The 101054-nt window shown below is 47.6% G+C and overlaps 1 protein-coding gene across 3 annotated transcripts; it reads right to left on the bottom strand.

The window, feature by feature from the left end:
• Positions 1 to 11747: 11747 nt before the first annotated feature.
• Positions 11748 to 87500, bottom strand: SBK1 (SH3 domain binding kinase 1). Of its 3 annotated transcripts, none has more exons than XM_081169913.1 (4): positions 87273 to 87500; positions 16061 to 16263; positions 15108 to 15310; positions 11748 to 14717 (listed from the first exon to the last, which is right to left on the bottom strand). In XM_081169913.1, the coding sequence occupies exons 1-4, from the start codon at positions 87332 to 87334 to the stop codon at positions 13929 to 13931; spliced, it is 1257 nt and encodes a 418-aa protein (XP_081026039.1). In that variant the 5' UTR covers positions 87335 to 87500; the 3' UTR covers positions 11748 to 13928. The 3 variants fall into 3 exon arrangements, with proteins under 3 accessions (XP_081026039.1, XP_081026037.1, XP_081026038.1); XM_081169911.1 differs by lacking the exon at positions 87273 to 87500 and adding an exon at positions 53441 to 53592; XM_081169912.1 differs by lacking the exon at positions 87273 to 87500 and adding an exon at positions 52448 to 52469.
• Between the last annotated feature and the right edge of the window lie 13554 nt (positions 87501 to 101054).

The following is a 101054-nucleotide window of genomic DNA, read 5'->3' as shown; positions in this document are numbered from 1 at the left end:
CAGCTTGAGAATGGAAACTGTAACTCAATAAAGACTTTTACAAGTGACCGCTGGCTAGCGTGATCCTCTGTGAGCTAGGATCTGGAAGCAGCTCTGACAACTGTGAACCAGAAAATATTTTAAATTGTGGGGTCTGCAGAACCCTATCAAGGGAGAGAGGTCACAACCCGCAATGTGAGATACAATGCCCCAGTATCTGTTTATGATTTGTCTTACCTCCATCATCCTAAAAAAGAACTTTATATTCCCACTGGTTTGGAAAGGAGAGATTGAAACAGGCTTGGCGCTGCTTTTAAAAGCAATGGGGCAAGACTGTGGCAGGATTCTCCCCATTGTGTTCCTGGTGGAATGAAAGCAGCTCCCACAATTCTGACTGTAAGGGCTGCCGGACAGTGGAACGAATTCCCTCGGAAAGTGACAGACTCTCCTTCATTGGAGACTTTTAAAAAGATGTTGGGTGGCCATCTGCCAGAGATTCTTTAGCTGCAACTCCTGCATTATATTCCAGCGTTGGACTGTGTGACCCTTGGAGTCCCTTGCAACTCTGCAATTCTGTGATTCTAAGACACAGCAAAGGGTGTTGAGCTAGCAGGCTGGCGAGTGTTAATAATAATGCGCACCCAAGGAATAAAATGCAACAGTTGCACAACAGCGCAATCCGTTGCGCAGCAATGCTACCAGCAACCAACTTGTGTATTCTTTTGCGCAACAGCACCCCACTGTCACAAAATATTTCCTCAGCACAATAAGTAGACTGCTAAGTGACTTTAACTATCTGGGATACAACTCAAGAAGTGCAGGAAGGATGGTGAGGGAAAGGTCCTCTGGCCATGGCATTGTTTTATTGACTGACCTAAGCCGCGTCCCCAAGCCAGGTCATGGCAAAGCAAAGCAAAATCCTTGCTGTTGCTCCCTGCCACAAATTACGAGCTGCAGGTGATCTCAGCCTCCCTCCCCTTTCTGTTAGGAAAAAGGCTCTTCAGTGGTGAATCTTTCATAGCCTTAGCAAGCCCCAGCAGCTGCAGTTGCCATGGCAACTGGCAGAGGCCTGCAGGGTGCCAGCGAGCCTTGTTGCACAGAATCAGTGGCAGACAGCTTCAACTCTGGATATGGGAGGGGGGATGAGACGGGGAGGCAAGGAAGTACAGGAACTCCTCTACTACGGCAAGATAATACATCTCAGTTCTCCTCTCACCTTGCGAGGCTGAAATGTGCCAGCCTCAGAACCCTTCCTTGACTCAAATGCTCCCAAACCTTTCATGTCCCAACCACAGACTGGTTTGTAAGGGCAAATGGGGCAATACCCCACCCGTCTCAGTTTGCCCTCAGCCAGCCGACACCTGCCTGCCTTCTGGCAGTACAACCAGCCCAGGATGTAGCTATGGCTGTCATTTCCCACTGGCCACATTCACACCATAGTACAGTGGTACCTCGGGTTAAGAACTTAATTCGTTCTGGAGGCCCGTTCTTAACCTGAAACTGTTCTTAACCTGAGGTACCACTTTAGCTAATGGGTCCTCCCGCTGCCGCCACGCGATTTCTGTTCTCATCCTGAAGCAAAGTTCTTAACCTGGGGTACTATTTCTGGGTTAGCAGAGTCTGTAACCTGAAGCATTTGTAACCCGAAGCACCACTGTACCTTTCTTCCAACGGAGGCTCTGCCATAGGCGCCAACTCTCAGAGGCCCAGCTCTTTTCTCCCCCCCAGTATTTTTTTGGGGTGGGACCCCCCATGCTCAAAAGAATCAAGGGGCAGAGCACGCCAAGTGCACAGCCAAGCATGGCTTGGCTTCAGTGGCCGGCTCCTCCTCCTCCTCCTCCTGCCACGTAAGGGAAAAACGGGGAAGCAGGCCTAGCCAGTGGCAGCAGCAGAAGGAGGAGGCTGAGGAGATGGCTTAGTATCAGAAAGAAGCTGCCAACTATTGAAGGAGCTCTGTTGCCACATCTGACTCCTGATGTTCTGATGTCGCCTGCATGATATTGCCCCTCCCCAACCTCTCTCGCAGGTTGGTGCCTTTGCTTTTTGCCCATCTAAACAAGGGATGAGGAACCAGTGGCCCTCTGGACTCCAGCTTCCATCAGCCTCAGCCAACATAGCCAAAGGTCAGGGATGATGGGAGTTGTGGTCCCAGCCCTGATCTAAACCCAGACCCTCCAACATTTCTCCAGTGAAATAGGACGACCTATTCCATAGTAGTGTTGTTGTTGCTGCTGCTGCTGCCCCACCCATCTAACTGGGTTGCCCCAGCCACTTTGGGTGGCTTCCACCATGTATAAAACCATAATAAAACATTAAACATTAGGAAAAACCTTTCCTATACAGGGCTGCCTTCAGATGTCTTATCGTTTCTTATCTCCTTGACTCGGGGGGGGGGCACATACCGGTAACTCCATACCCTCCAACATTTCTCTGATGAAAATAGGGACATCCTAAGGAAAAGTGAAACATTCTGGAATCAAATCAGAAACTGGGACAGCTTCTGTTAATCAGGGACTGTTCTTGGAAAACAGGGACACAGAGGGTCTGTAAACCCAGTAATGTCTATGCTATCTGGCTGTGGCTTCCCAGGGTCTTTTATTCCGCTTGCTGCCTGATCCATTTAACTAGAGATGCCAATGGTTTGACTCCCTATAAGACAGGTCCTTATATTCTCATGTTCCTATCCCATTGGTCTACTTCCGGAAATCTACTCCCAACAGCTGTTCTCAATCTGGATAGAATCTTTCTTCTGCCTTTCTTCCTCTTGGTGCTTGAAGCAGAATATCAGAATGCTTCCTTTGCTCTCCCCACCCACCCACTGCCCCACAGCCTAATTAACTTTCTCCATCTGTCTCCAGAGGGGCTGCCTCTTTGGTCAGGCTTCTAAATAATTGACTGTTCATCGGTCAGGCAAGGACGCAGTCAAGATCAGCAGCTGGCTTCATGTCAGCTGCCTCAGCCAAAAGTCACCAAATGTCATTTTCAACATTTGTGCTCCAGACTACAGGTCAGGTGTGCGTTCATTTTCCGCTGCCATTGTATTAATGGCTGTGCATTTATTTGGGCATTGCTCCTGCTGCTGCTGCTGTGTGTGTGTGTGTGTGTGTGTGTGTGTGTGTGTGTGTGTGTTATAATATATAACTTACATATTCTGCACACAATTGTATTTTATAGCTCAGTTGGTTAGAGCATGGTGATGACAATGCCAAGGTTACAGGTTCGATCCCCTGTAAGGGACAGCTGCATATTCCTGCATTGCAGGGGTTGGACTAGATGATCCTCAGGGTCCCTTCCAACGCTATGATTGACACAGAATGGTTGGGAGTGTCCGAAAGGGCCATTTAATCTAAGCCCCTGCAATGCAGGAATCACAGCTAAAGAACCTCTGACCAAATGGCCTTTCCAGCTGTACAACTCTATGATTCTGTGATCCAGTGAAATATGTTACACATAGAATTCTTACTAACTGTACAGCTTTAAGTGAGGTTATCATAAGACCTCGAAGACAATATCTTGATATTTCTAACTAAAACAAATCTTTTTAAAAATGTTAAAAAGGTAAAGGTAAAGGTACCCCTGCCCGTACGGGCCAGTCGTGTCCGACTCTAGGGTTGTGCGCTCATCTCACTTAAGAGGCCGGGGGCCAGCGCTGTCCGGAGACACTTCCAGGTCACGTGGCCAGCGTGACGAAGCTGCTCTGGCGAGCCAGCACCAGCGCAGCACACGGAAACGCCGTTTACCTTCCCGCTAGAAAGCGGTACCTATTTCTCTACTTGCACTTTGACGTGCTTTCGAACTGCTAGGTGGGCAGGAGCTGGGACTGAAAGACGGGAGCTCACCCCGCCGCAGGGATTCGAACCTCCGACCATGCGATCGGCAAGCCCTAGGCGCTGAGGTTTTACCCACAGCGCCACCCGCGTCCCTAGAAATGTTACTACCCTCCAAAATGAAAACAACAATTTTTCTCCCAGGGAATCTGAATGAAACAACCCAAATTTGTACTTGTCTAATTTTAGTTGACATTTAGTTCCGTTGCTTTTCTTAGGTTGCTGTTCCTATGTGTTATCGAAGTGTATGTTCTAGCTTTCCTAAATACTTTTTAATTTAAAAAATCAGGTGTGTGACGGGTGGACAGCGCCAGCCTCAAATAGTAGGGGAGATAAGGATCCGTCCTGGACAGATTAGGTGCTCCCCCCGCCCCCGCTGTTGTATATAGAAATCCAAAACTGAGTTTCTGATTCCAACAAAAGTTGCCTCCCTTTGAGCCGAGCAAATCCCCGCAGTGGCTCCTGCGTGGTTTGGAGAAGCTGATGGATGTCGGAGATGATGAAATGACCAGCAGGCCGTGGCCAAAGGTTGCCTCTCTGCAGATGCGACCGTGACCGGAAGACAGAGGCCCATTGATTCTGCTGCATGAAAGCGGTGCTGTTATCGCTCCCAGCCAGAGCTGCGCAGGGCGAGAGGAAGGCAAGAGCAGCGAGATGGGATCAGAGACTCGGAGCCCCGAAATAGATGAGGTCAGAGGAATAAATGAAGAGCAGCGAGTGTGTGGCGGGCGGGCGAGAGAGAACAAAGGCCACCTGAAAGGGGCGAGAGGCAAAAGAGGCGCGTCTAAGGCTCTCATCGGAAGCCAGCCTCGCGCGTTGCCTGCTGCCTTGGCGAGGCTTCGGAAGAGATTTCCTCTACCTCTGTGGATTTTAAAGTGGAGCTCTAATTGGGCTCTGTGCACCTGCTGCCAGTCCTCCTCCCTGGGCTGAGCAGCGTCCCTCGCTCTTTCTTGCCTTCTCCTTTAGCTCCTCCAGCCTCCCAATAAGGCTTTAATGAAATCTGCCCTTAATTAAATCCTGGCTCATTTGCATAATTACTAGGAAATTGAAATTAGCCTGGCGACGTGGCTGGAATGCATTCTGTGTCCATCTCTTGACCCTGGGGTGTGTGTGTGTGTGTGTGTGTGTGTGTGAGAGAGAGAGAGAGAGAGAGAGAGAGAGAGAGAGAGAGAGAGAGAGAGAGACTGTCAGATTCAGCCATATAAAAGGATGACACTGGGAAGAGATTTTCCCACAACACACCTAGGAATTCCTGCTCTTATGAGAGAAACCTTGGAGGGGAACTAATGTGGCATAGTGACTAAAAGGCTGGATTGTGATCAAGGGATATCCTGGTAAGGGTTGGTCCCAGGGTTGGGAAATCCTTCTGCCAAGTTCTTAGTGAGCTGTCCACCTGGTGCCATCCTACTTGGATGGACATTTCCAGATGATGATGCTCTTCAGCCCCATGGCACCTTCGGTGTGGGCTCCTTGAGGGTATGATTTTATCCCCTATGCTGCTTAACATGAAAGCACTGGGTGGGGTTATGTGGAGTTTTGGAGTCCATTGTCAGCAATATACTGATGACACACAGCTCTACTTCTCCATTACAGCTGCAGGTGAGGCTGTGGAAGTGCTGGACCAGTGTCTTGCCTCGGTAACAGACTGGATGGGAGCCAGTAAACTGAAGCTCAATCAGATAAGACTGAGGCACCTTTAGTGGGTGGTTCCCTAGATCAGGTGGATGGGAGGTTGCCTGCTCTTGATGGGGTTGCCCTCCCTCTGAAGGAGCGGGTGCGCAGCTTGGGGGGACTTCGGCATCCTTTGTTGTCAATTGAGGCTCAGGTGGCCTCAGTGGCGTAGAGTGCCTTCCATCAGGTTTGGCTGGTGACCCGGCTGCACCCTATTATGACAAGGATGACTTAACGTCTGTCATCTATGCTCCGGTAACCTCTAGGTCAGATTACTGCAACGCATTATTTGTAGCGTTGAAGAGGTCCAGAAACGTCAGCTGGTGTAGAATTTGGCGGCTAGGTTGCTCACTGAGGCAAGACGATTTGAGCATATTACACTGATCCAAAGCTGCCAATCAGTTTCTGGGCCCAATTCAAAGTGCTGGTCTTGACCTGTAAGGATCCAATTTGCTCCCTAAATGCAGGGGAGCTGAGCTGCCCCTTCCAAAGCTCTTTTCCACCCCCCCCTCTCACCTCCCTCTCCATCTTCTTGATCAGAGGGCACCCAGCAGTATTACCTGCCATTCATTAAGATCCTTTTGGCCTAATCCTTGAATCAAATGGGGATCATGGAGAGCTTGCTTCTCCCTTTCCCTTTCTGCGGGGTTTGCATAACATTCAAACCAGGATAAGATCGCGTGTATGGAACGAGATTTGGAAATGTGAGAGGAGGCCAATGTTGCAAGTTTGTACTGCCCCTCCCATCATAGCTGTCAACTTTTCTCTTTTCTTGCAAAGAATCCTATTTGGAATAAGGGAATTTCCCTTTAAAAAAGGGAAACGTTGATGGCTATGCCTCCCATCATGCTTGGGCCCTGAATTCATGCAGCCTCTCCCCTTAACACTGATCCACAATTGCTCCAGTGAGCCCATATCCCGGTCTCCCGTGTTGGTTCAGGCTGGCGGTCTTGCTGTGTCTCCGCTCTATGTTTGCCTGCAGTGTCGCCTGAGGCCTCTGGCAGCTCCCGGTGCTCCCGGCAGAATTGGCTCAGCTGTCGCAGGGCCAGGCATGGATCAAGGAAAACACGGCATGCATATTCATGAGGAGCCGTGTCGGAAGCCTGGCACACACCCTCCCCTGCTGGGTCTGTGTTGCTGAGTCTCCCGGGATCCAGCCTTTACAGAGTGCACATCAAAGCCCTCTCTCTGTGCAGGCTGTGGGCAGCACTTCATGCTAGAATGCAGTCCTCCATCACCACACCCCCAGGCATGCTCAAAGCTCCTTGGAAGCCAACATCCTTTGACCTGGAAAACAGCCTTCTCCTTCCAGCTGTGTAAACGGTCAGGCTGAAAATGGTAGACAGGGAACTTGCTTCAGACCTGGGCCATATTCACACCATACATACCTGTGATACCACTTTTAACAGTCACAGTGTGCCCCCCAAAGGATTCTGGGAGCTGTAGTTTGTGAATGTTGCTGAGAGTTTATAGGTGACCCTTATTCCCCTCCCAGAATCCCGAGGGAGAGGGAGATAGTTAAACCAGAGGTGGATTTAGGGCAGCGCAACTGGTTCTGCCGCACTGGGCGCCTAGGGGAAACCGCAGGGAGTCACAACTATGACCTAGCAGAATGTGTCAAAAAGTGAAAATCCAGACACTTTTGCCCAAAGTTGTTGAGCTTTCTTTGCAAAATCTCAAAAAATAATTGCTGCCTTTGAGCTATTTTTGAGAAAATTCGGCAAAATCTAGATTTCCAATATGGCTGAATATATGGCAACCCCATTTAAAGTGCAGTCTAACCAACAATTCATGTTTTGCTAGATAGGCGCATGATAGGAGCTGAAGCTCACAGTGTTTTCCTGTAAAGTTGCTAAATATGTGAGAGATACTCCCACTGTGCCCTGACAGGAGGTGGGCATAACTATGTATTCTCCTACCTGCCTGGCCACACCCTCTTCCTCTTTCCACTCTGCCAGCAATATGAGAACATCTGGATATCCGAGCTCCAAGCTCAGACTACCTTTGAAGCTAGACCTAAGTATGTGTTTGCAATTGAATTACCGTGTTAAGCCTGCCTGAACAAAGCTGTTGCATCTGTTACTCTTCAACAGGTGCTCTGGGTGAGTAAAAAGGACATTCCCAACATAGGGAGCCAGACCATAGATCCATCTAACTCAGTATTGTCTACACTGACCGGCAGCAGCAACCCTGGGTTTCAGAGGAGGCTTTCCCCCAGCCCTACCTGGAGATGCCAGGGATTGAATTTGGGACCCTGCATGCAGGGCAGATGCCCTGTCATTGAACTACGGCAATTCACATTGGCATTAGTGCTGGGGGACAGAACAGCCCAATTCTTCTCCCCCGTGCCACCATATTTCCCCAGTCTTGCATGCACGAAGATAGACAGGTCCATGTTTTTACCCCCTTTTTATTTTATAGCAATTGTCCGCAATATAGAATTAATTAAATAACATTTAAAAACCTCCTTTTCACAAGTCAAGAGAATTCCAGAATATTTACAAACGTTTGTTCCGCGCTGTTGCGTGTGTGTGTGATGGTGAATGTTTCTTTGCTCCATTTTTAAATCTTTTCTCTTTCTCCTCCGGGAAGGAGTGGAAGAAGTTGCCTATCCGGGGTTTGTGTGTGTGAGAGAGAAAGAATATGTACGCCCCATGTTGGCACATAACCTTGATGGTGGCTTGGCAACACCCCTTCCCTCTCCTTTGCAGGAGTACACTATAAGAACGGCGCTTACACATCCGACCAGTTCACAATGCTAAGTCACAAACACAACCACGTAAGGCAGTGAAGCTTCCCCAAAGGTGTGGTTTTTCCAAACAACAGAATAGTCCTTGAAAAGGGCTCCCATCACCCCATCCCAGAGGAGGGCTGGCTGTGAGGCAAGGTGTAGGGGTGGAGTCTGGGCATGGTTAAGAGTGGCATTGTGGGAAGCAGAGGGGGCACATTAAAGAGGCTGGGCCGGCCCTACCATTGTCTCCTGCCATCTCAGCTGGACCTAAGCCATGGTTTTTGCTTAGCGTTATTTCTGAACCTTGGTCTTTGTCCAAAAAAGCCATGAACCGTAACAAAAGTTTGCTCTTGGCTTACCCCTCGTGGTCTGACTGAGCAAAACAAACCTTGATCCTCGGTTCGGATGTACAGTTAAGCCAAACCATGGCTTAGCTCTGTGTAGGGTGGCAGCAGATAGGGATGGGGAAATCAGTCAGTTGTGGTTTCTCTTTTGCTATCTCCTTTTCCCAGTCTTAAGTTCAGTTTTCCGCATCCACTTGCAATTTATTAATTTTCCAAGCCTTCGTGAAAATTCATTGGCACTTTAGTGCGGATTTCTTCTCACATACGTTTTTTTGTGTGCTATTCTGCCTAAGATATGCATTTTATTTTATTTTATTGCAAATCAATTTTGCTTACTATACAGTACAATCGCATCTTACTAGCATCTAACTCATGTGCGATTTCAACCCTATGTGGTCGATTCCTGAATTACAGAAGGTTGAACTAAATGACCCTCGGGGTCTCTTCCAACTCTTCCATAGAATTCTACAGTTCTATGAAGGCAGGCTGGTTGAAACTGCACGAGTTAAATCCAAGCAATGGGGATAACTTAAAAGCTCTTTTTGCATGGAGTCCACTTGGGGTTGCTATGCATGGGAAGAGCTTTAAAGCTCTCCTCATTGCTTGGAGGGCAGCTCAGTACATCAACTCTGGGATGCTCTCGTGAGGCCACCCCAGCTCCTGCGAGATCTCGCACAAGCACACCTGTAGTCAATGTGCTGAGCATCTCTTGCCTCTCTAACAAGACAGAGAGCTTAAAACCTTTTGGGAGGCCAGATCTGCTTGGGGTTTCTTGGCACAAAAAGAGCTTCTAGGCTGCCTCATACTTGGTTATCTCTCTCTCCCTCCAGCTATGGGTTGGTTGTACCCTTGGAACTGAACCCTGGCATAAATCGCCATCGTACAGTAATGCATTTTTGCATGTTCTTTACACTAGTACATGCATTTATATGCACACATTGGCCTGCTATGTGCATTTCCCACACACATTACTTGGCTGGAGAACAACAGTGCACAATTGGGAGAGGTGTGAATTCTGAAGAACGGCTGTGTTTCCGTTTACGTATTATTTCAGAAACCAAAGTAAGCAAGTTCACGTCTAAATGCAAACTGATCAAATTTCTTCCCTTTCCCAGCAGCAGCAAGAAGGGGCTGTACAGTCACCTTTCAACCATAGCAAAGCTTGACTATAGCTTAAAGCAATGTAGGAACCAATCCAACAGCTCTCTGGAATATGGTCCCTTTTCTTATGAAAAGCAACAACCAAATGCTAAATGCCGCTCCCCCATATGATTTTGGTATCTTCCTTTTGGGGGAAAAGCCTTTTCTCCAGAACTGAAGGAGCCTCATCAGAATCACACATTTGGGGAAGTTTCACTGCCTCAATGCTACAACAGGAAATTACCATTATCTTAAATGTGTTTTCTTCTTTTAAAAAATAAAAAACATAGTATTTTCCATAACACACCCATCTTCCACATGAGGTTTTTTTTTTTGTTTGCTTTCCCAAAAATTATTACCATTGTAATGTTTTCGTTTTTGTTTTAAATTAAAAGAAAGAAAGCTTTCCTTCTCAATTGTGACAGAAACTGAGGTAATGCATGTTTGATACGGGGAGGGGAAAACCTCTTATATGGTGAGGGGAACAAGTCCAAAAGTGGACGGGCAACAGAAGGGAAAACAAAGACCAAGAACAAGGATAATGGAAAACATGTCACACTCGCGCGCGCCCAACGGACCCCATTCCCAACATCCCCAACCTTCCCCCTCAATTCCCCCCCTCAAAACAATTCGAAAAATAAAAATAAACCAAAACAAGGTCTATATGGTGTTCTTAATCCTTATCTACATTATTGCACAAAAGATCAAGGACAATTGGAACCTAAGGCAAAAAGGAGACGTTGCAGCTAATATCTAAAAATTCTGTGCAATGCCTATTTCTAAAAAAAGTCTAGCCTCGGCTGCCACCCCACACAGAGACAAGATGGCGGCAGTGACGCCAAGGAGAAAGGGAGGGGAAACAGCTGCGCCCACTCGGGAAGTCAAGACATACGGATTAACAAGCGGGGACTACGAATTGGCGAAGAGAGGAGTGGCGAGGTGTGCCAGGTCACACCGAAGGAGGTCAGGAAACGCCTGGTGCACCCCCAACACGCAGAGCTTGCCTGAAAGGAGGCAGCGGTAAAGGCAGTTAAAGTGGTGTCTCTCACATACACGCTCTTCCACCCTCCCACAACCCTGGTCAGGGTCTGGGCTAAGAGGATGGAGCCACGGTAAGGTTGCGCTTGGTCACCTCAGGCTGCTGTGTTATCCGGAGCTTACAGACAACTGGGGTTGTGGGACGAACGGGAGTCGCCAGCCGGCACTGATGACACAGAAAGTGCACCCTTGCCTTTTTCACACACAAATGCACACGCGCGCACACACACACAATCTGGTTAAATACCAGCTGCTGGGCAGTGCCCCCTCGAGTTGGGAAGGGGTGGGGAAGTGGTGGCGGGCAGCCACTTTTGAGATTTTGTAAACTGCTTGTTGCTTCGGAAATAGCATTTTAGCCCTTTGTGTGGAAAGGATGGAACCCTGGGGAGGTTGAGACACACACAAGACACACCCGGCAGGCCCGCAGTCTGGCTCGGAGGAGAGATGAGTGTGTACGACCCCGCAGGAAGCAAAGGGCTGAGCTGAGCCGCTCTGCCCAGGGCCATTCTCACCTAGGTTGGGAAATGGGAGGCGAGGCAAGCGGATGGGGACGAAGGAAGGAGATGCAACAACAGACTTGGCTTTATCAGAGAGACACTGCAAAAGGCCTGCCTTCCTCTACAGAGTTGACCCTCCCCAAAGGAACAGCACGAAGGGGTGACTCCCGTGACTCCCGAGAGCAAGGCCTCCCCACAGCTCAAGGGGTTCAAGTCGACAGCAAAGGGAGGTCAGTGTTGGTCTAAGCCCTTGGTGAAAGGAGGGCATCTCGTCGCTAGGAGCCCCGTTGTGGAAAGGTCAAAAATCCTCGCTGTTTGCCTCCTAAGCCCTAGTTGAATTGAAAGCAGATCCATTCCCCTGTGGCTTGCCACAACACACAGGCACGGCCTTTGGTCTTCATTCTCAACTGATTCCCCCACCCAACTGCAGCCAATGGCCAGAATGGGCAATGTTGTTTTAGCACAGTCTACACTTCAGTCGTACTGCGATGACCCCCCCCCCAAAAAAAAATCGCCCTCCCTACTTTTCTTCCCCACACCCTACCCTGTCCCAAAGAATATATCTGTACCAGAATCCTGATTATAAAGTCAGCCCAGAGAGATGGGCAGTATGAACTGGCAGCCCTTGGTGTCATCTGAGGGTCTCCATTAGGCACAGGGCATTGCTCCCTCTCGGATGGGCTCTAGTCCTGGCTCCTGTAATGTTTAGATGCCCATGTTTTCCAGCATACTAGAATCCTAAGCCGTTGCTCCAACTCAGGTTTTATAGAGGATTCTTCTCTTTATATAAAAGCTAGGCCAGTTAGAAAACCATAAAAGAGTTTAGCAGGCCTCAGTTCAAGAGCTCCTTTGATGCTCAATACATTCTTATGAAGCCACCCAGTCTTACAGTTCCCTAGGGGTATACCCTACATACCCTGAAACTTTCTGCCCAATTGCTCCTTGTTGGACTGGTGTTCAACAAGACCGGGGTGGGCAAGTTGTGGCCTTGGGGCCACATGGGAATCTTGGCCTAATTTCACATGGGTGAAGGGTGGAGGTGTAAGATGATGACGGAAAGAGAGAGGAAATGAGAGAGCAAAGGGGGCAGAAGAAAGAGATGAAGAGGGTAGTAAAAATAGAGAAAAGAGGGCAGCAGAAAGAAAAGGTGGCAGAGAGAGAGAGAAAAGGGGGTGACTGAAGAAAGAAAGACAGGGAGCAACAGAAAGAGAGAGAAAAGGGGATGGTAGAAAGAGAGAAAGATGGGGTAGCCATATTCACCTTTGGACTGGCCCTGCCTGATTTCAACTCCTGTTCCATCCACTTTCAAGGTGTGTGTGTCCCCCACCTCAATAGAAGGAATGCAGTTCTTGACAAGGAAAAAGATTGCCCACCCCTGAACTAGAGAGCCCTGTCTAAGCTGTGAACTCCCAGTGCGCTGCAGGAAGAAGTTTGTGCTCCCGCACAGAGCACCCTTCCCCTCACACGCGCACCTCTTGCAGTGCGCATGCCTGGTTGCGATCACAGGTGGGTGGTGGCCTCACACAAAATGGCTTCCCCTTTGTCCTCCCCATCATTTGGCCCAAGCACCCAAGCCTTTTCCTCAGGGGCGATGGCCACGTGGCCAACAGTGAACGACTGACCCGAACATGAGGACTGTAGAGACACATTTACATACAGCCACACGCACACGTTGACACAGGAAACACTTGCTACATCAGTGGCACCAATGGCATCACTGTGATATCTCTGTGGTCCCCGGATTGCCCTGACGCTGCACTTTGCTCACACCTGGGGGGTTAGCGCCAGTCAGAAATAAAAACGACTCTCCCCGCCACTTCCTCAGGAAGTGATATATTAGCTGTGCTACGTGTTGGTTTCAGCTGGGATCCCTGTTCCCCCCTTGCTATTGGAATTGGAAGCTGGATCCAATACAAGTGCCAATTCAACAGACAGCCCTCCCCCAGCACACTGAGCTCACCAGCCTCTTTTTCTGGGAATCTGTTCTGACTTCACCCCCTGGCAACCAGGCGTAGGGGCACTGTAAGCCAGTTGATGCCCAGCAAAGAGGCTCCGGATGACTTAAATAACCAGCCCCAGCCTCTTTGCTTACCACCAACTCTATCCCAGCAGGCCCAGAAAGAAACTGCTTGCCAGATCAATGGGGCTCTTCTGTCCCCACTTCTGCCCCTCCACCCCAACCCCCAACCCAATCCATTATTATTATTATTATTTTCATCGCAAGGACCCCCGCTCGGAAACCATCTCAAAGCTACTCCTGATGGGCAAAAAGAGAAAGCCACCGGCCAACTGGGTTTCCCTCCCCTCCCTTCAGAGACAAAGTCCGGATTCCCTCAGATGTTCATCATCCTTGAGGCGCTATGGGCTCCGTCTTCTCCTGCCACCGACTCAGCAGTCCCTTAATCCAGCCCTCAGCTCCCAGTCTTCAAGTGAATGAGGAGAGAAGGCCTTTCTTCTCCTGTGGCCTCAGACAACCATGGACATCCTTAGGATTACTTAGGAAAACGGAAAGCCACATTTTCTATCCTCTTCCCCCACCACCCCAATTTTCGTTGTTGTTGTTTTGCTTCGAAAGACATGGATCCCGGTCCCCGAAATGGATTCCGTTCGCACGCAGCCTGTCCCAGAGCAGGAGAGGGCATTGCAGTGCTGACATCTTAACTGCAGGCCGTGAGGCACCGAGGGGCCTGCCATGCCCTTGTCAGACGCAGATCTCGATGGCTGTGGCCAGGACCATCTGGCCTTTGCCTTTGTCCTGCCGCCCATCAGTCCTGCTTCCCGCCCCGGGGGAAGGGAGGCCAGACTCTGAGGCAGACAGCCGGGAGACGCTGCCTTCTGTCAGGATGGTCCTCTTGAGGGGGGTCGGGGTGCAAGTGCTGGGCGTCTCGTGGCGGTGAGGGCCGGCGGAGAGCTTGTCTCCGGTGTGCTTGCGGGAGCGGTAGGAGGGCCGGCGCCGCACCTCCGACATCAGGTCGTACTTGATGAAGAAGAAGACCTCCTTCACAGGGCAGCGCTTCTCCGGGTCCAGGGCCAGCAAGCGCTGGAACATCCGCAGCGCGTTGTCCGTGAAGCGGCGCCACTGGGAGGGCAGCCCCGCCAGGCGCCCCTTTTGCCACCTCACAAACTCCTCAAAGAAGGTGTCCGAGGCTGAGGCTGCCTCCCAGGGGAAGTTTCCCGTCAGTACGCAGAAGATGAGCACCCCGAAAGCCCACACATCAATGCTGGTGTCCACGGTGAAGCCCTCGGCCCGGCCGGCCTGGCACACCTCGGGCGCCGTGTATGGGATGGTCCCGCTGATGCGCTTCACCCGGCACCCCACTTTGCGCGTCATGCCGAAGTCGGCCAGCTTGACACGCCGGCAGTCGCGGTCAAAGAGGAGGACGTTTTCCGGCTTGATGTCCCGGTGGACTAAGTTTTTGCTGTGCATGTAATCTAAGGCCAGGCCAAGCTGCTGCACACAGCGCTTCACCATGTCCTCAGGAAGCCCCACCTGCAGGTAGAGAGAGAGATACCATCAGCTAGGAAAGGGCAGCGAGAAACGCCAGGAATAAACATGGCCTCCCAAGAACACTCAACTAAAGGCTCCATTTCCTGTTGTTATCAAAGTGAGCCTTGTCAACTTGGGGAATGACCAATGATTCTCCTGAAGCTGATCTCAGTGCTCAAGTCAGGATATAAGGGTTCAGTCAGTTCCTGGGATCGAATGTTAAACCGCTCTGAGAATTGCAGCTCAACTCCTTTAACAAACTATAGCTCCCAGAATTCTTAGAGGGAAGCCATGCCTGTTTAATGAGGTATCATAGTGCTTTAGATGTATGGGCTGAATGTGGCCTGAGGGACCCAAACAGCCAAAAAGTGAGTGGAACTGAGGCCTAGTTACCTGTGGTGGAATGATGTCAAAGAGGTCTCCGCCAGGTGCATATTCCTGGGCGAACACGTAACAGTCCTCCGTCTCGAAGACCACATCAAAGACCTTGATGATAAAGGGGCTCGAGGAGAGTGTATTGGTAATACTGAACTCCCTCAGGAAGTTCTTCAGTTTTGTCTTGTTCTTGTTGACAAACTTCAGTGCCATCTTGGTGCCTGTAAATGGGGAGGAAGAAGTGGGAGGAAGGACGGAGAATGCTCAGGATGTCACTCACTTTGACTTACAGAAGCAGAACAAAATGATTTCAGAGTTTACCGCCTTGATGGAGCAATCGTGATAACTGGAAAGGAACTTTTGAAGGGGCTGAAGGTTCCCCACAGGTTGTGGGATGTGTTATGGCCAATCCCTGAGAGAGGACAGGGTGAATTGGATTGAGGGTGCATAGAGTCTAGACCAGCCTTCCTCAAACCTGGCCGTCTAGATGTTTTTGGCCTACAACTCCCATGATCCCTAGCTAGTAGGATCAGTGGACAGGGATGATGAGAATTGTAGTCTCAAAACATCTGGAGGGCCGAGTTTGAGGAAGTCTGACCTAGATAGCTGTGCAAAGGTAATGTTTAGATTCACTGCTCTGCTCACATTTGACTCTGGCCCCACCACTGGAATGTGGCCCCTGGAATATTGCCCAGAAGGGAATGTGGCCCTCAGGCTGCTTTAAATGAAACATACAGGTGGAAGAGGTAATTGCTTCAGAAGCCAGGTATCTCAGGAGTACATAAGGCAGGTATGGGGAATGTGTGGTCCTGCAGATGTTGCTACAAACCCCATCATCCCTGGTCAATGACCAACCTGATGGGAGCTGCAGATCAGCAACACCTGGAGGGACAATGGTCCCTCACACCTGACCTAAGGCATGGGTGTTCTCTTGCTTGGACTCTACCAGCAGAGGGCACTGCTGAGCTCACCTGTGCTCTTGTGGGAAACAAGGTCCACCTTGCCGTAGGTCCCCTTTCCCAGCTCGCGGATGAGGTCATAGTGTTTGTTGATGTCCGTGCCGGACAGCGTGCGGATGGCCAGTGACTGCATGTCTTCCGTGATGAGGGGGACCCCACAGCAAGCCAGCTTGCGTGTCGGTTCCTGCTCAATAGAGCCCGCACTCATGGTCACACTGGAAGACAGAAAAGGAAAGGCATTGGTCAACCATCACGCCTTCCTAATAGCCCAAGCCTTCTGGGATGCAGGAGTTGAGTCTGTTGCATCCATCCAAAACCCAGGCTGCTATTCTCTCCTCCCCCCCCCCAACTTTCACTCAGAAACCATGAACTCTGAAATATCACAATTCTGCAAATGCCAATGTTAACATGCAAGTTAATGAAATAACATTTGGGAAAGCGGAGTTCAGAACCATAGCAGTTCAGATGCTCATGTAGGTTTTGTACATGGTTCAAGCTGAAAGGTGAGTGAGGACACAGAAAACTGGTCCCAGTTGTTGTTATAGAAACTACTGAATGGGGTTTTAGATATGTATACCAAAGGCACAGCTACTTAAATATACAAGTGTGGGTGTCAGGCTAGCATTGCTGTAATTATTATGAAGTACAAATACGGAATATCCACGGCAAATACTCTTAAAATAGTATATCACCTACCCTCCCTCCTGATTTGATTTTTTTTTTTAAATCTGCTGCATGTATATCAGATGTGGGGGATTTTTGACCCTCCAGATGCTGCTGAACTCATCCAAATTGTGGCCATCGGTACATATTGCAGGAGCGAGTTTCATAGTTTTTAACTATGCACTGCATGCAGAAGTACTTTCTTTCCTCCTGAATCTTTCAACATACAGCTGCATTAGATGTCTGTGAGTTCTAGAGTTATTAGAGAAAGAGGAAAACTTTTCTCTATCATTCCACACACACCCCAATCTTGCATAATTGCATACATTTTGTGCCGGATCCATGCACAAACGCTGCTTCAGAGCAGCATAAGGGGGAGGGATATGGATAGTCTGGAAGTAGCAGGACACAATTTGCACTTTTCTGAGCGGAACTCCCCTCCCCCTCCCGAAAGGCATCATCAGCCCTTCCCCTTTCAGGGTACAGTGCAGAAGCGCCATACATCTCCCTGCTCTAGATACACCAGCCCTCATGATGTCACCCACTGCAAAGAGCACTGCCTCCTCCCCCTGCAGATTTTGCCTTGGCGGCTCCCCGCCCCCCAACCTGCAAGGCTCGCCACCTAAAAATTCAAGAGGGACTAGCCTGATATGAGCGAAGACGGGATCTGAGATTAGTCCCATTGTGCCTCCCTCTGAGTGGAAGCATAGCTGCATTAGTCAGCGCAAGCGGGAGCCCAGCAAAAAAATGTTGCAGTGTGGAGCCCACCCGGTCATAGTTCCACCAGCTCCATTCCATTCTCTACTCCCCATTTCCCCTTTTTCTTCCCTCCAACAGCTTCTCGGCATTCCGTGCCCACAGAGCGCACTCACTTCCCAATGGGCTGTTTGCAGTCCCTCCATATTGGTTCTCCTCCCCCCCTTTCACAATTTGGGTTATGTTTTCTTTTGGGGTCAGCAAATGGACACGCCGATGCTCAATCCCGGCCACATACAATTCATTGGTTCCTCCCAGTCATATGAATGGGGAGCTCTTCTGTCCCAGGGACATTTAGAAAGATGCTTGCTTCTTGGGAGAAAAGCAATGACAAACCTAGACAGCATCCTAAAAAGCAGAGACATCACCTTGCCAACAAAGGTCCGTATAGTTAAAGCTATGGTTTTCCCAGTAGTGATGTATGGAAGTGAGAGCTGGACCAAAAAGAAGGCTGATCGCCAAAGAATTGATGCTTTAGAATTATGGTGCTGGAGGAGACTCTTGAGAGTCCCATGGACTGCAAGAAGATCAAACCTATCCATTCTGAAGGAAATCAGCCTTGAGTGCTCACTGGAAGGACAGATCATGAAGCTGAGACTCCAATACTTTGGCCACCTCGTGAGAAGAGAAGACTCCCTGGAAAAGACCCTGATGTTGGGAAAGATGGAGGGCAGAAGGAGAAGGGGACGACAGAGGACGAGATGGTTGGACATTGTTCTCAAAGCTATCAGCATGAGTTTGACCAAACTGCGGGAGGCAGTGGAAGACAGGAGTGCCTGGCGTGCTCTGGTCCATGGGGTCACGAAGAGTCGGACACGACTAAACGACTAAACAACAACAACAAATGAGCAAGGAAACTCCAGACATGGAGTTGGATCTCTCTGGTCACTTTATATCTATTCCTTCCATTGCTCACCAGCCTTTTCTGCCATTGAGTTTTCACTGAGTTATTCTGGGAAGACTTGCTAATTAAGCAGATATAGATTTATATAGGCACTAGGCCTTTGTTGTACTGCTTTCAATGCCTATTTAAAAACTTGGGCAAGCCTACCCAGACACATAATTTTATCATGTACATTTATTTTAAAAATCTGGCCCTGCTTGATGAGGATCCTTATATGAGATACAGCAACCAGGCCTATACATTGCATTCCCAAGTCAGCTGCACCTAGATGTTTGGATCGGGGCACAATGACAGTTACATTCCAGCGTCCTCCCCAAACCCACTTCATCCCATACCATGAATTGGGATAAATAGGGTGGCGAGCCCAGGACTCTGTTGCATAATTCATTCCGTTGATTCATTATTATTACTTTCTTCCTCCAGCTCAGACTAAAATTGCTGTGTTTAACTGCTTCTCATTGACTAAACGATCATCCCCCCCGCCCCCCCGCTTCCTCGCTCTGTTGTCTGTGGCAGGTATTTATAGGCAGTCGCTATGTCTCCCTCTGGTAGCAGCCGCTTCTCTCCTCAAAAGACCGCACACTTCTCAAACCTCGCATCCCTCTTAGGGACGGGGCGGTGACCCAAGGCTAGAGAATGCGTGCTGTGCATGCCCAAAGTCCTGGGTTCGATCCCGGGTATTGCCACCTGAGAAAAAGGCACAGTCAGCAGATAAAGGAATGGCCAAGATCCTAGACAGCTGCCACCAGTCAGAGGAGATGATAATGGGATTGACGGACAGAGTACCAGAACACAGGGACCTGACTTTTTCTGAGCCAGACCTAATGGCCACCTACCTCAGTACAGTGGTACCTCAGGTTAAGTACTTAATTCGTTCTGGAGGTCCGTTCTTAACCTGAAACTGTTCTTAACCTGAAGCACCACTTTAGCTAATGGGGCCTCCTGCTGCTGCCGCACCGCTGGAGCACCATTTCTGTTCTCATCCTGAAGCAAAGTTCTTAACCCGAGGTAATATTTCTGGGTTAGCGGAGTCTGTAACCTGAAGCATATGTAACCCGAGGTACCACTGTACTGCCCTACACCAGAGGAGAGGGACATTTCTTTGGTTCCACAGGTAGGTTAGGTTGAGAAGAAGAAGAGTTTGGATTCGATATCCTGCTTTATCACTACCCGAAGGAATCTCAAAGCGGCTAACATTTTCCTTTCCCTTCCTCCCCCACAACAAACACTGTGAGGCGAGTGAGGCTGACAGACTTCAGAGAAGTGTGACTAGCCCAAGGTCACTCAGCAGCTGCATGTGGAGGAGTGGGGACGCGAACCCGGTTCACCAGATTACGAATCTACCGCTCTTAGCCACTACACCACACTGGCTCTCAGAGAGGCAGCGACTGGCCCAAGGTCACTCAGTGAGCTTCATGGCTGAGTGGAAATTTGAACCCGGGTCTCCTGAGTCCTGGATTCAACCTTCGAACCATGAAACCTGTCCCAATTCACCAGGGAAAGATCTGCATTTCTGGTATCCACCCCTGCTGAAACACTGTCCCCTTGAGGACATATTTAAAAGGCGGACAGAAAATCTGCACATGCTAATTTATATGTATAGATGCAAATGATGGCCAACTTCCAGAAAAGCTGCCCTGTAACTATTTTGGGTGGAATTCTGATGGAAACAGGATGGGAAATTGCCAGTGTTTGATTATTCATCCCATGTCTGGAAACAAAGTCAATCCAGCGCATCTGGTCAGTATGAGCTGCTGTTATTGCTTTCTGTCCTCAAACGATAAGTGATTGATTACAGGTCTCCCCCCCCCCCCATGGCATTATTTGCCTTGCACTGAAACTAATGGGAAGGTATTACATCACAACAATGCAATTTACATGATTTAGGTGGTTAATTATGTAAGGGATATAATTTTGCCACTGCAGACAGCAAGACAGATAACATATTTGGGGGCGGAAGATGAACTGCCGCGGAACAGAGACACTGCTGCATGTGATGAATACAGGGAAGGAGACAAAACAATGCTTTCTTACATCCCTACCTGTAAACAATGTTTAAAAAGGAGGGGTAGGAAGCTTGTGACCTGGGGCACAAGACACCCCTTAGTAATACCCGTGCTTTTAGGGGATGCCTTTAAAAAACAACTATTTGGGTGTAAGTTTCTACAATGGTTATTTTTCAGGTTTCAAAGCCACATTAGCAATGGGAAGCTCACTCTTCTTTTTCCCAGCAAACCTCTGGCGAACACCTGTCCATGTATCTTAATGTAACTAAGCCTAGGTACATGCAACTGCAGCAATCACATCTTATTCCCCTGTTTATCCCACCTCCACTTCCATCTCCTTCCTCTGCTGTCTCCTCTATGTCTATTTTTAGATTGTAAACCCCTTGGGGGAAGGGCGTGGCCTTCTCATTCTCTGCCAAGCATCATGCGCATGGACACTGCTGAACAAATTAATCAGCACTATCCTCTTGATTCTTGCATACATGAATGTCAGGTTTTGTCTGTGCATAACCTCTAATATGAATGTCCCTGCGAGTGAGGTTCATTTTGAATTCTTGAGTATGGATAGTGTCCAACTGAGTTCTACTCAGAGTAAGCCCATTAGAATCAATGGACCTCTAGGCATTTGGCGGTATTCAGATAAATACTGGTGCTCAGGCAAAGATGGATGCCAGCACCACAGGACTGCCCCCCTCTCTTCTCCCTGAAAGGGTTCCACACCACCCAGAAATCTGCTCTGGAGGATTGGGAGAACTCCAGGGGGGCAGATTCATAGAATTAGAGAATTGTAGAGTGGAAGGGAGTTGGTGCTGGAGGAGACTCTTGAGAGTCCCATGGACTGCAAGAAGATCAAACGCATCCATTCTTAAGGAAATCAGCCCTGAGTGCTCACTGGAAGGACAGATCGTGAAGCTGAGGCTCCAATACTTTGGCCACCTCATGAGAAGAGAAGGCTCCCTGGAAAAGACCCTGATGTTGGGAAAGATTGAGGGCACAAGGAGAAGGGGACGACAGAGGACTAGATGGATGGACAGTGTTCTTGAAGCTACAAACATGAATCTGAGCAAACTGCGGGAGGCAGTGGAAGACAGGAGTGCCTGGCGTGCTCTGGTCCATGGGGTCATGAAGAGTCGGACACGACTAAACAACAACAGAGTGGAAGGGACCCCAAGGGTCATTTAGACCAGCCCCCTGCAATGCAGGAATCTTTCACCTAATGTGAGGCTCAAAACCACGACCCTGAGATTAAGATTCTCATGCTCTACCGACTGAGCTATCCATTTATATTAGGAAGAACGTTCCATTGCACAAGAAGAAATTGTTGCACCAATGGAACATACCTCTTAGAGCTACGCTGAATACAACCCCCTGGGCACAATCAGGCTTTTCTTGCAATTCTTTCCCAAAATGACAAACTTGTCCTTTTGCTTTAGATCACCGCAGGATTTTTGCAAAAGAAATCAGGAACGCAACACTTCGCAGGAGGACTGGTGTTAACAGCTTGCATGTTGTTCTGTGCAGCTTTAAGGAAGAAATCAATGGTGCAGTAATCTGAATGTTACATGTGCACACGATTGTCCTTATTTCTGTCGCTGGAATATTGGACAGTATGTCACTTTTGATGGCTGCCCCATGTTTCCAATGGTGAGACATCCTGCCCTCCGGCAATGTCTACCCCAGCCAATTTTCACTTGATTGCTTTGATACAGCGATGTTCAATCTTGTTGGCAAGTCTGTGCTTCAAGGCGAGTTCAACTTATCGAGACAATGTACCACTCAGGCAAGAACTACAGGTCACAGGCAGACACATCCCACTGGGGAGTAATGCGCACAGCTCCGCAATTAAGCCCCTACGCAGCCCCTGCCATTTTTTGCATAATACGTTTTTGAGGACAGATTTGATTCCGACGGTACTACCCTACCAGTTATCTGGCTGTACATAGAGAACAGCGGCTTCTGTCAGTTATCAGAGAGCATCAAGATTCTGCCAAAAGTAACACAATCTTCACTGCAAGCTGAAGTTCATACAGCAGTAACATGGGTGGGAGGGCATAAAAACATGAGGCAAACCCTGCTGCTGGGTCAGACCAAGGGCCTATCTAGTCCACCATCCTGTTCTCACAGTGGCCAGTCAGATGCTGGTGGGAAGTCGGTAATTACAGCACTCTGCCTGCCTGTAATTCCCAGAAAGAGGTCTTCAGAGGCCTACAGCTTCCAACAGTGGAGGTGGAACACTGTCATTGTGGTTAGTAGTAGTAGTAGTAGTAGTAGTAGTAGTTGTAGTAGTAATAATAATAATAATAATAATAATAATAATAATAATAATAATAAAATTTTATTTATATCCCGCCCTCCCCAGCCAAAGCTGGGCTCAGAGTGGCTAACAACAATACAATGGTACCTCGGGTTACATATGCTTCAGGTTACATATGCTTCAGGTTACACACTCTGCTAATAAAGAAATAGTGCTTCAGGTTAAGAACTTTGCTTCAGGATAAGAACAGAAATCAGGCTCTGGCAGCGCAGCAGCAGCAGCAGGAGGCCCCATTAGCGAAAGTGGTGCTTCAGGTTAAGAACAGTTTCATGTTAAGAACGGACCTCTGGAACGAATTAAGTACTTAACCTGAGGTACCACTGTAAAAGTAACACAATTTACATAAAATCACAATCAGTTAATTGAAATACATTCTAAAATCAATTCATTCTAAAATCAATTCAAAATCAAATTAATGGCAACCATTGGGCTGGAGTGCTATGAGGATTACAGGAGGCCCTTGCAGGCCCTGCAGAAAGATGTCAAGTCCCGCAGGGCCCTAGTCTCTGGTGACAGAGCGTTCTACCAGATTGGGGCCACGGCCGAAAAAGCCCTGGCTCTGCTTGAGGCCAGCCATTGACAGCCTTATCCTCCATTAATTGACCTGATCTTCTTTCGAAGCCATCGCTGCCTACTGTGGGACTTAGTGCCACAGTTTAACTGTGCACTGTGTGAAGGAGGACTTTCTTTGCTCTGTGCCGAATCGTTCAACATTCAGCTTCATTTAACAACCATGAGTTCCAGTGTTATGGGAGACAAGAAGAGTTCGAAATTATCCAGGCGCCAGACGCATTTTGCACCTGACTATCAGCCACTAGAAAGGGACGCAGGTGGTGCTGTGGGTTAAACCACAGAGCCTAGGGCTTGCTGATCAGAAGGTCGGCAGTTCAAATCCCGGCAAAAGGGTGAGCTCCCATTGCTCAGTCCCTGCTCCTGCCAACCTAGCAGTTGAAAAGCACATCAAGTAGATAAATAGGTATCGCTCCAGCGGGAAGGTAAACGGCGTTTCTGTGTGCTGCTCTGGTTCGCCAGAAGCAGCTTAGTCATGCTGGCCACATGACCCGGAAGCTGTACGCCAGCTCCCTCGGCCAATAAAGCGAGATGAGCGCCGCAACCCCAGAGTTGGCCACGACTGGACCTAACAGTCAGGGGTACCTTTACCTTTACCTAGGCACATTTTGCACCTAGCTATCAGCCACTAGGACCAAGTGAAGATGCCTGGGCTCCAGGATAGTGCCTGACGTCTCCACCATCTGGAGGTGCATGCCTGGGGATCACTGGATCCTGACTCCTTTCACACGCTAAGACCACATCCTGTAGAATTCTATCAGCTATATTTTATTTGCACAATCAGAATGAATTTCAGGAACCAAAATGCTTTTTCTGTGCAGCTGGAACAGGAGCATTATAGTTAATGGTTGTAGCTTGTCTTCACTTACCCCACCCCACTGCCCTGTTCACAATTGTGAAGAATATTCTTACATTATGAATGGTTTGTGTCACCACTAAGAAAACAGAAGTAGGAATAGGCCAATATATAAACAGACTGCTGCAGGATCAAGTCACCTTATTTCTTTAAGTTCTCAACGTTCTTAACCCAGCTCAAGGTTGCCATCTGAACTAGCCAGATGTTTAACTGATAATCAATCTCAAGTCAGCCCATCATTTGAAAAATAAGATTTTAGATCCATCTGGTCCAAAAAGGACAAGAAGACATTATATTTGGGCAACTGTAACCTTGGTTTAAGGAGCCATTTGGCGCCTAGCTTATATACTGTACAGTGGACGTTCGAGTTGCGAACGTGATCCGTGCGGGATGCACATTTGCAACCCGCAGCATTTGCAACCTGCAGTGGTGCGTCTGTGCATGCACGGGTTGCGATTCGGTGCTTCTGTGCATGCACGACCCCCGAAACCCGGAAGTAACCTGTTCCAGTACTTCCAGGTTTCGGCGGGTCCATAACCCGAAAAAATGCAACCTAAAGCGACTGTAACCCGAGGTATGACTGTATCTGTGTTTCTAACAGTGGAGACAAGCTCTTCTCTAGCCAGTATCCCCATACCACACATTGTTTAATACGCCACTATCAACTAACAGCACCCCCCCCATCCTTCTACAGCATCCTTGGCATGATAAAATGTGTGCAGGGAGCAGCTCTTACTCTCCACGCAAGCTGTAAAACCAGATGATTTATTTCCTTAGCATGGGGATGCTGCACACTTCAGCTCTGCAGTTGCCCCAAGCCCTGGGTACATCCGCTCTGCCAATAAGTAATTGGCAGCTCATTAGCAGCTCATTGCAAATGCTGGAGGCCACATGATCAGGCTTTGTGCCCTCAGGGCAGGGAGGGCCAGAGAGTTTGCAGATCATTTGCTAAGTCCAGCCGGCCTCTTGAAAGAAACAGGGGGAAAATTACAGTGCAGGGAACAACCACCCCATTATTACGTGGCAGAACATAGAATAGAATCATAGCTGGTGTTAACACAGAAATCAATACCATTAGCCCACAAGAGGGTAGACAAGGGAAAAGGTTTGTTTATGGGAGCAGGGGCTCCAGAATTTGTTAGAAGGCACGCCTCTCTCCCCACATCAAACCTCTCAGGTGAAAATGTGCAGAAATATCACTTAGTAGGAGCCTTCTGGGTGTGCAGCGGGGTTGTGTGTTTGATAGGGGCTGCATAGGTGGCAATGGTGAAACGTGATCAATTGCCCAGTCAAATGATAGCCAAGCATTTAAGCCATTAACTGATTAGAACAGCAACAAAGAAAATGAAGCTACCGTATTTTTCGGACTATTGGACGCACCGGTCCATAGGACGCACCTAGATTTGGGGGGGGGGAAATAAAGGGGAAAAAATTTATCCCCCCCCCCCGCCAGGCGCGGGGCTGGGGCGGGGAAGCCCGAGCTTCCCCCTCCCCCAGAACGGGACTCAGAGCCATGCCGAAGCTGCGCGCAGCTTTGGCATCGCTCTGGGAGCTTGCGGGGCTGGGGGAGGAGGAAGCCTTCCGCCAGCCTCCAAACCAAGTCGGGGGACAGCGGGAATGGCGCGCTATTCCGCGACCTGATCTGGAGGCTGGGGGTGGGAGAAGCAAGCCTGCTTCTCACCCCCAGCCTCCAGATCAGGTCGTGGAATAGCGGGATGGCAGAGCGCTGCCATCCCGCGATTCCCCGACCTGATCTGGAGGCTGTGGGGATGGTGGGGGGAGAAGCAGGCTTGCTTCTCCCACCCCCAGCCTCCAGATCAGGTCGTGGAATAGCGGGATGGCAGAGCGCTGCCATCCCGCGATTCCCCGACCTGATCTGGAGGTTGTGGGGATGGTGGGGGGGAGAAGCAGGCTTGCTTCTCCCACCCCCAGCCTCCAGATCAGGTCGTGGAATAGCGGGATGGCAGAGCGCTGCCATCCCGCGATTCCCCGACCTGATCTGGAGGTTGTGGGGATGGTGGGGGGGAGAAGCAGGCTTGCTTCTCCCACCCCCAGCCTCCAGATCAGGTCGTGGAATAGCGGGATGGCAGAGCGCTGCCATCCCGCGATTCCCCGACCTGATCTGGAGGTTGTGGGGATGGTGGGGGGGAGAAGCAGGCTTGCTTCTCCCACCCCCAGCCTCCAGATCAGGTCGGGGAATAGCGGGGTGGCGGCTCTGCACCTCCCCGCTGTCCCCAGCTTTTGGGTGCAGGCTGCTGCCCGCAAGCCTTGCGAGCCCGCGGGACATCCCGCCGGGCTTGCAAGACTTGGGATAGCTTCCTGAAGCCTGGAGAGTGAGAGGGGTCGGTGCGCACGGACCCCTCTCACTCTCCAGGCTTCAGCAAAAGCCTGCATTCGCACCATAGGACGCACACACATTTCCCCTTCATTTTTGGAGGTGAAAAAGTGCGTCCTATAGTGCGAAAAATACGGTACTTTAAAAAGAGGGGGGGATACAGCTCAGTGGTAGAGATTCTGATTTGCATGCACAAAAAGACCCAGGTTCTGTCCCCAGCATCTCCAGGTAAGGGCTGGGAAACTAGTCTCTGCCCCAAAGCCTAGAGAGCCGCTGCCAGTCAGAGCAGGCAATAGAGACCTAGATGTACCAATCGTCTGATTCAGGATAAGGGAACTTCCTCCATTCCTAAAGGGAAGGACCACAGCTCGGTGGCAAAGCATCTGCTTTGCTGCAGAAGGTTCAATCCCTGGTATCTCCAGGTTTGACTGGGAATGTCCCCCACCTGAACCTTGGAGTAGCTTCCAGTTAGTGTGGACAAAATTGATTTGGATGGGCCACTGGATCAGGATAAGGCAGCTTCCTATATTACTAAAGGGAGGGGGTTGTAGCTCAGTGATAGAGCACCTGTTTTGCATTCAGAAGGTCCCAAGTCCGGTATCTTTAGGTAGAGCTAGGAGAGACCCCTGCTTGAGATCCTGGAGTGTCGCTGCCCATCAGTGTAGATGGACCTGATTTTGAATAGGCAGCTTGCATTTCCCTTCTGCCATGGAACCCAAGGCAGTGCACTTGAAGGTCTCAGGGAATCAGTCGCCCATCCAGACATGGGCAAGACCCATACCTGCATGGCTTCAGCAAAGTGGGTGGCCTTTTATGTCTTCAGACAATTCCTAAAACCAGGTAATCCCAAAGTCCAATCTCAACAAAGCACAGAGCACAGACCTCCGGGTTAGCGCCATCGGCAATGGCGGAGTTCCTCTGACTGAGAGGAACCCGCTCCGTGAAAATCGGGCCTTGCCGCCGCGGCGAAGGCGGAGACCCCTCAAAAATCCCAGGCAGAGGAAGCCTGGGAACGTGGGATTCGGCTGACACCAAGAGCGCCTCCCCTACTCGCAGGGAAACCCCTTTTCGGGGATCCGAAGCGACGTGGGGTGAGCGGCACGGTGTTTTGAATCGACCGCTACTTTTACGGAGTGAAGCTGCACAGCCGTTGCCGGAGAGCGCTGACTTTTTTCCTGTGGACAACTGGACTCTAAACAAGTACCCGTGAGTAGAACGGAAAATTGGACTACGAAACATTTTAATTTGGCACCGAAGCGAGAAGGTTCTAAACAGGAAGTCCGCCTTCCGCTTTTGTAAATAGACTGAAGCAAAACTTTGCAAGCTAAAGTCAGGAAAGTCGTATATAAAGGACTAAGTTTCCTTCAGTTATAACCATCAAAACCCCTCTTGGAAGCAGGAGAAGAGGGGGAAAATCTTAGATTGTTCAAGCCTGCAGGAGAGAGAGTAAAGAAAGATAAATTTCCACCGTCTCAAACCTGGGAACAGGGTGTCAGAGACAGAATTTTTTGGGGAAGTTCATTGACTGTGAATGGAACGTCTTTTGACAGATAGTTAAAAAAGAGAAACATATTGATTCCAATGTTGCCTTTTGCATTCAAAAGAAACAAAATATTTGAAAAATGAAAGTAACTTTCTTTTGTTGGACCTGCTTTCAAAAGATGGATACAAATAGAAATTGTCTCCTCTAGAGGGAGCTTGTTAAACTGTTGCTGGAGTCGATCTGGGGATTTCACAGCTGTGGAGATTAAGGATCGTGAGACCAGACTCTGACCTTGAATAAAAATGTGTTTAGAAGAAGTTTTGGTGCTTGCTTTTTGCAAGACAAGCGCTTTGTTGGAGCAGCTGCATGAGAAGATGGATTTGATGACTGTTGCAGTCAAAAACTTTGGACAAACAGTGAATACTCATATAGAAACCATTCAGGAACCAACCCAGGAATCTGTTTTGACAGGGCAAGTGCAAGGGCAGAAGATAATGGAGGAGGTTGCTGTTGAACCTCAAGTAACACAAATGGAGAAACCCGAGGGCCTGCAGGAGCATAAGCTGCTGTTTTTGAAGACTGAACCTGGAGAAAGTCAGATATGGAGAGAGGGAGTATCGTTTGGTTGGGAGATGGGAAGTTGGATGGATCCCCCTAGGCAGGGACGTTTCGGTTTTTGGGATTTGGTTTTGGGCCGGGGGGGGTCTGGAGTTGCGGGGGCTTTTAACTTTGGAGGGACTTTGAAACATGCTTTTAAATACGTTCTGGACTACAGTGCTGACTGTGGAGAATGGGCTGATCTGTTGAGGGGAGACGGAGATATTGTTGGGTTGGGGTCTCCCCGAGACCTACTCCTCAATGAGAAAGGAAAGAAATTAAGAAAAAGATCAACAAAAGACAAGGTAAAGTGCAGGTATAAACAAGAAGAAGATCTGCAGAAGGGACATGGAAAAGACTTAAGAGCCTCGGACATAAGATCACCAGGTTGATGGACTAGATGGAATGGATAGTAAGGACTGACTTAACCCGAGACCAGGAAGAAGAGACGTTGGATGAGGATTGGAAGAAAGTTTTTTTAAAAAATTATTTTGAGAATTAGTGTAAAATTAATGAGTATTAGGAAAAATGTTGGAATGAAACTATTTGGCTTTAGTAGAAATGATATAAGGAGTTATGTATAAATAGGTATTAAGTTTTAAGTTTTAAGGTATTTTATGGTAAGATAAGGTTAAAATAAATTAAGGTAAATTGGATGACAGAATATAGTGAAAGATGGAAAGGATTTGCTGAGTTAATTAATAGGTTAGACCGTTAAGATAAATTATTTAACAAAAAATGAGAAAGATGGAAAGAATTTGCTGAAATAATTAATTAAACTAGAATACAAAAAGGGAGGTGTGAGGAGGTCAATGAAACAAGTAAATGAAAGATAAAGATATGGAATATTGGATGTGTGTTTTAATGTTATTGTTCTTTTTTGCTGTATTATTGTATTGGTTTTTATGTTTTTTTCTTCTTTTTTATGTATTGTAATGTATGTCTTGTTAAAAATTTTTGTTGTTTTCTTTTCTTCTTTTTTCTGTAATTTTTAAACTTCTAATAAATATCATTTAAAAAAAAAAGAAAGTCCAACAGATATGGGTTCAGCCCTGACTCATTGGCACTCATCCAGGCACAGCTCCTTCCTTTTTCCTTGCCAGCGCTCCATCCCAGAATACACACAAGAAGACAGTGCCCCTTGGCATATGCAAAGTATCTTTCACCAGCAAGTGATCTCAGCCATCCCTCCCAAGTTTAGTTTGTGCAAGACACATGGCTTTCCTAGATCCCTCCTCCCTGGAAAGCACAAGCTTTCTTTGACCCACTGGGCAAAGTTCCCATAGATCCTGCAGATATTCCACTCCAGGTGCACAAGCTGCTCTCTGCTGGCTCTCAGCGCTGGGAGAATTTCGCCCAGCCAGCTCTGGGACTTAGCAGAGCACCTGCCCATTTGGAAAAGCCAACTGTCCAAGGTGCTGCTTCATTAACAGGCTTCAGGCAAGAGCATCCTACATCATTGCCTTGACTGGACTTGCTTTGGTTCAAAGGCTGGAAGGGCACCAGGGAACGTGGATGTTGCTCTCTGAAGGCACCATCAAAGCAGGTCTACTACTGTTCTGCCTGAGCTGTGAAACAGAGGGTGCTAGGTTCAGATCTGACCTCTGCTACGCTCTTAGGCAAGCATCTCTCTTAGCCAGGGATGGGGAACTAATGACCCTCCAGATGTTGTTGGCAAGGGGTGATGGGAGTTGTAGTCCAGCAATATCTGGGAGGCTGCCTTCTATGGCTTTCTTATATCCGTTGTTTGACCTGCTGTTTTATAGGTATATTTTAAATCTTTGCTTTATTTCTTTTTGGTAGTAATCTTTGTCCAGACTCTGAGGCTGAAGTGGAGGCTGGAGAGGAGGAGGCCAGCAGACAGGAATTTGGCCTACTGCCAAAGCATCCAGGGAGACTCCCCCTTCTGCTGCTACCAGCTCCCTTCCCCTCTGATCTCCCAGAATATGCAGAGAAAGGAAAAGAGCAGAGGAGAGATTGGTTGCGCACAGATGGGGGGGGAGAGACCCCTAGAGAGGAGGGAACTGTGGGAAGGCAGGGACCTTCAGTCCTCACAACTGCCTCATTCGGGCAAGACCTACTGGGGAGAGTTGCAGGGATCAATAGCCCTGCACTGTTTTGGTTTCTTTGAATAGAGTTAACTTCACAGACACCAGTGTTTTTATTGCTGATCTACACCTGACACACACACAAACAAATGCAAACAAACCCCTACAAAATATCAATCTCAATGACCACATCAAGTCCTACAAAATCAAGGCTCTGGCTTGCAGCAGCTGAAGAAACATCCCTGCTAAAACCAGGCAAGAGGAGAGGGTGATGTGGCCAATTAACTGATTAGAAATGGAGGAGGATAAAAACACATCCACTCATAATTACAGGAGCATAGCAACCCGGTCACGCTGACAGAGTACAGGCAGCCGGCTCCCACCTTGATCAACGTACAAGGCTGGCTTTGCTTGAATCCAGAGTTCCAGAATACCTCTCACCGCACTGGCCACAGGGAGGGTGTCTGCACCATGCAAAGAACTGGATCTCTAGTGCTATGCTTCTTGATCCGACTTGCACTCTGGGGTCTCAGGTAAAGGCAGTTTCCCATCACTGCTGCCTGCAGTTTATTGCCTGGAGATGATGGGGGTTGAATCAGAAGCATGGAAACCAACACTGACACACAAACAGAGCACTGTGCATTTTGGAAAGTTCTTTATCTGTTTCCCATGCATTTGGGTACCTCTTAAGAGACCATCACCAAATTTTGCACAACGGTTCTGGAGACCAAGCAGCAGGTTTTCATCTATGTTTAGCTGCAATCGGGCGCCATTTTGAATCAAGATGGCGGTCTGAACCTTTCAAAGTGGCACTTATCTGAACGGCTGCTTTCAAAAAGGCACTGGTTTTTTTGTTGTTTTTTTGTTTCTTCAACTGCCAGGGCACTTTTCTCTAGCAGAACATGGAAAAAATAGGATCCAACAGCAAATAGAATATTTTAGTCATATCCTGCTTCTACGGCGATCTCTAGAGCCGGCCCAAGACATTTCATGAGGCAAAGGCCAGGATGGCAACCCTGCCTCCTCCAATTCTATGTGCAGAAGCCGGCCAACTGGGCAGTTGAAATCTTACATCTACACTGGCAACAGGATTGCATCCTCCAAGCACCTGAGGCAAGAAAGCCTGCCCACGATCTGCGGCCTGAGGCAGCTGCCTCACTCCATCTAATGGTAGGGCCAGTCATTTGTATTCTGTAGGTCACTTTGAGCTTATCTGGTGTAAAGTGACTCAAACACAATCAATCAAGAGGAAAATCGGTGTCCCCTTTCTGGGTGATGTGTAGGCAACCACCATACTTGATACACACCCGGGGTATATTGTTTTAGATAGACAGCTACGTTCTACTCCGAGTTGACCCAATGAAATTAATGAACCTTGTCATATCCATTAATTTCAGTGGGTTTGCTTTGAGTAAGACTACAACTATGTGACCTCTTTTTCTGCACTGTGCTAGTGGCTACCCTATTCAACACACACTGAGGGAATATTGCTTCACATGTAACTGATTTTATGTTGCTTATTGCATTTTTATCTCGCCACCTCTCCGTGGAACTTCAGTGGCATGCATTCAAAGCAAAAGTGACAACTGGGAAAGGACAGGAGATAAGCCCCCTCCCTTGCAATTAATTTGAAGGGGAATGCTGTGGTTTATTACACCCGTCACATCTGGCGTGCTAACGCATTCAATTTGCACGCCGGCTATCTGTACCCAGGATACCAGGGATCTCACGGAGCGCAGCAGCCTTTGCTTATAGACGGCCAAGCATTCTGCATACCAATTTCCCAGGGTGCATTGCTGCCTCTGCTCATCCCAAACCATGGCAACCCTGCACCTCTTGCCCAGTGGTTACCAGGGTTACCAGTTATCCAGTCTCCTTTGAAGGGACTTCATTGAAAGGCATCTCCTCAAAGGCAAAGAGGACGACGTGTCTTATCGTCCCTTTCCCCTCAACCCTGCCCTCTTTCCCTGCAAATCTCTGAAAGCAAGCCCACCCTATTACACACATTCTCTGCTCCTTTCCTCTTGTCTGGGATTCCAGAATTCCCAGTGTTTGCACAGCAACTTCTTTAAAAAAACCAACACCCAATGTGCTTCTGGCTGCCTTCCAGACTTCACTTTTCTCCAGCGCTGCTTAATGATAATTTATGTTGCTTTGTTGGTAGCTCACTCACTTCATTCTTGAGCCCCTTCAGGATTCTCCCTGCCAAACACCGGCTGGCGCGGATGATTTATTACAGTTTATTTATATTAATCGCTGCACCACATTTTTTTTTATTGCTGTTCTGTTTATGTATATTCATATATGGCTCCACCCCTTCTCTGGCACAGTTCCTCTTTGGTGATCATCTACACTTTATTATTTATTTAATGATATTATTAATATTATTGCAATCATTATCATCACTGTTACCGGTATGTTGTTATATACCATCTACGTACAGCACTTCAACAGAGTCATTGCTCTCTTCTACGTGACTGTCCTCTGGGGATTTGAAGTGGGCTACCACTTCAGTCTTCTCCAGCCCAAATATTCCCACTTCTTCTGATCATTCCTCATATCCCTGACCATATGTGCGGCTCTCCTTTGAACCTGTTCCAGAGAACATCATATGCCTGCAGATCATGCCCTGGGACCTATATATCCCTTTGAAGTAAAGAAAATATACCCTAAACACAGGAAAATACAGTGGTACCTAGGGTTACATACGCTTCAGGTTACATATGCTTCAGGTTACAGACTCCGATAACCCAGAAATATTACCTCGGGTTAAGAACGTTGCTTCAGGATGAGAACAGAAATCGTGCTCCGGCAGCGCGACAGCAGCAGCAGCAGGAGGCCCCATTAGCTAAAGTGGTGCTTCAGGTTAAGAACAGTTTCAGGTTAAGAACGGACCTCCAGAACGAATTAAGTACTTAACACGGGGTACCAGTGTATAAAATATCTGGAGCAAAGACTCTCCATTATCACTGTTGGTCTACCTCAGATAGCAACCTTACTGTGCATTTTGAAAAACTGGGGCATTACCTGGGCTTAAGTCTCCCTGGATAAATCACTAAAAAATTGTCCAGTAGCACCTCAGAGACCAACTAAGTTTGTTCTGGGTATAAGCTTTCATGTGCATGCACACTTCTTCAGATACACTGAAACATAGATAAATCACTGTCCATTCTGGGAATCCTGCCAGTGAATCAGGAGACGCACAGAGGGTCACTTGCAATTAGGTAAAGGTAAAGGGGACCCCTGACCATTAGGGCCAGTCGTGACCGACTCTGGGGTTGCGGCACTCATCTCGCTTTATTGGCCGAGGGAGCCGGCGTACAGCTTCCGGGTCATATGGCCAGCATGACTAAGATGGCGTTCAAACCTCAGCTTGACCATGGCTCTGCTGTGGTGATCTCTCCAACTGCAGCTCCCTGCCTGCAAAATGGACGCCATCACCATCGTAGTTGAAAACAGACCCTCCAGGATGTACAGCTTCCGGGTCATATGGCCAGCATGACTAAGACGCTTCTGGTGAACCAGAGCAGTGCACAGAAATGCTGTTTACCTTCCCGCCGGAGCGGTACCTATTTGTCTACTTGCACTTTGATAAGCTTTCGAACTGCTAGGTTGGCAGGAGCAGGGACCGAGCAACGGGAGCTCACCCCATCGTGGGGATTCGAACCACCGACCTTCTGATCAGCAAGTCCTAGGCTCTCTGGTTTAACCCACAGTGCCACCAATCATATAATTGGAGGCGACCCAAGGGGTAATCTAGTTCAACCCCCCTGCAACTGTAGGCAGATGTGCTCTGCATGGGCAATGGTGGCTCGTCAACCAGGGCAAGTGGGGAATGGCCCCACCAAGTGCAGCCTGCTCTCAGCCAGATCCCCTCCTGCCTGCCTCCTTGAACACAACTAGTCCAGGGGGAATCAATGGCTGTCAGCTTCCTCCTCCTCCTCCATGTTGCCTTTGCAGAACTCAGCGATTTAATTCATAATTTTGCAACCTGAGGTGCAGAATCCCAATGCTGCCTTGGTCCCAAAGCTAATTAACTAACCCCCCCCCCTGCGCCAAGCAACATGGCACAGCTCCCTTCCATTCCGGCGGGGCTTGTTGCAACGCAGGAAAACTCCCCAAGGATCAGACACCTTAACCACCCTGCTGAGGCCCTACAGCCCGTTGCAGGAAGCACCCGCCTCCCTCTGCTTCGCGGATGGCTCGCCTCTGGGACTCCAGCCTCAGCTCAAGGCATGGCCAGATGGAATTACATCTCCCCTCTGCTTGCTTTTCAAGAACGCACTGATGGCCGACAGAACAGAATATCCCACCTGAAAGTAAATCCCCTCTGTTTGGCTGTATTGATGGCTTCAGCTAACCTCAGCTCTGCCACACAGTTGGGAACAATGGCCAATTAACTCTTCCGTCCCTCACAGCATCTCTTCCCTTCTGCCTTCTTGCCAGCTCTGCGGGTGGCTGATATCAGGTCCATCTAGCTCAGTGCTGTCCACACTGATCGGCAGTGGCTTTGCATGGTTTCAAATGAGGAACATTCCCAACCCAACTTGGAGATGCCAGGAAATGAGCCCAGGACTTTCCGCATGCAATGAGGATGCCCTACCACAGAGCTAAAGCCCAAAGACATAGGAACATAGGAAGCTGCCTTGCGCTGATCTAGTCCATTGAGCTCAGTACTGCCTACACGACCTGGCAGTAGCTTTCCTGGATTTCAACAGGGAGCCTTTCTCAGTCGTGCTGGAAGTTGGACCAGGGGCTTTTTGCCTGCAAAGTGGATGCTATAACACTGAGCTACCACCCTTCTTTCAAAACTTAGAATCAACATAGAAAGTTTCTGCATACTGAGTCAGGCCATTGGCTCATCTAGCTCAGTATTGCCAACACTGGCTGGCAGCAGCTCTCCAGTTTCACACAGGAGAACATTCTCAGCCTGACTTGGAGGCATCGCAGAGCAGACGCTCTATCACTGAGCTATGACTCTTCATTCCATGCTATGCCACCAACTCATCTTCCTCCTCCCACCCTTCCTTTGCTGCCACAGACTGTGTTTGCTTTCCTTCTTGACCTTTCCTTTCCCCCATCCATCACCTTCCCTACAATCAATCTAAGCAATCAATCTAGGCAAGTCAAGAGTCACATCCATTCGGAGCCTCCAATCCTTCATGGCAGAGCAACTCATCGCCATGAGCTGCCCTCCCAGGTCCCCTGGCCCTGTGCAGAGACCAGAGATATCAGAGAATTCCAGAAAAAATTGAGACAGGAGTGGAAATCGCCAATGTTCACTTATTCGTCCCACATCCAGAATGGAAATCAATCCAATGGATATGGTCAGTATTTGCTGTTGTTGCTTTCAGTTGACAAGAAATATGCCATTGAGAGTGCCCAGCCCCCTTCCATTTGTATTGTTTGCTTTGCAATGAAATGAATTGGAGGGAATAACATAATTACATGATAAATTCAATAAATTATGTACCGTATTTTTCGTCCCATAGGACGCTCCGTCCCATAGGACGCACCTAGTTTTTTGGGGGGGAAAATAAAGGAATTTCCCCCCCTTTATTTCCCCCCCAAAACCAGGTCGGGGAAACCAAACCAGGTCGAGGAACAGCGGGATGGCGGCGCTGCGCCTCCTCGCTGTCCCCTGAGGTTGTGGGGCTGGCTGATGTCTGCCCGAAGCGCGGGGTGCTCTGCACCAGCGCGCCCCGCGCTCCGTGCAGCAGGCTGCTATCCACAGCCTAGGGAGTCCTGCGGGAACTCCCGCAGGGCTCCCCAGGCTGCGGATATCTGCCCGGTGCGCGGGGTGCCCTGAAGCAGAGTGGCCTGTGCGCCGGGCGGCAGGCTGCTATCTGCAGCGTAGGGAGCCCTGCGGGAACTCCCGCGGGCTCCCCAGGCTTGCTGATAGCTTCCTGAAGCCTGGAGAGCAAGAGGGGTCAGTGCGCACCGACCCCTCTCACTCTCCAAGCTTCAGCGAAAGCCTGTATTCGTCCCATAGGATGCACACAGATTTCCCATTCATTTTTGGAGGGGGAAAAGTGCATCCTATAGGGCGAAAAATACGGTAAGTTATTTAATTTCACCATAGCAAGCAGCAAGACAAATTGTGGTTTTTTTGGCAGAAGACGAGCTGCGGTGGAATGGAAGCAGTGCTGCATGTGATGAATACAGACCGTGGCTGAAAATGATGTGTTTTTACATCCCTAAAAGAGATTAAATTCAAAAAGAACATTGGCAGCAGGTGTAGTGGAGGTGAGGGCTGGGAGCCATGTCCCCACAAAAGCCAACTTCCAAGCTTTACTCCCACCAATTTCCCCTCTCACCAGGGGTCCTGTCTGTGGAGCATTGTTCTGATCTGTTTGCAGTGAGATCAGACGAGGTGGGCTATTTAAAGTGCATTCATTCTGAGACATTTGCAGTGTCAAGGAGCTGTGGAGCGAGCCAGGTCATCCACAGGGCAGGCACACACACAGCAATTAGCTTTTTCTTAACAGAACATAGCAACACAGTAGTCCTCTGATTCGTCTTATTCCAGTCCAGACGCTGCTGAAACTGAACACTAGCCCCATCCTTCCCTCTCTAGCCTCTCTTTCTGGTTCCTTCCCAAGCAGATGGGGCTGTCCTGCTGCTGTGTAGCAGGGGCAACCTCTGGCTCCTCTGTCTGAGTCTGCACTCACACTGAGACTTTCAGCCTCTAACCTTGTCCTGGGAGGCCCTGACCCCCCCCCCCCTTGATCGCTCAAAGACCCTGCTTCTAGCACCTTCCAGTTTCTCCCTTTGGCAGACTGCTCTTCAGCGTCCCACCATCAGGTTCTGGGATCTAAGTCGCCGTCTTCTGTGCCCTTCTTGGGGGCTCTTGGGCGGGTGGCCCCCACCACTCTTCCTCATCCAGGCAGTCCCTGACATACAGGGAGGTTCAATGACCAGGGTTGGTGCTAAGGGCTCCTCTGAATCTGGCACACTGGCCCTGGGTACCAAGGTACTACACAGTGCACAAAAAAATGAGCAATTGAAATGTGCTTGAAAACAGATCAGAAACTAGGGACAAGCCACCCAAATGCCCGGGCTTTACACACAACTGGTCCAGCTCAATAATTGCCAATTTCCAGGGTTTGATGGGTTGGTGTTTTTTCTTTTTCTAGATGCTTGTCAACCCTGGCTGGAAAGAGAGCTTGACCTACAGAAATTAAAACCACTTCATTAAAATCATGGGTCATCAAGGCCCTAAATTGGAAATGCCTCCCCCCCCCCCCCGATCCCATGCTTTGTTTTGCTTCTGAAAGAGACCTTCAATTTGCGCCTCCCACCCACTTCCCCCAAGATAGTGTTGTATCTCCCCCTGGATAGATATATGTATAATTTGGATATGTTCTGCAATAGATTGCTTTAAAGTAGAATGGAACAGCTGATGGATCTTTTTCACCTGCAGTGATGTGATCCAGGGACCCAGATTCCCTAACCACTGGCACATACCTGATACCTAAGTTTCCAAGCGCCCCCCTCCCTCTGTTTCCAAACCTCGGGGCGAAGTATTGCTAAAATGACCAACTTTTTAAAAACAAAAATCGCTGGCCCACAATTCAAGCAGTGTTGCACAGCTGGGCCTAATCACTCTTAAAATTTCCCCCCACAATCCTCTAGGGCAGAGTTTCTCAGCCTTGGGTCCCCAGATATTGTTGGACTACAACTCCCATCATCCCTGAACTCTGGCCTTGCTAACTAGGGATGATGGGAGTTGTAGGCCAAAAACATCTGGGGACCCAAGGATGAGAAAGGCTGCTCTAGGGCAACATAGGAAACTAAAATGGTGGCTGGGCTCAATTGTTCAGTGTTGCCTGACTCCACTAGGTAGGCCCATGGATGAAGGAGGGAGCGGTTTTGCCAAGGGCACCCTCAAACCTGAAGCCACCTCTGCTGACTCCAATCAAGAGAATTTAACCAACAAACTCTGTCAGCTTCAGCAGTTCCCATCTCTCCTATCAAAACTGCAGGGCTGCCAGGGGGCTGGAAGTTGATCCCACCTCCGTCAAATGTAGACTTTTCCCAGTTCTCATGCACACAAACCCATTTGTACTTGCTGTTTTGCAGGTATATTGTTTAGCACTGAGAGACTGAGGGAAACCCAATTAAGTCAGTCATGAAACTGCGACAGGAAGAAAATAGGACTGGATTGCGCAGTGCTGGGGGGGGCATGTTATCCGAGCAATAAAGGTCTGGAAAGTGCATTATGTCTACAGAAGCGCAGCATTTGGGCAATTCTGAAAATGAGCATGCAAATGAGCCTTTAAACTCTGCCTCCTCAGTCTCTCAGCAGCTTCAGTCCTAAAACACACACCAGGAGTAAACTTCTTTTGATGCAGCGGGGATTATTACTCCTGAATAAAGACAGAGAAGATTAGAATGTACATGGGCCCATCTGTGCCACACATTTACTGTGTGCGTGATCCTATGCATCTCTCTGTTGTTTTTCTAGTGCAGGCTGCTAAAGACGGTCCTCTTTCAACAAGCCTAAATGGAGATCTTTATCCCAGCTGGGAACTGTATTGGATTTGAATTGATTTCCTGTATGTGCTGTTGTTGTTTCAAACTGTTTTTATATATGCAATCGTTCTGTTTTCATATAGGTTTCTATTATATTGCAAGCTGAGCTTGAACCCCGGGAAGAACAAGTCTCTGTGGGAAGATGATTCCTGTGTCCAGAGGGTAGGTCAGTTGCCTGCACTGGGTGAAACTGCAGCAGGTACACCACACTTTGAGATACTGCTGGGTCTATCTTTGGGATTAGAACTCTTAAGTCCAAACTTTTTTCAAAGAGGGCCAGATTTGATGAAGTGAAGGGCCGTGGGGGCCGACCAAAGGGCTAGCCGAAGTTGTTGACCATTTTATAGGACTGAAGTTATTGAGCTTTTTTATTATTATTTTACCCCAAAGTTGTTGAGCTTCTTTTAGGATTGAAGTTGTTAAGGTTTTTTTTAGGATTTTACCCCAGTACATAAACTGCCGCAGGGGCAGGATTAAACCGACCGGCAGGCTGGATTAGGCCCCCAAAATGGACTTTGGACATGCCTGCTCTAAGTGTTCCCAGTGGCTAGGAGGACCTTTTCCCAGCTTTGTCTAATACGCCAGCCATAGCCAAATCTGAACCGGAATCACTTGGTCACCATAAGCTGCTGGATCAGGCCATCTAGTCCAACGCCCTGTTCCCAGAGTGGCCAACCAGATGCCCATGGGAAACTGGCAAGGAGGACCAAGCTCAAGAGCATTCTCCCTTCCTGCGGCTTCCAGCAGCTGGTACCGGTAATTGGAAGCATTACTGCCTCCACTTATGGAGGCAGGAGAACATAGTCATCATGGCTAGTTACCATGGATAGCCTTATCCTCCATGAATTTGTCCATCCTCTTCTAAAGCCATCTCAAGTTGGTGGGCATCACTGCCTCCTCTGGGAGTGAGTTGCATAGCTGAAGTATGCGCTGCATCAAGAAATACTTTCTTTTATCTCTGTCCTGAATCTTCCAACATTCACGACCACTGCATGATGACAAATTCCAGCATCACGAGAGAGGGAGAAAAGCTTTTCTTCATCCACTTCCTCAATGCCACGCATAATTTTATAAACTTCTATCATGTCACCTCTTATTTAAAGTTTCTCTATGCTAAAAAAGTCCCAAACGCTGCAGCCTTTCTTCATTGGAGAGTTGCTCCATTCCCTTCGTCCTTGTGGGTGTTGGGACCTGTGCTTTTTAAGTTGTTCATAAACAATCTAGCAAGGGCTGAGCTGGCCAGTTTACTGATTATACTAAATGGTTCGTTACTAAGTTCTAATGAACATGGCCTTTAAGGGCCATTAACTTCAACGGGTTTACTTTGAGTAAAACTTAGTTGAATGCTGCTGAGTGGCATTTATCTTGGAGTAAACATGCATAAAAGGTAAAGGGACCCCTGACCATTAGGTCCAGTTGTGGCCGACTCTGGGGTTGCGGCACTCATCTCGCTTTATTGGCCAAGGGAGCCGGCGTACAGCTTCCGGGTCTTTGTGGCCAGCATGACTAAGCTGCTTCTGGTGAACCAGAGCAGTGCACGGAAACACCGTTTACCTTCCCGTCAGAGCAGTACCTATTTATCTACTTGCACTTTGATGTGCTTTCAAACTGCTAGATTGGCAGGAGCAGGGACCAAGCAATGGGAGCTCACCTCGTCATGGGGATTCGAAACACCGACCTTCCAATCGGCAAGCCCTAGGCTCTGTGGTTTAACCCACAGTGCCACCTGCGCCCCTAAACATGCATAGGGCTGGGCTATAATTCAGTGAATCTGCAAACTACCAAACTTCGATAGAGATGTCCTTGTTAAGATAAGAGAAGGAAGCTTACAAAAGGTAATAATTTAATAAGCTTCCACTCACATCACTTTGGGGGGGGGGGAGAGAAACAGCTTGGGTATTTTCTGCCTCATCCCCCTTTACAGGATAACATACCAGAGCAGAAGAGCTTCAAGTAAAAAGCTCCCCTGGGAGTTGTAGTTCAAAACATCTGGAATGTGCCAGGTTGGCAAAAGCTGATCCAAAGCTTTGGGGGACTGATTCACTAATTAATGGAATGGTTGCTTACTAACTGTAAAAAAAAGTGGGTGAAAGCAGGCAGAGATCTGCATGAAATTTAGAAAGAATGACCATAATTTAAACAGAAATGCAATTGACCTTGCTATATTAAGTCCCGTCAGGAAAAAAGGCAGGGTATAAATAAATACATGATGATGATGATTAGGAAAGTCTGCAACCCGATGATCAATGTGCCTGCGCTTTCTCCTGTCCCACTCAGATGCTGCTAACTGCCGATGGGAATCTTATTTTTTCAATTAATTCTTATTCACATTTAACAAGGATGCAAAAATACAAACAAAATGGAAAAAAACACAAAATACCAGTCTAATTAAAAATGAGTTTCTGGCAGTGCGATAAAACCAAAGATATTACTGAAGTATATGAGGTGAGGGGCATGATTCACTTCCATACATCAACACAGCCTCTCTGAATATGATTTATAACATACCTAAGAACCTAAGAGGCGACTGCTGGATCAGGCCAATGGTCTATCTAGTTTGGCATCCTCATAGAATCATAGAATCATAGAGTTGGAAGAGACCACAAGGGCCATCGAGTCCAACCCCCTGCCAAGCAGGAAACACCATCAGAGCACTCCTGACATATGGTTGTCAAGCCTCTGCTTAAAGACCTCCAAAGTAGGAGACTCCACCACACTCCTTGGCAGCAAATTCCACTGTCGAACAGCTCTTACTGTCAGGAAGTTCTTCCTAATGTTTAGGTGGAATCTTCTTTCTTGTAGTTTGGCTCCATTGCTCCGTGTCCGCTTCTCTGGAGCAGCAGAAAACAACCTTTCTCCCTCCTCTATGTGACATCCTTTTATATGTTTGAACATGGCTATCATATCACCCCTTAACCTCCTCTTCTCCAGGCTAAACATGCCCAGCTCCCTTAGCCGTTCCTCATAAGGCATCGTTTCCAGGCCTTTGACCATTTTGGTTGCCCTCCTCTGGACACGTTCCAGTTTGTCAGTGTCCTTCTTGAATTGTGGTGCCCAGAACTGGACACAGTACTCCAGGTGAGGTCTGACCAGAGCAGAATACAGTGGCACTATCACTTCCCTTGATCTAGATGCTATCCTGTTCTCACAAGGGTCACCCAGATGTCTGCAGGAAACCCTCAAGCAGGACCCAAGCACAGGAGTCCTCCAGCCTCCCTGTGGCTTCCAGCAACTGGAATCCAGAAGCATTGCTGCTTCCAGCCATGGAGGTAGAACATAGCCATTCCAGCTAGTAGCCAATCACAGTCTTATCCTCCAAGAATTTGTCCGATTCTCTTTTAAAGTTATCCAAGTTGGTGAATAACTGACCTACGTTTCGTCAGCCCAGAACATTGATAGACATCCTCAAAGCCCCTCCTGCTTTCCTTTTCTGATGGTTCTATATCTCCAAACCAAACTTGGGCTGGACCAGCCCATGTCCACCCAACTAATGCAACATTACAGACCTAATTTTTAAGTTGTTCTGTGTTGGAAGTATCAGGGTGCAACTCAGCTTGCACCATGGGCTGATGCATCTACATGAGAAAGGGGAGAGAGAGGAACCTCCGAGCTTCCTAGACCAGTGTTTCCCAACCTTTTTTGGGCAACGGCACACTTGTTTGATGAAAAAAATCTCGAGGCACACCACCATTACAGCCCCGTGACGTCAGCGCGCAGCGTCACGCCGGGAGGGACGCACGAAAATGTAAGTTTCAATTTTTCCCCCTCCCCCTTGCCGGGGAACCTCCAAGCTTTGGGGGGGGGGAGGCAGCAAAGCGAGGCAGGAAGGAGAGCACGGCTTGGCTGGGTGAGCTTTGGCAGGGGCAGGGAATGAGAGCCGCGAGGCGGGCGCTGCGGACGGAGGCGCTGCCCGCCGAGCTCGCAGGCAGCCAGGCAGGCAGACGGCGAGAGCCCCGCGCTGGGCGGCCTCTCCTCGCCGTCGCCGCCCCGCCTCTCGCCGCCCGACTCGCCCGCCTCCCTCCAGGCAACATCTCGCGGCACACCAGGCAACATCTCACGGCACACTAGTGTGCCGCGGAACAGTGGTTGGGAAACACTGTCCTAGACTGTCCTTCTCATGTTGACCTGCTGATCTTCCTTCAGTGTTAGATTGATACAGTGGTACCTCAGGTTACAGATGCTTCAGGTTACAGACTCTGCTATCCCAGAAATAGTACCTTGGGTTAAGAACTTTGCTTCAGGATGAGAACAGAAATCGCGGCGCGGCGGTGCAGTGGCAGCGGGAGGCCCCATTAGCTAAAGTGGTGCTTCAGGTTAACAACAGTTTCAGGTTAAGAACGGACCTCCAGAACGAATTAAGTTCTTAACCCGAGGTACCACTGTATTGCTAGGGTTGCTGACCTCACTTCCTATTCGCCTTCCTCCTCTTTCTCTATGCCTCCCTCACAAAATCACAGATGCTCTCGTCTCTTGAGATGCAAGAGCAAGCATGGCTTATTGCATTCCCCCCTTAGCCATATAGATTTACAGATCTTTCCTATTAAATATGTATTTCCAATAATTAATATTAGCCTTCTTATTTTCCTAAACCCAGAGCCTCAGTGTGATTGTACCCAAGGTCAAGTCTGCTCCACCAACAGGGATTCTGTATTCCGTTCAGGCTGCATTCACACAGCAGTTCATACCGCAACATTTCTCTAACTGTTGATTTCCACATTATACAGTGGTACCTCGGGTTAAGTACTTAATTCGTTCCGGAGGTCCGTTCTTAACCTGAAACTGTTCTTAACCTGAAGCACCACTTTAGCTAATGGGGCCTCCTGCTGCCACTGTGCCGCCGCTGCATGATTTCTGTTCTCATCCTAAAGCAAAGTTCTTAACCTGAAGCACTATTTCTGGGTTAGCGGAATCTGTAACCTGAAGCGTATGTAATCTGAAGCATATGTAACCTGAGGTATTCGAGATTTTACAAAACAAAAGCCACTTCTGGAAAGCTAATGGTATATAGTTCATGTTAATGCTCATTTCCATATTATTTGATTCCACAATAAATCCACTTATAGCACCCCTGACCAGGAAAATCATGGGAGCAAAGTGACAAAATTTGGGGCAATATATCAACGTACAGTTCCTTCCTGCTGTTTTCATGGGGGAGGGGATCATGGGGGAACAGAAGAAGGCATGTGCAGAAAGTGTGTGTTGGTATCAGCGCAGAAAGCATCAGTGTTGTCCAATGACATTCATTGTTGTGTCACACCATGCCCACTGGTGCGAATTAAGTTTGGCACAACATGCCACTATATCGGTCAAAAGGCTGCTGCAGTGTGAAGAAGCATTAGGAAATGGGGCAAAAGCAGAAGCATTATAACCAGCAAAACTAAGGCAATTTCTCCACATCCGAGTGCAGGCTCAGCTTCTGCAGTGAATTTCGCTCTTTCCTTCTCAAACCACCCTGAGCTCTTGGTACGGGCTAGATTCCAGATGGAAATAAATGTATATCCCCATCTTCACCATGACTCCATAGCTGAGTTCACTTTGGACAGAACTGAGCTGAAAGAAGCAATGACAGGTAATGGCAGAAATCAGAGCCCTGAAGTCCCAAGAGCTCTGGAGGGCAATTAACTTTTCTAATGGAGACTGCAAAGCCAAAGCAGAGCTGCTTCTTTTGCCCAGGAAATGATACTATTGTACCTTATAGGTGTGTGCATGATCACTCTTGCTCAGAACTCTTGCACAACAGCTGACATTGAGGGAGAGGAGACAAAGGACTCCTAGAATTTGCATCGGTTTTCCTTCGAGAAAATGCAACTTTGGGCTGTATTTGCCCGGTTCTGTGATCTGTGTTGTAACTTAGTGTGCTGATCTTTGGTGTTTCTGGATTTTATGCTGGGTTGGGTTTTGTTTTAAGATTTATCGTTTTAAGATTTTTTCGCATCCTTCTTAGAACCTGATTTTGCACAACACCTAGAGAACTTGTTTTATGACGCGTCAGACAACTAGAGAGAACAAACAGTCCTGAAAGGCTACCAGGAGCTGCCTGGACTAGAGCAAAGGGCTTCCAGCTGTGTGCAGGGCTGCCCACAAAGTGAGACACCAGGGCTCCAGGTTGGGGCATCTCCAAGGAAATGGGTTTCCAAGGCACTGAAGTGACTCTGCCTCCCCAGGCTGGCTATCTCACCGACAAGAAGGGCTATATAAAGACTTCCTGTTCAGAATGGAACCTTTTTTTATTATTCTAACTCCTTTGGTTGGCATCTGCTTGATAACCGGCTAGAGCTGAACTCCCATCATCCCTGAGGATAGGCCATGCAGGCTGGTACTCCTGCAATTTGGAGTCCCATAACATCTACAAGGTCACAGGTTCCCCAGGCTTGGCCAAGATGGATCTTTGTTCTGACCCAGAATGTAAGACCTCTTCTTACATTCAATCCACTTAGTGTGCTTTACAAACACAATTAAGGTTTTTGAAAAGCCAATACAATGTTGTAAGTCGCTTTGAGTGGCTTTGTTAATAAAGCAACTATGTTTAATAAATACTAAACTAATAATAACAATACACACTTATCGGGGGATAAATCCCCTTGAACTCAATGGCGTCTAGTAGGCGTGCATTAAATTGTGTGGCAAATTGCTTTTTGAATTCCTTGTTTCTCTACAATAGCATCATCCCAACGCAGATCGCCCATGTATTAAATTCTCCAAGTTTTCACGCTGTTCAAAAACGGTACCTTTTATTTATTTATTTTAGTGCAGAAGATGCTGTTTCTCTGGCAGAAAGCGTGGATGCTCTAATTTCCTGTGACCACAAACACCCAAAAGTGATTGGCAACAGCTAATGCCTATATTTAAGAGACCAGCTGATAACCAGAAGCCCTGCTTCCAACCAGATCTTTCAAATTAAATAGTCACATTTCTAAGGAATAGAATTTGAGTTAAAAATAGCTGCTTCCTGGTTTACAAACCACATCAACAACATTCACACATTTTGCATTGTGTGTGGTTGTGTGTGTGTGTTTAATGAAACTGGGCTAGGTACAGAAGAGTGGTCACTACTGCTGCAGACATTCATACACAATGGTGCCAGAGTGGGGGAACCTCAGGTCTGCAAGTCAAATGCGGCCCCCAGTCTCTCTATCTGGCCCTTGGGATTCTCCCCAGGCTACACCCTTCACTGGCTCTGCTTCACACCCTCCTTAGGAGTTTTTTCCTGGCTAGAGGGTGTATTAACATGCCTCTAGTTTGCTTGGAGGACAGGGGTGGGTTTAAACACCAGCCTACTGTACACAGCTAATATTCACATTCGTTGCTCCACCCACTTTTGCCTCTGGCCCTTCCCTCCCCTGGCATGTGGCCCCTGGAAGTTTGCCCAGAAGGGAATGTGGCCCTCTGGCTGATAAAGGTCCCCCACCCCTGACTGACATGGCTGGTTTAGCAAAGTGGGTGAGAGCGTTATCTAAGAACCTATAACCCGCTGGATCAAATTTCAACTCAGCTGTGAACACCCATCATCCCTTGACCATTAGCGATGCTGGCTAGGGTTGATGGGATTTTGAGTCCAGCAATATCTGGACTATCTCTGGTCTATCAGCACTAGAGGTAATAATTCTGCTGAAGTTACCCAGGTCTGAGTCCATGGGAGACCACCATTGAACCAGAACCTTGAGTTCTGCCTTGAATGAAAGGCGGACAATAAATTAACCAAATATAACGTGTCAACTGGAGATTGTGCTAGACTACGTTAAAAGAGCATTGTAAAGGTTACCAAGATACAATAAGTGAAGCCTCTTTATGGATGCTATATATCTGAAGTACCAATGGTTCCACCCATCATTAATCCTGGCAAAGCAAATTAATTTACCCAGGTGTCTTCTGGGCATGTAAAAATTAAATTGGGCCTTGTGGATTAATTATGCATGACACTTCTAGTTGGAAGACTTCTGGGCCCCAGCATGTGAAGTTGCCACTAGATATGTCTGATCCTGGCTCATCCCTCCATGGCAGATACAGCCACACACACCCCTTTGCAGGGCCGTAGCTTGGGGTTGGTGAGGTGGGCCCCTGCCAGGGGCACAGATGGGGAGGGGACACAAAATCCACTAAAAATATGTCTATAATTTAAAATACAGTGGTACCTTGGGTTACATATGCTTCAGGTTACATACGCTTCAGGTTACAGACTCCGCTAACCCAGAAATATTACCTCGGGTTAAGAACTTTGCTTCAGGATGAAAACAGAAATTGTGTAGCGGCAGCGGGAGGCCCCATTAGCTAAAGTGGTGCTTCAGGTTAAGAACAGTTTGAGGTTAGGAACAGATCTCCAGAACGAATTAAGTTCTTAACCCGAGGTACCACTGTATCGATTATTGCCTCATAAGAAAATGTTTTCAATAGAGGGTGAATTGAATGGGTGGAGGGAGAGGGGTTGGAGGAGAGGCGAAAAGAAAAGCTAATTTGTCCATGGCTAGGGGGCACAATGGGACGCGGGTAGTGCTGTGGGTTAAACCCCAAAGTTGGCCACGACTAAACCTAATGGTCAGGGGTCCCTTTACCTTTTTTTAGGGGGCACAATCTGGATGGTTCTGCCAGGGGCGCAAGATCACCTAGCTACGGCTCTGCGCCCATGCCATGAAGGAGCCGGGTCAGGCAGAGCAGCAAAGTAGACTCTGAGGCACCTAGATCTGGGCACCTGTTCAGTTAAATCTTTGGGGCCTGAGGCTTCTGTGTTGCCCTATATCCTCTTTCACTTCAGATGCGGCTGGTGCCAGCCTTTGGGGGTTCTGGTACCATGCTGAAATCACCCCCCGGGTGGGGGTAGAGATCCCCCTTGACTACAGAACTATGAAAACAATAAAACTCCAATTCAAAAGCAGCAGCACTGCTAAAAAGAATCAGGAGGGTGGGTGGGCAGTGGGGTGGCAAACGACAGGGTGACCCTAATGCCCGCCCTGGGTAACTGCTGGTGTTGGGCCTGACTTCAGAGCCATGTTGGGTATCTGGCAATTGCAATTAATACCCCAAACTCCCTTTTTAAAAAAAGCATATACACACAGCCACGCAAGCAGGTCATTGTTGTGAAATGGGTGTTCTTGGAAAGACTGCAGGACACCCCAGAGTGCGCCTTGAGTTCGAATAGTGCAGTGGCCTATAACCCTTGGCTCTTGTTGTGTTTTTTGCGGTCACCTAACCTCAGTCTACAAACGAGTGCGGCACAATGTCTCCACGACTTGCAGAGGAGCCAAAGAAAACTGGCACAAGCCAGGACTATGCCAACCTAAGGTAAAGGTAAAGGGACCCCTGACCATTAGGTCCAGTCGTGGCTGACTCTGGGGTTGTGGCACTCATCTCGCTTTATTGGCTGAGGGAGCCGGTGTACAGCTTCCAGGTCATGTGGCCAGCATGACTAAGCCGCTTCTGGTGAACCAGAGCAGCACACGGAAACGCCATTTACCTTCCCGCCGGTGCGGTACCTATTTATCTACTTGCACTTTGACGTGCTTTCGAACTGCTAGGTTGGCAGGAGCAGGGACCAAGCAACAGGAGCTCACCCCGTCACGGGGATTCGAACCGCCGACCTTCTGATCGGCAAGTCCTAGGCTCTGTGGTTTAACCCACAGCGCCACCCGCATCCCTGCCAACCTAGAGGTGTATAAAATGGGTGTGGACAGAGGGAAGGTTTCCTTCCTCTCTCATAATACTGGAACCCACCTGGGTTATCCAAAGAAGCTGAAAATTTAGCACAGACAAAAGGATAGACTTCACCATGCAATGCACCATTAAAAGCATGCCTTTGCTCCCACTAGATGCAGACTAGTGATGACTACCAACTTGAATGGCTTTAAAAGAGGATCAGATAAAATTTATTCAGGATAATGGCTAAAAGCCATGAAAACGATGTTCTCTTTCCACGATTAGAGGCAGCATCCCAGTTGCTGCACATCACAAGAGAGGAGAGTGCTGTTGCAACCAGGTTCTGCTGGCCGGCTTCCCATTGAGGCTTCTGGTTGACCACTGTTGAGAAGATGATGATGGACAAGGTGGGCCTTGGGCCAGATCCAGCAGCCAGGGTCTTCTTAGGTTCATAACTTTGCCAGCTTCAAAGTAGGAAGGGGTGAAGCAGAAGGCGCCAGGCTCAATCCCCACTATCTCCAGCTGCAAAGGTAGACAACTGGTGATGGGATAGAGCTCAGCCTGAGAATTTAGAGAGGCTGCCTGCCTGCGTAGACAACACATGGCTGGACGGACAAAGTCTAGGAAAGAGAGTTTCTTTTAGTAAACAGTGAGGCTATAAAAACCCACTTCTCTTAACCAACATCAATATAATCAATGGTGGAACTTGCAATAGGCCAAGACGTTATGCTATTTATATATTTATTTTACTGATTGCATTTGCATTCCACCAAGGAGCTCAAGGTAGTGTACATGGTTGTTTCCCCACCCTTTTCGTTTAATCCCAACAACAGTCCTGTGAGGTAAATTAAGCTGAGAGGCAGTGACAGACCCATTGTCACCCGGTGAGTTTCATGGCTGGGTGGGGATTTGAACCCGGGTCTCCCTGTTGCTAGCCCAACCCTCTAACGACAACAACAACAACAACACTGATCACAGAGGAAAAATAGATAAATGGTGCTTCTGACCATTGCTATTTTGGGGGTGAGATGCAATCACCTTCCGGGAAATGTGGAATTCAAGCCGATTTGGAGCTCTTGCACAACAAACTGCCCTTCCCCATCCCCTGTGCACGCAACTGGTCTTTTTGCAATAAGGAAAGTGGTAGGGACATACGCTGGAAATGTGGGATAACACTTGCTTGATGCAACACTGTGTAACCTCCCTGCAAACAAATCAAAATAAAGACTCCGTAAATAGCTGACATCACCCTGGAAACTTTATGCGAACCAATCAGAAGGAATCCTCAACCAAAAAGGTTGTCTGGAAGTGACCAAATGATACAACATACAGCTAATGTATACGGATCCCATCATTTCTGGGAATTCACCTCTCTCTTTGGAACCAGAAAGCAGTCGACAGCCATTTATCACACAAAGAAAACAGTGGAAGAGAAGTCAAATCCAAGATCCTGGCAGCTCCTAGAAATGGGGAGAAGAGCCTTGGAGCTTTGCTACTGTGTTAAAACAACACACAAAATCTTGCAGCACCTTGCAACCCCTGTCACATGATGGAGGCAGGAGAGCAAAGAACTCTGGGAGGTAGTCCCCTTCATTTTTTTTTTATTTTTTTTTTTTGGATTTGCCAAACATCATCAGACATTGAATGTATCTGGGAAGAAAAACTCTACACAACTGCCTACCTCCCTCCCGGCTGAGTTCAAATAACCAAGGGAAGAATTAACAATAATAGTGCATGATGGAACTGAAGTAGAGAAGGAACTGCAGACCTCAGTACTAGGGACAGGCCCCAATTGTGTCCTCAAAACCTATCAAATCTACGCTTCAGGTAAATTGATACGGTTACTGAGGACCTGAATGGGTTGGGTTATGACCCTCATCCCGCGGTGGAGGCAGATTTTATTACAGCAGAATATTTTGGGGAGTGAAGTCCACATTGTGAGATGCAACTGGATGCTGGATTCTAGTCTTGTGCCATATTGTCCTTAAGGTACCACAAGGTACTCTCTTGGTTTTGCTCCCTCAAAGGAACAGAGCTACCCTTCTCAACTGTATTATTATTATCATTTATTTGCAAAAATTTCCATACCGCCAAGGTTTTTAAAAATGGATCACGGTGGTGAACAACAGAAGATCAACAATAAAATGACACTAATAAAAGAAATGCAAAATGCACCACAAGTTCATACAAAGCTGGATCACTCCTCAGGGAAAGCCTGGGTGAACAGATGAGTTTTAAGCAGGCACCTAAATGCCAATACTTTAGTGCCCACCTGCTGTCAATCAGGAGCACATTCCAAAAGGCAGGGGCCACCACACTAAGGGCCCTGGTCTTAGTGGACATAAGAGGAACAAGCAGCACTGCTAAGAGTGTCTCTCCGCTGCCGGGAACTGAGAAAGAGATGGCTCTGTCTGACACTATGCTGTGTTCCAAGCCGTCAGGAATGGGTTGAAAATATGGGCAGTGGGTCGGGGGGGGGGGTCCCCCAGATCTTACCCCTCCACCTGATCCAAGCTAAACTTGTCCATGCAGACAAGACCAAGAAGAAAAACTGCAGGACAGGATTGCATCTTATCAGCCTGGTCATCACCAGCAGCACCACTGGAGCTGCCACTGCCCTTTCAGTCACCGGCAAATGAATCTCTCCAATAAAGCAACATGTTGGGCTTTGCCGCCCAAAACTTTCTACCTTGAGAGATCCACAGTCTTTTCTCTTGGACCCGTCTGCGAATGAATGTTATTGTGTTGCAGAGGATTCTGGGGCATGTTTAAGGATGCACACCAAGTTCATGGAGGGCAACCTTCAGCAAGCAGGGACCCTCCAGAGGTTTTGGACTACAACTCCCATCAAGCCCCAGCCAGTGCATGTTGGGAGTTGTAGTCCAAAATATCTGGAGGGCGCCTGGTTGCTGGAGGCCAATGAAAACCCAGGACACATCCAATGGCCGTCTGTGTATTACAGAAGGCTGAACATGATGGACGGACTACCTTCCAGAGCTATTTCCCAGGAAAGGGTTAGAAAGCCAATGCAATAAATGCAATAAAGCACTGGTTTTGGGGGAGAGTGCAGCCCAGCAGAATAGAGCATCTTCTTCCCCTGCAATGGTCCCAGGTTCAGTCCTCAGCACCTCCAGGTAGGTAGGGAGGTGAGCCCCTTGTCTGAAATTCTGGAAATACTGAGCCAACAAGACCAGTGGTCCGACTCTGTGTATGGCACCTTCCTATGAACAAACAAACACTCCACAGTAAAGGCAGGGAGTAACCAAGGGGAATATTTTACATCTTAAATTAGTACCACCTCTCCTTACAGGCCCTTCTGCATATTCAGAAAGGGAGAGAGATCTGGTGAAAAGGATGCTACAGTACCATAATCTCTCTTTCTCTCTCTCTCTCTCACACACACACACACAGTACATCCATCCTACAACACACTGGCCACTCCCTGTCTGCTTCAGCAACGACCCCAAACAGGTGGGATTGGAATGGGCAGAACACAGCAGCGAGGCTTCTCAAGAGCCCATTGAGAAAAAGAAAGCCTCGGTTCCCTCCCCACCACCCACATTGCCTTGCCATCTCTCTCTTCCCTCCCCCCTTACGGGGTGGGGGGAGAGAGGAAGAAGGTGCACGCCAGACAAAGCCATGTGCATGAATGCATGCGTGTGTGCGGGTGCGCGCGCGCGGGGAAATGCTGGTTACGGGGCTTACCTTCTGCAGATCCCCGAGCTGGGGTGTGTGTGTGTGTGTGTGTGTGTGTGTGAGAGAGAGAGAGAGAGAGAGAGAGAGAGAGAGAGCGCAAACGAGAAGGGGGTTGTCGTTGTTGCCCTGCATTACAGACGCTCAATATAGTGTGTAGAGACGGGAGGGAAGGGGGTGTTTTCCAAGCAACGCAGACTATATAAGCTGAGCCCCTCCTTCACAGAGCCCCAGCCCCATATTCAGATAGGGGTGTGTGTGTGCTTTCCCCGGAGAGATCCAACCTCTCCCCATACATGCACACGCACACACTTTTGCACTTGCGGTGGTGCTGGCGGGGTGTTCACAAAGTACACGCTGACCTTGCGCTAGAAGAATCGCCACCTCCCCACACCCGCACCTTGCCCGCCTGCTCTCGCCATCCCTGCCTGGGTTGCAGCGGGGATGATCCTGGCATCGCCTTTCCTGCCGCTGCAGGTGGAAAGTAGCAATGGGAGGAGGCGCGGCGCACGGGGTGTCGCGGGGGGGGGGCTTCATTGTTCTCAGCGGCGCTTTGTGTTAAAGGCGCCCAAGCGAAACCTCGCCTGGCTGGCGCGCTCCCCTCCCCTCCCCACCGCGCCCCTCCCCCCTCCAGCACCCGAGTCACCTCTCCCAACCCGAGGGGGGAGGGGGAGGTAGACCAAGAGACGTCTTCCTCCTCGCGCACGTTCCTAACCCCCCCAACCCAATCGCACGCGCCCCCTCCCCAAACTACCCCCCTCCCCTTGCATCTATGCAAGAGGGAGACCCACCCCACTCCAGTTCTCCCCCAACAACAAACCCCCTTTCCATCTCACCTGTCTTGATCCCCCCACACACATGCAACCCCCCAAAACCAAGACCCCCTCCGCAGTCGCTTCCAAGCGTGGGGGGGGTCCAGAGCTCCGACCCCCCCCCCCAATACATCACATTCCCGCGATACCCCAATCCTGCTTCTTTCCCCCAAGAATCCAGAGCCGGACCCACCTGCCTGGGCGCGGGCACTTGCCCTCATGTCCTCGCAGACGCGGCGGCTGTGTCGCGGGCTGCCGCTCGCTCGCTCCTCCCTCCGAATCGCGCCGGGCCCTGGGAGGGCGGCGTGCTCAAGGCAGGCGCCCGAGGGGGCTCGCCGCCCGCCGCGGCCGCCTTACTGCTGCGCCGCAGCCCCTTGCTGCTGCTGCTGGCCACCGGCGGCGGCGGCTGCTGCTGCTGCTCGGGCGAGACGGGAGCGGCTCTGCAGCACGGGCGGCGAGCACCGGCGGAGACGGCGGCGGCGGCTGCAGCAGCGACAGCCCGCTCCCTTCAGCTGCAGCCCCATGGTCGCCAGCGCCGCTTGCAGCCCGCGGAGCAGGCAGGCATCGTGGCGAGGAAGAAGCAGCGCTTTCCACCCAGCCCAGCCGCGCGCTCCTTCCCCGCCTGGATGGATGGACGCGAGCCCGCCCTGTGGCTGCTCCCTTTTGTTCTGCGCCTCTCTGTAATGAATGTCTGTGTGTGGATCTTCTCCTCGCCTGCCTGGAGAGCGGGCAGGGTCTCCCCGGCGCTTCCGCGCTTCGCTCTGTGTGTGCAGCCTGCCTGCCTGCTTGCTCTGCCTGCTTTGGCGAAGCTGCTGCGGCTCCGCCGGGTCCTAAAGCGCCTCGGGTTCCGCCGCTCTTCCTTTCACCCATTTCTGTCTTGTTTTCTAGGTCAAGCCCGAGCTGCAGCGACCGCTTTGAGCGGCTGCCAAAAGGTTCAAAGGAAGAAGCGTCGGGGTTTAAGGATCAGGGTTAATCTGGTTGCTTTGATATATATATATATGACTGGATGCTGTTGTTGGTTAAGTCCTTCTTTCTCTCCGCTTCTAGGGGGCGGGTGTTCCTGAAGCCACGCAAGGGATTTCTTCTACACGTTTGCGTCTCACTTGTGAATGCGGCGGACGCGGGGGGGGGGGGATGAAGAAAAAAGCCTCTTAAAAATACCGGACATGCTACTTTGACATTTGGGGAACTGAAGTGGATTGTGGGTGCAGGAAATTGGGGTGCGGGTGAAATGGGTCGTGACACTTCTCGTCGAGGATCTTCTGGAATTTGTGGAGTGGGGGGAGGTTTCAGACATATCAGCACAGACGCAATCTGCCCTCTGCTGGATTTGGGGAAATGTGCCTCGGAAAGGGTCGTCCGAAGTTACTAGTCCGCATGGCTAAAGAGAAAACCTTGGGACCAACCCAGGTGGACTTTCTTTATATCTGAATTCCAGCAGCTGTTAAAGGCCAGTCAATGCCAGCAACATCCCCCTTCACTTTGACAATCCTACTTCGTGATTGACCTATGTGTGTTTGTGTTGAATTGATATTTATTTTTCTTGGCTGCAATTGGGGGGGGGGCAGACCTTGGTTCTGTTGATATGGAAAATATTATCCTTAAGCGTTGCCGCATCAACTCTCTTGCCTCTTCCATATACGGTGGTACCTCGGGTTAAGTACTTAATTCGTTCCGGAGGTCTGTGCTTAACCTGAAACTGTTCTTAACCTGAAGCACCGCTTTAGCTAATGGGGCCTCCTGCTGCCGCGCCACCGGAGCACAATTTCTGTTCTCGTCCTGAAGCAAAGTTCTTAACCTGAAGCACTATTTCTGGGTTAGTGGAGTCTGTAACCTGAAGCGTATGTAACCTGAAGCGTATGTAACCTGAAGTACCACTGTACTCTCTTTCTCCCCCCCCCCCTCTTTTGTACACTTGTTAAATGATGCATCCAGTCATTCCCGCCTTCTGATTCTTCTCTTTTTGGACCACAGACACCCCTGTGCTTGAAAACAGGACCTGAGCCCAAAAGCAGCCTCCCCAGTTGTGATTCCCAGCAACTTGGCATTCAGAGGCACTGTTGCTCCCACAGTGGAGGTAGAAGTAGCCATGGACAACCTTTCCCTGCATGAATTTGGATAATCCTCTTTTAAAGCCAGCCAACAGTAGTGCTATATCTGCAGGGCTTAGCTGTCATGGCCAATAGCCTCTGATGCTAACATCACCTGAAAGGTGAGCTCCCGGAAAACTCGTTCAAGGATATTGCCGATCTGGAGAAGGTGAAGAAAAGGGCAACCCAGATGACCAGGGGGCTGGAGCGACTCCCCTACGAACACAGGTTAGAATATTTAAATCCAAATGTTGGAAGAGTCAGGGCAGACAAAAGGAAGGACTTCTTCATATAGTAAAACGAAGGAATTTGCTACCCTAAGGCTACACATGAACCAGCCTGGACCCAGCATTCATCATCTGTATATAATTTTATTAAGTTTTCTCTTTAAAATACTCATTTTACATCCTTAAGATATCAGTGACTTCCCTCCTTCTCTTTCAATGGTTCATTTTAACATATCATAAATCCCTGCATATTTTACAAAAACTATACCGTTCGGTATTCCATTATTGCACCCATCAAAACTTGTTTACACTGTTGAATTTATCTTAACGCTGCCAGTGTTTTCAGCTGTACACAATTATTTCCCAAATATTCAATAAATGTTTTTCAATCTTCTTTAAACATATGGTCTTCTTGTTCTTATTCTATACGTTAAGTCTGTGAGTTGTGCATAGGCACAACCAGCATTCATCATCTGAGGTCCTTCTCCTTGCGCCATCTCCAAAAGAGGTGTAAAAGTTGGCAACATGAGAACGGGCCTTCTCAGTGGTGGCTCCCCATTTATGGAATGGTCTCTCCAGGGAGGCACTCCTGGCACCATCACTGCCTACTTTTAGGTGACAGGCAGGCTCTCGGCCCTTAAGCTTGGAGATATTTAGATATTGCGCCCTCCTTCAGTGGGTGGGATTCGTTACGCTGCTTTTTAAGTATGGCAGTTTTTAAAGTTTCTATTTTAGTTGTATACTGGTTTAATTTTTCTATTATATTTTGAGTCACTTTGAGTTCACTTTTTGTAAAAAAAAAGTGTCTAATAAGTGCAATAAATAAAAAAAGATGTGATGATGGTATTTGGAGGAAGGACCGTGGCTTAGTGGGTAGAGCACTCAACTTTGCATGCAGAGGCTCCCCAGTTCAATCCCCGGTCAGAGAGATCCCTGCCTGAAATCCCAGACAGCTGCTGCCGGTCAGTGTAGACAATACTGAGCTAGATGGACCAATGGTCAGACTCAATATAAGGCAGCTTCCTAAATTCCACCAATCTGAATGATTTTTAAAAGGCATTATGCAGATTCCAGGAGGCTCAGGACATCCATGGCTACAAGGCTCTACCGTGACTTTTGGCACCTGAAATTTTTAAGGACCCATGCTGTTCTTTTCATTGTGAATCATTTTAATTTATTTTAATTTTGTGTTATAGATATATCGATGCAACCAGCCCTGGGACCTTATGGTAAAGGGCGGGTAATACATCTAGATGATGACGATTAACCACAAGCTGCCTCTAGGATGAGACGCACGACACCTCTGAATATCAGTCTGGGGCTCATGAGAAGGAGAGGGCTATTCCAGACTGGAACATTGCAATGTGCTGTCCATGGGGCCGTGCTTGAAGACAACTCAGAAACTTCAGCTGGTCCAAAATACAGTAGCCAGATTACTGGCTGGGGTTTCGTTTAGATCTCACATAAGCCTGCATTTCTGGGCCCAGTTCAAGGTGCTCACATTAGTGTTCCAAAGCCCTAACCAAAGCTCAGTCAGTAGACTTAATCTCAGAGTCGTGGGAATCGGAGACTTAATCAGGAGACTTAATCTCAGAATCATGGGAATAGAAAGTTCTTGCATTGCAGGGAGTTGGGCTAGAGAACAGTAGTGGTCACTTCCAATTCTAGAATTCTATGAGTCTATGGGCAACCTAGGTCCCCAATACCTGAAAAATTGCCCTCCTTCCCTCCTTGGGTGCTAAGATTGGCAGAGGGGGTGGCTCTGGGTAGTTCTTCCACCATCAGAAGCTCAAGTACAAGGGCGTTTGGCCTGGGAGAGGGCATCCTAAACTGTGGAACTCCACAATCTGGCATCTTCATTATACAGCTTTCAGGAAATGCTGAAGACACACCTCTTTCTCCTGGGTTTTGACATCTGTGATGTATATTTTTAGGACCCACCTTACTGTAAGTTGTTTTTAACTGTGTTTAACATTGTGTTTTAATTGTTGTAAAAACCAGCCCTGCGACCTTAAGGGCAAAAGGCCAGTAAACAACAAGATAGATGGATAGATAGATAGATAGATAGATAGATAGATAGATAGATAGATAGATAGATAGATGATAGATAGATAGATAGAACTCCTGTTTTGCTTGTGGGCTTCTGCCTATAGGCATCTAATTGGCCAGAATGCTAGAAAAGAGAGTCCTTTGGACTCAGCAGGGATCTTCTTATGTTCAACTGAGGGGGAGGGAACAAATTTTCTCAAGAGATTACAAGTAAATAAATGCAGAATGCAATCCAGCTCCATTTAAAATCAATTGGAGTATTAACTCCTGACTTCATGGTAAAGTGGCTTAAATCTAGATTAAAAACCTATTAAAAGACCATTTAAAAACTATCTGCTCATCATCCACCCCCACAAAATTCTTTCCGGAATAGAAAAACCTTGCATCGCTTGACAAAGGCATACACTGTCCTACACACACAAACACACACATACACACTCTCCGCCACCCCCTCCTCTTTTGTGGGTTTCTTTAGCTCTCTTTCAAGCAGCTGGAATGCAGCCAAAAGGCTCTTAAAGAGACAGGAGCTCTCAAACACTGGGCTGGGCTTTTGGGGGTGCACAGCGAACGTATGTATGTTTGTAGCACTCCAAAAGTCAAAAATCTGTTCTCTTTTAGCAGTGATACGGGGAAGCTTCAGGCTTGATCTGCTTTGTTTTTTGCGAGAATCCTGAGCTCCACCAGTTAAACAGAGGCTGGGTTAGGGAACACAGTCAAGAGCAAATGATGGCTCAGAGACAGAGAAAGTTACCTACTGAAACTGTCTTCTACTCTCCACCGCATCACTGGAATGCAGCCCCCAGAAGGTTCACCAAGTCAGAATCTGGACCTGGGGTTAGATAGGTTCCCCCCATGTCTGCACCAAGCCATGGTTTATTTAAGTTTTATTTAAACCATGGTTTAAAGTGACACGTGAACTCAAGCTGCAGGCTGTCCTTTGATTCCTTTCTCTACAGTGAGATGACAACCTCCTAAGCCAAGGAGTGTCTGCCTGCATACATGCTATCGTACAGCGGTTCTCAACCTGTGGGTCCCCAGATGTTGTTGGACTACAACTCCCATCATCCTGAGCTCTGGCCTTGCTAGCTAGGGGTGATGGGAGTTGTAGTTCAACAACATCTGGGGACCCACAGGTTGAGAAAAGCTGGAACTTTAAAACATGTTACTTCCCCCACAAAAAATAATAATCATGGGAACTGTAATTTATCCTTCACAGAGCTATGGTTTCCGACACCCTTAACAAACTACAATCCCCAGGATTCCTCGGGGGAAGAAATCATGTGCTAGAAATGTATTGTGTTCATGCAGCCTGTGGAGGTGGAAGAAGAATTTCCCTTTCAGGTAGTTCCTGGTAATTGTGGACTGCTTATAATTTCCCAAACAACAGAGATGCTTGGCAACTACCCAGTGCTGTCTCCTGCTTTACTTAAGAATCCATTTAACCATCTCCTTTCCAAACATCTATTCTCACAACTGTACACCCCAGCTTCCCTGATTTATTAATTTAAAGGGAGAGGAGAGATTGACATAAGTGTGGCACTTTACAAAGATCAGGTACGAAAGCTCCCTGTCCTAAAGGGGTGACCGTCTAAAATGGACTTTAACAAAGAATTGCAAACCGTATCTGTGGTGCTTTTTAAAATTAAGTGTGTGTGTGTAGAGGAGGATTTCCATCTGGACCACAGGGCATGGGGAACTTTAACTTCTTATTTCCCCCACCACAGATCCACCACAAATCACCTGCTTTAAGCTGCCTTTAGCTAGTGGAAGATGGTGGTGAATTTGAAACTTTTCAAGGGGCTGGTACCTTCTTTGGGGGAAGTTACCCTTACAAACCACAATGACTGTGTTTATTAAAAAAAAAATATCATAGCAGGCAGGAGGGCAACAAAAACTGACCTCCCCATCAAAACCTTCTGGCTTATTTTTTAAAAAATAAAAACAACAACCAACAACAACAACAACCACAGTTGTGTTTGTAATGATGTCATTATTTTTTATTATTTTTTAATAAATTTTTTATTAGATTTTCACATTTTATAAAGACATCCCACACACAAAAAAGACAAAGACATAAACATGTATAATTTCAAAACCTTACTTTCTTAACCTTGTTCCTTGACTTCCCCCACCCCCCCTTCATACATCCCAATTCCCATAATTAAGTCAGCAAGTTGTTATTTCTCCTCCTTACCATATTCATATTACATCTCTTATGAAAATTAAGTTATTTCCTAAGGTGGACCCAAGTTCCCTTCCATCGATTTCCCATTCTTATATTAAATATGGATCGTACTAGCTAAGCCCAAAAGTCATAAACATTTTTAAGATTCTGTTTTCCCCTCCCTCCCATCCCCGGTTTCCGTCCCTCCCTAATACGTGTCCACAATAACAGTTCTTAGCCTGGATTCCTCACGTCCGAGGCCTTCAAGTCTCTTTCAGTCCCTCTCTGCCGGTTTTGTTGGTAGTCCTTTGTGTTGGTCGTCGAATCTCGAAGGAATTCTATCCCAATCAATCCAGGTTTTCTTCCCACAAGAATACTTGATGACAGCTGCTGCAAAAGTTCCACCAATCCTTCATATTCAAAGTGGAGGCCCCAATCATATTTCTTCTTTCTTTTAAGTTCCTGTATTCCAAATACTCCAGGGGCCTCCTCCTTCATCTTTCGCATCTTTTGCAGATTTGTAATCCATGTAGTCCAAGGGTCTTCTTCCTTATAATCCACTAGTGTAGGCTTCTGGTTGGTACTTTCCATCTGTACTTTCTCCATTCCTTGCTTGCTCTCCTTCAGTTCTTGAGATATCTCTTCTAATTCAGCTGCAGATTTTTCCTCAATCAAGTCCTTAGTGCATTCAGCAGAGCTACTTGTTCCAGAAGTCAAGGCCGTAAGTTGTTTGTTCATAGCCAGACTCTGCTCTTGTAAAATTCCCACGAGGAGAAACATTCTTTCTATCTCTGCTAGTAATTTTCCATCTGCGGCCATTGTAATGTCTCAGAATTCCCCCTAGAGGGATTCTGGTTACTTAGTAGTCTTTTTCCAACAGTCCTTTACCTCGTTGTTTGTTTCTTTGTTTCCAACAACTTTAATTCAATTATAACGCATTTAGTCCAGAGAGATCTTAAGTAACAAGTTTTTTAACTTTAAACTGCCCGTTTGACAGCTTTGACAGCTGTGAAACTCCTTATTCCTCTTCAACAGACTCAAACACAGGACGCTCCCGGGTCCGGTAGGGGGGGTTGCACAAAAAAGAAAAACTTCTAAAGTTCCGCTCTCACACTCCAGCACAAGACTTCTTTTATCAAATCGTGGAAGTTAATATCTTTTTATCTCGCACCGAGAAGGGTGGACTCTCCACCTTAGTTCTTCTGTTCTTGCTTTAGATCATTTGTAGGAGGGGGGGTGCGGACTTCCCTTTAACACATCCCCCGGTCGTGCCGAATTCAAAAGTAAGCATTTTAAAGTCCAAATTCCGTTCTACTCACGGGTTGTTTCTTTTCAGGTCCAAATTTAGGGGAAAAAGTCAGCGCTCTCCGGCCATGGCTCGCGGCTTCGCTCCACTGAAGTAGCTGTCTACTCCCAGCACCACGCCACACACCGTACCCTCTCCGAAGCCTTTAAAAAGGCTCTTCATGGGTCGGGGGGCGCTTAAGGTGCCCACCGAGTCACCAAGTCCGCAGGCTTCAGTGCCTGCGGTTTCTGAGGGTCTCCGCGTCGCCGTCGCGGCAAGACCCATCTCCAGCAGAGCCGATTCCCTCCGGAGCTCGGAGGGAATCCGCCATTAGCTGATCGCGCTAACCCAGAAGTCCTCTGTAATGATGTCATTAGCACCAGTGTAGTGCAGTGGTTGAGTGTCAGACGAGGACCTGGGAGACCAGGGTTCAAATTCCACACTCAGTCACAAAGCTCATTTGGGTGACCATGGGCCAGTCTCTCAGCCTAATCTACCTACATGCCTACCTACTTCAGAGGGTTGTTGTGAAGATAAAAATGGGTAGGGGAGGAAAGAACCAAACACACCATCTTGAGCTCCTTGTAATAAAGAAATGAAAAAAAAAATGTCTAGTTTGACCCTTAGAATTCTTTATTTTATGTAACAAAATTTATCTACCACTTGATTATAAGGCAACATCTAAGTGGTTTACAGTGGTACCTCGGGTTAAGAACTTTATTTGTACCGGAGGTCCGTTCTTAACCTGAAACTGTTCTTAACCTGAAACACCACTTTAGCTAATGGGACCTCCTGCTGCCGTCGCGCCGCTGGAACACGATTTCTGTTCTCATCCTGAAGCAAAATTCTTAACCCGAGGTACTACTTCTGGGTTAGCAGAGTCTGTAACCCAAAGCATTTGTAACCCGAGGTACCACTGTACTAAAAAATATAAACTAAAACATTAAAGCCCTAAACGGCCTCGGCCCAGTATACCTGAAGAAGCGTCTCCGCCCCCATCGTTCTGCCCAGACACTGAGGTCCAGTGCCGAGGGCCTTCTGGCAGTTCCCTCACTGTGAGAAGTGAAGCTACAGGGAACCAGGCAGAGGGCTTTCTTGGTAGTGGCGCCCACCCTGCAGAACACCCTCCCATCAGATTTCCAGGAAATAAACAACTATCTGACTTTTAGAAGACGTCTGAAGGCAGTCCTCTTTAGGGAAGTTCTTAGCATTTAATGTTTTATTGTGTTTTTAATGTTCTGTTGGAAGCCATCCAGAGTGGCTGGGGAAACCCAGCCAGATGGGCAGGGTATAAATAAATTATTATTATTATTATTATTATTATTATTATTATTATTATTAACATTATTGATAGAAACCAATTAAAAATGGTATTTAAAAACATTCAAAAGGTGATTAGAACCAACAGCAGCTAAAAAGAATTTAAAACTCATGTCCACATCCTACGTAGCTGGATAGGCTTGCCTGAACCAAAATGTTTTAAGCCGCAAAAAGAATACAGTGAAGACAGCTGCCTGATGTCAGCGGAGGTGTCATACTAACGTATTGCTTCTTTCTTTGTTCATGCGTTCATATAATTTTAATAAACTCATTTCAGCAATATTGAACATGGTACCCTGTCATATTACCCACCCAGAAACATGTACCTTGCCTAAAGGTAAGCAGCATTTATCATGCCCTGACTAATTTGAGCCACCCTCCCACCCTAGCTCAGTGTTGTCTGCACTGACTGCCAGTGTCTCTCTGGGGGTTTCCCCAAGCCTGCCTGGAAATACCAAGGATTCAACATGGGGCCTTCTGCATGCAAGGCACGTGCTCTACTACCAACCTGACCTTTGCTTAGGACTGGAAAAATTGGAAACTGAAATTGACAGATTCGCTCATCTCTAATCACAGGGAAGTCTCATGGAAACCATGGATGCCACTGATTTCAAGGAGACTTTGTAGCTAGATCAAATTCAGTCTCTGGCATTGAATTTGAATTTGTTCCCAGAATTCTCCTCGGCAAATATTGATGTTGAATTTTCTCCAGGTAGTCTCTGAATACAACTTTTGCCAAAAGTCTGGAATCTCCATTTCGCATCCAGGGATATCTGATCTCACTCTTTCTAAAACTTGACATTTCATTTCAGTGTTTTCCATCGGCAGCATTTAATCCCTGGCTCATTTTGTTTTTGCCAGCTGATACCTTATGATATTTATGATGCTTTCCCAAATCAAAGAACGGAGAGATTCTGGGAAGAGTGAATCGGCTTGGGATTCTGAAGCTAAAATTCCACAAAGTACAGATTCAACTCTTGAATTCAGAATATGAAGGGCAAAGTCATTTGGCAAATTGCAAATGCTTGTGAATACCCACTCCAGCTCTTAGGCCTCCTCCAGATGTCCTTTTCATTGTGCACTCGTGATGATTTGCATTCGTGTTGGTATCAGCGTGATCACATGTGCTTTCAGTTTCGTTTGTGTCTGCAAAGGTTTTGCAGTAGTAATACTGCTTTATTCCTAGTCAGTGCAGATCCTGTAATTTCCTGCTGAAATCCCAGAACATTTTATACCACAGAGATTCTGGTATCTTTTTGCCCTGCTTTTGCTGAGCTATAGCACGCCATCCTCAGGACAGCACTAACGTGGTAGGCGAGGAGGAACCATCTCAAAACAAGCTCAAGCAGAAGACGTCCACTACTAATGCTTTATTATTCTGTCAAGGGCCCTTAGACAAGCAATCCTTGGGCAGTTCAGATCTTGCTGCCTCACTACCAGGAAGGGGGGGCAGGGAGAGAGGGACAGAAGGAGTCAGTTAACAGCCATTCCCATTCAAAGAGTATTGTGGCTGGCTTGGTCATGAGGTTTGCACATGTTATGGGAATGCAAGATAGGGAATGCTCAGGACTTACTCAAAGAACAGGACTGGTGCAGAGAGCCAGATGGAGGAGAAGAAGCAAACTGCCTTATACCCAGCCAATCTATGTGTCCATCACTCTTATTGCCTGCTCTGTCTGTCACATACCCTCCAACATTTCTCTGATGAAAATAAGGACAGTCTATTCCATAACGATGACAACAACAATTTGATTATTTATACCCTGCCCATCTGACTGAGCTGCCCTAGCCACTCTGGGCGGCTTCTAACATATGTAAAAACATAATAAAACATTAAACATTTTTTAAAAAAACTTCCCTATACAGGGCTGTCTTCTGAAGGTTGTATAGTTACTTATCTCCTTGGCTCAGGGGGGTCACATAACTCCATACCCTCCAACATTTCTCCAATAAAAATAGGGACGTCCTAAGGAAAAGTGAGAGCTGGACCATAAAGAAGGCTGATCGCCAAAGAATTGATGCTTTGGAATTATGGTGCTGGAGGAGACTCTTGAGAGTCCCGTGGACTGCAAGAAGATCAAACCTCTCCATTCTTAAGGAAATCAGCCCTGAGTGCTCACTAGAAGGACAGATCGTGAAGCTGAGGCTTCAATACTTTGGCCACCTCATGAGAAGACTCCCTGGAAAAGACCCTGATGTTGGGAAAGATGGAGGGCACAAGGAGAAGGGGACGACAGAGGACGAGATGGTTGGACAGTGTTCTCGAAGCTACAAACATGAGTCTGACCAAACTGTGGGAGGCAGTGGAAGACAGGAGTGCCTGGCATGCTCTGGTCCATGGGGTCACGAAGAGTTGGACACGACTAAACGACTAAACAACAAGGAAAAGTGGGACATTCCGGGATCAAATCAGAAATGGGCATGGCTTCTGAAAATCTGAGATTGTCCCTGGAAAACAGGGACACTTGGAGGGTCTGCTGTCAGAGGCTTTTCCTGGTTTTTATTTTTTTAAACTGGAGACTCTGGGAATTGAACCAGAACCTTTAGTTTGCAAAGCAGCTGCTCTGCCACTGAGCTACGTCCCTTCCCAGAGCACTTCAAAGCACAAGGTGCAAGATAAGCCTTGTTATTATATAATCATTCTCTTCTCCAAGCTGCCTATGATTCAAACCATTCCAACTCCCTGTCTCCCCTTCCCTTCCCATCTCTCTATTTAAAGCTCTCCTCTTGTCTCTTTTTAGGTCAGGTAGGATGAGTAACGGTAAGGAAGGCTGCTGGAGGTAAAGGTGGTTTCATGATTCAAGCACATGCACCTGGCACGCTCGTTTCATCGAAGGATATGCCTGGTACCCAAGTCAGAACAGCTGCTCCTTGGGCTCACAATGGTCTTTCACAGGAACAGAAGAGGCTGTCTTTCAGAGTCAAGCCATCTAGCTCAGACGTGGGGAACCTTTGGCCTGCCAGATGTGGCTGAACTACCACTCCCATCAGCCCGGCAAATAGCCAGGGATAATGGGAGCTGTAGCTCAGCAATACCTGGAGGACCAAAGATTCCCTACACCTGGCCAACAGCAATGTTGTCTGCACTGGGCAGCTGCTTTCCACACTTTCAGGCAGGAGTATCTCCCAACATGACCTGGAGATATCAGGGATTGAACCTGGGACTATTTGCCTGCCAGAAAAGAGGTTCTGTGGTCTGTCAAAAAATAACCTTCCACTCCTCGTAGTTATGAATTAAGGGCAGAAGCAAATGGAGACATAGGAAGCTGTCTTATACAGAGTCAGACCATTGGTCCATCTAGCTCAGTGTCATCTACACTGACCAGCAGCAGCTCTCAGGGGTTTTTGAGTTTCCTCAGCTCTTTCGCCTCCCAGAGCTACAATTTACAGAGTGGTTTAATAGTCAACCTCTCATTCCCAGGGAACTCTGGGGATTGTAACTCGGTGAAGGGAATAGAGGGGTCTTCTGACAACTCTCAGTACTCTTAACAAACTACAGCTCCCAGGATTCTTTGGGGGAAGCCATGACCGTTAAAAGTGGCAAAGGAGTGAGGATGAATTGTAAGTTCACATATTTTGCAGTTTCCAAAACTATACAAGACCCAAAAGACTGCCATCCTTTGAAATCCGCACACCTTCAAATTTGGCAATGCACATCTCCAGCGATGTAATGTGTACCAAAATGAATATGCTAGGGTAAATTGCATGTGCAAACACATATATTCCTGAAAAGGATGTACAAAGATGTGATACTGACGTTCAGGACGGTATTACATTACAGTGTAGAGGCTAGCATGGTGCATAGCTGTCAACGTTTCCCTTTTTTAAAGGGAAATTCCCTTATTCCAAATAGGATTCCTCGCAAGAAAAGGGAAAAGTTGACAGCTATGGATGGTGTAGTGGTTCGTGTCAGACCAGGACCGGGGAGAGTAGGGTTCAAATTCCCACTCAGCCATGAAGCTCACTGGGTGGCGTTGGATCAGTCACTGCCACTCAGGCTACCCTACCTCACAGGATTGTTGTGGGGATTAAATGGGGAGGGGGAGAACCACGTGTGCAACTTTGAGTTCCTTGGAGGAAAAGGTGGGATATATATGCAATGGGTGGGTGGGTGGGCAGGCATTTGGAAACTAGCGAATTGTAGAAAATCATAAAACTGTAGAGATGGAAGAGCCCACGAGAGGGTCATCTAGTCCAGGTATAGGCAAACCTGGCCCTCCAGATGTTTTGGGACTACAATTCCCATCACCCCTGACCACTGCCCCTGTTAGCTAGGGATGATGGGAGTTGTAGTCCCAAAACATCTGGAGGGCTGAGTTTGCCTATGCTTGATCTAGTCCAACCCCCTGCAATGCAGGAGCCTTTTTGCCCAATCTGGGGCTCAAACCCACAACATTAATTGCTCTGCCTGCTTTTGCCTCTGGCCCCCAGGAGGTTGCCCAGAAGGGAATGTGGTTAGGCTGAAAAAGATTCCCCGTTCCTATTAAATATGAATTGAAGCAAATTTGGGTCCTGGTTGGCTCGCCAAAGTAGCAGGGTGGAACGAGTGGAATTCCCTCTTCCCCACAGCAGCTTCCCAAAGCCAATTTGCTTCTTCTCCAGTGGGCTCCTTTTACACTCGTTCTTTTTCTTTTCTTTACAACATTGGGAGGTCTGATCATGAATCTCCCACAGCCTGTGAAGCTTGGGTCTCTGTGTAGATTCTGAAGGGGTGAATGCCAATAAGAGCCTTCTGTCACCGAAAACAGTCTCCTTCAACCATCGCTCTGCTAGGAAACTTAGATCTCTCTCTCTCTCTCTCTCTCTCTCTCTCTCTCTCTCTCTCTCTCTCTCTCTCTCTCTCTCCCTCCCTCCCTCCCTCCCTCCCTCCCTCCCTCCTTTCCTAAATCAGCCTCACAATAATGCATCTGACAGCATGTACCTTCCACGTGCAACAACACGTCTCACTGCTTGTTTCATGGCTTCGAATTATTTTTAGCACTAATAATAGCCACATTCAGAAATTTATGTTACTCAGAACTGCTAAGGGGGTTCACAGCTTTGGAACATGGAAAATATTTATAGAGCATGTTTTCCTGGCACATGGAAGGTGGGTTTGGTGTGTGTGTTTTAAGAAAAGGGAAAAACTTGTGGAATCGAGTAACTCGGTCCAGAGAGCACATGTGATACACTTTAAGTGTTCATAACAGAGGTGCAGAACCGTTTTTCAGCCTGAAGACTGCATTCCCTTCTGGGCAACCTTCTCAGGGCCACATGCCAGTTTGGGGTGGGGCCCAAGGCAAAAGTGGGAAGAGCAAGGCATGTAAACATTGCCTTAGTGCCCCAGCCCTGGTCTAAAATGCCATGTTTAACAGCAGAATCCTAGACATGCCTACCCAGAAGCCCAGTGGAAATGGAGCTTCTACACCATACACTTAAATCTTCCTTCGGTCACATCCACACCATACATTTAAAGCATGCTCCTGCCACTTTAACAATCAGGGCTTCCTCCAAAGCATTGTGGGGCCTGCCACACATTAAGGGTGCTGACCTCACAGACCTACGCTTCCCAGAAATCATATCAAGCCACAGTTCCCAGGAATTCCCCTTGGCTGTTAAAGTGGTATAAGAGTTCTTGAAATGTATGGTATGGCCGCTGTCTTGTGCTGGGTGGTGTTAAGATTCCAGAATCCTTAAACCAAGGAAGAATGTGCCAACAAGCTCTTCCTCACTGGGGAGCTGTCCATGGTCCCAAACTTATTTTAAAAAATATATCAGGGACCCATTTTCTTTTGCTGACATAGAAGATCAAACCTATCCATTCTGAAGGAAATCAGCCCTGAGTGCTCACTGGAGGGACAGATCCTGAAGCTGAGGCTCCAATACTTTGGCCACCTCATGAGAAGAGAAGAAAAGACCCTGATGTTGGGAAAGATGTGGGGCACAAGGAGAAGGGGACGACAGAGGACGAGATGGTTGGATAGTGTTCTCCAAGCTACAAACATGAGTCTGACCAAACTGCGGGAGGCAGTGGAAGACAGGAGTGCCTGGTGTGCTCTGGTCCATGGGGTCACGAAGAGTCGGACATGACTTAACGACTAAACAACAACAACAAAAGGAAACGTGGAGATTATCTTTCTCTTTCTCTCTAATGGGAAGCCTTCCAATATTGTTGGACTCACTCTTGGTTGGCTCATCATTCTACAGAAAGACACACACAGAGGTTTGGTTTTGTGTTGGTGATTCCTGGTGTGGACTACCGGCGACTCCTTGTTACTGCTTACAACAATGCAAGCCTGGGACATGCATAATTCACTCATACAACCCATTACCTGATATTATAATCAGCACCAGCATCCATGATTTGGACAGCTTATGATGAGAAATGCACACCCCTTCCCTCCCCACCACCACCTCAGAAAATCAGAGCCACCAGTCATTCTTATACCCTGCCAGGTTTACTTTCAGCGTATGTAAGAATATATCGCTCTTAATGGGCACCTTTCTCTAAAATTGTTGCCACTTATTTGTATGGCCTTAACACTGGCCTGGGACGCAGTTGGCGCTGTGGGTTAAACCACAGAGCCCAGCACTTGCCGATCAGAAGGCCGGCGGTTCGAATCCCTGCGACAGGGTGAGCTCCCGTTGCTCAGTCCCTGCTCCTGCCAACCTAGCAGTTCGAAAGCACGTCAAAGTGCAAGTAGATAAATAGGTACCGCTCCAGCGGGAAGGTAAACGGCGGGAAGGTAAACGGCGTTTCCGTGCATGGATCTGGTTCGCCAGAAGCGGCTTAGTCATGCTGGCCACATGACCCGGAAGCTGTACGCCGGCTCCCTTGGCCAGTAAAGCGAGATGAGCACCGCAACCCCAGAGTCGGCCACAACTGGACCCAATGGTCAGGGGTCCCTTTACCTTTAACACTGGCCTAGATCTCATGGAGGAATGCCTGACTTATACTGCTTCAAACAACAGAAAGGGTCTCAGATAGCTGAACACTCGAATTCAAAGAATTCTTGTCCCTAGAAAGCTAGCATGCCAGGGAGATTTGTATGCACGCTTTGCATTCGTATGTATACTTTTATATGCATTACAAGGCTGGGGACTCGCTTGGTGTCTTCATTGTGTATTTTTTGGTGCCAGGCAAAAACATTCCTCTCCTCCTGGGCCATATCTAAGTCAGCAATCTATGGCCTTTAAAACTGTGTCTTGGGGTGCGTGTGTTATTAGTTAGTTTGTTATTATGGTTTTTTGTGTGTTTTTATACGGTAAATCGCCCCGTGGTCCTTGGACGAAGGGTAGTATATAAATTTTATAAATACAAAATAAAATAAAAATAAAATGCCTTATATCCCTGCCTGATCACTGAGATCTTGGGGAGAGTCTCTCTTAGTGTTCCCCCATAGTTCAGATGCATGAGTCACATCCCCCAGAAGCTGTGTATTCGCTGTTACTCTGGGAGTCCCTCCCAGCTGAGATGAGACAGGACCCCTCCCTGCTAAACTTGAGGTTTATGGCAAAGACCTTTCCATTTCAGCAGGCATTTTTAGGAAGTTTTCTGTTTCTGTGATTAATTTTAATTGCTCTTATCCATTGTATGCTTTCTCATTTTTATGCAAACCTGCTTAGAAACTTCGGTAATTGAGCAGTATATAAATAGCTTAAATAAAACAGTCTCACATCTCCCAAGGAATCTTCTTTGGGAGAAACACCTTCACAAAGGATGGTCCGTGTTGCAGAATCTGAGGCTGAAGTGCCCTCTAGTGACTATTTTGCCTCATTGTAGGAAAGCAATAAATAATAAAGGAAAGCTTGAAGCCTTCTGTCCAAACATCACAGAGGACATGGGCCACATCCACTGCAACATTTAAAGTGCTTGTGTACTGCCATAGCTTCTCCCAAATCCTGGGAACTGCAGTGCTGAGGGTTGTTAGGAGACCCTTTTTCGGTTCACAGAGCTACAATTTCAAAAGATCCTTGAGAAGAAAAAGGATTGATGGTTAAACCACTCTGGGAAATGCACACTATAATCTCAGGCCAAATCTGCATCACAGCTGAAAATACGCATTTTCCAAATCCATTTGATCTGCTGAAGCACTCTGTGGTTCCACACCTCTCCAATTTTTTTCACCGTTTCCACATATTGTTGTACAAGAACCGCATGCTCTACCTGTTTGTATTTCAGATCCGAAGTCATGCTGTTGCTCATTTTTTAAAAAACACAACCCACCCAATGACCCTTCATAAGCAGCCCAAAAGCATGGGCTGTGCTTGCTTCCCTTGCTTCCCTTAGCCCGTTCCCATGTATCTCAGGGTCATTATCAGATTGCTACTACACTCCAACTTAATTTATTATTTCTTTTATTTATTTATTAGATTTCTATACCGCCCTTCATTGTAAGATCTCAGGGCGGTTTGCAGAATAAAATATAAACTTCATTTCCTCATCTAGCTAACAATCAGCATCACAAGCAAACATTAAAGTAATTGCCCTTAGAACAACCAGTAATGTTACAAACGAATAAAGGAAAATGCAGTCTGTGTTTCTCGGTCTCAGGCACTGTTACTCAGAAGTAAGCTCCACTATGTGCAAAGGGACATCTCTGCCTTGCCTGTGGCAGGCAGATGCTTGGGCAAAGGCCTGAATCCCTCAGGAGCTGCTGCCAGCCAGTGTAGACAATACTGAGCTAGATGGACCACTCAGAATAGTGAAGGGTTGTAAGTGGGTGGCAGGGCATCTGCACTGCATGCAGCGGTTCCCAAGTTTAATCTCCTGGTAGGGCTAAGAGCGGACACGGGTGGCGTTGTGGGATAAACCACAGAGCCTAGGACTTGACGATCAGAAGGTCGGCGGTTCAAATCCCTGCGACGGGGTGAGCTCCCGTTGCTCGGTCCCAGCTCCTGCCAACCTAGCAGTTTGAAAGCACATCAAAGTGCAAGTAGATAAATAGGTACCGCTCCAGCGAGAAGGTAAACGGCGTTTCTGTGCGCTGCTCTGGTTCGCCAGAAGTGGCTTAGTCATGCTGGCCACATGACCCGGAAGCTGTACGCCGGCCCCCTTGGCCAATAAAGTGAGATGAGCGTCGCAACCCCAGAGTCGGCCACGACTGGACCTAATGGTCAGGAGTCCCTTTACCTTTTTAGGGCTAAGAGAGGCTTCACTTGAAACCCTGGGGTGCTGCTGCCAGGCAGCGTGGACAATACTGAGCTAGATGGGCCCATGGTCTGACTCTGCAGGTTCCTAGGGTTCCTACATAAGGTAACTAAGTCAACCTCTGGAGTCTCTAGTTGAAAAGACCCTAGGGATGCCAAGTGGGCATGGAAGTTGCATTACACCAGGAAAGAGTCTTTGTCCATCCGGCTCAATAATGCCTATGCCAATTGGCAGCAGTTCTCTGGCAGAGGTCCTTGCTTCCATCACCTACGTGTGTGTGATTTCAGCCACGGCTTGATAAGGAGGCAAACAGAGACAAGCAGATTTGGGGATAGCTTTGAGAGTAGCAGCCTGGCCAAAGTCCCATCAGTGTGTCCCAAAATGGAAACGGTTCAATGTGCCAATGTGTGGTGTGTCTCTCCACCCCCCTCCAACCTGACTTCTGCAGGAAGGGAGGTATTAGCACTCCCTAACTATTTCTGGACTCTGAAGTGATACTTGCCTTCCCCGGCTTCCTCCCGCACCCTGCTTGCTAATGTGTTTCAGAGCTAATAAGCAAAGCGGGAGCCAAGGAAACAGCTGCCGCCGCTGCCGTGTGCCTTGCAAGGGTGGCAGGAGAAGAGCACATTCCCCGCTGGGGTCAGATCGCAGCCAGCACCCCCCCCCCATTTGCCCAGCCCACTGTGTCCGCTCTGGCTAGTCCTTCTAGACCAGCTGGCATTTTCTAAGTGGGATGGCCAGCTGAACATCGGAAGCCGCCTTATACTGAGTCAGATGATTGGTCTGCTAGTTCAGTATTGGCTGCACTAGTGGCAGTGGCTGTCAAGGCTTTCAGGCAGGGAGCAGGGAATATCATAAGAACGTAAGAAAAGCTTGCTGGATCAGGCCAATGGCCCATCTGTTCCAGCATCCTGTTCTCACAGTAGCAAACCAGATTCCTGTGGGAAACTCTCAGTGGCACAGCATGGGGGGGGCACAAGGGGTGGTTGCCCTGGGCAGAAGATGGTTAGGGACGCAAAATTTCAACACCCGGTGCTGCCTCAATACAGCCGCATGCTTCTGTTGCTGGGCTCCATTGAAAACGGCTCGCCATGTGAACCAGGAAGCAGCTTCTCCAGACAATGAAACAGCTCTTCTTTTCTTATGTCTGTGATTGTGATCTTCTAGGTGATGCGGACGCCATTGGGCAGTAGAATGTACATGTGTACAGTGGTACCTCGGGTTACAGACGCTTCAGGTTACAGATTCCGCTAACCCAGAAATAGTACCTCAGGTTAAGAACTTTGCTTCAGGATCAGAACAGAAATCGCACAGCGGCCGCATGGCAGAAGTGGGAGGCCCCATTAGCTAAAGTGGTACCTCAGGTTAAGAACAGTTTCAGGTTAAGAACAGACCCCCAGGACGAATTAAGTTCTTAACCTGAGGTACCACTGTACTCTGTCCGTTTCCCTCTCTCTCATGACCCTCCCCATGGCCTCGGGCACTGGCAACCCACGCTACGCCACAGGAAACTCTCAAAGAGGGGTTGAGCACAAGAGCCCACTTGTGGTTTTCAGCAACTGGTTTTAAGAAGTATTACTGTCTCTGACCGTGGAGGCAGAGCATAGCCATCATGGCTAGTAGCCGCTGATAGCCTTATCCTCCATGAATTAGTCCAGTCCTCTTTTAGAAACTATCCAAATAGGTGGCCATCAATGTCCCTCTGGTTGCAAAGCTCCACAGTTTAACTCTGCATGACAAAGTCATTTGTTTTGTCCGTAATGAATCTTTCAACATTCAGTTTCACTGGGTGGCCACAAGTTCTAGTTTGTAAGAAAAAAAATTCTCTTTCGGCTTTCTCTACACTGTGAATAATCTCATAAATGTCTTGTCATATCCACTCTTATTTAGTTTTTCTCTAAAGTAGAAAGCCACAAATGCTGCAACTTTTCCTCATAGTGGAGGCTCTTTGTGGTTGATGGACAGGGAAGGGTTAAAATGAGAGAGTTGGTTCTGTTCCACAAATGAGGCCAGGTAATTAATTTGGAGTTTGCTAGGGAGGGGCATGACAGCTGCTTATTCATCTTGAGAGTTTGGGGTGGGTGGGTGGGTTGGTTGGTTGGTTGGATGGAAGGAAGACATGAAAAGCAGGCACAACTGGACAGGATACAGTTGCGACATCCGTCCCATCCCTCAGATTTCCACTTGGAATACTTAATAGAAGGAATTTTGTCTGGTGGGTTGGCATGCTAGGAGGAGTTCTGAAAGGTCATTTGGCTATCAAGTCTGAGTTTTCTTTCTTTTTCTTTTTTAAAAATGATATTTATTAGGAGTTTAAAAAATTACAGAAAATAGAAAAAAGGAAAACAATAAAAAAATTTAACAGAACATACCTTACAATACATAAAAAGAAAAACATAGAAAAACAATACAACAAAACAGCAAAAAGAAACAAAAACACTAAAACACACATCCAATGTTCCATATCTTAACCTTTCATTTACTTGTTTCATCGGCCTCCTCACACCTCCCTTTATTGTATTCTAGTTCAATTACCTATTTCAGCAAATTCTTTCCATCTTTCTCAAGTCTGAGATTTCCGGCTGTGTTTGTTTTGTCCTGCGAGTATAGGGTTTCTCCACCACCGCTCCTTGTAAGAGCGAACTCCATGGGTGAGTGCCAATGGAAGTGAAGGGGCATGAAAAAACAAGAGAGAGGTCTCAGCAGGCTCAGGGGAACCTAGAAGTTTGCAGAAGAACCAAAAACCCACTTCTTTTAAGAAGCCTAAGAGGGAATGGTACTCCCCTCCAAAAAAACCCCCAAAGCAGTTGGATGACAACTGAGCATGCTCAGTAGCAATGGATTATTGAGTGTGAATTGGAAAAGAAAAATAGAAAACCAGGGGGTCAGGTGGGGGAGGGAGATGGGCAGTTTCAGTTTCTTTCAATTTCTCCAAACTTAAATTCAGTTCTCCACATTTCCACATCAGTTTACAGAAAACCATCTAAATTCATGGAAATAGTGCGAATTTTTCCTCATAAATGCAATTTTGTATGCTATTTGGCCTGGCGTGCATGTTTTTGCAAAACAGTTTCTCCCAAAATAATGCATTTTTTGAACGTTCTTTTCACCAATTTGCACTATTTTCATGAATTTTCACATCAGAAAACCATCAAAATTCATGGAAATAGCGCAAATTTTTCCTCATAAATGCATTTTTGTATGCTATTTGGCCTGGCGTGCATGTTCTGGCAAAACAATTTCTCCTAAAATAATGCATTTTTTGTACGTTCTTTTCACCAGTGCATGCATTTTTTAATGTATGCCTTAGTTTGCTACATGCATTTCTTGGTACACATTTTTTCACTACCTAGCATTTCCACAGCATGTGCAAACCTCATGGTAAAACCAACCACAATATTCTCCAAGCCACAGCAAACACATCTGGGCTCCTTAAGAAAGGGTTAGCCCTGCTCCTCCATTATGAATGGGGGGGGGATAGATTCAGTTCACATTTAAAGGAGAACAGACCTAATTTGCACTTTCCAAACTGATAAGCAAACCAAAAGTCATCTACCCTTTGACATCCTCACTTCTCCAAAGTTTGCAATGCAGTTCTCTAGCCAAAGTAACTGTGTACAGAAATGCATAGACTGGGGTAAAGTGCCCATAAAATGCAGATATTTGTGAAAATAAAGCACAAGTTATTTGCAAAAAAAATGCACATATGAGGCAAAATTGTACATATGAATGTGTACACAGTGGTACCTTGGTTCTCAAACACCTTGGTACTCGAACAACTTGGAATCCAAACACTGCAAATCCAGAAGTAAGTGTTCCAGTTTGCAAACTTTTTTCAGAAGCCGAACGTGCTCCGTTTTGAGAGTTACACTTCCGATTTGAGTGCAACACTTCCGTTTTATGTGTTACGCTGAGGTCTGTCTGTTTTGCTATTTATTTTGCGTTTTTGCTTTTGCGGCTTTTTTGTTTTTGTTTTTGTGACTGTGTGGAACCCATTTCAGCTACTGATTGATTGATTGATTGATTGTGTGACTGCAGTACATTGTTGATTGCTTTCATTTTATGGATCAATGGTCTCGTTAGATAGTAAAATTCATGTTAAATTGCTGTTTTAGGGGTTGTTTTTTAAAAGTCTGGAGCACATTAATCCATTTTGCATTACTTTCTATGGGAAAGCGTGCCTTGATTTTAGAACGCTTTGGTTTTGGAACGGACTTCCGGAACGGATTAAGTCTGAGAACCAAGGTACCACTGTATATCTGGAGAAAGGCACATTAAAATGTTGATGAGTGGCCTGTTTCTAATGAAAAAAAGTTTGCAAACTGATGTGGAAATGTGAAGAGCTGAGTTTAAGATTGAGAAAATGAGAAAGTAGAATGGGCAGCATTTCACCCTTGCACATTGCACCCATGTCCTTTTGATACATTCAGCGGAGGCCTGGGGTTGTGTAAGCTCCACTCACAGAAGACCCACTGAAATCAGCACGCCTAAGTTAAAGGTAAAGGGACCCCTGACCATTAGGTCCAGTCGTGACCGACTCTGGGGTTGTGGCGTTCATCTTGCTTTATTGGCCGAGGGAGCTGGCGTTTGTCTGCAGACAGCTTCCGGGTATGTGGCCAGAATGATTAAGCTGCTTCTGGCGAACCAGAGCAGCGCACAGAGACGCCATTTACCTTCCCGCCGGAGCGGTACCTATTTATCTACTTGCACTTTGACGTGCTTTCGAACTGCTAGTTTGGCAGAAGCTGGGACTGAACAACAGGAGCTCACCCCGTCACGGGGATTCGAACTGCCAACCATCTGATCAGCAAGTCCTAGGCTCTGTGGTTTAACCCACAGTGGCACCCATGCCCATTAACCTGGAGGAGTTTACTCTGAGCATTGGAAACAGTCCCTGGCTCCTAAAAATGAACCTGCCCCCCATTGTTGAGTCTGGCTCTTGCCCAGATCATTCCCCTTGACCTCCACCACCCCCTTGACATCCATCTGCAGCCTTTATGTCAGTGAATAATGTATGGCTAAGAGATGCTTTAATTACCCTGTGGAGCCGCAGGATGGGACAGAGGAATAAGAAGGGAGACCGCAGAGCCAGGGTGCTCTGGGACGGCTATCTATAGCCCATGCAGTTCACCTTCATTATATGTGTTGGGAGTGCAGCAAGGAAGGCAATAAATAACACAAATGGATAACTGCCCCTTTGCCTACTGCAGGTTGGACTCTGGCCCACAGGGAGGAAGGAGAGGAGCCAACAAAGCCAAGCTCTGCCAGTGCTTGTCCCCTGGTGAGAAGGACAAACTGCAAAGCTGCATCCTTTGCGGAAGGGCCCCGACTCAGAGGGAGAGATCTGCATTGCACCCAGAAAGTCCCTGGTTCGATCCCCGGTAGGGAAGGGAGGAAAATCCAATGCAGTTCACATTTAAAGACAAACTGTGCACTTTTTGCACTTTCCTGAAGAATGCACAAACGGAAGCAAAATTCAGACGTCTCTGGATTTTGCAAGGGAGCCAAGCCATGTGTGTACAGTAATGCATATAATAGGGTAAAGCGTGCGTGGAAAGTGTATATATTGGTAGCAATGACCTACAAAATGCCTGCTATTAGGAGGAAATGCTTTACAGAACTGTCTATATTAGGCCAAGTTGCATACAGATGTGTGTCTATTTAAGGGAAATTTGCACAAAGCTGCTGATGAATTTTCAGGCGTACTTTTTATTTACTTATTGCAAACTGATCTGGAAATGTAGATAACTGAAGACTGGGAAAATGGGTAACTGGGAGAAACTGGAACTGCCATATTCACCCATCCCTAACCCCTGGAATCTTCTGGTACAGTTGGGAAACATACTCTCTTGGAAACCTAGAGAGCTGCTGCCAGCCAGTGTGGTCAATACTGAGCTAGATGGATCAATGGTCTGGCTTAGCATGAGACAGCTTCCTATATTCCTTTGACCAGTGGTGGGGAAATCTCCAGCGCTTGTCCCCCGGGGGAAGAGAAGAACCAGTCTTCTCAACCCTGCATCGCATCAGTAATAGATTTTAAATTTATATATCAATATGCTAAGATGCAAACTAGCCTGACAGAGGAAGCTATGACCTCCAAAGGTTCAGAGCTGTCGGCTATTACAGTGGTACCTTGGGTTAAGTACTTAATTCATTCTATAGGTCCGTTCTTAACCTGAAACTGTTCTTAACCTGAAGCACCACTTTAGGTAATGGGGCCTCCCGCTGCTGCCGCGCCGCCGATGAGTCATTTTTGTTCTCATCCTGAAGCAAAGTTCTTAACCTGAGGTACTATTTCTGGGTTAGCAGAGTCTGTAACTTGAAGTGTATGTAACCTGAAGCATATGTAACCCAAGGTACCCCTGTATTATTATTACTACTACTATTATTTCATTAAAGGTATATACAATTTCACTGTAAAAACAACAACCCTAAAAGTGGTTTACAAAAAGAATAAAACAATGAAATGATCAATAAAATAGAGTTTGAAACAGTCATCTAACACATTTTTAAAATAATTAAATCAACAATAAACTAAAGCCCAGATTTAACACATGCCAGCTTTCTACATGTCTGGATAGGCTTGCCTTTTTTAAAAAACGTTTTCAGCGGAAAAGAGTGCAGGGAAGGAACCTGCCTGATGTCAATCAGCAGGGAGTTCCAAAGGGTGCAGCCGTATTGGAAGATCAGTTTCTTACAAATGCAGAATGAGTGTTATGTGGTATCTGTAACAGGGCCACTTCCACAGACTGAAGAGGTCAAGGAGGTAATGCCTAGTGGTAGCTATGCCTTCTATGTTTCTTTACCTCCCTTAAATCTCTACCACTGTCTCTCTCTTTTCAACTAGAAAGCTAACTGCAAAGATTAAGCAAGGATTTTTAATACAACAAGGGGATAGATAGCTCAGAGACACCTGCTGGCAGATTTTCAAACCGCTGGTTTACTTCTCCTTAGAAGGTTCATTTGAATCAAGCACCTCTTCTCATCCACACCCCCGCCTCAATCAGGCTCATTTAAAAAGCAAGACATCTCCATGATCTCAGGGCATAACTCAGGGTGAACAGCAGACACGAGAAAGCAGAAAGCTAGCAGCTAGGGGGGCAGGCAGCAGGGCACCAAGATAATTTTAGACACTGGATTTAATAGCCGTACAGCTAGGGAGGGAAGGATCTGTCGTATTCAGTGTGTCTCGGCTTCTCATTTCCCCAATCTGCAATTCAGTTTATCACGATTCCATATCAGTATGAAATGTGTTGGGGGGGGGTTTAAGTCCACATGAAAATTTATCAGCATTTTAGCACGATTTCTCCTAGTATACTATTCCCCAATACATTTTGTGTGCTGTTTTAAGCAATGCAATATTTTTAATACACACTTCCCCTAATTTTTGCATTTTTGTACACGTTACTTAGCTGGAGAACTGTACTGCAAATTCTGAAAAGCATGGATTTCAAAGGATGGCTGGGTTTCAGTTTCGGTACTGCCTCAGAAATGTGAAGCGAGTGGAATGTCTTCCCCAATCCTACTACAGCAGGCTCACAACCCAAAAGACACAGCACACAAGGAAAAGGGACAGGGTAGGAAGTGGGGGAAAACAAGACTAATAGTTAAATAGCTCTTATCATGATCTTACGAAGTATTGTCCTGGAATTTGTGGTATGGGTGAAATGCTTGACGAAGGACTGTAGTTCTGTGGTACAGAGCATAGGCTTCGCATGAGGGAAGTTCCAGCTCCAATTGCTGGCAGCTCCAGGTACTAAGGGTGGGGGGAAATCATATCTGCAACCCAGGAGTGCTGCTGCCTGTCAGTGTGAACCTAGCCCAGAGGTGGCCAACATGGTGCCCTCTAGGTTCTGGTAGACTACAACATCCCTGGGGCTGATGGGAGCTAGAGTCTAGCAACACCTGGAGGAGTAGCACATTGGTTACCCCGATCTGGCCTATTCCCTGAGGTGCTAGTTTTCTATGTGCAGGGAGTTTCCCTCCTTTAGATGGGTGACATGGATGAACATTCCATCACATAAGCTTTCACTTGCTGTCTGATGTGATGCTGCTTGACCACCTCGGAGCATCCCACAGATGCTGACAACTACACCATAATAACAACAGTCACTCTGCAAGTAAAGATATCTGCTTGTGATCAGGCGGTTCCTTGATTTCCCCTCCCCATAAAAGGATGGTGTTGGTGGGGAACCAACATCATTAGGCCTCGAGACATAATGATGTTTTGATCAATAACTGGCGTACGCCAAGAAAGGGACAATTAATAATTAATTTATATGGCACTTTCAATTTCAGAAGTACTTTGCAATCTTCAGCTCGCCCAATATACGAGACAGGTGGCTGGCTGCTATTTTGAGGCAAGTTGCTCAGGCTGTGGCTCATTCCAGGACAAATGCTCTTAGCTTTGGCCCTGAAATAATCTAGTAAATTGGGATTGCTTGTTAGGGCGATATCAGATGCTTGCTCATTCTGATTTTTTATACAGCACATAAACTGCCTTCTTGACCCATTATTGGTCTCATCCACTCAATCTGCCAGAGTCTGTCTTTGCATGCAGGGGAAGTCCCTAACTCACTAAGAGTTTAAGACCCATCGGCTACCCTCACCTGGTTTAGCTGGCCAGTTGAAGCCATTCCCGGGATGCGGCTACTGTTGCAAGCTGACAGCTTCTGGGAGCCACTGGTGAGAGCTGAGTGCAAGGTGAGAACCAAAGGTGGACAAACTGTGGGAGGTAATCCACTGGGAGCAGTCAAGTACAACATTCCTTGTAATGCTAGAGAAGACATGTGAGGGAATGTTTGGTCCAGCCAGATGAAACTTCCTGTTCCTCCTGGCTGTAGTATCCTTCCTTTGCATGTGACGAAAGGTGGGCATGACCTTACCTGTCCAGGTAACAAAAGGGCAAGTCATGCAGCGCACCCCTCTCTTTTTCACTTCCTTCTACGTTTGACCAGCTTTTAGCTAGGACTGCTCTGCTAGGTCTCAGCCCTCCCCCCCCCCATATGGGGTAGATCCACATGTACATATTTGTAACTAAGTCTGCCCTCACGGATCCAACTATGGACTGATGTAAGTAAACTTCTTTTACTGACTTTGAATAAGATTGTGGGGTCTTTATTCTTTTAAGAGGGACTCAAGGGAACTTACCAGGAACGTACAATTCAATCACAGACAGATTGAATTGTATAATAGTGAGAGGCTTACACGAGCCTGCAACCAGCTATCTGCTGTGCATGTAAAAAGGGGAATGTAAACTCTGCCAAGTAAAGGAACTTGCTAGCACAAGTTAGGAAGGATATTAATAAACAATATATATCCTCTCCTGCCACCCTGAACATTCCCACACAAACTGCCCCAGAAGGAGCACAATGTGTCCCCCAACCATAGCTGTCAACTCCCCCCCCCCTTTAAGGGAAATTCCCTTATTCCGAATAGGAGTCCTCGGAAGAAAAGGGAAAAGTGGACAGCTATGCCCCCAACAGAAGTCCTAACGCTCCCCTAACACCTCATACACATCAATTTGACTTTTTGCCTCAATATGCAGCAACACCCTGGGCTGATTTGGGGTTTTTTTCAGGAATTAAAGTTGCAGGATTCCAACCCAGAGGGAGCCATCTCCAAATATGGATGGTACTCAGGGTCTTTGTCTGAAGACGGATTGCACTATTATTGCAGGGGGGGCCACATAATGCAAGGGAGAGGGGAGTGAGCCTCAAATGTAGGAATCTCGATAAAGTGGGAGCAAGAGAAGCAGTTAATGGGCGATGAAAAGGGGTAGCCCTGCCACGGGGAATGGTGGAGAGCTTCCTTGCCACCCCACTTTCCTGCGGCAATCTCCGGCAGCCTGGGAAGAGCAGACCCGACCAGCGACAGCCTGCTCAGACATATGCTTCTGATCACACTTTTCCGTCATTGCCGGCTGGCGTGCTGGGTCAGGCGCAAGTCCCAGGTCCCAGCAGGGAAGGCCTGCAATGAGAGAGGCAGGCACGATGGCTGGTTCTCCGAACTGCGGAGGAAAGGTAGAGCCAACCTTCCAAATGCAGGGGCGCCCCCAGAATGAAGCACTTGCCCTAGGATCTGACTGGCATGGGAAGGTCAGGTCAGCAGGCAGTTTTCTGTTTCAAGGATGGTCCGGTCCAAGTCCAGCTTAAAAGATGAGGTTTTTAGAGAGGATGAGAGGCCTTGAAGTCGCCTGCCCACACCTGGGCAACAGACTGAGCAGGGTGCCCACAGCTTACCTAATCACAGCAGGGATAAAATTATAGCAATTCTTTCTACATGTGCAAGGCATATGCAAGTTTTATGGAAATCTATGTCTTCCTTTTGCCCATTGCTGGTGAGGCATTTCCTCTTTTGGGGGAAAGGGGCGGGTTCCGCAGCATTTTAATGAGAATTTCCCCTAATACAGTGGTACCTCGGGTTAAGTACTTAATCCGTTCCGGAGGTCCATTCTTAACCTGAAACTGTTCTTAACCTGAAGCACCACTTTAGCTAATGGGGCCTCCTGCTGCTGCCACGCCGCCACTGTGCAATTTCTGCTCTCATCCTGAAGCAAAGTTCTTAACCCGAGGTACTATTTCTGGGTTAGCGGAGTCTGTAACCTGAAGCATCTGTAACCCGAGGTACCACTGTATACACATCCATGTGTGCTATTTTGCCCAATATACATATTTCTGCAAAGCGATTTCCTTCAATGTGTCTCTGTGTTATTTTCCCTAGGATATGCATTTTTATTGCACGTCTTCACCTTGTATGCTAATTTTCCTATATATTCCTTGGCTCGCATGGCTGGCAAACTGCATTGCAAAATTTAGGGTAGGGCACATTTTGAAGGAAGCCCGTGTTTCAGTTTGCGTATTGTTTTGGAAAGTGGAAATGTCGAGTCACGATTGGATGCTTTGATTGGATGTGTATATTTAGATTTGTGATTTAACTGTAAAATGTGGAAATGAAAAATAAAATATTTAAAAATAAGTGTGAGCTGAGTCTGATTTCTCCCCTGCCCCTAGTCTGCAGGAAACATTCCCTTCTGGGCATCTTCCGGGAGGGGGCGTTTTATGCTAGAACTGCACAGGAATAGGAGGGAAAGTAGGCACAGCAATCAGTGTGTATTCTTTGTACAGAAGGCTAGTATCTAAATGTGCACACAAACAGCCCCCCATGCATCTTTTTCTGCAAGTAAAGTTCTGATTAAATTGTGGCCCTCAACCATGTTTTATTTCTAAAAGGAGTCCCGTTTTTTGCACCCAGTCGCTTCAAGCTGCACAATATTATTATCTGTAATAGATTTCTCTATCTTTCATCCAGGCAAGCAAGAAGCGTTATCAGAGTCCAGAGGCACATTCCAGCCAGGCAAAGTGACGCCAGTGAGGGGTGTAACTGCAGACAGTCCGGAGGCTCAATAGAAGGGTCCGGAGGGCTATATTTGGTCCTCAGCCAGAAGTTCCCATCCCTGTGTTACATTAGACCAGGGATAGGCAACCTAAGGCCTGGGGGCCGGATGTGGCCCAATCACCTTCTCAATCCGGCCCGCAGACGGTCCAGGAATCATCGTGTTTTTACATGAGTAGAATGTGTGCTTTTATTTAAAATGCATCTCTGAGTTATTAGTGGGGCATATTCTTTTTTTCCCTTCCAAAATATAGTCCGGCCCACCACATGGTCTGAGGGACGGTGGACCGGCCCACGGCTGAAAAAGGTTGCAGACCCCTGCATTAGACCAATTAAAAGACATACAGACAACCAATTCCTGGGATAGCTTAGTCAGTAGAGCATGAGACTCTTAATCTCAGGGTTGTAGGTTTGAGCCCCACATTAGGCAAAAGATGCCTGCGTTGCAGGGGTTGGACTAGATGACCCTCATAGTCCCTTCCAACTCTACAAAGCTATTGTTCTGAATTGTTTGCAGGGAGGCTAGAAAACGCTGCATCAAAGCAAATGTCACCCCACACTTTCGATTGCATTTCCCGTCTTTTGGGGAAGTGGGTTTGTTGCGCAAGAGCGCCAGACAAACTGTAAATTCCACAACCTGAGTTTGCAGGTGTGCGACGGACTCCCATCCTTAAAATAGTGGCCTCCTGGAACCACCCACAGGGCCACTCTCCTCCAGCGCTTTGCACATTGCGGATTCAGTTAGCCGGAGCCTCTGTTGTAGTACACAGAGCGGGACACACACACACATACACATTAATCGCTGGAATGGATCAGGGGAGCTTTGCCTAGTTGCTGGCCATGAACTGCTGCCCTGGGATTAGGAATTAGTTCAATACGTGCCAGGAACCAGGTTCTACAGTGAGAAAAGAGGTCTTTAGCCTATCAAAGGCGGTCCCGTCAGGTCAGAGGCCACGGTCTGGTTGTTTCAGTTCAAGATCCCTGGCAGGTCCTTCTCTCATTGCCTCTAGAATACTTTTGCATGGGAGTTGTGTGGAGGCTGCCAGATGACGGTTCCTTGCTAGCAGCCCCACCCCACCCAGTGGCTGCCAGCAGAACTCAGGCTAGGTTGTCAACTGACCAGAAACTGGTCTGCTCCTGTGCCTTTAATAGCAGCTTCATGGGCAGAAATCCGTAAAGGAAGCTTTCCCCCAGCCTGGAGCAGAGCGTTATCAACTACTAATGCCTATCAGCTGCTATTATTAAAGGAACAGGAAGACCAGAACCCAGAAGGTATGCAGGGAGAAGAAGTCTGGCTGGCCATTGGCAACCCAGAGATTTTACCCTTTTATCCCTGCTGCTGAATTGGTCCTTCTCAGTCTTGTGATTCCCCCTTCTTTGCAGTGCTTCCATTACTTTGGGGGGGGGAATAGAGGGCCCTTAATACATACCCGGGACGTGGGTGGCGCCGTGGGTTAAACCACAGAGCCTAGGACTTGCTGATCAGAAGGTCGGCGGCTCGAATCCCCGCGACGGGGTGAGCTCCCGTTGCTCGGTCCCTGCTCCTGCCAACCTAGCAGTTCGAAAGCACGTCAAAGTGCAAGTAGATAAATAGATACCACTCCTGTGGGAAAGTAAATGGCGTTTCCGTGCGCTGCTCTGGTTTGCCAGAAGTGGCTTAGTCATGCTGTATGCCGGCTCCCTCGGCCAATAAAGCGAGATGAGTGCCACAACCCCAGAGTTGTCCGTGACTGGACCTAACGGTCAAGGGTCCTTTACCTTTAATCCATACCCACCTCACAATGCTATCACCACCACCCTGCAATTTTAATAAAATAGTGTCTCTCCGATGTAGCCTTCCAAAAATGGTTGCTAGAGTCTGGCACAAAAAGGTAATTCCCAGGAAACTCAAGCACTCCTCCGTAGATTTGAAGGTAAAAGAGGCATCTTGGACTCCTGAAACAAGGACTGCTAGAAACAAACTAACTAACAGCTGGGAAGGGCTTGTGGGGAAGGGATGAGATCCTGGCTCTGTTGCAGAGCATCTGCACTGTGGGTGGTTCCAGAAGGCCACTATTTTAAGGGTGGGAGTGAGCCGGGAGGAGACCCTGGCTCTGCTGCAGATCACCTGCTTTGCACGCAGAAAGTCCTAACACCAAGGCATCTCCAGGCAGGGCTGGGAGAGACCTCTGCCTGGAGGCCTGGAGAGCCACTTCCTGTCAGTGTAGAGAGTGCAGAGTTGGATGTACCCAGGACCCCAATATGGGAGTGTTGCTCCAACTCAGTACAAGGCAGCTTTCTGCAGGAAGGAGCTGTAGCTCAGTGGGAAAGAACCTGCGTCGCATGCAGAAGGTCACGGGTTCCATCCCCTGTGGCATCTCCAGATGGACTGGGAGCTGAAACCCTGGAAAGCTGCTGCCAGTCAGTGTAGACAACACTGAGCCAGAGGGACCAATGGTCTGACTCAGCCTAAGCCCAGCTTCCTACGTTTCAGATTCCGCCATGTTTTTAAAGCAAGGGTGTTTTACAAATTGACACCTCTCTGAAATGAATTTCAAGGCTGGTTTGCACAACTATTTTTAGACGGAGAGGCGTCTGCGACACAGATATTGTTTGCCTGTTTTTCTCCTGTTGGGGGCACAGGTAGGGGTTGCCACCATTTCTTTCCTCTTCAAGGGGCCTTGCTCCTGTGTTTCTCCAGTACGGCTGACATGCAGAAATGTCGCAAGAGATGCTCCCAGGGGCCCCAACCACCCTGTGTTTTCCTCCATGTCGGGAAAAGCCTCTCCTTATTCAACACACAGGAGCAGAGAGCAAGTAAAGAGCAAAAGTAATGACGGCACTCCTACTCTTGTGTCAATACAAACTGAGCATTGTTTAACCACCTCCATTAAAGGTGAGTTGCGCCATGATGAATGGGCATCTGGATGAGCAGTGAGTTTCCTGGGGTAGAAAAATGCCACAAAGTCCACAAAGATTATTTTTTTCATGCTTTACAGCTCAGCTGAGTTCAAGAGCCACACGGGCTTGTATGATTCCATGCTTTTCCTACTCAGAGTAGACCTCTTGGAATCAATTGGCAAGCCTAACCTGAGTTTTTTCCCATTTCCGTGGGTCTACTCTGAATTGGATCCAACCTGATATTACCTTTGGCATTGAGTGAGCCTACTTGGAGACAAAATGGGGAGGAAGAGAACCAGGGATGTCACCATCTTGAACTCCTTGGGGTGGAATATAACTGCAGTATGTAAGGAAATAACCAGTGCTATTTTACTAGAAAAAGAGGTGCCAGAACTCAACCACGAATGCCTCCTTTGTTCTTTTATAATGGCAGTGGTGCCCACCTGAGAGGAACTGAGTTCTGGTGAGTTGCAGCTGAAGCAAAGCCCTGGAAATAACCTTTGAGGGTTTGCAACCTTGGGAGAGATGTATAAGCACAGCATGCAAAGTGGAGAGTCCACACAGTGCCTCTGTGGGAAGGGCTGTGGTGCAGGTGGTCTTGCATGCAGAAGGTTCTGGGTTCAATCCCCAGTATCGGCAGTTTAAGGGCCAGGCAGGCAGTGCTGGGAAAGAACTCTACCCAAGACCCTGGAGGGCCACCACTGGCCAAAAGCAGGCAGATCTGAGCATCATGGACCCATAGGGCTGTATCCAATGTTAGTCCTACTCACAGCAGCCCCGGTGAAATTAATGGGCATGGCCTTGCCTGGATCTATTGATTTCCATGGGTGTGCCTCTTGAGTAAAAGTTGGCTGGAGGTGTAACAACTTCCTCTGTATAATCTTCCTAGTGTGGACTAGGAGCTGAGAGATTCCTGCATTGCAGGGGGTTGGACTAGATGACCCCTGGGTCTCTTCCAACTCTATAATTCTATGATTCTAGGATCCCCACCTGGCCATGAAGTTCACTGCGTGGCCCTGGGCCAGTCACTGCCTCTCAGCCTAGCCTACCTCACAGTGTTGCTGCCGGGATTAACTGAGGAAGGGGAGAACCATGTACTCCACCTTGAACCTATTGGAGAAAAAGGTGTGATATAAATGCAATAGATACCTAACTAATGAAATGCTATGCATGCTGACGTTTTTGCTCACACCAGAAACAAGTCTGGTTTCAGCATCAGAACTCAGTCCTAAGAAAGCAGAGTAGCAACTGTGTGCCCAGGCATGTACAAAGGACCTCTTCTTGACTGGTGGGATCATCAGAACTATCCTGCAAACATCAGGGTCCCATGTCGGAACGCATGCTTTCTAATTAGGGTTGAGCCCCTGGGACCTATATAAATAAGCAGCCTTGACTACTATGGGACACAGGACATCCCTAGACCGCTTCGCCTCCCGTGCACGTCCCAACACCTGCCCATCATGCAGGGAAGTCTCCTCTGACCCACCTGTTCACTTGCAAGGGCTGCAGCTCCTCCTTCTGAAAGCAGGCAAAGCAGAAGGAATCCATCTCCCCGAGGATGCAAGGAAGGGGGCGAGCCAACTCCAGTCCAGCGCTAGCATCTCTCTTTGCATGGGGCGGGGCTGCCCTCTGCTGTCCCGGCCCAGTCGCTGAGAGGAAGCATCTCAGCCCTTGGTCTCTCTCATGACCTGCCTCTCCTTCCAGCTTGCAAAGCTGTCACAGCTCCCCTTGCAGAGGCCCTGCCAGGCTGGGAACTGGACCAGGAGCCTCCAGGGCCAAAGTGGTGGGCGGTGGTGTTTTGCGGCCTAATCAATCTCAGGCCTTAACAGGCTCTCTGACAGGCAGTGAGACCAAAGCAGGCTTTCACACCTTCTTTCTCAAAGGGTTGACCATCTCCTGCCATGCTTGGTTTGCCCCGTCTCACCATGGGGAGTCCTTTCAGCCCACCTTGTAGCTTCTATAGAACCCAAGTCTGCTCAACAGGAGTGTAGGCCTCAGTAGATTCCTCTCCACTCAGGACCCTCTTTGTCAAACTTTGCCGGCACCTCTCTCTTTGGCTGTGGACCACCAGACCTCAGAGCAGGTCCACTCTGGCATGGGCGTAGAAGGCAGAGAAGTTCTCAGGCTTCGAGTGAGGAGCTTTGCAAGACAGGAGATGTTCCCTTCAGGCCAGGACCATCACCAGGCGTCTTTTCCCAGGAGCAGGTGCAAGGTAGTCTTGACTGCACGTCCCAGTTGTTGGTGGTGGCGATGCTCCTCTGAAAGTGCCGTCACTCTTCTGGAAGGGACAGGAGGTCAGTCCTGGGCTGGCCAGATTGCTGTGATGGACCGCGGAACCTGGCATTCAAAGCATCCCAGCGCAACGAGAGAAGCTCTCTCTTCCAGGGACCATCTGCGTGGACGTCGCCAGCTGCAGCAGTCTGGATCTGTGGGACAGGAGAAGGAGTTGGTGGCAGCAAGTTGTATGGAAAGATATGCGTGTGCATGAGAGAGAGAGAGAGAGAGAGAGAGAGAGAGAGAGAGAGAGAGCAGTGTTCCTCCTTGACAGTTCATTCAGGCTGCGCAGCCAAGGAGACCGGGAGAGCAGCCCAGGCTGGCCAAGCGCACACAGCCTCTCTCGCCCCGGGAATAAAAACTTATGGGTCCGCCAAAGAGACCCAGTTCCGCAGGGCTTGTCTCGTTGACAGAGCAGCCGGCTCCCTCTGACAGATAAAGCAGCGTGGGTATTAATAGCTCAAGATTCACGCGGAGAGGCTGGCGGGTTAACTCTTGTGTTGCCAGCAACCCAGCCTCCTCCGTCTACAGGTTCTCTAGGACCGAGTGGCTACTGGAGCTCATGTGCTCAAGGATGGGCTCTCTCAGTCTCCAGGAGGCGTGGGGTGGAAGGTTGCCACTGTCTCATTTGGATTGGGGTTTCTTTTTTGCTTTTCAACTGCCCATGCTCCTGCACCTTCAACAACAGCCCACTCTAAGTGGGGGAAGCTCTCCTTTCAAAAGCAAAAGAAGCCATGGCAAAAAAAAACCCTAATTCCTGTGCTCTGGGCTATGCTTCAAACTGCAGAAGAGCAGGAGCAGTTTTGGAAGTTGGCAGCCCAACGGGGAGGTAGAAGGCCCCTGAAGAGGGCCAGCAGCTCTCTGCCAAAGCTTGCACTGATTTTCAAAGATGGGGATCAGTGGGGAAGCCGTTCCACTCTCCCTACCTTTCCCCTTAACTATTGTGCATTAAAGTAGGTTAAATCAATACCCCATCTCATTTGTTCTCTGTTTTGTATTATTTTGCTGCTAGGTCGGCTGGCAGTAGAATCCCCAGTGTGGATCAGATCTCCTGAGCCCCAGTGCAGTCCTTTTATTTAGGGGCAAGATGGGTGTACCCCACTAAGTCTTTGAGGACACACACAGCCAGCCGATCCCTTAATAGTAGGGAATGTCAGAATATGGACATGCAGCACAGACCCCTATGTCTGTTTAATCTTGGAGCCCAGGGAGAGGGACAGGCAGAAACCTGCAGATGCATAAGTTGAGTCGTGCTAGGAAAGAAGGAGAAATTGGATTCGGGTCTCACTTGAAACTGAATATATCAAATCTGCACCTTCCGAAATAATATGCGAACTGAAACACGGTTACCCATAAAAAAAAATCGCACTTACCCAAATTTCACTACGCAAGTTCGCCAAGCAGCCAATGTTTACAAAAACAGGAAAACATGAATAAAAATGAATGTACCAGTGAAAATCATGCACAACAATACATTATATTAGGGGGAATGGCTTGCAAAGTGCACATTAGGCAAAACTGCATATAGAAATGCGCACATTTTGTGTTCAGAAATTTGCACAAAAGTGCTGATGAATATTTGTGAGGTTCTTTATAATAAATAAATAAAGTGCAAATGTCTGCAAAAGGTGGGGAACAGGATTTAAGATTGGAAAAAATTAGAAATTGAGAGAACTGAAATGGACCGATCCTTCTGTCCCTAAGTATACCTATGTCCTGTTCTTGACAGCCTCGGGCCTTGGCCTCTTCTCATTCTCCAGTGTTGCAGTACAGCCCTCTTGTGTCTGTAATATATTCTGCAACATCACGCAAATCCTTGCCTGTGCCTTCGTCATGTGAAGAAGCTGCTCTGTGTGTTACTGGATATACTTTTTAATTCAGCAGAGCACAGGAGGCGCTTACTTCCCCTGACCACCCTATCGCTCACTAGTTGTTGGACCAAGAAGTGTGTGGAAAGTGGTTTATAAAGGATTTCATGTGTCCTTCATAGCAAGTTTGCACTCCTGCAGTGCAGGAATCTCAACTGAAACATCCCTGACAGATGGCCATCCAACCTCTGCTTAAAATACCTTCAGTGAAGGAGACCCCACCACATTCAGAGGAAATCTGCTCCACCGTTGAACAGCTCTTACTGTCAGAAAGTTTCCCCTGACAGTTAGTTGGAATCGCCTTTCTTGTAATTTGAATCTATTGCTTCTGATGTTTCTTATGCAGACCCTGCTCATCACAGCAGACCATTGGTCCACTGGCCTCATTCTGGTCTCCTCTGATTAGAAGTAGCATACCAGGGTCTTGGAGAAGGGGGCTTTCTTTCCCCAAGGTTGCTACTTGAGATGCTTGAGGTGGAGAAGGCTAGAACTGAACATGGGAACCTTCTGCATGAGAAAAATGTACCCCACTGCCAAGTTATAGCCCATCCCCAAATGCTTCTCAGTGGAGTCAGTCCATACATTCAGCTGCTGTTCTCCAAGTGTCCACAGTCAACGGAGCACTGTTCATTCTGCATATGTGTGAACTAGTCATTACAATAATTATATTCAGTGCCTAATCTGCATTGTCACACAAGTCATCTTTCACACACCTGGAATTCACACCTGCTTGCAACGGAAGGATGCCAAAAATATTTATGTGATCTGGCTCAAGCGATGCTAAGAAGCATTTGATTTTGCATTCCTCCATCCAATGAACTCAGGCCATCTTTTTTTTAACCTTTGCGACAACCCTGTGAGGTGGGCTAGGCATGGAGAGAGGAAGCAGATCAAGGCCACCATAGTGGAGCAAGGATTTGAATCGAGGTCTCACCGATTAAAATCCACCACACACTAACCAATACATGAGATATTCCCTTCCTACCATTTAAGAGAAAAGACTACAATTTTGTGGGACTGAAGGAGGATTCAGATTGGGGTTGGTTGGTTGGTCTGGACTCACGCTGCTGTTCTATGATGAAGCCTGGAGCAAATGAAGTTGGCTCGGACATCTTTTTCATTTATTTGCTCGGTCTCTGTGTGTCTATGATGTCCTCAGAAAGCCTTTCCTAACCTCTAGATGGAGAGCTATTGCCTTGTGCCTGGGGGAGGGCACAGAATATAGGAGCCAGCCTGACAGAATTGGAGACTGTGTCGGCAACAGAGAAGAGATCCTGCTGTGATGCTGTGGTCTGCTAAAAACAAACTGGGAGAAACTTCCAAATGTTATTTTTTTGACCATTTGTTGAATGGGTGATAGAGGGAAAACCAACCAACCTTCTTCATTAGGCAAATTGCAGCAGTGGGGGGATTTAGATCAGAAAATAATGGCACATGGGATGGGTTAACCAGATGGCCACAAAAGTGCATATGGCTCTTTTAAAAAACCTCTCAGCCAGTGGTGACTTGTGCCCACTGGGACTGGTAAGTCAGAAGGCAGGGAGCCCAACAGTAGGGGGAGCCACAACTAATGGCAGGCAGAGCCAACTAGTTCCCTGCTGAGTTCTACCAGGGCAAAACAGAGATGGGGGGGGGGGAGCTGACAGCCAGAGCCATCTCCTGGGCTGGTTGTAAGCAAGAAGACAGGAGAGTAGGGGTTGACTGAGGACAGACTGAGGTAGGTGGGGCAGTGCCCCATTGCCCCAATAGACCAGCCTCTGTGTGATGGCCTGGGAATCTGATTCAGAAGCTGAACCTGAGGAATCCCAGCCTGCACAGGAGTCCCCGCCTCCAGGGCCGGCTGAGCTGGGGCAGGGGCTTGAATCTGAAGGGCCCGCATCTGAAGGGCCCGCACCTGAATCCACTCTGGCTCCGGAGGTGATTGAGGACCCATTGCCTGCAGGTGCTCCTCTCCCAGCCCTGTCAGGGGAAGGTGAGGTTGCCTCTGGGTCCAGTAACCCTCCAGCCTCTCCTGAGCTGCAGAGGCTCAGGGCAGAGAGGCGGAGGGAACTAAGTTCTCTCAGGAGGAGTGCTTGCCTTAAGGCCAGGAGAGGTGAATCACCTGTGGGCCGGGACCGCCCTAGGCCTCAGAGGAGATAAAGGCCAGTCAGCCCAGTCCCAGGTTGCAGGAGCAACATCACTGGTAACCTGTTCCTGCTGGCACCCTGACCTGCTCTCCTGAGTTTCTGACCATGCCCGACTCCTCGCTTTGGGCCTCGCTTCACCCCTGACGGACAGCCTCCTTACCCTCGACCTAGGACTGGACTTAGACCACGCCGCACGGTGACACACACACACACACCCGCGGGACCAGCACACTCTGCTGCTCTCAGCAGATCAATCCCAGATTTCCATCTGCTCTGTCTTCTGTGTTCCTTAGTAAGCAGTGGGACCTCGATGGCTCCCAAAGGATGGAAGCTGCACATCTGAGTCTTCTTCTTTTTTAATGGACTCATTTAGATTGGCATAGGAACGTGCACACTGGCATAGGAATGTGTACACAGAACTACTAGTGCAGACTTTAGAGGAGTTGCACGGAATTCTTCTGTGTGGAAAAAAACTAGTGTGGCCTCATGGTAAGCAGCTTGCATTGCCCGTAGAGGAAGCCTCAACTTGACAGTTTTGACGTCCTTACCTGTAGGTAGGCTGAGAGTGCCGTGGCCATGACCTTGCGTTCTGGGGCACAGAGAGCAGCGAGTGGTGGGCACAGGTTCCTGGCTTTCCCCCCAGCACGGGGCTTTGTCATTTCTCCTTCTGAATTATTTAGTGTTCCTCAGTTTGAAATGCATCTCCCCAGCCTAGTCCTGGCCCTGCTAATGGGAAAAATCAATCGCTTATTAATTTATGGGGGCCAGGAGGTTTTCGAATGCAACTCATAAAGAGCAGCTGGTCGGACGGCACGATCCGCTGGGACAGTGAGGGGATGTCGCTGCTGTTCTGGAGGGAACCTGAACGAACAGGCCAGAAGTGGAAAACCCAAGGAGTTGCGCACTGGGTATATTCCTCCTCCCCCCAGCCAACATTGTGTCCTACAAAAGGTCCAGAGGTAAAAATGTACAATCTGCACATCATTCTGGGTCCTGTCTCTGGTAGGAGTCCTACCTCTGCAACCTAAGACGTAAGAAGTGCCCTGCTGGATTACCATCCTGTTCTCGCAGTGGTCAACCACATGTTGATGGGAAGCTTAGGACCTGGACGCAATAGCACCCTCTTCCAATTTTGATTCCCAGCCACGGGTATTCAAAGGCATCCTGCCTCCAACAGTGGTGGTAGAACATAGATCCAGCTGTGGTGGTCAAATCCAAAGCTGACACCAGCACCTGACATCATGGACAAGCAGCTAGGGTCCAGACCGTAAGATGCTTACAGAATCCAAACTCTGAGTCTGGCCCAAATGGCAGTTTCTCTTCAGAGGAGGATGTTTAGATCACATCATCCTTAGTTGAGGGGGAGGGGAGATAGCCCTCCTTCTCAGGTATTTCTTAGCCATTCAGAGGACTCATTCTTGTCACCATTCAGCCAATGTCCCTGACAAAAGGGAGGCCGTACACTCACTCTGCTAGAACTATCAAGGCCATCTCTGTCTCCATCATCCCGTATAATAAAAATGTAAGGCTGTTGACATGCTGCAGTTCATATTGCTGCCAATAGGTGGTCACACCAAGTCCAGCATGACACAGGGGGCCCAGACAAGTTGTGTTTAAAGGAAGGGGGAAAGCACTTCACCCTGTGATCCATGCACCTACCCCACCCATCCCCAGTTGAACATGGCTGCGTGGGGGGAGGCATTTATTTTTTTAAAAAAATGCTTTCTCAAATGCATACCCCCTCCTTTAAAAGGGGTTTGAGGTGAGCTGTAAGGGGAAGGGCTCAGGGCAAGCTATAAAGGAATGGGTGAGGTGTAAAGGAAGAGGAGTTTGAGCAGGTGTAGAGGTGCGGGGAAGGAGGGTTGGCAAAGGGGTTGACAGGTTGGTGTGTGGAGGAGCAGGGGCAGTAGACCCTAACCTTGCAATTTATACATGGTGGCCTTAGGCAAGTCACTCTCAGTCTCCCTGTCTGCAAAATGGGGATAATCAGACCTCCTTTACAGGAGTATTGTAAAAATGACTAAGTTAATGGGATGTGCAGCTCTCTGAAGATGGAAGCATGTGATATACAGTGGTACCTTGGGGTTAAGAACTTAATTCGTTCTGGGAGTCTGTTCTTAACCTGAAACTGTTCTTAACCTGAAGCACCACTTTAGCTAATGGGGCCTCCTGCTGCCGCCACGCCGCTGGAGCACGATTTCTGTTCTCATCCTGAAGCAAAGTTCTTAACCCGAGGTAATATTTCTGGGTTAGCGGAGTCTGTAACCTGAAGCATACGTAACCTGAAGCATATGTAACCTGAGGTACCACTGTAAATCCATAAAAAGAGGACCTGTTTCCATTCAGTGGAACCCAACTTTTAAAAGTTTTCTTTAGGGGTTGGGTAAGACATTTAAGTACGCTCAGAATAGCATTACTTTTGGCCCCAGTGTTTGCATTCAACCACTTAGATCGGTTTTCTCTGCAGACGCCTCCCAGGGCCCTCCTAGACGGTAAGATCATCCCCATTAGTGGAAGGCCTTTCAAGGCCTTGATGTTCTCAGATGATATTGAAATTCTCCGGAGCGTATAGAACAAAACAACAAACTCTCAAAATGGAACAATTGTTTTTCCCCCTGCAGCTTGGAACAGGTTCCAAAAGAACAAACCTCTGGGCAGCCTTGGGGCTTTGTGATAGGCAGAGATAATGGTATTATCTGGACAAATGGGATCAGGACGGGCTCTGATGCTGGTGAAATTTAAGGCCAGTATCTCAGTTGTTCTGCTTCTTTGTAAGCATCAGGCTTAGAGGGGAATCAAAGCATCCCCTTCAAATTCAGAACCATGAATTTGCATCCAGATGTGTGCAGTGAGTACAATTGCTGTTAGGATTGCCAGCTGACTAGATACAAACTTGTCTTGATCTGCTCCTGTGCTTTTTACAGCAGATTGACCTGCGGGGATCAGCCAAGGAAGTTTTTCATAGCATTTCATTCTGTACAAAGCCACTTCAAGTCTCCTTGGAGAAATAGGTAGAATGAAAATTTTTAAAATATAATAAATTATACTCTCTCCTTGTTATGTACTGAAGTTCTCACCCTGGGCCAGCAGGGGGATACTGTAGATAGTTATGCAAATAAGGGATCAAAAGTGACGTTCAGTGATTGGGTAGTTTTAGAAAATTGTTACAGTTACATTGTACTGGAGCTCTATATAAGCAGGCTGACTGAACCCTTCAGTTCAGTTCTGTTCTGGCCTGTGAATAAACAAGAGCTGTTTGAAGAATCGCTGTGTCGTCTGATATGTTCACCCACAACTTAACACTCCTGATCAAGATCAAGCTGCTGATTAGACTTCTTAAAAATGGCAGACTTTGTGTGACATCAGTGTGGTGTGTTGAACAGAAAGCTAGGAACTGTCCCAGCAAGGCCTGGTTTCACATCCCCATTGTCAGGTGCGAGCTATCATGAAATCACAACATGCAAGTTGGAGTTGGACTAGGCAGCCTTTCAGAATGGAGGATAACCTCAAAAAGAGGACTGTCCTCTATAAAATACAACATTTAGGGTTGTACTTCATTCCAAAACAACATACCAACTGAACCACAGCCATGCTTTGAAGATTGCCCTTCTCTGGATTTCTGGCTCTCAAGCCAGATAATGAGTACAGAAATGCATATTCAAACAAACTGCGCATGTTAGTGAAAATATCATGCAAAAAATGTACTTTATTAGGGAAGGCTACTTTGCAAAACAAAAAACAAAAAAAAAGATGTACATTATGCAAAATTGCACACAGAAATGTGCATATCAGGAGAAATCTGCAGTAAAACACTGATTAAATTTCACAAAAACTTTCCTAACAAACAAAAAACACGTTGAAAACTGATGTGCAAATGTGAGAAACTGAATTTAAGACTGGAGAAACGAAAAACGGAGAGAAACCAAGACTTGACAGATCAGCTCATCCCTATCAGGCCCCCCTACCCCAATCCTGAAACTTCCCCTACTTGATGCAGCCTTAGCACCAATGTAAGGGGCTCAATCTCCAGGACCGGCCCAGGCTGATGCAGGCAGTACAAACACACATCCACAAAAAGAAATGTTAAAAATTTAATGTGTCAGCTAATGGGGTGCAGAGAGAGAGAGAGAGAGAGAGAGAGAGAGAGAGAGAGAGAGAGAGAGAGAGAGAGAGAGAGAATCTACTGACAAACATCAGGGCTCCTGGGATTCCCCTAATGAGTTCCAGGAAGCGATAGATGGCTAACCCAAAAGGCACCGTATAGTTGCTGGTAGCAAGGAACTTGGAAGCAGCGTCCTTGTTCTCTGGGGACATCAGGCCCGCCATGGATCAACGATATTTCATAAACATAGCCTGAGTCACTCCTAAAACCACAGCAGTTCTGGGAAAACCGAGAGTCCTAGAAGAATCACATTGCCGGGTGTCCAGATCCGAGACCTTTCTTTGGCTTTGCCCATGCTTAATTTCTCCCCCTCCCCGTCCCTTTCCTTCAGTGTAAATACAATATAGAACTCAATAAAAACCCATTAGCTTGATCACAGCCTCAGAGAAATTGCAAGGTTTTAATAGTCGGGTGGCTGATTTTGCCTGGTTTGTTGGCTTTGAGCCAGCTTATTTCATGCACTGTCACTTAAATAATTTGGGATATTTCCCTCCCCGCCCCCAAGTGCTAAGTTTCTAGGCCATCTCGCAGATACAGAGCACTGCTGGGGGGGGGGGCACCACTTGTGGCAGGAATTTCAGCAGGGATGGTGGGATTGGTTGAATGTGGCTGGGGCTAAGTGTAATTTAAGAAGAGGGTGGCGGGGGGATGAGCGTGGATAAGAACAGGAGACCTCTTCTGGATCAGACCAAGGTTTTATCTAGTCTAGAAGAGAATAAACTGTGGTCTTCTGGATGTTAGAATCATAGAATCATGGACTTGGAAGTGATCCCAAGGGTCATGTAGTCCAACCCCCTGCCATGCAAGAATATTTTGCCCAATGTGAGGCTCAAACCTGTGACCCTAAGTCTAAGAGTCTCATGCTCTACCAGCTGAGTTATGGACTCCAACTCCCATCAGACCCAGGAAGTATGGATCGTGGTCAGGGATGATGGGAATTATAATCCAGCAATATTTGGAGTAAGGGCATAGGTTCCCCATCCCTGATTTAGTCCTGGATTTTCTAACAGCAGCTTACAAACAGAGTGTAAAGGCAACAATCTAGGGTAGTCCTGGGTCCTACTGTACAGGACCGAAAGCAGCAACAACAGTGAATACTGCCTGTGAGTTTGCTGGGTTCTGTTGCATTCTGGAAATAGGAAGAAGAAGCAAACATGGGAAATATCTGCTCCCACTTCTGTCATCGTCAGAATTATCTGACATCCCTAACTTGAAAGTTGCATACTTAGATGAAAAATTTAATTTATAAAAAAATTAGCGAGCAAGCGTTTGAGTTCCACAGAACTCTTTTATCAGGCAGTAAGTTAAACCAAGCAGGTGGAGGGGAAGCTAGGAGTGATGTGGTTATTCCTCAGTTCCTCAATTTCTAATAACCTGGAGCTGGAATGCAGGATGAGTATGCAGACATATTTGGACCATACTTTCAAGGTAAGAAACAGGTTTAAGATGCATCCAGACCGCTGGGAGAAAGAAAGAGAGAAAGAAAGAACAAAGGAACATAAGATGAGCCTACTGGATCAGGCCAATGGCTTGATTTAGTCCAGTGTCCTGTTCTCACTATGGCCAAACAGTTGCCTCAATGGGAAGCAAGCAGGAAGGACGTGAAGGCAACAGTGCCCACTTGAGATTCCCAGCAAGTGGTATTACTATGTCCAGCCATGGAGGCAAAGCATAGCCATCATGTCTGGTAGCCATTGATAGCTTTGTCCTCCATGAATTTGTCCAGTCCTCTTTTAAAGCCATCCAAGTTGGTTGCCACCACTGTCTCTGGTGAGAGTGGGAAAGAGTTCCATAGTTTTAAAAATTGATGGCTCCCCATTTCTTTTAGAATATTAAATCTCATAATTGATCACATTGTTCTGAAGCCCTCATTGAAACACACGAGTCCCAGTATAGAGATCCCATCAGATCAGATTAAAATGTTCATGTATGCTACAACAGCTGCTCGGATGTTGTTAGCCCAGAGGTGGAAGGAAGAGACAAACCCAACAAAGAAGAATGGCAAATCAATCTGATGGACTATGCCAAGATGGCAAAACTATCTGAGAAGCTCGGGAATCAAAAAGACAATAATTTTTAATTTTTTTAAAAAAGGAGGGGAAAATGTTTATTATGTATATAAAAAATCATTTTAAATGGGTCAAAACATTAAGAGGATTTTAATTACACTTGTATGGTAACAGAAAATACAGATAATCTAGTAATATGAAAAATTGGAGAAGTATTGATATGCGGTTGAAAATAGAATTAATAGGACCCATGAATAGGATGGGGGGGGGGAGTCAAGAGATTCGTAGTAATCTGGATATATGGAATGTTCATGATATTATGATGTAACTTCATTTTCTCTCTCCTTTGTTCTTTTTCTTTAATTCTTTTTCTTTTCTTTTTGAAAATCAATAAAAACCATATTAAAATAAAAAAGAAACACACAAGTCCCTAGGGAGATGAAAATAAAGAGCAACTTGTAGTTTTTATATTACCAAGACTAGGGGATAATGCTTATGTGGCGCATGATGTTAGAAGTCAAGAGGTGCAAGGAGTGTTCTGTTCACCTTTGTGCAGTAGGCTAGAGTCTACACATGCACACTCATAGGCCACCTTCTATGTTCCATTCATCTAGACAGGCAAGAGGCATGGTGGGAGGTCAAGGATGCATTGCAGCCAGGCAAGAATACTCAAGGAGGATGCAAGGTAGAGTTGAGGAGAGTCCGGGGGGCAGACAGAGAGGCCTAGAGGGCCACACTAGACCTCTAGGCCTGCAGTTTCCCATCTCTGGGTTACACAGTTGATTCTGCAACCTCTGCATCATGCCTTGGTGGTGCAGGAAAGACCTGGCGCCTTGCACCAGATGAGAGGGAGGTCAGGAATCAAGGAGAAGCAGTTCACCACCCCTAATGGTGAAGCTCAGAGCTTGGCTCTGATACCACCTTGATTAAAAATAGGAAGGAAGTGATGTTCCCAGGCTCCATTTGAATCGCTTGCCAATCAAAGGTTGCTCTACATCTGACAGCCACATTTAACCAGTTTCCAAAACAAGACAGAGCTCTTTGATTTAATGGCGTGTTCCTTCAAGCAAAACCATAAGTGCCTTTGATGACGGGACTTCTTATAATTCAATGTGTGTGTGTGTGTGTGTGTGTGTGTGTGTGTGTGTGTGTATAATCCCTCTTCAATTCAATAAGATCTTTAATTGGCAAGTCAGAAATTATCTACTTTGATCCCCCCGGCTGCTCTTTGTTAACCCTATTCTTAGCTTCTTGATGCACTCAAGATTGAATCAAATGGCACCGCTTGAGTTCTCTTTATGAGATTTGGATAGAAGTGGGGTGTTTTTTTAAGCGTTACGACCGATTCGTTGATAAATTGTGTGCATTCATCATGTAAAGAGATACAAGAAAACCTAAATCTCGTACACACATATCATTAGGAATATTGTGAAGCAACTAACTGCATACGTGTAAGAGGGCATCGTTTTCCATTCCCCTAGGACTCATGGACACCCAGCAAAGCCCAACGCTGGAAGATTCAGGACGGACAAAAGAAATTGCTTCTTCACACAGTGCAGTTTCCCCACCTGCAATTTATCTGCACAACAACCCTGTGAGGAAGGTTAGGCTGAGACAATGAGTGACCCAGTGAGATTCATGGCTGAGCGGCTCCTAGCCACGATGGCTATGTCCTATATACCTCCACAGTCAGAAGCACCACACCTCTGAAGATCATTTGCTGGGAATTGCAGGTGGGCAGAGTGCGGCTACAGGCTTACTGCAAGCATCCAGTCGGCCGTTGTGAGAATGGGATGCTGATCCAGCAGACTTTTCTTATATTCTTATGTTTAAAGGCCTATATAGACCATTGCCTTGTGTTCACAGTGGCCAACCAGATGCTCACGGGAAACCTGCAAGCAGCACATGAGCACAAACAGCACTGTCCCCACTTATTGTCTCTAACTGTGGAGGTGGAACCGAGCCATTGTGGCTAATATCTTACATTGGCCCAGAGTGCCTGCTCTTAGTGGGCTCTCAGGGGCCATTGTGGGAACTCTAACATGATGGGTGGCTTGCCAGAACAGGTCTCCACCACCAGATAAGCCTGCGGCCAGGGAAATTGGGGGGGGGGCAAACAGATGTCAGTATCAGCACTATTCTGCCCAGAGACACAGAGGGGCTCCTGCCCAGCCCCCTTTCCCAAAAGCTGATCAGATTAAAGCTAAAGGCAGCTTCGCACTCCTGCAAGTTTTATACCCCATTTGCATATTAATCCATTTAACTAAATTTGAGCTGCTGGACTGCTCAGAAACAGATTTGGAAAGACTTTATAGATTTATAATTCTAGCTTCTTAGGGGATTAGAAAAAGTTAACTCTTCATGGGACCTGCAGAAGACACATCGGATGTTTTTCCATCCTAGATCATCGGCACAGGAAGCCCCTATGTGCGAACTATGCAGCATTGCATACAGTGAAGGGCTATGGGTTAAGGTGGATAAATTTAAATTAAGTCAATGCAAATCATTTATTTAAATCATCAAGGGGGGGGGGAGAGGGATTTCATCAATGGCCTGCATCAAACCAAGTTCAACTCAGACTAGACCCATTGAGATCAGTGAACCTAAGATAGTCATGTCCATCCATTCCAATGGGCAAACTTGAAATACAGTGGTACCTCGGGTTACATACGCTTCAGGTTACAGACTCCGCTAACCCAGAAATAGTACCTTGGGTTAAGAACTTTGCTTCAGGATGAGAACAGAAATCGTGCTCTGGTGGCACAGCGGCAGCGGGAGGCCCCATTAGCTAAAGTGGTGCTTCAGGTTAAGAACAGTTTCAGGTTAAGA

Source organism: Podarcis bocagei (assembly GCF_964188305.1).
Source record: "Podarcis bocagei genome assembly, chromosome: 14".
Taxonomy (NCBI): domain Eukaryota; kingdom Metazoa; phylum Chordata; class Lepidosauria; order Squamata; family Lacertidae; genus Podarcis; species Podarcis bocagei.
This window is presented reverse-complemented; position numbering and strand designations above follow the sequence as displayed.

Bases quoted from the DNA above. Each gene is read 5' to 3' on its own strand.
- SBK1 (XM_081169913.1), bottom strand. From the start codon at position 87,334: ATGGATTCCTTCTGCTTTGCCTGCTTTCAGAAGGAGGAGCTGCAGCCC. The intron at 16,264-87,272 runs GTGGGTCAGAGG...TCTGTCTTCCAG, and splicing joins CAGCCCTTGCAAGTGAACAG to TGTGACCATGAGTGCGGGCT. The intron at 15,311-16,060 runs GTGAGCTCAGCA...CCCCATTTACAG, and splicing joins TGTTTCCCACAAGAGCACAG to GCACCAAGATGGCACTGAAG.